Raw genomic sequence first — 102,180 nt, 5'->3', positions numbered from 1 at the left:
AAGAAAAATATTGATGATGGTATTACTATTCTAAAACATGTGTGCAGATGGGGATGTGGCACAGCAGTTAAGTTGCTATTTGGGACACACATATCACATGTTGAAGAGTCCCAGCTGCTCTGCTTCCAGTCCAGCTTCCTGCTAATGTGCACAATGGTAGGCAGCACCTGATGGCTCGGGTGCCTGGGATCTTGCCATTCATGTGGAGCTCTGAACTGAGAGTTCTGAGCTCATGGCTTTTGCCTGACCCAGCCCTGATTCTTGTTGGCGTCTGGGGAGTAAATCGACAGATGTCAAACGTCTCTCTCCCTCTCCTTCTCTCCTCTTTTCCTTCCTTCCTCCCTTTCAAATAAAATGAAAATTAATTAATTAATTAAAATTTTAATAAACATGTGATAAAAGAGTGATTATTAGACATCCTAACTACATAATCTCCTTGTCCCTTAGAATTAGAATTTTTAATGCGAAGAAAATACAGATGTAATAGAAGAAATTACTAAAAATGCTTTGCAGTCTTAATTTGAGTGAGTGAGTGTGTGTGTGTGTGTGTGTGTGTGTGTGTGTGTTTCCTAGGCATCTCACACTATATGGTAACCAATTCAGTAGCAATGATTCTTCCAATTTCTCAATGTGTCATCTTGAAATTCCATTTACCAGTGAAAGAAACTGGACTTTCTTGGAGCTGATTGCATGAAAATATACAAGCTATGCCTAGGCAAATTACAAAAATATAGCAGCCTGGAACAGCAAATAAACAAGCTTCATCCAAAGGACACTGCAACCAACAAGTGCTGTGTTAGTTATCTATATTAGTTATGCTGTATTATTTATGTTACTGTACACAATTACCCCAAAACTCAGCAGCTTAAAATAAACATTCATTATCTCAGTTTCCATGGGTAAAGAATTCAGTAGCATCGCAGCAGAATGATTCTGACTTAAGATCTCTCATGAAGTTGCAGTCAAGCTGTTGGTCAGGTTGTAGTCTCATCTGAAGGCTCAAGGGAGAGAATCTGCTCATCCACATGACTGTTAGAAGCACATAGTTTCTCACTGGTTATATGCCAAAGACCAGTTCTTCACCACCGGCATCTCATCATCTACCAGCATGCTTCCCCTTGAGAAAGAGAGAGAGAGAGAGAGAGAGAGAGAGAGAGAGCGCAAATGAACGCACCCAAGATGAAGGCCAAAACTTTTTTTCTTTCTTCTTTGGTGGGGGAATAGTTTCATTTATATACTAACTCCTATACCATACAAATCACACATATGAAATGCACAATTTAATGGGTTTCAGTGCATTCACTATTCACACAATTTTCCAACCATCATTGCAATCAATGTTAGACCATGTTCATTACCCCAAAAACATATACCCCCTAATTATCTCACCTCTCTGCCCTATTCCTGGATAATAATCTACTTTATATCTCTGCAGTTTACCTACCCTGGGCATGTCTTATATGTATGGTTCCATACCATGTGTGGTCATTTGTCCTCTTTCACTCAGCATAATGTTTCAAGGTTCAAGTATATTGTAACGTGTGTCAATACTTTGTTCCTTTTTAAGGTCAAATGATAGTCTGCATTTTGTTTACCTTTTCATAGGCTTATGGATTTGGGCTCATTTCCACCTTTTAGTTATGTATAATGCTACTGTGGCTATCCATGTGCAAGTTTCTACGTGGGTGTCTGTTGTTACTTCTCTTGGGTAGGCACTTCCAGCAGAATTTCTGAGTTAAATGGTAACTCTATGTTTGGCCATTTGAGGAAGTCCCATCTTGTTTTCCAAAGCAGCTCTCCCATTTTACATTCTCACCATCAGTGCATTAATCTCAACAATCTAACCAACAGGTTTCTGCCTTTTTTATTACAACTGTCCTGGGTGGGTGTGAACTGGTATGCTGATTGTGGGTTTGTTTTTTTTTTTTTTTTTGAACTTCCATGATGATTAATTATCTTGAGCATTTTTTGAATTTATTTATTTAAAAGTCAGAGATACAGGGAGAGAGGGAGATACAGAGAGAAAGAGAGATTTTCCATCCTTTTGTTCACTTCCCAGATGGCCTCAATAGCCAGGGCTGGGCCAGGCCCAAACCAGGAGCCAGGAACTTCATCCAGGTCTCCTATGTGGGTGGCAGGGGCCCAAATAATTGGACCATCCTCCACTGATTTTCTCAGGCCATTAGCAGTGAGCTGGATTGGAAAAGGAGCCGGAACAAGAACTGACACCCATTTGTGATGCCAGGTCACTAAGCCACAACATCAGTCCCAGATCTTGAGCACTTTTTCATATGCTTTTCAGCTGTTTTTCTTCCTCTTTTTGAATTGTAATTGTTCTTTACATAATATCTATAGAAGTCCCTTATCACACACACAGGTTGAAAATATTTTCTCCTGTTCTGTGGTTTGGTTTTTTTTTGTTTTTTTTTTTTTGTTTTTTTTTTTTTTGTTTGTTTGTTTTTTTCAGGCAGAGTGGACAGTGAGAGAGAGAGAGAGAGAGAGAAAGGTCTTCCTTTGCTGTTGGTTCACCCTCCAATGGCTGCCGCGCCCGGCGCGCTGCGGCCTGTGCACCACACTGATCCGATGGCAGGAGCCAGGTACTTATCCTGGTCTCCCAAGGGGTGCAGGGCCCAAGCACTTGGGCCATCCTCCACTGCACTCCCTGGTCACAGCAGAGAGCTGGCCTGGAAGAGGGGCAACCGGGACAGAATCCGGCGCCCCGACTGGGACTAGAACCCGGTGTGCCGGTGCCACAAGGCAGAGGATTAGCCTAGTGAGCCATGGCACCAGCCATGTTTTTCTATTCTTTAATATGAAAATGGAGGATGGGAAGAGGTCACACTTCAAGTCTACAGACTCACTGTTCTTATCATGTTTCAGTAGATTTTATCGAATAGTGTCTTTTCAGTTGCCATATTACTTTAGGACCATTTCGAGAGACTTTGTTAGGATTTTATTATAATTCTCATTCGTTTCACTGGGCAGTTGAGTTGTTAAGCTCCTTATGTTGTCATAACCTGGGTGGAAGTCCCTCTGTCTCTCTGTAATCCACTGTTGGGATTGGCTGCTGCTGTTCTGTCATATTTTATTCATGAGAATTGAATCAATAAGTTCAGCTCACACTTGGTGGGGGAAGATCACATAAGGGTGTGAATACCAGGAGGTGGGAGTTATTGGGGGTCTTGGAGGCTGGACACCGTATGCTATTTTTGTGCATTAAGAAACATTTATGCAAATTCTCCTCCAGGTGGATTATAAATTTAACTCAACAAATTTCAAAAGGTAAGTCACATACAAATTGCATTCCCTACCTAACGGCAAGGTAATTAAGTTAGAGATAAACAAAAAGGGTACTAGAAAAAAAATGTTTGAAAATTATAAAACACCTTTATAAGTAACTCAAGGATCAGAGATAATTCACAATAGCTATGAGAAACTATTTATAACTGAACATTAATTAAAATACTATGATTGTGGGTCTGATGTTGTGTGGCTGGTAAGGCTGCCACCTGCAATGTCAGCATCCCCTACGGGCACCAGTTCATGTCCTGGCTGTTCCACTTCCAATCCAGCTCCCTGAATTGATGGCCTGGGGAAAGCAATGGAGGATAGTCCAGGTGCTTGGGCCCCTGCCACTCATGTGGGACACCCAGAGGAGGCTCCTGGCTCCTGGCTTCCGCCTGGCCCAGTACAACAGCTATCTGGTGAGTGAACCAGTAGATGGGGGATCTCTCTGTGGGTGTGTCTCTCTCTCCCTCTCTCTGTAACTCTGACTTTCAAATGAATGAATAAATCTTCTAAAAAAATCAAAACACTATGACTACAAACTATGTGATATAGCCAAAATAATTCCTGAATAGATATGAATAAATATCTGTAGTTACATTATGAAAGTGAAGACTAAATCAAAATTAATAAGGTGATTGTCTAGCGGCCATTCAAAAATAACTTATACAATAAATCTATAACTACCAGGTGGAAGAAAGTAAGAGCAGAAATTCATGAAATAGAAAACAAACAGAATTGAGAGAATAAAAATTATCAATTGTCAGTTATGTGAAAAGTTTAATGAAAAGTAATATGTAAAGACAGATCCTGAAAATATTTAAAATATAATCCACATAATATTTTTAAACAACCATATGCCAATACATTTGAAAGCTTTGATAAGATAAACAAACTTCTAGAAAAACATAACTTGCGAAACTCTATTTCAAGATGAAAAAGAAGCCCTAAATATTCCCATAACCATTAAAGAAAATAGCTAAATTCTTCCCATAAAGCAAACATTAGGAATATATCAGTACTTCAAAAAGTCTGTGGAAAGTGGAATTAAAAGATAGATTGATGTTGATTCAAAGCATTTTGAAATCGATCAGTTTTTCATAAGTTCTTTTCTGATTTTTTGAAGTCCTCCCTTATACAATTTTTACAGGTGAGTTCTACTAATCATTCAAGGAATATAAAAGAAAAAAATTCCACAACTCATTTTTTGAAGCTATTATAATTTTGATGCAAAAACCAACAAAGGGAGTTTGAAAAAGAAAAATTACAGGCTACAATCACTGATTGGCACAGATGATTAAAAAAATCCCAAAAATTATGGCAAACTGCACTCAGCAACCTACAAAAAGTAACATAAAAGAAAGGAAATTCAATTTAAAGGAGAGAAACCCTATGATTATCTCAGCGTATGCAGGAAAAGCATTTTAACAACAATAAAAGACAAAACGGGGCCAGCACCATGGCTCACTTGGTTAATCCTCCACCTGTGGCACCGGCATTCCATATGGGCGCCGGATTCTGTCCCGGTTGCTCCTCTTCCAGTCCAGCTCTCTGTTGTGGCCTGGGAGGGCAGTGGAGGATGGCCCAAGTCCTTGGGCCCTGCACCCACATGGGAGACTGGGAAGAAGCATTTGGCTCCTGGCTTCGAATCGGCGCAGCGCTAGCAGTTGAGGCCATTTTGGGGGGTGAACCAGCGGAAGAAAGACCTTTCTCTTTGTCTCTCTCTATCACTGTCTATAACTCTACCTGTCAAATAAATAAAATGAAAAAAAGACAAAAATGCAGCAAACTGAACAGAATGGAACCTTCTTAACCAAATAAATGGAACCTACAAGAAAGCCTTTAGCACACAACTATGGAAAAGAAACAAGAAGAACTGGAAATGTTGATGTGGAGAAAAAGAAAAGGACAATCTTCAGAGCAGGAACCTTTGTACACAGGAAAGTGGGCCAAGGCATGGCCACAAAAACCCGAAAGTGAAGGGTCAGTGTTGTGGTGTAGTGGATGAAGCCACAGCCTGCAATGCCAGCATCTCCTGTGGGTTCTGGTTCAAGCCCTGGCTGATCCATATCCAATCCAGCTCCCTACTAAAGCACCTGGGAAAGCAGCAGAAGATGGCCCAAGTCCTTGGGCCCCTGCACCCATGTAGGAGACCCACAAGACGCTCCTTGTTCCTGGTTTTGGTCTGGTGCAGCCCTGGCCATAGCAGCCTTTTGGGTAGTGAATCAGCAGATGGAAGACATCTCTCTCTCTCTCCCCCATGCCACCTCTGCACTTTCAGATAAATAAAATAAATTAAAAAAAAAAAAACCAGCAGTGAGAACTTACACAGATTACATCACCCAAAACAGTGAGAGCAACAGGCATCTGGCCTGGCAGTTAAAACGTTTGCATCCTGCATCAGTGTGCCTGGATTTTCTTAATGTCTCAGGCTCCTGACTCTAGTTTCCTGCTAAAGCAAACCAAGTTATTGGCTCCCTGCTGCCCATGTGAGAGACCTGGGTTGAGGTCCCAGCTCCCGGCTTTGGTCTCAGCTCAGTCTTTGTGGGGAACAGACCAGTGGATGGGGAGAATGCTCTCTTTCATGCTCTCTTTGCTTCTCAAAATAATTACTTTTTCATTTCATATCACAATGTAGAGATGACAAAGTTGCTGTGAAGATCAAGTTATTTAACATATATAATACAGCTTAAAATAATGACTAGCATATAGTAAGCACTGAACAAACATTAGTTAACAAGGTTTTAGACTATCACAACCCCATCTTTTGGTGAAAGAAAATGCTTTCCCATTCATGTAATATCCTCTTTTTATATAATCCTGTCACGCTGACATCTATCAATTCCCTCAATTTTTGTCCCATTCATAGAAGAATTTGAACCTGGCTCCCTAGTACATGGCCACACACACTCGCGCGTACACACACACACATACACACACACGTTACCACCCTCTTGGCCGCACCTGGTTTCCCAGATGACCGCAGGACTGTCTGGGAGCTGCACTCACTGCTGCTGTCCAGCATCACCAGAGAGGATCAGGCTCCACAATTCTGGGCTAGCAAGAAGACAAAACTCAAAATCTGAGATCTACTGTCAATGGAACAGTACCAACTGTTCCATTAATGATAATGTTGCACCAACATTAAGTTGAAAAATCCTAAGTCAAACCATTGCACCATCATTAAAGCAAGGATTGTCCTTTCTTTCCCCCTCTGTAGCATTGAAGCTCCCAACAGTCAGATTTGAAATGTGTTTTAGGGGATCATAAAATGAGAGATACATAAGAAAAAAGCATTTGAGAAATATTTAATATTCAAAATTGAAAAATATTGTACAGGAAAAAATGAGAAAATCTTTGCTGGATTTGCTTGCACTCATTATATGGTCTAGTATTGTTTTTTAAAAAATACTTATAGTGAGATAACATCATCATTTTTCATAGTTAGTGACCCCGAAGTTGTCAATACAACCAAATCCTGGCAATTTGGCATTCTAAATATTTCTGGAATCCCCACTCTCCCCACACCCTGGTCCTAACTTCTCTCCTGACCTCTCACCCGGAATTTTACAGTGCTTCTCCAGTTACCCCCTGACTCCTGTTCACAGTCTCATTGGAGTGGCTATTCTCAAGAACCATTCTAAACCCAAACCAACAAAACCTCTTGTGTGGGATACCCCAACAGAAGGACGAAGTCCCAGCAACTTACCATGATTCTCAAGGCATTCCCTGATGGAATCTGGTTTTTCCCAAATGTGACTTTCTAACCACTTCTAACAAATTCATGTCACAACTGTCAGTAATTCACATGCCTGGAGTCCCCCTGAAATCTACTGCATCAGAATTGCTGGGAGAGGGGTCCAGGGTCCGTGTCTTCAACCAGCTTCCCAAAATATCTAATACATAATAAAATGCCCACTTTCCAGGGTGTATTGGCCAGCCCTCACCAGCAGGAGCAAGGTCTCCTAACCCTGAACACTTAAGAAAATCACTTAGGAATTTTTTAAAACACCAGTGCCCAGGCATCTCCAGACTAATTACATAAATAAATCCAACAATAAGTCCAATGATTTGTGTTGTTTAGACACAGGTGAATCTACTGTGCAGCCAGGGTCGAGAACTACTAGTACTATTTAAGACCAAGCCCTTCTTAAAAGTCCCTATAGGTCATCTGTGACATGGTTCACCTCCATTCCCATGCCCATAGCATCCCTTCCCTGGAGTGTAACTCTGCCCTGAGGTTTGCTGGACTAATCCCTCATTGTCTGATAAGAATTGGCTTAGGAAGTTTTAGTTCCAGGGAGCTCTCCCATGCTCCCACCTACGGACTGGGTCTGATCCACTTCTTTGGCTCCCATGATACCCATTGCATATCCTACTCATTCTTATAATTGAGTGCATAATATAATTATACTTTTCCCTGTCCTCTCCATATAGGTTTTGGGCTCCTTAAAGGCAAAGACTATAACTCAGGTATGATTGTATTCTTTGAGTTTAGCAGTCTGTCATATATTAGGTAATGAATAGATAATTGCTGATTGAAAGAAGAAAGAAATGAACAGCTTGATCTTGAAAAATTAGATAGGTCACCTGCCTAGAGCAAGAAGTCTAGGATAACATTACCATGATAGAGAAAAATATTCAGGACTGAGACAGCAAATCACCAAGAGATGAGAGAACTGAATCTTTAAAACATGTTAAAGTGGGCTGGCGCCGTGGCTCACTAAGCTAATCCTGCGCCTTGCGGCGCCGGTACCCCAGGTTCTAGTCCCGGTCGGGGTGCCAGATTCTGTCCCGGTTGCCCCTCTTCCAGGCCAGCTCTCTGCTGTGGCCAGGGAGTGCAGTGGAGGATGGCCCAGGTACTTGGGCCCTGCACCCCATGGGAGACCAGGATAAGCACCTGGCTCCTGCCATCGGATCAGTGCGGTGCGCCGGCCGCAGCATACCGGCCGCGGCAGCCATTGGAGGGTGAACCAATGGCAAAGGAGGACCTTTCTCTCTGTCTCTCTCTCTCTCACTGTCCACTCTGCCTGTCAAAACAAACAAACAACAACAACAACAACAAAACATGTTAAAGTGAACTACATGAATATATTTCTTGACAGTAGTTAAATATTGGCATAATCATGCCACCTGTTCTTTGCACCAGAGATCCTATAGGGCTGTAATTGTAATTAATAGACTAAGACCCAATGCGGATTGAATAACTGTTGGAATGAATTATCAGCCCTTTACACCTTAGTGTAAATGAATGCTTTAAAGGTAGGAGAAGGGTGCCATCTACTGACGAAATGGAGCACAACAGACTAGTGAACACAAAGAGATTTCCTGTTTTAAAATTGTTCCTAGGAGTTGTCCTATTTCTTGCTCTATCTCCAAAAAACTCAAGCAGTTTTTCTAGGTTATCTTTTTTTTAAGGTTTACTTATTTATTTTGAAAGAGTTACAGAGAGAGACTCTTCCATCTGCTGGTTCACTCCCCAGGTGGCCATGATAGTCAAGGCTGGACCAGGCTGAAACCAGGAGCCAGGAGCTCTGTCTTAGTGTCCCACATGGGTGCAAGAGCCCCAACATTTGGGCCATCTTCCATTGCTTTCCCCGGCCAAAAGCAGAGAGCTGGATCAGAAGTGGAGCAGCTAGGACTCGAATAAGTGCCCATATGGGACACCAGCACTGCAGGCAGTGGCTTTACCCACTTTGCTACAATGCTTGCCCCTTAAATATCAATGTTTTAAAGATAGCCCAGGGGCTGGCATTGTGACTTAGTGGATTAAGTTTCCACCTGCGATGCCTGCATCCCATAGGGCACCAGTTTGTGTCACAGAGGCTCCAGTCCCAAACCAGCTCCCTGCTAATGGCTTAGGAATAGCAGCACGAGATGGCCTAAGTTCTTGGACCCACGCCACCCATATGGGAGACCCGGGTGAAGCTCCTGGCTCCTGGCTTCTGCCTGTTTTGGCTATCTGGGGAGTGAGCCAGCAGATGGACGATCTCTCCATCTCTCCTTTTCTCTCTGGAACTTTACTTTCAAAATAAATTTTTAAAAATAAAAATAAAGGGGCTGGCACCATGGTGTAGTGGGTTAATCCTCTACCTGTGGTGCGGTCATCCCATATGGGTGCCAATTCTAGTCCCGGCTGCTCCTCTTCTAATTCAGCTCTCTGCTGTGGCCTGGGAAAGCAGTAGAAGATGGCCCAAGTGCTTGGACCCCTGCACAGACATGGGAGATCAGGAAGCCACCCAAGTGGCTCCTGGCTTCGGATCAGCATAGCTTCAGCCATTGTGGCCAATTTGAGGCGTGAACCAACAGAAGGAAGACCTTTCTCTCTGTCTCTCCCTCTCACTGTCTGTAACACTACCTCTCAAATAAATAAACAAAATCTTTAAAAAAATACTATTATTTAAGAAAAGTTTCTATCTCCTCAATAAATATTTCATGTTCATTTGTAAATACTTCACTTTTTGGGGCTGGTGCTATGGCGCAGCGGGTTAATGCCCTGGCCTGAAGCGCCAGCATCACATACCAGGCTCCAATTCGAGACCAGGCTGCTCCACTTCCGATCCAGCTCTCTGCCATGGCCTGGGAAAAGCAGTAGAAGACAGCTCAAGCCCTTGGGCCCCTGCACCCACTTGGGAGACTTGGAGGAAGCTCCTGGCTCCTAGCTTAGGATTGGCGCATCTCCAGTCATTATGGCCAATTAGGGAGTGAACCATTGGATGAAAGACCTCTCTCTCTCTCTCTCCCTCTCCCTCCCTCTCTCCCTCCCTCTTTTCTTTCTGTGTAACTCTTTCAAAATTAGGGGTAACACAGCTCCAAAGTCCAGATGGTTATTCACTAACAAAACAATGAATTGTTTTGTTAATAAATTCAGGGACTAGAAGAATTTTGACAGCAAGTGAGGGTCAGATATGTTCACATGGTTTAAGACAAAATGTGAACAATATGCAATTATATGGAGAGTTGGAGCCTGTGGCAAAAAGGCACTACCAGCACTGCACTAGAGGCAGTAAAGTAGATGCAATGCCAGGTCAAACCAATGGGTTGTCACTCTAGACACACAAATAAAGAGAGTGGCCCCAAAAACCCATTCTTTAATTCCTGTGGGCATACTCTGAACGATACTCTGCAAGCTGCATGAGATAATTGCCTCAAAATCCCTCCTTGCACACAAGAGATTTAGTTATTATTCAGAGAAGAGGCTGAACTAAATACACACAGTTGGTTCCCTGGCATTCCTACTGAGATGCCCTAAAATTCCAAGCCTATGCAGAAACAGCACTTACTGAGCATTTTCTATGTGCCACTCACTGAGTTTCTTACATTATATGTGGTATCTTGTGCAATCAATTAATCATATGGAGTAGGTTTTATACCGAGTTTAGCAATGAGGAAAAAGAAACCCACAGAAACTGAAGAAACTTCTCCAAGTTCACACATCTAGTAAATAGTTGAAATTCCAAGACCAATCTCTTCAACTTTGAAACCTGATTTCTTTCCCATTTGCCCAGGTCTCTTTGCAAGGAAAACATAGGCAATCTTGCCAAGAAAAATACTTGTGGGCAGCATCAAAAGAAAAGCCCTTATTCTTAAATTGGGAATGTAAAAATGACTGGATTCCCATTGATTGGAACTCTCTGCAATACCAACGAGGTAGCTTTTCTCCGAGGGTGTGCAATGACATGCTATTCCCTCATGGAGCCCCATGAAAAAGTGGCAAAGTATGTTTGGTTGGGTTTGGGAAATGGGGCATCCAGTCTCCCCTCTTAAAGAGTCAAAATGTACATGAGTATGGTAACTGCACTGAGAGGTGAAATTGGTTAACCAGGGTTTCATGGAGAATTTTCTTGTGGCATATCTACATTCCCAGAGAGCACAAGCGAGAAAATGCTGCTCTGGCCACTGAGGAGTCACTGATGGAGTTCAAACACCTCCCGGTTTTTTCTGGAATAGCCCTTGAAACTGGTGTTCCATAGAGCACACTTTAGGAAACATTACTGTGGAATTACCACACATCAGAAGGGAAACTGGCTCAGAGAATCCACATGCTATCATCCAACATCTATGGAGAAAATCCTAAGAAAAACATCATGGAGACAAGTGAATTTTACCATGCAGATTAACAGTTTCAAGATGATTTAAAGAGAGAGATAGGGGCTGGTGCCATGGTGTAGTGGGTAAAGCCGCCTCGTGCAGTGCCAGCATCTTATATGGGTGCTGGCTTGAGTCCCAGCTGCTCCACTCCTGATCTAGCTCTCTGCTATGGCTTGGGAAAACAGTGGAAGACGGCTCAAGTCCTTGGGCCCCTGTACCTGCATGACAGACCCAGAAGAAGCTCCTGGCTCCTGGCTTCAGAAGGCCCAACTTCAGCCATTGCGGCCATCTAGGGAGTGAACCAGCAGATGGAAGACTTCTCTCTCTTTCTTTCTCTCTCTCTCTCTCTCTGCCTCTGCATCTCTGTAACTCTGTAACTCTGCCTTTCAAATAAATAAACAAATTTTTTAAAAGAGAGAGATTTATAATGTACAAAAAAAGTAAAGTCTAACTTCTTTAGTGCCACTATAAGGTCTAGAGCAAAAGTTTGTCAAACTGTAGCTGTGTGGCTGAATCCAAACCATTGTTTTTTTATAAATAAGTTTTATTGGAACACAGCCAATGCTCATTGATTTATATATTGTCTATGGCTACATTCATGCAACAATAGCAGCATTGAGTAGCTGAGACAGAAATTTCCTCTCTGGTCTTTTACAGAAAAAAGAAAACACAATGTTAAACTCTGATCTAATGAGCAGTTAAACATACAGTAGGTGCCTATTTTTTTTAAAAAATGTACAAATTGACATTGAAATCCATGAATATGAGCACCAATAAATTTGCAATCTATGTTTCCTGAGTTTACACCAGCTGAAGAACACAAAGGCATCACAACAAAGAAACCCAAAGCATCACTTTCTGGTTCAGACTCCCACTGCACCTGCAGAAATGTAGGGACTCAATCCATAGATCATACCTACCAAAATTTATATCATGGCCCTCTTGGTGGAATACATCTTTCAGATTTTCCCCTACCACTCCTGACATTGTCTCCCACGTCCCTGCCTCCCACTTTCCAAAGTAGGCTGATCCAGCTACCCACAGCACACTGGTGCTCATCAGCAAACACATTTCATGGAGCTTTTACCAGTTAGGAAAGCATTCAGAGGCAAATAGTAGAAATTCCTACTACAGAGTCTTAAACAAAACAGGTGTTTGTGTATCTAGTCAAAAAGAAATCTAGCAGCAGGTGCCCAGGGCTGTTTCTCAACAGGAAGGATTGAAAAGGGAGAAGAAAAAGAGATTAAAGGAAGCATTCCAGCAGCCCAAATTGTCCTTTTTCCAAAAATGTTACTGCTAGCCCAAGCTGGTGGCTCCTGCTTTCACCTAGCTTACATGACGACACTTCTCTACAAGGGAATCTGGAAAAGTAGGTGAGCGTGTGAGCTCCCCAGCTGCCCTGCTAGAGGAGGTGAAAAGACCCGGGGAATGGCTTTTGCAGTGGCCGAACAACAGCAGCTGACTCTGTGCCCTTACTTTACTCCATTCTCCAGTGGGTTCTCACCATGATTTGAACAAATGAAGATAAATGCTCCCCGCTCTTTTGGGTACCTGTCTTCATCTGATTTCTGTTGCTACAAGAAAATACCTGAGACTTTTTAAAGAACTTTATTTTTTGAGTTCATAATTTAGGATGCCCAAGGGCTTGGCAGCAACATCAACTTCTTGCAAAGACCTCGGGGCACAGATAGCACTGCAAAATAGTGGTTGCATGAAGGAGACAAGAAAGTCAAACCTGCTGTGTAACAACCTGCTCTGGGGCAGCCAAACCAGTCCTTTGAGAGTGAGAACTCACTCTCAGCAGAAAAGCATTAACACTTCTTAAAGGTCCGGGCACCTCTCAATGCAGTTACATTGGGGACCAATTTCCAACAAGAGTTCTAATGAGGCCAAACTCTACCCAAACCTCAACAGTGCCGCACTTGGATGTGAGCAGTCCCCACACAGTCCTTGATGTTGGTATTCTCACAAAGATGTGCAGTTTTGGGGAGTGTCACAACCTCCTTCCCTGAGTAGATGTGTTGGGTGGGGGGAGCAGAGGGAGGGTAGAATACTATGGAGCACTTAAAGCAATGCCCCCTTAGCTGTGAACTTTACCATCATCTCTCTCTTATCATATTCTAAAGTTTGTCATCGAAAATAGTTTGTAAGTGCACCAGTTTCCTTAATGTAAACTCTTCCCATTGCCCTTCCCAGCATCTCACATTAGTTCATCTCTGGAAGTCTTCCATGAATCTGAAGTCGGGGCAGAATCTATAAGTTGTATATAGCGTGGAATCCACTGTGAAGTCCTCACAAATGAAAAAGATGAAGGAAAAGAAAGTAGATGGCAATGAAATTTCAGGAACACCAGTGCCCAGGGCTTAAGTGGGACCACAGAAGGGAGCATTGAAGCACCACCTACCATGTGTCACATTTTTAATTATACATTTTAATTATAAATACCATTTCTCTTTATAGAACAGACCAGAAAGAAATTCTTGGAAATATGATGAGAGAACATAGGACAGCATCATGTTTGTAAGTTTAATAAGAATCAGTACTTGCGTGGTTGAATAAATGGTTATTTGGTTGGTTGGTTGGTTGGTTATTACTTTTTATTAAGGTATATATTAAGAATTAATACAAGATACAAAGTGTTTATTGAGTATATTAAAAAATTACCATGCTTTCAAATCAATCGGAGCTCTACATTCTCCAAATCAGAAGAGGTTTACTAAACTCAAATGCATCAGCAAAGTAATATTTACCCTCTACTGAGTACATTGCATTGGTCATATGTGAACATTAACCAGAAATTGATCCAACAGTTTACCATACAATAATTAATTTCAGTGTGGGATATCTAAGTTCAATTCATATACATTATCTCACTGACACAGTAAATCACTCTATTTTCTTTAGAGCTGCAGAAATATGGTTCTCCAACTGGGGTGCCAGTTTGAGTCCTACCTACTCCACTTCCTATCCAGCTCCCTGCTAATGTGACTGGAAAAGCAGCAGAGGATGGCCCAAGCCCTTGGGCCCCTGTACCCACATGGGAGACCTGGAAGAAGCTCCTGCTTCCTGGCTTAGGCCTGACCCAGCTCTGGCCATTTCAGCCTTTAGGGGAGTGAACCAGCAGATGGAAGATTGATCTCTTTCTCTCTCTCTCTCTCTTTCTCTCTCTCTTTCCAACTCTGCCTTTCAAATAAATAAAATAAGTCTTTAAAAAAAAAACTTTTATTTCACAATCAGAAACAAGACCCCCCAAAATGGGACAGGTGATGTGTTATTTGATTTCATGCGGGGGTGTGATAGCAATGTCCCAAATGCTGTCATTGGCAGTTGGCTCTACACAGCTGAGCCAGTGATCTGCTTTGCACTCAACAGCTACTTACTATGTTCTCTCACCTGTAAAATGGAATAATAATTATCTTTTGTTCCATGTGTTGTTTCTCAGTCTTACAGAAAACCATCTATTACAGAGAACTCCGGCAGCTAGGAAGGACTCAGGGAATGCTTGTTTTGTTTTTGTTGTAGCCCCAATAGGGAAAGGGGGCAATACAAAGGGTACCAAGTTATCTTAAGGGAAGGGGACACATATTCAACAGAGAATGAACGAAACAAATACCAACAGAAAAGTTCTGCAGGAACATAACGAACAGCCCAAATTTCCCATTTTTCTCATCGGCCCACAGGGCCGGCCAAAGCTCATGGACAGGAACCCAGGGCTCACTGGAAGAGGCAGTGCAGAAATAAACCACCAGATGGCAGCATGGAGCCACTGCCATGTTCACCCTTGGCCAGCTTTGCAGTTTCTTCATGCTGAACTCCATGAATTTTCAAGGAATTGGTTCTTAACAGTGCAAAAAAGAATTATTCCAGCCAGACTACCACCAAAGCCCTCCACATTGGTGTTCTTGAAACCCTACTCCATCTTCCTGTTCTTGGGAATGCAGAATGACTAATAAATCTGATTTACTACAGATTTCTCCAAAGAAGTGAATCATTTTACACCCAAAGGAAAGAATTCCCAGAACCATTCTACAGCAAGCATTTTAGTTATTCTTTCTAAACTCATAGTGGCTTACTATGACTTAAAGTGTTGTTAAAATAAAACACTCTTTGCCATGCTTATAGATAAATATTTTTACAAGATTAGTTCAAAAGTGAAGATGTGACAGAAATCCAATGAGTTTTTTTTGCAGAAAGTCAAACACTAGCCCATTAACATCTTTTAAGATCAGTTTAGAGGGACTGGCACCGTGGCGCAGCAGATTAACGCCCTGGCCTGCAGTGCCAGCATCCCATATGGGTGCCGGTTCAAGTCCCGGCTGCTCCACTTCCAATCCAGCTCTCTGCTATGGCCTGGGATAGCAGTAGAAGATGGCCCATGTTCTTGGACCCCTGCACTCGCATGGGAGACCTGGAGGAAGCTCCTGGCTCCTGGCTTCCGATCAGCACAGCTCCGACCGTTGCGGCCAGTTGGAGAGTGAACCAGCAGATGGAAGACCCCTCTCTTTCTCTCTCTCTGTCTCTCTCTGTGTAATTCTGACTTTCAAATAAATAAATAAATAAATCTTTTTTTTAAAAAAAAAAAGATCAGTTTAAAAATACTATCTTATAACTGCATCCTTAAAAATAAATCATATTTTATTCAAAAACCCAAAGTCTTAACAAAATTTCATTGTTGTTCTTAAGAAACAAATCATTTTACTTTATAGCTGTGAATAGGAATAACACTAAAGTGATCCATTGCAGATTAAAATAATATAGGATTGGTGCCAGCATTGTAGTGTAGTGGGTAAAGCTGCCATCTGCAATGCCAGCATCCCATATGGCCGCCTGTTGGAGCCCTAGCTGCTCCACTTCTTATTTTAAGATTTATTTATTTATTTGAAATGCAGAGTTACAGAGAGAGATTCATCCGCTGGTTCACTTCTCAGATGACTGCAACAGCTGGGACTGGGCCAGGTTGAAGCCAGGAGCCAGGAGTTTCTTCTGGGTCTCCCAGTTGAGTGTAGAGGCCCAAGAACTTGGGCCATCTTCCACTGCTTTCCCAGGTGCATTAGCAGGGTACTATATAGGAAGTGGAGGAGCATCCAATCTCCAGCCAGCATCTCAGGCAGCAGTTCCACCCACTATGCCACGGCGCTGGCCCTTGGCTGCTTCACTTCTCATCCAACCCCCTGCTAATGGCTAGGAAAAGCAGCAGAAGATGACCCAACTATTTGGGCCCCTGTACCCACATGGGAAACCCAGAAGAAGCTCCAGGCTCCTGACTTCAGCCTGGCCCAGCTCCAGCTGTTGCAGCCATCTGAGGAGTAAACCATTGGATGGAAAATATCTCTCTCTGTCTGTTCCTCTCTCTCTGTAAATCTGCCTTTCAAATAAATAAATAAATCTTTATTTAAAAAAAAATAGTATATGGCCGGCGCCGCGGCTCAATAGGCTAATTCTCCGTCTGTGGCGCCGGCACCCTGGGTTCTAGTCCCGGTCGGGGCGCCGAATTCTGTCCCTGTTGCTCCTCTTCCAGTCCAGCTCTCTCTGTGGCCCGGGAGTGCAGTGGAGGATGGCCCAAATGCTGGGGCCCTGCACCCAAATGGGAGACCAGGAGAAGCACCTGGCTCTTGGCTTTGGATCAGCGTAGTGCGCTGGCCACAGCGCACCAGCCGCAGCGGCCATTGGGGGGTGAACCAACAGCAAAAGGAAGACCTTTCTCTCTGTCTCTCTCTCTCACTGTCCACTCTGCCTGTCAAAAAAAAATAGTATACAACCATTCTGAATCCATTCTTTCTATTTGAGAGGCAAAGACAGACAGACAGAAAGACGGAGCACTCCAACTGCTGGTTCCCTTCCCAAATACCTGCAAGAGTTGGGGCTGGGCTGAAGCTGGAGCCAGGAGCTGGAAAGGCAATCTAAATCTCCCACATGAATCACAAGGACCCAACTACTTGAGCCATCACCAGCTGCCTCCAGGGTCTTCATTGGCAATAAGGTGGAATTGGGAGCCAAGGCCGGGCATGGAACCCAGGCACTCTGATGTGGAGTCTCAAAAGCTAAGTCAAATGCCCATTACCCAAATTCATTCATTTTTAAAGTAGAGAAATTTTTAAATGCTTATTTATTTATTTTCAGAGCAACAGAGAGCAAGACAAACAGAGAAAACTTCAGTCTGCTGATATAATCCTCAAATACCTGCAACAGCCAGTGATGAGCTAGGTCAAAGCCAGGAGCCAGGAACTCCATCTGCATGTTCCATGTGGGTGGCAGGGGCCCAAATACTTAAAATTTTATCTGCTTCCTCCCCAATGAGGATTAGCGGGAAAATAGACTGGAAGTGGAGTAGCCAAGACTCTGATATGGTATGCTGCCAAGCACTGTACCACAATGCCTGCCCACATTCATTTTTTTAAAAAATTTATTTATTTATTGGAAAGTCACAGTTACACAGAGAAGAAGTGCAGAGAGGGAAACAGAAACAGAGAGAAAGTCTTCCATCCACTGGTTCACTCCCCAACTGGCCGCAACGGCTGGAGCTGCACCAATCTGAAGCCAGGAGCTTCTTCCAGGTCTGCCATGCAGGTGCAGGGGCTCAATGACTTGGGCCATCTCCCACTGCTTTCCCAGGCCATAGCAGAGAGCTGGATCAGAAGTGGTTCAGGCGGGCAGGAACCAACACCCATATGGATGCCAGCACTGCAAGCAGTGGCTTTACCACAATGCCGGGCCCCCACATTCATTTTTAATTGAGGACTCACTAAGTTATTCCAATGAGAAGCTCAAACATACACATAGTGTTCCCCAAATGCCATAATTTACATTTGAGTCATAGTCTTTAGTCAACAAATAGGAAAAATATATGTATCCAAATAAGTCTCTAGAAAGTATGTATATGCAGAAGCTGAAAACAAATCATTTCTGCTCGTATCAGCATTGACTTACACGTGAGCTCCCTTTGGTCTGCATTTGTATTATAATATAACCTGGCTGATGTTGCAGGTATGTAGAACTCTCTAGAGTTGTGCCTAACTTTAATGTGGATTGAATATGAATCCGTGTTAATTTAAATATCTTTTTAAATTATTCATAGTGACACTATTTTGAGCTGAAGAAAACAGAAGTTTCAATATAGAGTCTGGGGCGGGCTTTTGGCCCAGCAGTTAAGCATCCCATAACAAAATGCCTGGGTTTGATTCCTGGCTCCAGCTCCTGATCCTACATCGTATGCCTCCAGATATGATGCGCTGAGGACACAAAAGTACTTAGATTGTGCTGCCAAGAAGGCATAACCTGAATCCATGACAAGGAAATTGCTGTTAAACCCGAATGCAGGGGAGTTCTACAAGTAGCCAGTATTCTTCAAAAATACTAGTCATGGGGGCCAGCTCTGTGGCATAGCAGGTAAAGCCTGCAGTGCCAGCATCCCATATGGGTACCAGTTTGAGTCCCAGACGCTCCACCTCCTATCCAGCTTTCTGCTATGGCCTGGGAAAGCAGTAGAAGATGGGCCAAGTTGTTGGGCCCCTGCACCCACGTGGGAGACCCGGAAGAAGCTCTTGGCTTCTGGCTTCAGATCGGCCCAGCTCCAGCCGTTGCAGCCAATTAGGAAGTGAACCAGTGGATGGAAGATTTCTCTCTCTCTCTCTCTCTCTCTCTCTCTCTCTGCCTCTCCTTCTCTCTCTGTATAACTCTGACTTTCAAATATATGTATCTTTTTAAAAATACCAGTCATGAGTTGGGCATCTGGCTGCTAGCTCAGACACCCATGTTGAGCTGCCAATTAGAATGTCCATATTCGGTATCAGAATGTCTGAGTTTGATGTACAGCCCAGCTCCCAATTCCAGCTTCCTGCTAACGTAAACCCTGGGAGACAATAGGTGATGGCTCAAGTGATTGGTTTCTTGCTACACATGTGCAGACAGAGTTCCCAGCTCCCAGCTTTAGCCCCCTGGCTGTTGCAGGAGCGAGGAGTGAACCAGTGAATCAAGGGTATGGGTGCACACACACATACACAGTCTCTCTCTCTCTCTCTCTCTCTCTCCCTCCCTCCCTCCCTGCCTCCCTCCTTCCTCTCTTTCTTTCTCTGTCCATCTCACTCTATCTCTCAAATGAGTAATTTTTTTAAAGTGAGTTATTAAAAGCAAAAGGATAAGAAATGGATCCAGAATAAAGGAAACTAGAAACATGAAAACTGAATGCAACACGTGATCTTGGGCTGGCTCTTTGACCAGGGGCACAAGACAATAGTGAGACAATTGGTGAGATTCGCAGGTCTGATAGACAATAGTCATGCATCACTGCCAAACTTCTTGTCTTTCTTTCAGAAATTTTGAAATCCACTATTCAAATAGCTCACAGAAAATGTGCCTTGTCAAACTCCATGCATGGATTTCAAATGGTTTTTTTGCATCAAAATAAACTCAGTCGTTGAATTCTGTGTACAAACTTTTGGAAGTCCCTTCATACAAGTGAATGTCCTTATTCTTGGTGGAAATATCCACTCCATGAGGAGTGAAAAGCAAAGCAGCCTCCAGTCGTACAGAAAAATATATAATTCCATGTGTGGGAAAGAGAAAGAGAGAGAATGTGCAAATGAAGCAAAACACGAGTAACCTGTGAGTCAGAATGAAGAGTACCTGAAAGTCCTCTGCACTATTTCTGTAAATTCTAAGTTATTTCAAAATAAAAACATTACTCTTTAGAAAATTATAGCCAAACGGTCATTCCAGGCTAAGATCCCATAATGCAATTTTTGTTTATTGTTTTATTAACAAAACAACACTGTGCAGAGGAAAAAGAGAAAATTTTTAAAAAGAAAATAAAATAGAATCTGCCTCCCTGCTGTGCAGGTGCCACATGTGCCCAGGTCTCTTCTTGTTTTGTGTCCTATGTCTTTGAACCTACTATGGGTAGCTGTCCTCTGTCCCAAGCCTCATCCTCTCCTGACTGGAGGCTGAACTCCCTTTTTCTACCTGTCCCCTCTCCATCTGATCTTGTGTCTGCCTTTTGTACTTGGCACTTAGTAAGGCCTCAGCAAAAGTTTGCTGAGTGCAAGAATGAAGAGATGATGAATGAATCATATGAAAATGCCATTCTGTCATTTGCTGTTCAGGTAAAGCAAATTTTTTGCACGTACTTGGCAGTTTTGTATGATTTTTTTAAAAAGATCATTATTTTTATTGGAAAGTCAGAATTATAAAGAGGGGGCCGGCGCCGTGGCTCACTAGGCTAATCCTCCGCCTTGCGGTGCCAGCACACAGGGTTCCAGTCCCAGTCGGGGCGCCGGATTCTGTCCCGGTTGCTCCTCTTCCAGGCCAGCTCTCTGCTGTGGCCCGGGAGTGCAGTGGAGGATGGCCCAAGTCCTTGGGCCCTGCACCTGCATGGGAGACCAGGAAAAGCATCTGGCTCCTGGCTTTGGATAGGCGCGGTGCGCAGGCCGCAGTGGCCATTAGAGGGTGAACCAACGGCAAAAGGAAGACCTTTCTCTCTGTCTCTCTCTCTCACTGTCCACTCTGCCTGTCAAAAATAAAAAATAAATAAATAAATAAAAAGAATTATAAAGAGGGAAATTCAGAGAAAACCTTTACTCCCCAGATGGCTGCAACAGCCGGGGCTGGGCCAAGCTAAAGCCAGAAGTACTTGGGTCATCTTCCACTGCTTTTCCCAGGACCATTAGTGGGGAGCTGGATCAGAAACGAGCAGCAGGGACACAAAAAGGTACTCATATGGGACGCCAGCATTGTAGGCAGCAACTTTACCTGCTACACCAAAATCCCAAATTTCAATGATGTAAATAGAATTTTAATGATATATACATTCATCTTTGGAAAATACCACAAAAGAGGCCATCTCTACGGTGTAGCCAGTAGAGCCACCACCTATGATGCTGGCATCCCCTATGGGCACTTATTCCAGCTCCAGCTGTTCCCCTTCTGATCTAGACCCCCGCTAATACACTTGGGAAAGCAGTCGAAAATTACCTGAGTTCTTGGGTCCCTGCCACCTACATGGGAGACCCCGATGAGATTCCAGACTACTGAATTTGGCCTGGTCCAGCACTGGCCTTTGTAGCCATTTAGGGAGTAAACCAGCAGATGAAAGATATTTCTCTCTCTCTCTCTCTTTCTTTCTCTCTCTCCCTTTCTTTCGCTATATAACTCCACCTTTCAAATAAATAAATCTGAAAGAGAAAGAAAGAAAGAAAGAAAGAAAGAAAGAAAGAAAGAAAGAAAGAAAGAAAGAAAGAAAGAAAGAAAGAGAAAGAAAGAAAGAAAGAAAGAAAGAAAGGGAAGGAAGGAAGGAAGGAAGGAAGGAAGGAAGGAAGGAAGGAAGGAAGGAAGGAAGGAAAAGAAAGACGTCCTTATCCCTTGTCAGAGTACCTGGTTTCAACTCCCAGCTCCAGCTCTTGACTCCAGCTCCCTGCCAATGCTGACCTGAGGAGGCAAATGATGGCCCAAGTGATTGAGTTCCTGCCACCCATGTGGAAAATTTACATTGCACTCCTGACTTTGGTTCTAATTTTTGGGCATTTGGGGAGCGAATCAATGAATGGAAACTCTCTCACTCTTTCGTGCATTCTCTTTTTCTCTTTCCACCCTCTTCTACCTCTCAAATAAATAAATCTTTCAAAAGTCATAGAAATAGAGATTTTAGCACAATACATTATGAATTGTCTGGTTGGATATTTCAACACTTGAAAATACCCAAATGCTGTTAAATCTCAATTTAAATCCTTTCTATTCTGGTTCTTCTCTATAGAGTTCACCTTATGACAAATTGAAAAAGGAACTGAGTGCCCCCAACCCAATCTTTGTTCTTCTCTTTCCACACCTGTCTTTAGCTGGCTGCCCAAATTCTATCTTACACTGCGGTTCCCTACCTGGGCTTTCTGAGCCCAGGGAGCTTTCTCTAAACCTCTCAAATCAGAACACACTATGTCTTGCCTTCTGGTTGCACCAGAACTTCCTTAGGTCTTACTGAAACATGAGGTTTTGGAAATCGGAAGGGTGAGTGTTAGACAAGGGATACTGAGCATGATTCTGCCATCAACCTGCTACAGGTCTTTCGCAAATTATACAGTCTTTCCTGTCTTCAAGGTTCAACTGAGTAGCACAGGAGAGGGGATTAAATAATTTCTAAAATTACATTTAGTTGCAAAACAGTATGATTCTATAGGCAGTAAAAATAGAAATAATCAGGTAATAGAAAATCAGGAGCAGAAAAATTTTGAAATGTGAGTAGGTAGGATGGTCATGATTGCCATGGGTGTACTTTCATGTTTGTTTCAATGCACAGGACAGAAAAGTCAAACACTCCTCACACAAGCTGGCGATACTGAATTAGGTAATTACTGATTGGTAGCTGTAGAAGATGATAAATGACTTAATAAAGCACTTGGACATGACTCTTACCAACTGTGGTTGAATGACACATCTCCAAAAACTGTAATTAAATGCCTCTGAGTCTGATTTCCAGCAGTGAGTAAGCTTTCCTTCCTTTATACTTTCAATAGCTTGGGAAGTAAAGTACAGTCAGTTTTTTAGGTTACCAGATCAATGGTACTCAGAGCATAATATACAAGTCTAGACCAGAGATCAGAGTATTTCAGAGTCAGAGGCAACAAGTCCAACACAAGAAAAGGACGGGCCAGGCTGGTTGGGTGGCTTGTCAAGGGTGACAAAGCATACATGGCACAGTAGGCTCATTTTCAGGACATCTGATTGAGTATCTCACCGCCATGTTGCTTATACATAAAAAACCTGTTTAAATCACTTATTTGTTTGAGAGCAAAAGAGAGTCAGACTGTCAGACAGAGCTCCCATCTGCTGGTTCACTTCCCAAATGCCTGTGATGGCCAGGGTTTGGCCAGATCAAATCCAGGAGCCAGGTTTTCAATCCAGGTCTCCTGTGTGCAGCAGGAACCCAATCACTTGAGTCATTACTGCTTCCTCCGAGGGTCTTCATTGCTACAAAACTGGAATTAGGAGCCAGAGCCAAGGATTGAATTCATGCATCCCAATAAGAGACCCGTGGATCTTAACTGCTAGGCCTTAAAACATTTGTGCCCATCACTAATTCACTGGTCTCTGGTGTTTTGTCTTGTTTTTTGTTTGTTTGTTTGTTTGTTTTTAAAGATTTTATTTATTTATTTGAGTGGTAGAGCTACAGAGAGGTAAAGTCAGAGAGAAAGAGATCTTCTATCTGCTGGTGCACTCCCCAAATGGCTACAATGGCCAGAGGTAGGCCAATCCAAAGCCAGGAGCCAGGAGTTTCTTCCAGTTCTCCCATGCAGGTGCAGGGACCCAAGTACTTGGGCCCTCTTCTACTGCTTTCCCAGGCCATAGCAGAGAGCTGGATCGGAAGAGGAGTAGCCAAGATACAAACCGGTGCCCATATGGGGTGCCAGTGCCACAAGTGGAGGTTTGAACCTACTATGCCACAATGCTGGCCCCCAGTGGTTTTATTTAAACCGTGGCATTATCCACTTCTGGCACTAAATCACACTTGTCATCCCTGTTCATGCCTCTGGACTGCCTGTCAGCTTACGTAGGTCATGCACAATGAGAACCTGTGCAGTACTGGAGTCACTTCACCACTTTGGGATGGGGCCAGATGGATATCTCCTGCCTCTCTGGAGTGTGCCCAGTGCATATAATCACAGGCAACTCTTCACATACTACCATTCTCTTTTATTGCAATGGTAGGAAGAAACCAGGCTACATATTCCTCCAGGGGCTTATATCTCCAACAAAGTATCCTCTGAAAATTTGGAAAGTAAGCAAACCATTGCCTTACAGCACCTTGTTGTACATGTTCTGAATTCAAATGTAAAATGTCCATCCTCCTATACAAACATTCAATGACACATCTCTTCTCTGCATTCACTCAGGTGGAGAAGACAGAGTGTCTTAGTCTTTTTCCTATTGCTATGACAATACACTGAAGCTGAGTGCTTTATAAAGAAAACAGGTTAATCTGATTCACCACTTTAGAGATATAAGTACATGGCACCAAGTTTTGGCTTCTGGTGAGGGTCTCATGGCAGATGGCATCCCTAGGTGAAAACACTTCCCAGAGAGACAGAACACAAAATGAGAGAGGAAGCAGGAGACCAAGGAGGGCACGGGCTATCTTTTTCATAACAAATCATTCTTACTGGAAATTAATACACACGTGGGAGGTCTACATTAATTCCTTCACCAGGGTAGTCCTGACCCCATCACAGAATCATCTCCCACTAAAGATCTCATTACTTCTGGATGTTATAACTCTGAGATCCAAGCTTCTAGCACATAAACCTTTGGAGGACAAACCGCATTGAAACCATGGCACAGGGGCTGGCACTGTGGTGCAGCGGGTTAAAGCCCTGGCCTGAAGCACCAGAATCCCATACGGGTGCCGATTCTAGTCCCGGCTGCTCCTCTTCCAATCCAGCTCTATGCTATGGCCTGGGAAAGCAGCAGGGGATGGCCCAAGTACCTGGGCCCCTGTACCCACGTGGGAGACCTGGAAGTAGCTCCTGGCTCCTGGCTTCGGATTGGAGCAGCTCTGGCCATTGCGGCCATCTGGGGAGTGAACCAGCAGGTGGAAGACCTCTCTCTGTCTCTACTTCTCTCTGTAACTCTGTCTTTCAAATACATAAAATAAATCTTTAAAAAAAAAAAGGAAGAAAGAAACCATAGCATAGAGTGAAGGGGTTCTCCTATGAAAAAAGACAGCTCCCTTCAGTATGGCTACTGAGAATAGTAAAGGTAACCGTTGTTACTTCATATGACAATGGTGGTTTCCATTGATGGAACACAATGAACATTTTGGTGTGCCTTTGCTCATGTTGCAGTGAGCCATCTTCAGGACTTCATGGGTTAATCCCCAGACTTTGAAAGCTGGAGGAAGGCTAAGTTTTCTTTTCTCTTAAGATTTATTTATTTGAAAGGCAGAGTTACAGAGAGGGAGGGAAAGACAGAGAGAGAGGTCTTCCAACAACTGGTTCACTCCCCAAGTGGCTGAATGGCCAGGGCTGGGCCAGGCTGAAGCCAGGAGCTTCTTCCAGGTCTCCCACATGGGTGTAGGGGCCCAAGCATTTGGGCCATCTTCCCCTGCTTTCCCAGGCCACAAGCAGGGAGCTGGATCAGAAGAAGAGCAGCCGGGACACAAACCAGCACCCATATGAGATGCTGGCACCACAGGTAGAGGCTTAGCCTACTTATGACACAGCACCGACTCCCCTTATCAATTTCTGAAAATTTGGACTTACAGGGGTGTGAGGTCTGAGGCTATTTTTTTTTTAAACAGGGGCAGGGAAATTTTTTTCTGCTAAGGGCCATTTGGGTATTTATAAGATCATTTGTGGGCCACACAAAATTATCAACTTAAAAATTAGCATGCTGTAGATTTATTGAATGTTAAGTTCCACATGTGGTTGCCTTAGCAGAGTCAGACTGAATGATTTCATGGGCCTTATACATCCTGTGGGCTAGACATTCCTCACCCCTGCTAGAAAATCAAAACCTATAATTAATTTTAAGACCATTCACAGGAAAAGAAGGCAGTAAAACACTGGAGTTCAATTTCCTTTTTTTGAGAGTCATACTGAATCCAGATCTGTATTGTTTGACTCACTAACCATGTGAACCTGGGCAAGTCATTTCACCTCTTCAAATCTCCTTTAGTTCATTTGTGAAAAACAAGTTTGATAACTAGTGTGACAGTAAACAATCAATACACTTCTATGGTTGTCATCATTATAAGTTCTGCTGGGAAAGTACTATGGTTTGAACATGTGTCCCCAAAGTCGTGTGTTAGAATCTCAACCCCTAACTCAACAGTGTTGAGAGGTGGGGTCTTCTGGAGTTATCAGGTCATGAGGACTCTGCTTTCATGACTGGATTGATGCTGTTCTGTTGGAAGTGAATGAGTTATTACAGGAGCAGGATTCTGATAAAAAGATGACTTTGGTCCCCTTCTCTCTCCCTCTCTTGCTTGTGTGATGTCTCCCATCCTGGGATGAGGCAGCAAGAAAGCCTTTCTCCACCAGGCACATCCCTCAATCTCTTGACTGGCAAGCTCCAGAACAATGAGACAAATAAGTTTTCCCATGTATGGTGTTCTGTTATAGCAGCACAAAACAAACTGAGACAGAAGGCAGTGTCACATAACATTTGGGCTTGTGGGTTCTGGAATTATAACGCTAGAGTTTAAATCCTAACTCTATCCCATGTTAATTACATGACTGTGGCTATTATTTAACGTTAAGTTATAGCTTTTTCTTCTCCGCTAATGAGGATGAATTCATTGAGAAGGCAGAGCAATGTCTTCTGTGAACAAAGTGTGTGGCATAGTGCTTGATGCATACCAAACATTTGAAAATATTATTGTTATTATTAATAGTAATGTAATAGTAGCAGCAGTCATGGTAGACATGTTGCTCTATTTGGGAGACAACTTGTAATTATTAACTGTGGAATAGCCCTGAAAAATGTTCTTGGCAGAACCAATGTCCCCATCCTGACCGGAGGTCATTACAAGTACCCATCTTCTCTGAGCAGAGCAAAGACTATTGAAGGAATGTTCTGGATGAACTGGGAGCACACATCAGTCAGTAATATTCTAAGTAGACAAACATCTTTTCCCTCAAGAACTGCTCCACTGGATTTATTAAAAAATCCTTTTTGTGCTGTTTTAATACTTGGAATAATAAAACAGCAACACTTCCCACCAGTATTTCTGATACAAAATTCTTCACTGACTTCATATTATGAGCTTTAAAATCTTTACCTGAAGTCAAACTACTCTCAACTTCTTAATATCATATAATAGAAGTACTCTGGCTTTGAAGTAAAAAAAAAAAAAAGAAAACATATAATGAACGGTTGAACGTTCTCTCATCTACTATCTTGTATGGAATTTTGAGGTCCCAGATCATCACTGAATATTTTTAAATTTCAGTTTTCTTCATCTGTGAAAATAGAGACCTGAGTATCTGCCTTGCCTGTCTTCCAAAGCTGCTATGGAAGATCAGATGACAAAAACTTGGAAGGAATTGAAATTGAAATCGTTGTACAAATTTAATTAATTCTTATTTCAAAATGTGATCTCACCACCCACCCACACAAGGTCTCGGATTCTGTTTGTCCTCACCGAAGAGCAGCTTATTTGGTTGGTTGGTCCATGACCCTCATTAGGCGTGAATTCAGCTCCCCTTGTGGAGGGATAGTTGGTGTCAGAAGATGCCTTAAGATGTTTGGGTTGTGGGTCCTTTATTCTCTGAAAAGATGCGAGCTGTGCCCCTGAGGCTTGAGCCTTCACAGGCTGCTTAAGGAATTTTAACAGGCCTTCTCAGCACTGGGCATTCGCCAAAACATATATTGACATGATAAACCACAATGAATTTAAGTGTCTACAGTCAAAAACACACTTTCAAAAATAAGTACTTAAGGTGGCCATGCGAGCAATACTACCTGGATGCTGAGTTGAATTTGTTTAGGATAAACCAGAGTGAACTTCTTCTTTTGAAAATTTTGCACGGAAGCAAGGAAAACCAAAGGGGAAGAACACAATACCATAAAACATTTCCTCATTTCTGCTTTATGGAACAAGTGCGACTCGCAGCAGAGTTGCATAGCCAAGCCCACAAACCCTGACGGTCTCTGTAGAAATGTTTGGATTTAAATTAAAAGTAAATGTGCTTCCCATGTCCCTGCCTCTGTCTGCTTTTTGCTGTCTTACACTTGCTTCTTCCATTTCCTGTAATCTCCCTTCTGGTGCCCAGAAAATCTGCTGCAGCAGAATCTCTCAAACTTGCAAAAATATGCAAAAAAACAAACAAACAAAAAAAAAAAAGTCAAGGGCCCATTTTTTGTAGATTTATTCATTTATTTGCCTGTCAGTATTAAGGTATGTACAGACTCTTCCTTTGGTTGTTTATCATTCCTATCCCACTTTCCAGAGTCTCCATTGTTTTAATTTGGGTAGAATGTTGTGAACTATTTTGATTTGAACATATCTTGGTGTCATTTTTTTCCACAAAATTTCCTCAAATTAATCTATTGAATTCTCTCTTTGGGTCACCAGGTAAATCCATCTCAGGATTTATTTCATTGCTTAGAGAGGTGTTATGAGCCTCAGAGCTGTAAATGGTTCAGGAGCAAAGTCTCTTCATGTTATTTACCATAATGTTTATTTTTGTGAATATGTGGTTGAAGACAACTGAGTCACTAAACCCTACAATCTTATCCAGCTAGCCCTCTCCCTTAGGGATCTCCAGATACTAAAATAGTTATAACTACCTTTGTAAATCACTCAGCACTAAAGAATTCTTACTTAAGTCTAGGATCCTACTTTGAGAAAATGATGAACTCAATCACATGGAGGTAGGTAGTATTGTTATACTATTCCAGCAAATAAAAACAAAATGTAAGAGCCCCAGGTTTTTTTTATTTGTTTTGTTTATTAAAGGTTTATTTATTTATTTGAAAGTCAGAGTTACAGAGAGAGGGAGAGACGGAGAGCTTTGATGTACTGATTCACTCCCCAGATGGCTGCAAAGGCCAGGGCTGGGCAGGCTGAAGCAAGGAGCCAGGAGTTCCTTCCAAGTCTCCCATGTGGGTGCAGGGGCCCAAATATTTGGGTCAGCTTTCGCTGCTTTTCCTAGGCCATTAGCAGAGAGCTGGATGGGAAGTGAAGTCACCAGGAAGCAAACCGGCACCCTTAGGGGATGCCAGCATTGCAGGCAGTGCCTTCACCTGCTATGCCAGCACAATGACCCCAGACCTAGTTTTGCATATTTAAACTTTAATCCTTTTTTTTTTTTTTTTTTTTTTGACAGGCAGAGTGGACAGTGAGAGAGAGACAGAGAGAAAGGTCTTCCTTTGCCATTGGTTCACCCTCCAATGGCCACCGCAGCTGGCGCGCTGTGGCCGGCGCACCGCACTGATCCGAAGGCAGGAGCCAGGTGCTTCTCCTGGTCTCCCATGGGGTGCAGGGCCCAAGCACTTGGGCCATCCTCCACTGCACTCCCGGGCCATAGCAGAGAACTGGCCTGGAAGAGGGGCAACCGGGACAGAATCTGGCGCCCCGACCAGGACTAGAACCTGGTGTGCCGGCGCCGCAAGGCGGAGGATTAGCCTAGTGAGCCGCAGCGCCGGCCTAACTTTAATCCTTGAATGGTACTTTCATGAGCTTTTTCCTTTTCCCGTTCCCCCAAAGGTAGAGATAGGGAACAACAGCTAATAGTTCTTGGTGTCTCTGGTGGTCCAGTCACTGTGCTAAACTTTTTTATAGACATCACCTTACCCCATGCCTACTACCAGTCTCTGAGGTTGGCATTTCACAGTTAAGTCTCAGGAATGTATCCACAGCCCACAGTTAGAAAAGCAGGATTATAAGTCTAGCCAGTGCAACAGCAGAGACCACTCCCCAACCACCAACATCTTCCACCCTACACACTAATGGAAAATAAAAAATTTCTAAAATAGGATAATGTGGGGAGCAACTTGGACTAGACTAAGTTACTGGAATTAAGACTTATTCTATGCATCTGCTCTCCCACAATATGGCGCTGGGAGAGGAGGAAACAGCTTCTACGCAGCTGCCTCTTGCCAACTTGAGTGATGACCTCCAGGAGCTGATCCTGCTCCTGATTGGAGGAGAGCAGCGTACTCGGCGTGTGGGTAGCAGAGTTGGGATTGGTGGAAGAGGACTATAAAGGAGGAGAGAGACAACATGCACCAGGAACATCTAAGGGGAACATCTATCTGAAGGAACACCTGTGCAGCCCCCGAGAGAGCCGGCCGGCGGTGTGCCGCTCCCCTGCGGAAGTGGGGAAAGTGGCCAGGGGGAACCGCCCTTCCACGGAGGTGGAAGGGACGGCAGCCAACCCGGGAAGAACCAGCAGCAAACCCGGGGAGGGCCGAGCAGACGAAAGAACAGCGCAGGGTCCTGTGTCGTTCCTCCACGAAGAGGGGGAACGACAGGATAAGAGATACAGGGAAACAGGCATTTGATATAGCAGTTGGGACATTCACATTTCACACTGCACTACCTGGCTTCATTCCTGGCTTTGGTTCCTGTCTCTAGCTTCCTGCCAATGCAGACCCTAAGAAGCAGCAGAGATGACTCAAGTAATTAGGTTCCTGCCACCCACTTGGGAGACCTGGATGGAAGCTTTCTCTGTGTGACTGTTTGTCTCTGTCTCCATTGCCTTGTTTCAAATAAATGAAAAAAATTTTAAGAGAGGGATAGGTAATTGACTGCAACATTAGTCTATGCACTCTTGTACTGGATGTGGGGTGTCATATAGATATGTAGGTCTGAAGACGTACAATCTATAGTGAGCAAGACTACAGAAGAATGAACCAGCCCGGGTTTTAATGTTGGTGGTTGGATTTGGTTTGCCCAAGAGATACAGAAATGTAGTCTCATGGTTGTAAAACACATTCTTCAGAATTGGGTATTACATACAGAAGCTGTCAGGGGTTTGGAATGCTGTTCTACAAGGTGACATATGCATTTGAAGTGAAAGAAACAGGAGGGCGAGATGACTCCCTGTTTGCCAAGTTTATGTTCTATAAACTGAAAACACCCTCATGTGGGTCCACACCTCCCCAGGTCCTTAGGAAGCCTGGGTACGTGTCAGGCAACACGTTAGTATGAGAAAAATGACAAAAAAAAAAAAACTGTTTATTTTTTCTTGCTTGCTATTTCATGACAAAGAGCTTTTTATCATTTCTCACTGATGGCACCTGTCACAATTATTTGAATGGGAAAAGGATAGGCAAGGTTGATAGAGCACACTGTGTAAAACATCTTGAGAGATATTTTAGAGTCAATGAAAAAATTTGGTAGAGAATCATCCAATCAGTGACACTGGTTAACTTAAATTCCTTCTAGAGCATAAACATTCAGTATTCACTTTCAGATCACCTGCTTTTATACTGTACAAATCCAGTAATACTATATGGCAATGAAGAGTTATTGGAATCAAAGTCACAGTCAGGAGCTGCAAAGGAAATGAAAGAAAAGGTAGACTCCACCTCAAGACAAGTGTGAGGCAACAAGGCACCATGTTCAGTAGACATGGGTGTCAGTCTTGCACCTGCAAAGCAGGAAGAACACCGACTTCATAGGGTTTAAGTGAGTTTTAAATCTGATTGTGTTTCAGACCATACTTTATAAATTGCAAAATGCTGTGCAAAAATGAAGTTCCAGGATAGTCTCTGCTTTCGTGGTTTAGTGCACGATATGAGAGAACCTCACATCTTAATGCAGGAGCAGAAAGATAAGCACCATCGCGAGGGGTCTTCAAAAAGTTCATGAAAGATTCACAGCATGGAAACTCTATACATGGATTTCAGATTCCTTTGCATCAAGTAAATTTGTCTCTTCTTATTTTTCAGATGAGGAAATTGGGACTTGGAGTGTTCGATTAAGGTCACGGAATAGATCAACAGTGGGACTATGATCTGAGCCAGATCTGTGAGACTCCGAAAATAATGTTTTACCTCTTTTTAAAAAATTAGTTAAAACATTTATTTATTTAATTTCTTTTTATTTATTTATTTATTTGACAGGTAGAGTTATAGACAGAGAGAGAGAGAGAGGGAGAGAGAGAGAGAAAGGTCTGCCCTCTGTTGGTTTACTCCCCAAGTGGTCACACAGGAGCCAGGTGTTTCTTCCTGATCTCCCACGAGGGTGCAGGGGCCCAAGCACTTGGGCCATCCTCCACTGCCCTCCCGGGCCACAGCAGAGAGCTGGACTGAAAGAGAAGCAACGGGGACTAGAACCCGGAGCCCATATGGGTACCACAGGTGGAGGATTAACCAAGTGAGCCACGCGCTGCCCCTATTTAGTTAATTTCAAAGGCAGAGTGATAGAGGGATGGGGTCTGGGGGGAGGGGAGAGAGATCTTCCACTTGCTGGTTCACTCCTCAAGTGACTGCAACAACCAGGGCTGGGTCAGGCCAAATCCAGGAGCTTGGAACTCCATCTGGGTCTCCCAGATGGATTGCAAGGACCCAAGCACTTAGGCCATAACCTGCTGCCTCCCAGATGTTCGTTAGCAGGAAGTTCAATTGGAAGGGGAGGAGCCAGGACTCCATCCCAGGCACTCCCAATATGGGTTGCGAGTGTCCCAAGTGGTTGCTAACTTCCTGCACCACAATGCCTGTCCATAAGCTTATCTGCTAATCCCATTTTCTCTAAATTTTGGAAGTGAACCAGCAGAAGGAAGGAAGATTCTTTGTGTCTCTCCCTCTCTCTGGGGAGTGAACCAGAAGATGGAAGACTCTCCCCTTCCCTAAACAAAATAAATAATCCTTTAAAAAAAAAGAATTAGCAAAGGCTTTCACTTACTATAAGTGAAAATATATATTTATTACTTACAAATAAACTAGTATGTATATAAAGCATTGCATTTCGAGTCCAAATAAGTGCTTGGGTCCTTGCAATTCATCTGGGAGACCCAGATGGAGTTCCAAGCATTATCTTTTAATGCCATTTTCTATGAATTTTTTCTCGTGTGAATGATTGTTGGGCTTTTTGGATCATTGTGTTCCGCAGCCAGCACCCTAAACCTGTCCAATCATACTCTTCTCCCCCTGCCTCTCATCAGGCTCTCACTTCCTCTCTCTCCTCCTTGCTTAGCCTCCTGGGTCAATTGCCCTTTCCTTCCAATACCCAAGTGCAATGCTCTGAAATGACCCTCACATTCTTGCAGTTTCTCTATGAGGACTACCAGGTCTGATGGGAGGAATCCATGTCAGTCCCAAACCTACTTATTTGTTGTCTCTACACAGTGATTAAAGAATCAGATTGTATTGATTCTTCCAATCCATGAGCATGGAAGATTTTTCCATTTCTTGGTATCCTCTTCTATTTCTTTCTTTAAGGTTTTGTAATTTTCATCGTAGAGATCTTTAACGTCCTTGGTTAAGTTTATTCCAAGGTATTTGATTGTTTTTGTAGCTATTGTGAATGGGATTGATCTTAGAAGTTCTTCCTCAGCCATGGCATTGTCTGTGTATACAAAGGCTGTTGATTTTTGTGCATTGATTTTATACCCTGCTACTTTGCCAAACTCTTCTATGAGTTCCAATAGTCTCTTGGTAGAGTTCTTTGGGTCCCCTAAATAAAGAATCATGTCATCTGCAAAGAGGGATAGTTTGAGTTCTTCCTTCCCAATTTGTATCCCTTTAATTTCTTTTTCTTGCCTAATAGCTCTGGCTAGAACCTCCAGAACTATATTGAATAGCAGTGGTGAGAGTGGACATCCCTGTCTGGTCCCAGATCTCAGTGGAAATGCTTCCAACTTTTCCCCATTCAATAGGATGTTGGCTGTGGGTTTTTCATAGATTGCTTTGATTGTATTGAGGAATGTTCCTTCCAAACCCAGTTTGCTTAGAGTTTTCATCATGAACGGGTGTTGTATTTTATCAAATGCTTTCTCGGCATCTATTGAGAGAATCATATGGTTTTTCTTCTGCAGTCTGTTAATGTGGTGTATCACATTGATTGTCTTGCGCACATTAAACCATCCCTGCATACCAGGGATAAATCCCACTTGGTCTGGGTGGATGATCTTTCTGATGTGTTGTTGCATTCTATTGGCGAGAATTTTATTGAGGATTTTTGCATCTATGTTCATCAGGGATATTGGTCTGTAATTCTCTTTCAGTGCTGCATCTTTTTCCGGCTTAGGAATTAAGGTGATGCTGGCTTCATAGAAAGAATTTGGGAGGATTCCCTCTTCTTCGATTGTTCTGAATAGTTTGAGAAGAATTGGAGTTAGTTCTTCTTTAAATGTCTGGTAGAATTCAGCAGTGAATCCATCTGGTCCTGGGCTTTTCTTTATCAACTCCCAACTTGACTCTCACTGGGATTAAACATGACAATAGGTCTGATCTGATTTCATCATCATTAAAAAAAAATCATCTATTATTTTTCACTTTATGTTTCTGTGTGGGAGCAAACTGTTGAAATCCTTACTTAATGTATACTAAGCTGATCTTCTGTATATTAAGATAATCGAAAATGAACCTTGATGTGAATGGAAGGGGAGAGGGAGTGGGAAAGGGGAGGGTTGTGGGTGGGAGGGACGGTATGGGGGGGAAGCCATAGTAATCCATTATTCGTACTTTGGAAACGTATATTCATTAAATAAAAGTTAAAAAAAAAAAAGAATCAGATTGAATATACAGACCTAGGTGACTGTTGTAGACTGGTGAAAGCTTTGGCAGGTGAATACACATTCAAATATAATTTGAGAGTTTTACTAGAAAGCACGTGTTCTGAAACAGATTTTGCATTTCATTGTGCAATAGCACCATCCAGTTGTCAGAAAGACCAGCTACAGTAAAGAATTCCACCAGGCCTCCAAGGTCTGAATACAGCCAGCAGCCTGCTGTCTACACAGCAACACAGAATCCCCTGTTAACATTGAGAACTGTCAATGAAAATCATTCGTTTTTGGCTGGCGCCGTGGCTCACTTGGCTAAATCCTCTGCCTGCGGTGCCAGCACCCCAGGTTCTAGTCCCGGTTGCTCCTCTTCCACTCCAGCTCTCTGCTGTGGCCTGGGAGGGCAGTGGAGGATGGCCCAAGTGCTTGGGCCCTGCACCCACATGGGAGACCAGGAGGAAGCACGTGGCTCCTGGCTTCGGATAGGTGCAGCGCACTGGCCATAGTGACCATTTGTGGTGTGAACCAATGGAAGGAAGACTTTTTAAGCAAAAAGCAAAACAAATTCACTTCTTTTAACCTTTTTGGGGTAAGCAATGGACACTGAAGATGCATTTTATTCTTCTATTCTTCCTCTGCAAAATAACACAAGGTGAGAAATTAAGAGTACACTCAGCTGACTCAATTTGCCTGATTTGATCACTTCTAGTCATGTACCCAGCTACCCAGATGTACAAAGGGAACACCACAGTAGAGACCAAATGGACTGAAGAGGGGGTGACATGGATTCTGAATGGGGACCCTAGCAAGACTTCAGAGAATGCACATCAGCTGAGCCTGAATAGATGGATCTTAACCAAGGCAGTCGGAGCATGGCCATGTTCAGAAATGGTGAGGGAAGCAGGAAGATACTGCTGTGCATCAAAAAGACATGGTAGGATGTTTTCATGTCTGTCTGCCTCACTGAGATCTAAGTGGAGAAGAGAGGCTGGTCTTGTTGATCCAAAGTCAAATCACTCCTCAACTTCATAAAATCTGAGCCCTTCACAAATGCACTGAATCTCCAAGGACTTTCTAAACCAAGGGGAGGAATCTGGGCATAGCTCTGAGATAGTGGGCGGTCTTGGGAATTTTAAGCAGAATTATTGCATTTACCTTACCTAGATTTAGTACAGAGAAAGAACTGAAGTGGGGCAAGGATAGAGGGGAAAGTTAAGACAGTTACAGTGATCGTGATCATTATAATAACCTCTGCCCGATGCCTTCAGAATTATTTTCCCAATTTCACAGCCTCCATTTCCAAACCTTCCATGGTGCTCTGCTGTATACAGAATGAGTTCCAAAGTACCAAGCAAAGCCATCAAAGTCCTTCAGAATTGGAATCCATTCTACCTTTCTAGTTTTTCCTCTTGCTACCTCCTTTCCTATACTCTGCCTCCAGGGAGTGAGGATTTCTTAAATATGCTACAGGTATGTGCCCGGTTGTGCTTATTAAGGTTCCTATGCCCTCTTAGAAGTTGCTTGTGTTCCTACAGCATGATTTCATGCTGCCTTATGTCACAATGAAGTTCTCTGAGGGCCATGATGGTGACTTATTCATCTCTACGCCTCCACATTGTTAGCCTAGTATTTTACACATTAGACACACTTGGCAACTACTTCTTTAGTACTGAATTCTAACTGTAGCACTTGTATCTGAATTCATGTACTATTCATCGAGCTCCAGAAATTATGAACAAAAAGCTTGATCTGTGTAAACTCGTTAAAATGTACAACACAGGCTGGCACTATGGCACACTGTAATGCCCTGACCTGCAGTGCCGGCATCCCATTTGGGTGCCAGTTCAAGTCTCAGCTGCTCCACTTCTGATTCAGCCCTCTGCTATGGCCTGGGACAGCAGCAGAGGATGGCCCCAGTCCTTGGGCCCCTGCATCCATGTGGGAGACCCGGAAGAAGCTCCTGGCTCCTGGTTCCGGATTGGCTCAGCACCGTTGTGGCCATTTGGGGAGTGAACCAGCGGAGGGGAAGACCTTTCTCCCTTTGCCTCTGCCTCTCTGTAACTCTTTCAAATAAATAAAATAAATCTTAAAAATAAAATGTACAACACTGCACAGGAATTTTTGAAAAGTTAAAAACAAAGTTAAAAGAGGAATTGGGGGAAATGTTACTAAGAGATCAGGGGAAATTGGGGAAAGACATGACAAACAGGTAATTCCCTTTTTTTTTTTTTTTTTTTTTTTGACAGGCAGAGTGTACAGTGAGAGAGAGAGAGAAAGGTCTTCCTTTGCCATTGGTTCACCCTCCAATGGCCACCGCGGCCGGCATGCTGTGGCCGGCGCACCGCGCCTATCTGAAGGCAGGAGCCAGGTGCTTATCCTGGTCTCCCACGGGGTGCAGGGCCCAAGCACTTGGGCCATCCTCCACTGCACTCCCTGGCCACAGCAGAGAGCTGGCCTGGAAGAGGGGCAACCGGGACAGAATCCTGTGCCCCGACCGGGACTAGAACCCAGTGTGCCAGCGCCGCAAGGCGGAGGATTAGCCTACTGAGCCACAGCACCAGCCCGGTAATTCCCTTAATATACCAAAAGTAACCCAAGTTATCTTAAAAAAAATAGGAAAAGAAAATGAATATGCTTATTCCATTGTTTTCATCCATCAAATGGATAATTAATTTTAAATTGTCCAGGGGACTAGGGATGTCCAGAAAGAAATATTTCGGAGTTTGCATTGTGGTACAGTGGGTTAAGCTGCTGCTTGCTATGGTGGCATCCAATATTGGAGCACCTACTCAAGTCCTGGCAGCTCTGGTTCCAATTCAGTGCCCTCCACTGTGCCTGGCAAGGCAGCAAAAGATGACCCAAGTGCTTGTGCCCCTGCCACCCACATGGGAGACCTGGATGGAGTTCCTGGCTCCAGACTTCAGCCAGGGCCATTGTGGCCATTTGGAGAGTGACCTAGTAGATGGAAGATTGTTCTGTCTCTCTACCTTTCAAATAAAACAAAAAAAAAAAAAAACAAAAAAAAAAAAAAAAAAAAAAAAAAAAGGAAAAACCTACAGTCTTTGTGGGAGTGATCATGGGTGTGTGTTCATATCAGGAATTACATAAAAAAATTTAAATCTAAAAACCTACAACCTAGGAAATTCAATTCATTCTTAGAAATTTATAATGCAGATAAACACATGTACAGACATGACTGATTGATGCAACCTTGTTAAAATAGCATACCATCAACAAGAAATTGGTTCAATAATAGTATACCACACAATGAAAACTGCAGCCACTGGGAGAAATGAAATAAATCTATAATTGTCAATGGAAAATTATTCCAAAGTACATATTTAAGAGAAAACAGCAAGTACCCTACAGCTCACATACCATTAAGCTTCCTTTGTGTAAAACACGAGAAAAAGTTCATAGAAAATGGCATTAAAAGATAATGCACATTTTCCACAAACTTTTCAAGACCTCCAGTATGCAGATATGCATGTACATGCATGGAAAATCTTGAAAGCCCTTCACAATGGCTGCATGAGTGGCAGATTTACTACAGGTATCATAAACCATTTTGAATTTTTAGGACCAGCATGTTTTTCAATATATTCCATTTTAAAAGCCATCACCTTGCCAAATACACACACTTGTTCATTTTATATTAGACACAATCCAGGCATCATAGAAATAACCATGAATGATATTGCTTATGTCCCCCACGAGCTCACAACTAGATAGGGTGACTCAAAAAGAATTGCTTGTACTATAGACAGCAAGCACACCATCCTCCCACCCCTTGGGAATCCATAAAGGGATGCCCCCCATGAGATGCACATGATGCAGTAAAACACCTGATATACATATTTTGTTAGTTGATATCAAAGGCTTGTCTGATGCCAGCATTTCTCGCAGCACCCAGTTATAGCCCAACACAATTTATCAAGTTAATTACTGTCATTCCTTGTAAACTGGAATCCTGGACAGAAAAATACATCAAATTTAACAGTTATGATAAGGAAAACCACTGAGATCCTGCCCATCAAAAGCAGTATAATGAAAGAAAAGTACACTCAAGTTATCAGGATCAGTATGAAGAAGCAAACAAGGAATCAGGGGATCATGAAGATTTAGAATTGAACAGTTCTGCCAGGACAGTCATTACATATGAGTTAAGGGATTGCTAATCAAAAAAACTCCAAAGCAATGAATCATTTTGTCATTCAAAGTACTTCACAGAAAACACAGAAACCAATCAAAGCCATTACTACAAAGCCACAGAAATCAAGAGTGTGGTGCTGACAGACAGACAGACATATTCACACAGATCAGTGGAACACAACTGAAACTCCAGAAATAAACTCTCACTCATAACCAGTTTATTTGCAACAAGGGTGCTGAGACAATTCAATGGAGGAAATAGTTTTTTTCAATAAATAGTGCTGGGGCAATTGGATAGCTACATGCAATAGTGAAGTTAGACTCCTAACTCATACCATATGCAAAAATTAAAGTGGATTACAGACCTAAATGTAAGAGCTAAAACCATAAAATTCTTCGAACAGGTGCCCATGCCCATGAATTAGACAATGCTTTCACAGATGACATCAAAAGCAACAAAAGAAAAATAAATTGGATTTCATAAAAATTAAAAACTTTTGTGCTTCAAAGGACACCAGAAAGTGAAATTATAACTCACATGGGAGGAAATTTTCACAAACCATGTTATAAGGGACTTGTATTTGTATATAATAACTCTTACAACTCAACAAAACCAAATTTAAAAATGGGTAAAGAACTTGAATAGACATTTATCTAACAGTACACAAACAACCAATAACATGCATATTAAAAGATGATCAACATTGTTAGTCATCAGGAGCATGCAGAGGAAAACCACAAGCAGATTCCTGTTCATATCCACTTGGTTAGCTATAACCAAAGTCAGATAACAAATATTAAAGATGTGGAGAAATTAGAACCCTTATATAGTACTCCTGGATTATAAGGGTATGGCCACTTTGGAAAAGTTTGGCAGTTCCTCAAAATGTTAAGCTTAGTTACCATATGACCCAGCAAATCAAGTCCTAGATACACTTCCAAAGAGAAATAAATGCTCACACAAGGAGGGCATTGGTGATAAGGCAGATGTCCATGTCTAGGAAGTGCTTAGTAATAAAGCAAAAGTGGGAAACAATTTGAAAACTGAAGAGCTATGTCAGGACAAATAGCTACAAGCCGAATGCTGATACTGGTAAGTACAAAGAGATGCCATTAAAATTTTAAACTCTTAAGCAAGCAGGGTTAAAATGAGTGTCACACAAATAGGTAGTAATTCTTTTCAGCTGCTATTTTAATCCATCATTTTTATAACAGCCAATACAAATCAAAACAATTTTTCTAACAATCCATTTTTATTCAAGTAGGATCCTATTTAATAATGAAGGTCACATGTCTTAAAAACGTCTGAGCTGGGCTACGGACTCCAATGGACAGTTCACTGCCAGCAGCCGTTAAAATAATGCTCTTTGCTTGCGACACTAGCATCCCACATGGGAATGTTGATTCTTGCTGCTAATATGCCTAGAAGGCAGCAGAAGATGAACCAGGTATTTGGGCCCCTGCCACCCAAGTAGGAGGGCAGGATGGAGGTCCTGGATCCTGGTTTTGGCCTGGTCCAGATCTGGCTTTTGCAGCCATTTGAGGAATGCACCAGCGGATGGAGGATTGCTCTCTGCCTTTCCCTCTATCACTTTGCCTTTAAAATAAATAAATATTTTAAAAATAACAATACTGTTGATGCAGGATCCAATGAAGAGAAGAGAGACAAGCAATTTGATTTCATTCATTTTCTATTATATAATAAACACCTTCTTTATATTCAAATTATTCTGTAAATGAAAAAAACTGGATTTTCAAAAGGCAGTGGGTCTACGGAGAGCTGCACATAACCCACAAGTCACCATACTGAAGAACCTTCTAGTCTCAACCCAGTACTGCATTTCCCTGAACTCCCTGCCCTGCCCCAACCGCCACTATATCCTACCTTGCCCACCTCACCCCACAAAGAGAAATCCTACTCCTGAGGGAATCAGTTTCTTTTTTCCCCTTTCTGTGGTTGGGCTATCCAATGTTTATGGATTTTATTCTCAGAATCTTATAACTCAGTCTTTCCTTAAAGAGAAAAACTTCTTTTTCATGTCACTTCTTTAGGATAACCTTTCCAGGACCATTTCCCCTGTAGCGAATGTACCAATGAAAGGTAACTGAGTGAAGTAAGGAGGTTTTAGGAGCAGGTCAGGGATTCAAGGCCCAGCACACAGCTACCTGCAACTTACCTCTCCAGCCTTCCCTCATCACTGCTCCACTCACTGGGAGCGGGCCACAGAAAGACAGTTCTCCAAACGTGGGCTTTCCAACTGCCACAGTGTTACCCGCATCATCCATCTCCTATTTCCTTGGAAACACTGCCCTCACTCCAGGCCCATTACTTCTTTACTTGTTCACATCGTACTTGAAAACCTCAACTCTTCATATAACCTGTACTAACACTCTTGGCCCTATAAGAAGTAATGTAAGCTCAGTGTCACAGCGAGCCAATGACATGCCAGCATCATGGCACTGAGAGCAAACACCAAAGACACAGGTCAACATTCCTTGGTCTCCCCTTGTAGAACTTAAGATCTGTCTGGGTGAGGTGGGAAAAGTCTCAATATTGCAGCAATCGCTTATTTAAAATATTCATCTGCTTCCAAGTTACACAAACAATTTTAATGCAAACATTCAATAGGGCAGCTTTCCCATTGCTCCCAAGATTTCAGCTCTTTCTGCTGCTGTTGGCATAGGTGGCTTCACTCCATTCTGTCTTCTTTGGACCATGACAGAATTCTGTGTGTAGGAATAAAATAAGAAGAATTCACAATCAGTCATGTTTTAAATGCTATACACTTTTCAGGAATTTGCTATTGTTTCCTCAAAAAGAATGTTTTAAAAACCAAGTTAAACCCTACAACCTGATTCTAAGACTCCAAATAAATGTCTTCAAATTATTAAGAATTAACTATGAGAAACGGTGACTTGATCAGCCCTCGCCCTGACTGTTGATGAACAACTTAATATGTTATCCCTCTTAGTATTTTTGTTTGTTTGTTCTACTTAATACTTTTGGTTGAATACTGTAACCAATACACAATTATTCTTAAGTGTCAGCACTTAACTGAAAAGTGATTGCTGTTAAATATAAGAGTGGGAATAAGAGAGGGAAGAGATGTGCAATTCGGGACATGCTCAAAATGACTTACCTCAAACGGTAGAGTTAGAAACATACCAGGGGATTCCAATTCAATCCCATCAAGGTGGCATGTACCAATGCCATCTCACTAGTCCCAGTGATCAATTTCTGTTCACAATTGATCATAATGATAGGACTAAGAACCAAAGGGATCACATAAACAAGAATAGTGTCTGCAAATACTAGCTGATAGAATCAAAAAGGGAGAGAACAATCCAACATGGGAAGTGAGACACACCGCAGACCCATAGAATGGAAGATGTCCTAAACAGCACTCTGGCCTCAGAATCAGCCCTTAAGGCATGCAGATCTGGCTGAAAAGCCCATGAGAGTATTTCAGGCATGGAAAGCCAAGACACTCTGGAAAAAAAAAAAAAAAAAACTAAATGAAAGATCTCTGTGAGTGAGATCCCAGTGGAAAGAACAGGTCATCAAAGAAGGAGATACCTTTCTCTGAAGGGAGGAGAGAACTTCCACTTTGACCATGGCCTTGTCTAAATATGATCAGAGTCGGTGAACTCAGGGGGCTTCCGTAGCCTTGGCAGCTCATGACAAGAGCCTAGGGTGATTACTGATGCCATAAACAAGAGTGTCAATTTGTTAAGTCAACAACAGGAGTCACTGTGCACTTACTCCTCATGTAGGATCTCTGTCCTTAGTGTGCTGTACATTGAGATTTAATGCTATAACTAGTACTCAAACAGTACTTTATACTTTGTGTTTCTGTGTGGGAGCAAACTGTTGAAATCTTTACTTAATGTATGCTAAACTGATCTTCTGTATATAAAGAGAATCGAAAATGAATCTTGATGTGAATGGAAGGGGAGAGGGAGTGGGAAAGGGGAGGGTTGCGGGTGGGAGGGACGTTATGGGGGGGAAGCCATTGTAATCTATAAGCTGTACTTTGGAAATTTATATTAATTAAATAAAAGTTAAAAAAAAAGAATTAAATTGAAGGGATTATTCTCACAGGAACATTCACAACAAGTGGCATGGAATAATAATGGGTAAGCACAAGGGTACAAGAATATATGAGGGGCCATCGCTGTGGCATAATGGGTAAAGCCACCGCCTGCAGTGCTGCCATGTCATTGGCTTGCTGTGCATCCCATATGGGCGCTGCTTCTAGTCCTGGCTGCTCCACTTCTGATCCAGCTCTTTGCTGTGGCCTGGGAAAGCAGTAGAAGATGGCCCAAGTCCTTGGGCCCCGGAACCCACGTGATAAACCTGGAAGAAGCTCCGTGCTCCTGGCTTCGGATCAGTCCAGCTCCAGCTGTTGTGGCCATTTGGGGAGTGAACCAGCAGATGAAAGACCTCTCTCTCTCTCTCTAACTCTGCCTTTCAAATAAATAAATAAATCTTTAAAAAAAAAAAAAGAATATATGAGGGGACTTCAAAAGCTTCATAGAAAAGTAGAGGTAAAGGATAAATTTTGGTACAGAAAATTTGGAAATCCATGCATAATTTTTTCATAAAACATATCTTCCATGAACTTTTTGAAGACTCTCTAGTATAGTTCACCAAGAAGAGCTACTAAGTAATGACTAAATGAAACCAACAGTCCATTTAGCAAAGAGAAAATAAATAGCTGAGTCCAGTTCTTAAGGAAACAAAAATTATACATCAACATCTTATGAAAAACGTGATCATTTTAACTCCCAGGGATGGCAGTGGGAGAAAAGGCAGAAACGGAAGTGTACTGTGACGTCTCGTGGAGGGGTAAGTTATAGGTTCTATTCATCTCAGAGTTATTTTTTTAGGGCTGCAGACACATACATACTTAGTAAGACTCACATTGAAACTGCATTTTTATACTTTACAGTAGGATGAGGTATCAAGAGCACTCAAGGTCTCTTTAGGGCTGAAATAACACAGGGAAGACACAATTGGAAAGTTAAGCTTCACTAAAGCCATCACTGGAGAAAAAAGGGATTGTGGGTACTAAGTAATTTCAGGTCTCAGTTCCAAGTCAAAGAGATGGGTTTTCAATGTAAAGCTAACCAAGCGAGGCTTACCCAGAATCTTCGGCAATTTTTGTACTTCAAGAAGTAACTGGAACACCTTTCTTTGTCATAGTTGTTTTCATCCATACACCTGGTAGATGCATCAGATTCCTTAAGTATGTAAGAGAGGCATCACTTAAAACGTGGGATGGGGTCCAAAACAAACAAACTCTTCTGAAGCTGCTTCCCCCTAAATGAACAATTTCACATTATGTGCTTTTTTTTGTTCAATTTAAAGGGTGGAGTAGACACTAATAAGAAACTGAACAATGTGGTCAATTATCTCAGCACTTTCTGCTCAGGCAGACATTTCTCTTTTTCACAGTCAGGCCCAGTATTTTGAATAACTGAATAACAGGAATTTGAGCCAAAATACTAACTGGGATCATCTAATCCAGTAACCACTTAGCAAGAAACTAAAGCAAGGCACAAAACACTCAAAATGTCTTCTCAAGAGAGTTGGAACTCAGTCTCCCAACACACAATCAACTCTCTTGCTTTTCCAGATTCTCACTTTGACTTGAATTTTGATCTTAATGTTGGCATGGGGATTCCAAGTAAATCACTATTAACTGGTCTACATCAAGTCACCCTAAATTAACACCATTCATCTCAATGTATTTTGGGCTACTAGTCATTCCAGAATGCAAGTAAACAATTTATGTATGTCATATTGATTGATGTCATGAACATCACTTCAAAACCAAAGTGAGCAACATCAGTCTATGAGTTCAATGGAGAGTAGCTGCCATTTGGGAATTAAGAGTAAAGCCGTCTCAACCAGAAGTAGACTGGAGAGCAAACTTCAAAGGGAAGGGTATGAATGTGAGAAGTCATCTAGTAGAAAACTTTAATGAAATGGGTGGGTGATTTCCTTCACAGGCATAAGAAACATGTTCTATCTAAATAAACAGTAAAACTTTTGAAAACTGAGCTAATATACAGAACAAAGCTAAATTCTATGCCAAATATTTAATGAATGTATATTATTTAGAAAATGTTCATAGGATTGGGGAGATATACAATTTTTCACAGCACCCATAAGAAGACTATTTTTCAAGGGTGGCAAAGCTACATGTCAGTATTGAGGGTCATACCAGATAAATGCCAGTGAAAAGGTATTATCACAGCAAAACCTTTTGTTTATAAGATACCTTTGTGAAAACCTTTACTTTTTTTTTTTTTTTTAAGATTTATTTATTTACTTGAAAGTCAGAGTTACACAGAGAGAGAAGGAGAGGATGAGAGAGAGAGAGAGAGAGAGAGACTGGTCTTCCATCCGCTGGTTCACTCCCCAGTTGGCTGCAATGGCTGGAGCTGTGCCAATCTGAAGCCAAGAGCCAGGAGCTTCTTCCAGGTCTCCAACATGGGTACAAGGGCTCAAGGACTTGGGCCATCTTCCACTGCTTTCCCAGGCCATAGAAGAGAGCTGGATCGGAAGTGGAGCATCCGGGACTCGAACTAGTGTCCATATAGGATGCTGGCACTGAAGGCAGCAGCTTTACCCATTACGTCACAGCGCCGGCCCCAACCTTTACTTTCAATAGGCTAATTAATTCTATTACTAGTCCATTATTCTTAGCCAGGTTGGCTCAAGGACAAGATGAAATTACTGCTATTAAAACCATAAACTGGGGCCAGCACTGTGGCATAGCAGGTAAAGTCACCGCCTGCAGTGCCAGATCCCAAATGGGCACCGGCTAGAGTAATATAAGATGGCCCAGGTCCTTTGGCCCCTGCACCCATGTGGGAGACCCAGAAGAAGCTCCTGGCTCCTAGCTTTGAATCAGGCCAGTTCCGGCCATTGTGGTCATTTGGGGAGTGAACCAGCAGATGGAAGATAGCTCTCTCTCTCTCTACGTCTGCCTCTGTATAACTCTGCCTTTCCAATAAATAAATAAATCTTAAAAAAAACCCATAAACTTTAGATATAATAATAAAATGTAATTCCCTCCCAATTTTTGAGGTTTTGACTAAAGATATTTTCCTCAGTGTTACATATGCCTGTCTAGTTTTACAGTGATGACTAAATACTTGCATATTATACAGATAAAAAAAATGAAGAAAAGATGAATATTTGTTAGCTAAATTGTGAATATCTAAAAATGCTCTGGTGAAATAATCACAGCTAGCCAGAGTATTTTTTGTACAGAAATAACTTGATTCAACAACTGCAGAAAACAGATGTCCACAAATTTAGAAGAAGCCTGCTTTCCCAACTTAACACTCGAGAAAATGAAAAACAAACTACCATACCAACAAACAAGGATTCACGTCAGGATCTCGCAGCCGCCGCGTTACCAAGGGCATGGTAAGAGTCTTCTTACTGAAGGGACGTAGGGGAAAAAAAGAATTAGGAAATCAGTGGTAGAAAATCAATCAATAAATCTCTCAAGCCTTACAAGTTCTTGAAATTCAGTTTTGGCATCATGATCACCTAGTAAAAGACTTTGCATATACTTTATATTTTGAGAATAAAGACTTGGATATGTATATGCATGTGTGTATTTATACTGTCACTGGTACCTCAACATCGAGGCCACACTGGAATCTTTCTATCCAATAAGAGAGATGAGTCAAATGTAATTCAGTTCTAGTTTACACTTGTTTCTTAAGTTTAAGCAACTAAAATACTAACAAAACTAACATCCACTGATTACCATACAAAATAAAGATTTAATTTAGTTGTGCTCAGCTTTAACAAAAAATCTTTTTATCAACTAAAGGATCAGAGTGCCTATCACACTGTGTGACCAGCACTAAGGTAGCAATACATCAAACAGGCAAGTTAACACCTATAGAGGTTTTGAAAAGACATGTTAAAATTTTACTTTCAGTGCCATCTTCTACCTCAGATTTCTCTTGGTTAAAAGAAGTCAGGGAGTAGTAATATTGTTCAGTAATCTTCCAACTCAAATCTTAGAAATTCAGCTTTGTAAATGCATTTACTGATTAAAGATGATCACAGTTCTGAGTGTCAATTAGTACAAGTAAGTGCTCTACTCAGGTAATATGTATGTCTACTATATCCCAGGGAAATCGCTCTCTCCCAAAGAGTCAAATGAAATTGACATATGTCTGTTATCCTCAAAGAAATATTACAGAAAAAAACTGAAAGAGAACACTCAAAAAAGAATAGCGGGGCCGGCGCTGTGGTGCAGCGGGTTAAAGCCCTGGCCTAAAACACTGGCATCCCACATGGGTGCCGGTTCAAGACCCGGCTGCTCCGCTTCTGATCCATCTCTCTGCTATGGCCTGGGAAAGCAACAGAAGATGGCCCAAGTCCTTGGGCCCCTGCACTCGCGTGGGAGACCCGGAGGAAGCTCCTGGCTCCTGGCTCCAGACTGGCGCAGCTCTGGCCGTTGTGGCCATCTGGGGAGTGAACCAGCAGAAGGAGGACCTCTCTGTCTCCACCTCTCTCTGTAACTCTTTCAAATAAATAAAATAAATCTCTTTTTTAAAAAAAGAATAGCTAAATACCCCAATTATTTCAGTGATTTTGTTTGTTTGTTTCAACATACTATTAACAAACCATCCACAATATTTCAAAATGCTCTGGGTTAAGGAGCTGTTTTAATTTATATTTTTAAATTGTTTCAGTGTAATCATTCTTCCACCTAAAGCTTTAAGGAGAAGCCAGCAAACAAAGCAGTGCAACCTACCAAACTCCACTGAATAAAATAATACACTGGTCAGTATAAATAGCTAGTGGTCAGAATTTTTGTATGAAACAGTTCCTAATTTCCTTGGCCAAGATGGGACCATCAAAAAAAAAAATCAGTCATATTAATGTAAATAAAAGATACTTCTGGAAAAAACATCAAACCAAGGAAACTCCTAGTAACTGGAGACAATCTCAATCAAGATTCACCCAGTCACATTTCTTGTTATGGTAAAGCTAAGGGAGACCAACGTTTGCAAAGATGGAAATGGGATTGGCTATTCTGGAGTCCTTTAACTTTCCACGACTAACTAAACATTTCATGCTTTTCACTGAACAATACATGAAAATAATCAGCCAACAGAAGCAGCTTGGCAAAAAGGAAGCTCAAGATGCTGTCCAATTATATCTGGAAGCTCCTGTCCTGAACAAGATGCTTTTGCAGGGTGAATTCTTCCTAAGAAGAGATGCTGGTGCTACATAAATTCACAGCCTTCTTTTTATATTTACATCTATCTTATGAGGCCAGACCACAGCACCCTGCTCAGCAGTCTATACGCTTCGGATAAGATAATCTCAACCACCATCAGATGCAGGGAAAGATTTCAAGTTTCGTGTTTTACATGAACGTGTTCTACTCTATACTTTATCATCATCATCAGTGAGAATTCTTCAACAGCAACACTTAGGCACCATCACATGCCCCCGAGTCAGATCTGCTGCGTGAGTTTATTCACAGCGCTTTTCTTCTTCCTTCCGGATTTTAAAAACAAATCACTCTAGGCTCGTGTTTCCGAAGGTCACCTCCTCTGCACGAATTCCTTATCTACTACCTAGAAACGCAGAGGAATGTCAGTTTACAGAGAGGACCGGAGGGGCTCCACTGGAGGCCCTATCGACCCCTTTTGGAAGGCACAGTCCCCCCAAAATGTCACACGGCTCTGCCAGCTGCAGAGGACGGCAAACAAGAAAACCAAAGATTTCAGGAAGGGGCCGCAGAACCTCCGCACGTTGGAGGAACAACTTGAAATCCACTCTAAAGGGTAAACTGCTCCACCAAGTAGCCGGTTCCCCACACGGTCGTTCTCGGCCCCACTCTCCCAAGCACCTCAGAGGCAAGGGGGAAGGGAGCGTCACTGAACACTTCCAGGCCCACCGGCTGGTAGTAGCAGCCGGAGCAGGATCTGCGGCTCGGCCGCGTCCGGAAGCCGGGACCCACCGCGCCGTTAACCCACTGAGGGTGCAGAGGTCAAGCGCACGAGGTCGGGGGTGGCAAACCGGAGCGGGGGGTGGGGGAGGGAGATCGGAAGAGAAACTGCAGAGATGTCAGTCCGAGGCTTCGCCGCCTTCCACGGGGCTGCCGGTCAGAGTCTAGTCGTGGACGGCGGGCCCAGGTGAACGCACCTTGCTTGCCCCCCACCCCCACCCCGACGCTCCCGGGAAGGTCAGGGTGCGAGGAATACGCCGGGAATGGGGGGGGAGGGGGTGAAGACAAGCGATCGCGCTTCCAAGGCTGGGGTGGAGGACGAAGCTAGAGCTGGGAGGAGAAGGTGCCCGCACGCGGCAGCGGTCACCTTCCTGGCCCGGGCCGCACAGACCCCTGTGGCGAGAGGAGCCGCGTGAAGGGGGTCCGCGCTGCGGCTAGGCCCGACCAGGAGGAGACTAGAGGCCCCCGGGGCGGCCCAGGTGCACCCTTCTCTTCCCGCTTCCCTGCAGCGGCCGCGGAGGGAGGGGCGGGGAACCACTCACCTCGGGCCGCCGCTTCGCCACCACCCAGGCCGTCTCCAGCTCCAAACACGTCAATGGCTCACGCAGCAGGACCTTAAGTAGCGCGCACCCCAACATGCTGCCCCCGCTCCCCGGCAGCCGCCCGCCCAATCGGCGCGCGCTGCAGCCAGACTGACAGGCGCGTAGGACTCTGAGCGGCGGGGGCGGGCGGGCCTCGCCCCGCCCCCGGCTGGCGGGAGGAGGGCCAAGGCGGGAGGAGTGGGCGGGACGGGGCGCGAGGCCCCGCCCCCTCGCCCGCCCCGCCGCGCCCCCCGCGCCGCGGCCTGCTTCTTAACACTTCGGCTTGACGGGCGACGCCAGCGGCCAATCGGCCTGCCGGCCCGCGGCGGCGGCAGCGCGGACTGGCCGGCCCCGGGGCGGAGCTCGCGCGGGGGGCGGGCGCAGCGGCGGGTGGGGGCTGGGGGCGGGCCGGCGGGAGGCGGGGGCGGTGGCCGAGAAGGCCGGGGGAGGCGGCGGTGGGCGCGACGTCGGCGGCGGCGGCGGCGGCAGCGGCGGCGGCAGCGGCAGCTGCAAGTTGGGCTGCAGGGGCAGCGCATACACTACAATGGCTGCTGGAAAGAGGCGTAAGGAAACAATTTCCAGGCCCGCCGCGTCCAGCCCGAAATATGAGAAAAAAATTATTAGAAATTCCGCGGGCGGTGTAAAGGCGGCGGACGGGCCGGAGGGAGGATGTTAAAGCCCCGCGGTGAGTTCTCCCGGGGTCCGGGGCGGCGGAGAGGCGTTTAGCGGGAGAAATATCAGGGTTATTTAAATTATGGGACTAGCCGAGGGGGCAGAGGAGCAGCGGCGGCGGCAGGAGGAGGAAAAGTTTGTGCTACTCTCAGCCCCTGCTCAGGACCCCAGAGAGAAAAATAATAATAAAAAATAAAATAAAATAATTCGGCGGGGCTGCGAGGACTCCCGAAGTCGCTTCTGACAGGGCAGGGGGCGATGCGGCTGGGGACCTGAAGGTGAGGTCGGTGGGAAAAAAAAAAACGTTTTATAAAGGGTCTGGAAAGTTTGGAAAGTTTTCCTCCTCCTCCTCCTCCTCCTCTCTGGTGCTGTGAATATTGTGACAGCGGCAGCGGCAGCAGCGAGAGCGGAAGACATTAGAGACCCGAAAAATAAGGGAAAAATTAATATAAATTCAGTTTTGAGAGTAAACTCTCCGCATTTTCCACCAAAACATCCCGGGGGAAGGTCGCTTCCCAAAGGGCCTGGCGGAAACCCGCGGTCGGCAATATTTGGGGGGCACTTTGAGTGACTTGGGGTAACTTTGCCCCTTTTTCAAAAGAGGTTTTTCTTTTCTGGAGAAATGCATTTGTTTTGTGCCCTTTCCTCAGGTGGGCGAGCCGGGGTCGGGGTGCGGGGTCTGCGGGAGGTGTGAGCCCGGGGTGTGTGGCTGCTGGGGGGGGTAGGGGGAGGGGGTGCTAAATGAAAGCAGGAGATCGGCACACAGCAGGGACAGCTTGTTGTCAGTATCATAAACAACCAAAATGGAGGGAGAACTCAGGCATATAACCAAATAAAAATTTTTAAAAAATCGCAAAAAATCCCTAAAACTCCGGGATGCTCCCCCTTTTCTCGCTAAAGGTAAAAGGACGAACCGCCTTTCCCCTGAAGTCCATTTTGACTTTGCAGGGACCAAGGAGTTAATATTTATTTATTTTTTTAAAACTTTCGAAGGGCAAAAAGCCTTTTATAACTCAACCGACAATGAGAAAACGTGAAAATCCGATGCAAGAGAAGCAGGGGGAGGGAGGGGGGAGGTGTTAGTGCAGAAACTGCTAAACTTATTGGTAATGGGGACTGATCTGAGATAAGATAAACACTATATTTGCTATTTTATAACTCCCTTTTAATGATCTTTTCGGGGTTTGGTTTTTTTTTTTTTTTTTGGTGGAAAAAAAAGTGATGCCATTTTCTTAATAGAGTTAATATGTGTGATTGGAAGAATAAACCTTTCCGGCTGTAGATTGCATTTTCGTCGCATTTATGCTTCAGGTTTTGTTGGTGGCTCCCTCCTTTCTTTAAACTGGGCTCTCCAGAGGAGGGGTAGAGAGGTGATGGTGTCCAGAGTCTGGACTGCCAGACTCGAGGACCTTTTTGGGGAGGGCTGGGGGAGCTGCTTGGTTTTTCTCTTCCTGACACGTTTGCTTCACCTGTTCATCCTCCCTAAAGAATGTTAAGCTGAGGTTTTCTGGTTTTACGTATAGACAAGGATGGTGCCTCTTGCATCACACTGATGTTAGTGGGAAAGTGCTGCTGATGTTGGTTCCACGTGGGATATGGGACAGAGCAGGGCATTTTAAAGGGACAGCCTCTCTTTTTTGATGGTTCTCATCACCTACACAGAATCACTGTTTGAGGGACCAGCTGCAGAGGTGCTGGGAGGGTGTGGTAAGGGAAGAGCCTTCTCTTTCCATTACTCAAGTGCACCCACCTTTGGGAGTGATGGAGGGAGAGGGGGGATAAACAGACTGCAGGGAAGGTGTGTGTGTGTGTGTGTGTGTGGACAAGAGTGTGTATCCAAGCTGCTGTTTTGTGTAACATGCCCTCCCAGGAACTTTTCATGTTACATCGCTTTGCTTTGGAAGCTGATTTTGGAAGGAATTGTGGAAAAATGGAAATAGTTTAAGGTGTGTGGTGTAATGGTATAGCATTATTGAACAGTTATGAATTCTGTGCAGTGAGATCAAAAAGCTATGTATGCCCATAATGTGATTTTACAGCCATTTTGTAAAAGCTGTAAAATACCTAATATTCACTTTAGCTTAAGCTATATTAAGGATTTCTGGTTGAAACTTACAGATAAAGTGATGAAGATTCTTTAACAGTGTAAGCAGTAAGACATTTCCTTGGGAGGAAAAAAGCACACATACCAGCACCATGGAAAAGTTTACATCTATATCCATTTTTAAAGCCCATCTTAGACATAATGCTGTAACTTTGAACCTTTGAAATGAAAAGATTTTTAAAACACTGAGACCTCTCAGTTTGCATCTTTTCAGTTGAATTTATTTGTGTTATTTAACAGGAAATGTTTACTGATCATGAGCTACTATCAGCTTTTACGTATTAGATTTCCACAGCATTTTCCAAATTTAAAATATTTAAGTTGTTAGACATACTGTATGTGGGAATTTAGGTTAATCTGGAATAGAAATTACTTGTGTTCTGTTTTCCGCAGGTATTTGGAGTTTTCTAAAATAAGCACCTATTTTCCTTTGTTTTTATGATTTATAGACGTGAATTAAAATTTGAGCTGAATTTTTAGACTCCTTATACAGAATGTTTTCTGTTGCCATACTGTTTAAGCAAAGCATCATTTTCTAGTGTGTTGTATGTGACCTTGTGTCCACAAATGAGTTATTATCCGCACCTTCCTGTAAATACCTCCTTAACAGTATGGCATTGGTGTAGTGTTTGAGTACATCATCTGTGGTTTCTGACTTTGGAAGCAATTATAACTTTCTGAGGACTCATTGAAAAATTAACCCCATGAAGCACTGTTAAACCAAAACTGATTGGAAAGGGATTAAGCTATCAATGGAGCAGAGGAGTCCCCCACCCACCACCAAGGTTCTGTGCAGAGGTTTCAGAATGCCATTGATGCTTAACAAAACCTTTGAAGTCTGTCTTACATGCTCTTTGTATTTTGGCTCAGGATGGTGACACTGACTCTTAAGTAGTCCCTCTTATGCTATGCTTTTCAAGTAAATGAGACTTTTAGATTTTGAATAGTTGCCACTATGGCAAACTAGATACTGATAGCAACTCAGTGTCTATAAAAGTGAAGGAGAAGTATTTCTGCCAGTTATACTAAATCATTGGGTTATTTAGATTGTTCCCACACTTCAAGTCACGATTAGCTTATTGTCAGCCTAAGGAAAAGTGCTGGTATTGTCATTTTTTTCCCTCTCTCTTTCATTTGATGGTATAACTTTCTTCGTGTTTGGATTATATACAACTAGCTACTTGTCTGAATTAGAAGATGTGTTCGTAGAGCACAAATATTAAATCTGTGATTCCTCAGACAATCTTAGATAGGGCACAGCACAGTAATGTGAACTGGTTATATTGGTCTTTCTTGATGCCTTAGAAATGCTACCTGCTGAATATCCCTTGTCTGAAAATAACATTAAATTATGCCAATTTACAGAAATAATCTAAAGATATTATATACTCAAAATCTTTATTTTAGTTAGAATTAGAGAAATTTCTTAGACTGAGAATCTTACTTAAAATTTACATTACTAATATTGCTATTCAAAATTCTATAAAGAATTGAGCTGCTGTGGAAGATGATTTTATTATAAGTGTGGGGTAATACTGATAAAATTCTATATCTGTATAGTTAGTATAACCAAAATATTTTAATATAGATATTTTACAGTTAGATAAATTAGTGAGTTTGCTTTCATCAATACAGTTTGAAGTTTTTAAGGATATTCTTTGTGTTTTAATATCACACAAAGATGGTGTTTTTTTCCTTCATTTTTAACATAATCCTGGTTGTTACTATATACATTTTAGTTTAGTATTTTGGAAGTTTTCCTTTTTGAGGATTAAATCGTTGTTTCCTAAAGCTAATATAATTTCCCTGTCTTAACAGATTTGAAAAGCTGGTAGATAACTAAAACATATATCTATAGTTATCCTTTAAGTTTTGTTTCAATAATTATTTGTCTCTGGAGCTGTGTAATCAAAATGATCACCTTTTTAGGAATGTTTTGATATTTTTTCATTTAGAATCTTGTTCTTTGGAAAATTAAGATATATGAAATATTACCTCTCTCTCTCTCTCTCTCACACACACACACACAGAGAGAGAGAGAGAGACAGACAGACAGACAGACAGACAGACAGACACAGCCAAGAAAAAAGAAGGGAAGTTTTTCTGAAAAACTACCTAGAATGCTTGGGCATGTGTTCTTTTTGATGTGTTTCCAAACTTATAAGAAATATAAATTTGTTCCCCTTCTATTGATAACATCTTAGATGTTTAGTTGTTTAAGTAAGGGCAGAGTTTCAGCAGGAGAGAACTGAACTGTCCAGCAAAAAACAAGACAGTGAATGTGTTCAAGGTAAAAGGGCTACAAATTGTCCCTTGAGCCATTTTTAAAAATGTTTTAAGATTCTGATAAACACCTTTTTTGAAGCATTAAATAGTTTGAAAGTATATTAGTTACTGCTCCAAAACAAAGGTGGACCTTTAATTTCTTTAATTTTAACAGGAATTAATATAGGCAGCATATTTAATCAATTAGTAAGTGTTTAGGTAACCTTGGAAATGTATTTACAAATAAGTTAAATGTGAGGGCAGGGTACATCGGATTGACGAACTATAAAGTTATCCGTGATTTCAGAATTCATGTATGGGAATTCTTTTCCCTCTCACCGTAAGAACATTTTAGAGGTAACTAATTTTTAGTTTTTGTATTTATTTCATTGCCTAAATTTTTTGAAATACACAAATCTGAAATCCACCCTGTTACTCCATTTTATTTATATCAGGGAAATGTTTGTATCTTATATGCAAATTTAATTGTTAAATTTAATTTGAAGAATTAAATGAAAATTTTTAATTACACTCTTTTATAAGATTACTATTTCAGAGTTTTTAACATTTGAAGTTAGGAGAAATACATGTGTATAAAACCCTAGTAGAAATATAGAGGCATAATTTGATTTTTACTTTTAAATTGATTGGCCTGCTGCCTGCTGGTTTGCATTTTACCTAGTGTGTACACCTGTCTGTGCCTCCTTTTTTCAGGGTACTGACAGAGAAGTGGTGTGGAACTGCCAAGGATACTTGAGCAGTTTTGTTTTCTGATTTTGTGTATGTACTGGTGTTTTTTGGTCTTAAAGATTTTGCTCCTTAAAAAAAATGCTTATCAGAATACAAAATTTTTCTCATACTACAGAAATAAGTTAATTTTAAAAAGCACAGTGGTATGATACTACATTAAAATTATTACTATATAAAAGTCCCTGGATGCCTTGTAAACAGTGTTACTGCAGGATCATGGCATGAAGACCAAGCACAGTGTGTGTTGGGAATTGGAGATGACTACCCAAGAAATGGGTGTGTGTAAAGAATGAATGAACTCACACAATTAAATCTTGGGTTAAACGGATAAGCAATTTGCTTAAAATATTTTTGGTCTTGTTTTTAAGTAGGATCTTTTCCTAACCTAAAAATATTGAAAACCTAGAAATGTAAAGGTGTTAGAAAACAAAAATGTGTTTTAAAAATTAAGAGTTTGAAACAATGAAAATATAAAACAACAGCCTAAGTGTGAACTAAAATATTCAAAATTGATGGTAAAGAACTAGGGAGATAAGAATTTCAGAATAAAATAGCAATTTATAAAAAATGTGAAATTCGACTTATGTGACTAAAGAACCACCAACTTAAATTTACTTAAAAATGGAATGATAATTGGGAAGATTATCTGGGAGTATTTTTAACACAAATTGCTAGTTTTATATTGACTCGGAAACAGCTCTACAAAGCCTCCTCTTCTTATTTTCTTAGATTTGAATCAAACTAAATTAAATTCTAGGAATAACTTGTAGTGGCTATTTGGAATTCTTTTTCAAAAAATAAGAAAAAATATTTTCTGCTGTTTTTAGAAAAGATATTGAAGATTATTTTAAATAAGTACCTACATGAAGTGTTCTGAGACCCTTAGAAACTATTGAAAATTACCTTCTTCATTCCTTATCAGAAACTTAAATTTTCCTTAAGTTAAAGAATAGTTTGCTCTGTGCAATTTTTTTTTGAAATTTGGTTAATTTTTTTACAGATTTGATCACATTGAAAAAGCTTTTCACAAGATGGAGATAAGAACATTTTGCCAACGTTTTTTAGTTTCTGGAATGTGTTTAGGTGTTTGTTGTGGACTAAAGGAATTTTTCTTTCCTATTTATTAATCAGCAGTTGATTTTTCTAAAAGGACAGTTTAAATCTGTGACTGTTATGTTCTGGAGTCGAGTTTGCCTTGGTATCAGAAAAAATTTTGAGAATGGAGGAGGCATCCGCTCTTGAAGGGCATGGGAGTCCGTACCCATCGTGGCTGATGTGCCATTGCAGGGTCTTGAACCCTTCCTTTTCAAGAGTGAGAGCCTCATTTTGACTCTGAGTTATTGAATGGCAGAATTAGTGTCTCCAGCCAGTATTGGAATGGCACCTGATGAATGCCTTGATAATTTATAATTTCCTATCTTCTAGTTTCTGCATATGAGAATGTTAGCTCTCAGAGTATATGCTACAGCTGAAGAGCAGCATCTGTTTAAAAAATTATGCCCCTTTAATCAATTAGAGCCTAAAAGATACATTTTTGGAGACCATTAAGCTAGAAATCAATTAGAAATGGGGAATTTAGCCCTTTTGCAGAAAGGCAAAATTAGAAAGTATTACAGTCAATTTTGTTTGACTATATTAGTAGTAAACATCAGTACAGTTGTTCTTGATCAGGAGAATTTTCAGAAGTTGAACCTGAAAGCTTAACGTAATTCAGGTGTGCAGGTTCACAGTAGCACCAGTTGAATTTTAGTCTGCTGGATTTTCTCAGTAACTTTGTTTTCTTGTATTGTCTTTATGTTAGAATTACATAGATCTCACATAACTTCTCATCATATCCTATGAAAGTTATAATAAGTAGGTTTTATTTTTATCAACTTTAGGCAGAGAAGTAAAAATACCATTTTATCTGAGAGTGTATTCCCTTTCCTAAGCTGCTTTTTTGCATCTCCTATATAGAATTACTCTAAGTGTTCCATTCCAAAGAAGAGAAATTAGCTGCTACTTTAAAACTAAATTTGTTATAGATTTTTAGTTTATGTGGGAGTTGTCAATTTATATATTTTGATAATACCTATTATAACCTTTAAAATAAATATTCATATAACCAGTTTGTCTAATTATAAGCTACATTTCAAATGTGAATTTGCTTTCCTTGTCCCTTTAAAATTGTTTTCTAAATAAATCTGAGACAGTGTTTTTCATGTGTTTTGCAAACTTGTTACTGAGGTTATTTAATGGAATACAGTTTCAACCTATATTATGTTTTACTTCTAAATATTAGTATTTTTTTTGAAAAATCACTATTTAAATCCATAGGGTCTCAGCTTTAAAATAGAATTGGCCATACAATAAAGCAAGTCAGTGATAACAAAAGTGATGGAAACAGTCCTACCGGTTCTTATTTGGAAGGAAAGTACCTTTGAGTACAGGGCACACTGAACAGGAGTTTGTGACATTTCATGCTCCTTTTTCTTGCTCCATAAAACTTGAGCATCCTCAGAGCTACTGTCCTGCAAACAAACAGCTAATTGAACAGGTATCAGCTTTACCTTGTAATGTGATCTGCTTCAGTTGATTTTAAAGTAAAAGGTGTAAGCTGGACGTTCCTCAGCAATAATTTGGCGCATATCACATTCTAAAAGATACTGTATGTAAAATAGTGTCATAAGTGTTTACACAAATCAAAAGCGAGTTATCAAGCAGTAAATTTCTTTAGACATAGCATGAAGGTTTAAACTATTTAACTGCATAACTTGATTTACTGCTGCAATATATGGAATTTTAACTGAAAGAGTTATTTTTGTCTCAAACTCTGTGTGTGTGTGTGTGCGCACGCGTGCACACGCGTGCCTAGAAGTTTGTAAACAAGGTGAATACATATAGAAGTTTGGCCATCTGCACAAGTTTGTAAGCATCTATCCTTTGACAATTAATACATTTTTTTTCAAACACATAGTCAGTATTACTTCAGAAATTAAGGTATATTCAGTTACTTTAGCTATTTTTCATAGAAAAGTGGTGATGAATAAGTTAGTACTGTTGAATGTCTGTTGGACTTGAAATTTGTAATCATTCAGTATTTAATACTTTTCATGATATTTTAATTTTTTCAAAGTACTGTTACAGTTGTTTTCTTTAAAAGCCCTTCTTTGGGGACATTATAGCCTAATTCAGACAGTTATTTTAAAACTCTAACTTTGTAACTACTTTTATTTATAAGAATATTCCTTTTCCCAAGCTTGTATTATTAAAAGAAATTCCTGTCTTGGAGCACTTTTAATCATAGCCTGGATTATTTTTTTAAAATACATACTAAAGATACAGTTGCTCTTCCTAAACGTGGAGTCTGATGTGGTGCTTGATTTTAATCATACTCAGTTCACCTTTTATTGGTCAGTACAGAAAGAGGACGAGAAAGCAGTTTGCTGTGAAGTGCGATTTATCACATTCAGAGGCTGACTCATAATAGCTTTTCTACCATGCATGATACCTCTGCCAGAATTAAAAGGAATTTCTTAATTAAAACCAAAATACTCGTGGGTCTCAGAACTGTTTTCCTAATCAGATTTCAGTCACACTTGTGTGCGTCCATTGGCCATTGCCAGTGTTCTTGCTGTTTGGGTCTGTTTTGTTCTCAGTGCTGCCACCCTGTGTGTGGCAGTGCCTCTACTACATGCACCAATTTTCTGTTCTGTTATTATCAAGCGACAACATCCAAAACCACTTCTGGACAGTGAGCATACATATTAACATGAGTGTAGAAGGGACGGTGTACACAGAAGACTGTTCCTGTGTTTGATGCTGTACTGAGCCTAGATTGTCAAAAACTTACACTTTGAGAGGTGTGGTATTCAACTGCCAAGAAATGAAACTTGGGACTTTTTAAAGGTAAATACTTGTATTAGTTTCATCTGTCATTTCACTAAAGTGGAGTATAGTTGGACTGGAATTTTAAATTTAGCTTGAAACTGGTCAAAATAATAAAGCAGAAGTCGTGATCTTTCAAAGACGAGAGATGTTACAAGATATTTTAGCCAAGTGTTACTTAAAAGTTCTTTCGAGTAAAAACAAAACTAAAAATGAGCAGAAAAAGGAGGCTGTTTCTGTTTAAAAGAAAAAGAAACTTAACTTGATTTGTTAAATTATGCCCTGAATCATTGGCCAGCATGACTTTTAAATTATATCACCTAAAATACTTTGAATATTAATGCTATGCTTAAGCCATGGAGTACTTATCTATTTTATCACATTTAATTTTCACAGCAGTCTGTGAGATAGGAAGTGTAAGCATATTGTGAGTGTAAAAGGCAATAAGGACTTCAGAAATCAGGATTCTGTTATTTTTTACAAGTAAGTCTTTATAATGAAAAGACCATAAGAGCTAATCATTGTACATTGGTTTGCTGGTGTAAACCTAAATTATGTCCATATTGAAGTTAATGTATTTATAAAATAATAAATTTGTGCAAAAATAAAAGATTCTGGCATAAAGTTGATGTTGAGTAAATAACTCAAGTTAGAAAGTATAGTGTGTCTACTTATTTTTAAAATATGCATAAGGAACTAGGGGAAATTTATAAACTTAATAATTTAAAGGAGATTTTTGAAAATATAAATGAACTTTGTTTTACAGTATGGATTTTAATAGGCACAGTTTTGTTAATTTTTGCTTTCAAACAAAAAAAGCCATCCACTTTCAGAATAATGAACCAACATTTATTCCAGAATTTTTGAATGGTTTTAGTTCAATAAACATTATAATTCTGTATCGGGAAAATTGAAAATACTGCTTAACTTGTTTAACTTTAGATGTTAGACTTCCAGGATAAAATTGTCACTGATGATCTTCCCATCCAGAAGAGTTGAGAGAATTTAATACAGTAAATAGTATTACCCCAGTTATTAAAAATAACAGATTAAATTCAAGATCTCCATTTGGAAATTCACGTAACCATCCCCATAGTTTGGGGGATTTAGGCCCTGTGTCTTCCTTTCTGTCTCCCCCAAATACACATAAATACCCATTGAAATTTTTTTAACTTGATTGAAATTGGGAATGATTAAATATTTAATCAAGATCAAAGTATTATCATCTTGAGAAAAGGAAATAATTTTTTAAAATTCTGTGCTCTATCTCATTTTTTATTCTTTAAAGCAACTTAAAGATGAGTCTGAATCAGCTGAACTTATTTTGATAAGGCAAAATGAGAATTGTCTGGACTTGTGTAAAATAGCAAGACTTTTGACTGAATGATTATTTGAGCGATCTAAAATATAAAATACAATTATAGACTCCCAAGTTTCTTGCCAGTTCCCAACTCTAGATGCTACTATCTAGAGTGATTACTGGTGTTTAATCAGACATTGATAGCTTCTGCAGTGAGACAGTGAGACAGGTTGTGGTTTGCATTTGCTTTGCATCCTATTTACTAAAACTTTATTCTTTGTTCCCAATGGGAGCCAGAAGTGGGGAAGAGTACCTCATGCCACTTTTTGGTTACTGGTATATGCCCTCTGCTTTTTCCATGCCTTTTTTTTATGTCTTTTGGATGTTGGATTAATGGAAAAAAAGAGACCACAAAGTGGTATATTTTAAAATGCGACATGAATGGCCCAGACATTAAAATCTATACGTATCCATGGGAGGGAGAGGGCCCTGAAAAGGGTGTGAGTTAAGACTAGGCAGGAAGAAGGGAGGTTCAGGTGGAAGGAGGTTGGGAGGCAGAAGTGTGCTTGTCCACAGCCACCAAGAAGACCAGTCTGACTGGAGAGGGGGGTTTGTAAGGGAACAGTGCAAGGGAAGACTGGAAAAGTATGCTGAGGCTGATTGTGAAAACCTTGAGTTACCAGCCTGGGAAATTTACTCTGTGTACTATGGAAGACACTGCTGCTGATTGAGCAGGGGAGGATGAGTTAGGAAAATGAAGTGGATTTGAGATCCAGAGTAAATTGAGCCCATGGATGTGAGACCAGAGTTCTCGAAACATGAACATACTCAACCTTGCAGCAGGGGTCCCCCTGCCAAGGCGGAGACTCAGGTCTTTATTGCTAGGTCCACTCCCCCTAGAAAGTTCTAAACATGGATTTTCCAGTGCTTCTTTGCTGTAGCCATTTGGATCTGGATGAATGATAGGCATCTCAGAGTCTCAGGTCCCTCCAACAAGCAGTTCATACTTATGTAATGTTATTAATGGCCCTATCATTCTTTTAGGTCCCTAGTCACCAATCCACTTCTCTGTGTTCAGTTGAAACTTCAGTTTTTAGGTTTAAGACTTCTGTTGTGGAGACATTAACAAAGTGGACAGAGGAAAGAGACTTAATACCCAGTGGATTCAATTCCAGGGTGGGAGGGATGGTGGGGGATGCTGAGAGCAGGGAACGGAAGGGATGAGCAGCCAGCAGGTGTGGCACAGTCAGGTTCTTGCCTGGCACTGAGCAGAGGGCATCATAGTGAGTGGAGAAATGACCAAGAAGGCTGGCAGGGGAGGCTGGTGCCAGGATGTATCAGCTCTCCAGTACCATGCCTAAGAGTTTTCATTCTGTTGAGAAAGGGACCCTCAGGGAGTCAAAGCACAGTGGTTAATGATGTGTCTGTACCTGTTTCTCCGTTCTCTGGTCCTTTGCTCATTCCTGTCTTCATGGTCCCTCAGCATGTGTTGTCCTGGGCCTCCTTCCCTGCCTGCCTCCCCAGAGAAGACTGGCACACCTGGTCGGTGTAAATTCCGCCTGGCTCTTCTCCGCCTCTGGATCCTCCTGTAGTGGTGCCTAGCCCTCCTGCGGGGGCTCAAGGGGGATTTGACTTCCCTAGGGAGGCTGGACCCATGGCTGTGAGCATCTTGCACTAGGACTGCTGGAGCCCATTACTCCATCATTGCTTGGGTCCTTGTGTTATCTCTCGCCCCTCCCCCCCAGGAATTTCCCATTGCTTCCCTTCCATCTCAACTCTTCCTTCCCAAACTGACATAGAAGACCTCTGCCTTCATCCCACCCCCTACTCAAGTTGGTGTCAGGCTTCCTGAAAGAGCCATCTACATGTGGTCTGCTTCCTTCCTCTCTCCTTCCTCTCTTTTTGTTTTTGTTTCTGAAGATTTATTTATTTATTTGAAAGGCAGAACTAGAGACCGACAGAGAGAGAGAGAGATCTTCTGGTTCACTCCCCAAATGGCCTCAATGGCTAGGGTTTGGACCAGGCCAAAGCCAAGAGCCTGGAATTCCATCCAGGTCTCCTGCATAGGTGGCAAGGGCCCAAGCCACCGTCTGCTGCTTTCCAGATGAGTTAGCAGGGAGCTGGATCCAAAGTGGAGCAGCCAGGACTCGAACCAACATCTATATGGGATGCTGGTATTGTAGCAGCGGTGGCTTGATTGTCTAAGCCACAGTGCCAGCCCCATCCTTACTCTTTTTTTTTTTTTTAAAGATTTATTTATTTATTTATTTGAAAGAATTACACACAGAGAGAGAGGCAGAGAAAGAGAGAGACATCTTCCATCTGCTGGTTCACTCCCCAGTTGGCCACAATGGCCAGAGCTGCACTGATCCAAAGCCAGGAGCCAGGAGCTTCCTCCAGGTCTTCCCATGCAGGTGCAGGAGCCCAAGGATTTAGGCCGTATGCGACTGCTTTCCCCGGGCCATAGCAGAGGGCTGGATCAGAAGTGGAGCAGCTGGGACTCAAACCCATCCCCATATGGGATGCCGGCACTGCAGGGGTAGCTTTACCCACTATGCCACAGCACCAGCCCACGTCCTTACTCTTTAACCATCCTGCCTGCGTCGTCATTTGGGGCCTGCATTTGAAGAGAACATATATTGAAAGTTCCCAAGTGCCAAATCTGGTGGCATGTTTTCTGTTTCATTCCCATGTGGCCTCTGCAATGTTCCACACCCTTTTCAAATTTCACCTCTGGCTTTCCTGCCTCTCCCACTCCTCCTCTGGCACTTCTTTAGCACTTCCTTTTGTGGTTCTTCCACCCGTCACTAATCACCAGGGCTCTCTAGGTCCCCTTCTCTTAGGGTGTACTTTCCCTGAGCACCAACTCCCTCTGCTCCTGTTCCTTTGGCTCACAGTTTCATGGGAAGAAAGCCTCATACCCTCCTCTCTCCAGGACCTCCATACCTCTTGTGGTTTGCACTGTCTCTACGTTTATGTTCAGGACACCTTTCTTCCCATCTCTTACTCAATGTGCCTGCCACCCCGGATCAGGTACTGTGTACATCCCTAAGCCAGATCCCCACCACCACCACCACTGAGTAAGGGAAACGGCAGTAAGCAGGACACCCTCATATTGCAGCAGGTGGTATGAGGGAAGTGACATGAACACAAGCGTGAAAAGAAGCCTAGCCTTAGGGACTGGAGGGAAAAGGACCCTTAGAGACAGTGATCAGAGGAGACCTTGATAAAGGAACCTTTGTGTAGAGGAGTGAGGGGTGTGAAGGGACCAGCTACGAGGACTCAGGACTCTTACATTCAGAAGTGCTGGTGCAGAGTAGGAGGGGCTCAGCACTCTGGAGACAGGAGGAGCAAGAGCTCCTGTCATGCGCAGAACTCCTGAGCAGAGTGTAGCTCCTCTTGCAGAGTGGCTGTCACCTCCAGTCTTAGCCTCATCTGTGCTGTACTCTGCCTGTAGCCCCAGGGCCCAGACATTATGAAATCGTCCCGTTATGGTGTAGTACCCTAAAAGTGAAACTCTCTGGGACTAGTGTTCTCTTCCACATGCCTCCCTCCCTGGCCCCCTTGGGAGCCCTGTCACTGGGTGGCCCTAGTCTGCCTGCCTTGGCTGTGGTTCACTTCCTTCACAACTTCCCTGGAACACTGTTGCATGTTGTGTGCCTCCAGCTACCTCTCTAAGCTGAGCCCTGGAGAGCAAGGGCCACGTACTCCCAGCAGGTACTCACTAGACACCTGGGGAGTACTGCCTTGCTTTCAGGGCCAGTCGGAGAGTTGATTGTAATGAAAGGTAGCCAGAGGAAGCCTGGAATGGCAGTTAGGGGTTGGGTGACAAGAGTGGGCTGTCCCAAGGCGTGTCCCAGGAGAGCTTTGGACCCCACATAGCATTCACAACAGGAGGCCTGGGTTTGGCCCTTTAGAGGCATGCAGCCTCCTGTTAATTGTGCAACACCAGTCAGCAGGGCTGGAGGTAGGGGACAGCTATACCCTCCTCCCTTCATAACTGACCCCTGCCCAACACACACCCACAAACCTTTGAGTGCCACCAGACAAGCTGACCCTCACCCACAGCAGCCTTTGCCATGGGGCTGCACAGACAAGTACATGTGCCCCAAAGTCAGACACAGACACAGCCACCTGAGGACAGAGAATGTACACATACCCAAAGCACCCCATGCTAGGACAGACCCCAGATCCCAGAGAGACTTAAACATAGTGGGGATGGAAGGCACACATGCCTGGGGAAACTATCTGTGCAGCTCTATGTAATTATGTTTGTATTTCAGCAGAGAGAGAGCAGGAAAACAGAGATAGACACATAGCCAGCTCATACCAGGGATTAGAAGCAGAGATGTGCAGCCTAAGGGGAGACTCAGCAGTGGGGAAAAGACACATCTTCTCCAAGATAGGCTGCGAGAAAGACTGACAGCTGCAAGAGACAGAGAGAGTGATACACATCTACAAGGTGGAAGTGGGAGTGACAGGCAGACTCCAGGATGGGCAAGACAGAGTCACACTCACACCAGGAGGTGGAGGGAGAGCCACAGTCATGCTAGGATGTGACAAGAGACACACTCACACCACAAAGTGTGGGGAGAAAGGTTCAAGATTTAAGGAGAGAGACATTCACACCAGGGTGTGTTGAAGACACACCACAATATGAGGAGAAGTGTATGCGAGAGTTGCAGGAGACACAGTTGGGCCAGGATGTGAGGGGAGACACACTCAAGCCAGCATGTAAGGAGGGGGACAGACTCACACCAGGATGTGGGGAGAGACACTCACTGCAGGACCAGGATGTTAGGGGAGACATATTCACACCACGATGTAAGGGGAGAAACACTCCAGAATATGAGGGGAAGCATGTTCACACCAGGATGTGAGGAGAGAGTCGCTCATGTCAGGATGTGAAGGGTGGAGACAGTCACATCAAGATATTTGGGGGAGACATGACATTATAAGGGAAGACACATTTGCACTCCAGAATGTGAGGGGAAGCATGTTCGCACCAGGTTGTGAGAAGAGCCCAGAATGTGAGGGGAGACATTCATACTAGGATATCAGAGGAGACCTTTCACACCAGGTTGAGGGGAGCCACCATTATAGCAGGATGTGCAAGGGGCAGTGAGGGACCACTCCAGGGTGTTTGGGGAGATACAGTCCCACTGAGAGGAGACACACCATTCTCACTTCAATGGGCAGATTCACTAGGCCCATTAGGATGGGGAGGAGAGACACGTGTGCCCTGAATGGGCTAGACACAGAAGCACCTAGAGGTGGGGGACAGCCCCCCCAAAGGGAAAAGAGAGACACACCCACCTGAGAAGAGGAACACAAGTACACAGCAGGCGGATGGCACCCAGGAGGTACAGTAGCGTACATGTACTCAGAGAAGGAGAGCAGCATGTACACACACACACTGGGAGAGGAGAGGGATGTGCGTGTCCCCCAGAGAGACAACAACACAGTGGGGAGGGAGTTGTCATGTGTGCACACACATTCACTCACCTCCAGATAGGGTGGAGAAGAGATCCAGACATGGGTGGAGGAAGATGCACGTGCAAGCACACCTACCAGGAGGGAAGAGAGACAAGTACAAGAAGGCAGGGAGGAAGGCATAGACAGCGACAGGAGACACACAGGCAGAGCCCCCAACTCCCAGAAGAGGTGAAAAAGACCTGCATACACAGTTCTAACATCATGATTTGCACCACTGCGCCAGTGACTTGGGGCTGGGAGGTGCTGGCAGTGCTGGCAACCCCTGGGCATGCTGCATCCTGCTGCCCCCTGGATTTTCCTATAGACAGCCATAAGTGGCACTCAGTACAGGACCACTGAAAGCACCTTGAACTCCAGCCTGTGCTCTTCAAGTCACACATGTCCGGACAGAAGGTCACACCACATTCCTTTTGCCCTAATTAAAATGCTCACAATGGGGCTGGCGCTGTGGCACAGTGAGTTAACGCCCTGGCCTGAAGCGCCGTCCTCCCATATGGGTGCCGGTTAGGGTTAGGATTAGGGGTTAGGGTTAGAGTTAGGTCTTCAAGTCACTGCTGCTCCTCTTCCAATCCAACCCTCTGTTATGACCTGGGAAAGCAGTAGGAGATGGGCCAAGTCCTTGGGCCCCTGCACCCACGTGGGAGACCCAGAAGAACCTCCTGGCTCCTGGCTCCTGGCTCCTGGTTTCGGATTGGCGCAGCTCCAGGTGTTGTAGCCATCTGGGGAGTGAACCAGTGGATGAAGACCTCTCTCTCTGTCTCCACCTCTCTCTGTAACTCTGTCTTTTAAATAAATAAAACAAATCTTTTTTTTTTAAAATGCTCACAGTTTACAGCTTAGGCAGCTTTTGTTTCCTATGTAAGGTTTTTTCTGAATGTAATGTACATGGGGGGGTCCCAGTCCTCTTAGGAGTACACAGTGGGTTTTAGAATCCTGTGGTTGAACCAGCACCATAGCTTATTACCAGAACATGAATACTCTCAACCTGCAGTGCCTTTAGCTCCCTCCCAGTCTCATTATACTTGGGATTATTTTCCCACATCTCCCAGGACCACATCTTTTCCAACGAACTCAGTAGCACTTGTGTGCTCCTGGAGTTGTCTTGTGCTTGCATGGCCTGTTTTGTGGACTTGTAGCACCTGTGTGATAGCACTGAGCATGCAGCCTCAGCCTGCCTTGCTTTACAGTTGGATGCATCTCTCCCTGTGCTCACAGGACTGGGTCCTACCTATCTTGATGCCCCCTCAGCTGCGCACAGCAAGCACTCAAGATGTTTTGTGAGACGTAAGCATCCTGAGCTGTAACAGTTCAAAGGAGAGACTTGGTGGTCTTGGGTCCTGTCTTCTTACCAACCCAGAGCTTCCTAGTTTGCTGTGTCTTCTGCTTCCAAGCTGCGGGACTCTCTGCCTGCTTGGAATTGGCTGTGATGGCTCCAGGAGGAACACCTTGCTCAGTGTTTGCTGCAGCTGCTGGATGTGGACTAGGGCCCTGGTCTCCTGCACCTACCTCACCACCTGCAACCTCACCAGCTCTTGACACTGTCTACCACCCTACGCCAGCTCCACTAGCCACATGTCTTCTGCATGTTTTCTCCCTCTGGTCCAAGGAGGCTGGCAAGCTTCTGTGGAGCATGTAAGTGGTGGACCAGCTGCCTCTGTTACTGACCTAGAAAGCTGGCAAGTTAGCTCCTTTCTCTAACTTAACAGTGTTACCTGCTGTAAGAAGTGCTTGCTCTGTGCTCACTATTCAGAGTACCCCACAGAGTGATGCTGTCATTCTTTTTTTTTTTTTTTTAATACTTACTCATTTGAAAGGCAGGGTTATTGAGAGGAGAGACAGAGACAGAGAGATACCTTCCATCCAGTGGTTCACTCCCCAAATGGCTGTAACGACTGGTGTTCGGCCAGGCCAGAGCAGGAGCTTCTTCCAAGTCTCCCTTGTGGGTGCATAGTCCCAAGGATGTGGGCGCTCCTCTGTTACTTTTCCAGCACATTAGCAGGGAGCTGGATCAGAAGTGGAGCAACCAGGACTTGAACCAGTGCCCATATGGGATGCCGGTACTGCAGGCTGTGGCTTAACCCACTGCGCCACAGCACCAGCTTCTGTTACTCTATTTCTAGCAGCTCCCCAGAACCAGTGCTGTGCTTATTCCTCATTCACAGAAGAAAATGAGGCATGTGTGTCATTTACAGAGATTTAAGTCACTAAGTATTAAATGAGATAATGTACAACAAACATTCTCAGCATAGTACCTGATTATTTAAATGCTCAAGTAGTTTATTGTTTTCTGAGTATCCCTGACTGCTCTATTCTATGAAATTCTAGCTAATAATGATAAAGATGTTATAGGTAGTTCTCTATTAGAACTAGTCTAATGGTCATCAGGTAACCATACCTGAGGTCCTCTGAGAAAATTGAGTCTACCAGAAAGGCAATTCCAATACTCTGTTCCCTGGGCACAGCCTTGCTTGCTTTCTAATCTCCTTTTCTTTGCTGTTGAGAAGCTCTGTTCTCCTTACTCAAGTTCATCATCACTTCCCTGTCCTGTTGAATAAGGAATGTGTTCAGGCCCCACCAGCTACTCTTCAGTCAGTGGAGATGTCCAAGATGCCCCAGAGGAAAACGGTTTACAACCTTTGCCTGACTCTGCTTCTGCATCTGGCCCTCCACTTTGTCCTACAAGCCTTCATGTCTTCACCTCCACCCCCTCAGTCTCACCGCTGCACTCAAATGGTTTTGGCAAAGACCTCATGGCTGCCCCTACCTCACCCATTTACACACACATTGCCAAGTATAGTAGAAGCTTGTCCTTGGTTCTCAGGGCACTTCCACCATAATGCACTCATTGCCTCTGCCATACTCAGCACTAAATGATTGCTTAATAAAAAGTTAAAAGCTTTTTCTGAGAAAACTTAATATATTGAGAGATCATTGTTACTAAAGCTGCTGGTTACTGTGATACTTGTGCATCAAATGTTAGGAAATCACTATTTGGTTTCAGTAGAGGAGAATATCTGTTGATCAGCCTGTGAGCTTCGTGGTATGGTCAGGTTTTCAAAGATGATCACGTACATTCCTTAGCTGGCAGATGATAAAAGCATCATAAAATATGTGAAAATTGTGTCTGATTTTTGTCATTGTCAGCCGGTTTTCATTAAGCACCCATAGAGTTTGTGTAGCATATCTACGTATAGGTTTTACTGCAAAGAACTAAATGCATTACTGCCTTTATGATTTTTTAAAAGCTTTGTATTATAAAATTTTTAAAGATATACAAAGATAGAGGAACCATAGAGTGATTTAATCATATTCATAACTAATTTTTTTTTTTGACAGGCAGAGTGGACAATGAGAGAGAGACAGAGAGGGAAAGGTCTTCCTTTACCGTTGGTTCACCCTCCAATGGCCACTGCGGCCGGCGTGCTGCGGCCAGTGCACCGCACTGATCCAAAGCCAGGAGCCAGGTGCTTCTCCTGGTCTCCCATGGGGTGCAGTGGGCCATCCTCCACTGCACTCCCAGGCCACAGCAGAGAGCTGGGCTGGAATAGGAGCAACCGGGACAGAATCCGGCGCCCCGACCGGGACTAGAACCCGGGGTGCCACGCCTAGTGAGCCGCGGCGCTGGCCCTATAACTAGTTTCAACAGTCGTCACTCAGCAGCCAGTCTTGTTTAATCTGTCCCCCTACCCACAGCCATTCCCTCTCCTGTGAACAAATTACTTTCATGTCATTTGTATAGATGTATTTACATATCTTTAAAATGTGTATTCCTTTATTTATTTGAAAGGCAGAGCATCAGAGGAAGAGGGAGAGATAAAGAGAAAGAGAGATCTCCCTTCCACTGGTTCACTCCCTAAATGTCTATAACAAACTAGCCCACATTGAAGCCAGGAGCCAAGAACTCCATCTGCGTCTCCACTTGGGTGGGTGGCAGGGGTCCAAGTACTTGGGATATCATCTGCTTCATTCCTAGGCACATTAGCAGGGAGCTAGATCATAAGCAGAGAATCCAATATTGGCATCCCAAATTTGCAGCTTAACCTACTGCACCACACAATGCTGGCCCCAGAACGGACTCTTTGTAAAAGCATAATCAACAATTATCACACCCCAAAAGGACATTAATCCTTAATGTCATCAAATATCTAGTAAGAGTTCAAATGTCCACAGTTGTCTTCTTTATTTTTTGTTTTTAAAGATTTGTTTTATTTATTTGAAAGAGTTAGAGAGGTAAAGTCTTCCATTCTGTTGGTTCATTTGCCAAATGACTGCAATAGCCAAAGCTGAGTTGATCCGAAGCCAGGAGCTGCTTCTTGGTCTCCCAGGCGGGTGCAGGGACCCAAGTGTCTAGACCATCTTCCACTGCTTTCCCAGACCATACCAGAGAGCTGGATCGGAAGTGGAGCAGCCAGGACTGGAACTGGCGCCCATATGGGATGCCAGCACTGCAGGCTGGGGCTTTAATCCACTGCACCACAGCACCAGCCCGACAGTTGTCTTTTTTCTTAAAAACAATATGTTCAAGATCCAGTAAGACCCATACTTACAGTTACCTGATAATATCTTTGAAGTCTTTTTGATACATGTTACCCTCTACTTTTTTTGCCTTCTTAAAATTTAGAGGTTGAAGATGTGGATTTTTTAGTTTTGTTGTCCTGTGGCACTTCCCACAAATTTGGATTTTGCTGACGGAATCCCTGTTGTATTTTTGACTTGCTCTGCTGGCCCCTCTGTGCTCAACAACACTCGAGTTCTACTTTTTGCCTCCAAAAATATTATTGTCTCATAGAAATAAAATTTTTGAAAGGTTGAATATGGAAGAAGTAAATATTGAATTTTGTGCCATAAGCAATCAGGATAACACCAATAGAAATAAAGTAAATAGAGCTATATGGTTTCTTATTTCTATAGTATTAGTGTTGCTGTCATTAAAAACTATGTTAAATACTAACAGAAATTTTCTTCTGGCAGGTTTTTTTTTTTTTCCATTTAAAACTATGTAGTACTAAATTGGCTCTTTGGTTTGTATCCTATCACTTTAAAGCCCTGTTATTGTATAAAGGTTTATTTCCTGTGTATCTACATGCTACTTCTGTGTCTTCCTTAAAAGCCAGATTTCTTGTGAATGAGCACAATTAGCAGTGGATGTTGTTCCCAACCTTTAAATAATGCAGTGATGAACAGTCATCTGCATAAATCTTTATACACATCTCAGGATATATTCTTCAGTTAAATTCTTGGGTGTAACATCATTGAGGAAAAAAGATAAATGCCCACTTTTTCTTTGGATTGGCACATGCATGGTCAGTTTGATGTGTCCATTTCTTGAACCTTTCCCAGTGGGGGCCACGATCAGTTAAAGAATCCCTGTCAGCATCTACACCTTTTGATTTCTTTTGCATGCATTTACCTCTTCCTGTTTTCCTGTCTTAGCAGTCGCCTCTGGCTACCATCATTACATTTGCCTCTGATCCATGGGGCTGCTCATCTTCCCTGCACCAAAAGTTCTAGTAGCCCAATTATTATTTTGCTTAAAAGAATGGCACTGAAGGCCAACCTACATGCCTTGGGGATAAAGTGCATGCATCATATGTATGGATTTATGACATCTGACATCTGCTATTGCTGTTCAGAACCTAAGTTTGTCCTTTCTGTTTTCTACCCTATATGTTTTAGATCATTGGTGCTACTGGATAAGTGGAAGATCATCATATATAAATATTATATGTTCATGATAACTTGGGGGAGAGGGAAACTCATCTGCCAAATTCAGCTGGAACCTGCAAAGCAGATAAATGAAGGGAGTAATTACTCGTATTACCCAACAGTTCGCCTTGCTTAAAAAATAGGAATTGAAATTGGCACCTTAACTATCTGAAGGATGTCAGTTGAGAAATCTAAAGTACTAGGGCTATTCGGAAGTCATAATCAGGATGCTCTGAAATTACAGTACATACTAAAAATACCCCACACAGCGCTTTGCAACATACCATCACTGCTTGGAACCACTCCACCTCTGTGAATTTGAACCCTAAAATGCCAATCACAGCCTCATATCCTTTGCTTCCCTTTATCCCCTTTCTCCTGCTGACCTCTGCTTCTCTCGCAATAATTTATGCTTTCAATGCCACTTTTGCACTTGGTATGTGGGTTCCCTGTGGTTCCACTTGGTCCTGTCACCATAGTTGACTGTTACTAATGCTCTGGGATAGTCCCCTCCATCTACCGCCCTGTGTATCCACCTTACCACTCCCCTGAAAGAATCTTCTCCCTCTGCCTTTTCTTTGCAGGGACCTACAGATGTCTGGGTTGAGAGTGTGAGTCCAGGGCCTGTTGTGATTTGGCCCTAGGCTATTCTTCAGCTCTGTCTTGGGAACATCTTCTCCCTTCCCCTGTAGACCTCATGGCTCTAGACTTCTAAGGTCCTCTGGCACTTCAGCCTATGTTCTGTATGTCTGCCTTGTTCCTGCCATTGTCTCTGCTGAAATGTTGTTCCCTCCTCCTCTCCACTGGGCCAAGCACCTGTTTTTCCTGGACAGCTGTGCTCAGGTATCATCTCCTCTTGAAAGCAGACTTCAGGACTTCTCCTCCCATGTGGTCCCTGATATTTGGTTCAGGTCCACACACACCCTGTCCTCATGTCTCTTCCTGTGCTGTGTCTCACTCCCATCCACTTTAATCCATTATCCTTTTCTCTTAGCCTTCCATCAGCAGAGCCTTGTCAACATTGAAACATGCCAGACTTATGCAGTCTTTAAGAAATAACACAGTGACAAAAAGCTCTCTCCTTTGCATGCCTTCTCCTTCAGCTGATGCCTTCTCCAAAGAGGGAGGAGGACTTAGTGTCCTGTGGTTCTCCTTCCTCAGGATTCCATTCTGGTTCTTCTGAAATAGTTCTCGAGATTTCTAGAATCTTGTGTGTATCTAAGTCTAAAGGGAATAAGGCTTAGTCTGTCTTTTCTGTTGCCTCCTTAGAACATTCTCTTTTGTTTCTGTGACAAGACAACCTCCTGGTTTGTCCTCTTGCCCACTGACCTTCCTTGCACTTTACTGTAAGCCTCTACTGTCTATTCTCTGAGTGGCAGAGTTCCTCCTCCCACCCCTCCACACTCCTGTGGTGTTGTGTGTCTCTGCCATAGGCCACCTTGCCCTCGGTCCTCACCCAACTCTTGAAATACTGGTTCGTTCTCCAGGGCCCATTAAATAAGCTGCCATTCAGGGTCTTCACGTTATTGAGTGTTGCTCAACATCAGCAAAAGTCTCTCTGAGTGTTACTCACTGGGATACAACACTTTACCCACAACACCATTTATTCACAACAATCTGGAGGGGCTTGATTATCTCATTTTACGGCTAAGGAAAAAGAAGCTAAAAAAAGGCCACAGTATTTCACTTGGCTCTTTAATCACCAGACAAGCACTCTTCCACAACACAACTGAGTCTGACCTAGCCCTCAGAATAGCCTTTTCCCTATAGCAGCCCTCTCAGCCTCCACTCAGTTGCCCACCTGGTCTCTATAGCCTCACTTCCCACTCTTTCCCTTTAGACACCGTCAGCTCCCATTAAGGAAGCCATAACCATTCTTGCCTCACGCTTGCTGCTTCTCCCTTCTGAGACGCACTGCAACTTCTCCAGCCTCCCTGGCACCGGTTCCCATCTTGCCTCCCTCCACTCTCTGTTTGATTGTCTGTTCTCAAACTTTCATCCCCAAAGCTTGGAAGTATCTTTGCTTTTTGTACATTCCCATTGTACCTAATCAGTACTCACTATGTAACATTCTCTGCCTTCTATGAATATTCTGTGGTTTTCAACAATTTTAAATATCCTTTTGAGAAGCCTCCCCTAATAGACCACAAGGTCCTTGATGGTAGAACTGTTGACTGGTTAATCTTTGTCTTCTCCACCATACCTTGGTAATTCATGATAGAGATTTTATTATTTGTAAGTTTGTTCTCACAACTTATTCCTAGAGCCTCTGAGCAGGTAGAGGGACTACACCAGTCTGTTAGGGAAGACGAACTTTCTAGACATGACCACAAGATGGCACAGTGACTGCAGCATGCTGGTATCTGTTGAGAGTGGGCCAAGTCAAAAAGAGAACAATGTCATCTTGATTGCTGGATACTCAAAGGGAAATCCAAGAAAATTTTAAAATTTAAAGCATTCTGTCAATCCCCAGTCATTGGCAGAGGTACCTCAATAGACAAGGCAACTGCTTTCTTCCACTGCTCCATCTGGCCAACAGAATGGAAAACTCTCCTCCTTCTTTTTTCTCTTCTTCCTATTAGTTGTGCACTAAATATTTGATTGCTTTCTTTGGTTTTGTTTTGTTTTGCTTTGTTTTTTTTTTTTTGTTTTTTTTTTTTTGTTTTTTTTTTTTTTTTTTGACAGGCAGAGTGGATAGTGAGAGAGACAGACAGAGAGAAAGGTCTTCCTTTTTGCCGTTGGTTCACCCTCCAATGGCCGCCACGGCTGGTGCGCTGCAGCTGGCGCACCGCACTGATCCGAAGGCAGGAGCCAGGTGCTTCTCCTGGTCTCCCATGGGGTGCAGGGCCCAAGCACTTGGGCCATCCTTCACTGCACTCCCTGGCCACAGCAGAGAGCTGGCCTGGAAGAGGGGCAACCGGGAAAGAATCTGGCACCCCAACCGGGACTTGAACCCCGTGTGCCAGCGCCGCTAGGTGGAGGATTAGCCTATTGAGCCGCAGCACCGGCCTGATTGCTTTCTTTGTATATCCACTGTCCTATTTGTTAGGCATTCAGAAATGGGATATAGAAGGCAGGACCCCTGCATTTCTGTGTTTTTTGCTAAGACCCAACAGAAGACATTGCAAACAGGACCAAGAGTTTCTTTACTGTTTCTTGTTACTGCAAAGATCATCTTTCCCCTTTCCCCAGCATGGCTCAATCCATAGTTTTATATAAACTAACCAGGTCTCAGTTCAACATACAAAATGACCATTTGTCATTTTATTATAGTGACTGATTTTCTTTTAGCTATGATTTATCTGTGGCCTTCACCCCTGCTTCCCAGTATTCCATTAAGTAAGAATTGACTATCTTCTCTTTACAATTAAAGATAGTAACAGTCAGAAAGGTAGAAAAGCATATCCAGTTTCACACAGGTGACTACATGGGAATACTATATATCATTCCTTTATGATCAATGTCAGTAAGAAATTTTAAGGCCAAAAAAAAATAATAAGTCCATCATTGTGGCAGATACCCATAGATAGACTTGACATGCACAGCATAAAGATATACCTAGTGTAAATTTAAGTAGTTAAAATTATGTCTAGTGTTTAGAAACATTTCTTGTTACATTTTTAACAGCATAAAAATGGTCTACATACAGTCATTTGGAAACATCACATTTCTCACTTTGAAACTCTGCGAAGTGACCGTCCTGAGGCAGCCCTCTTTTGTAGTGTGAGTCGTAGATTACTCATTTTTTTTCCATTGTTGGATCCCCATATTATCTTCCACCAGCCTGGCTCTGCACGATGGGATTCAGTGCCGCACACTTGCCAACCCTTGCTTCAGTTCCAAGAGAAGCGGTGCAGCAAGTTGATGTGAGGTTCTGTGAACAAGACATTTCCCCTGTCGTAGGATTTGCAGTGTGGGATTTGGGTTACTGTGTATTTCAGTAGAGTAGATTTTTTTTTTTCTGAGTGGTCACTGTTTTCTCTGATATTTAGGAAATGTAATATTTTCACACAGGTTCATTAAAATCTTTCACCAACCAGTTAAGCCACAAGCAGAGGTCTGCTCCACCCTTGGATAGTTGGTAATCACATATTACCCGAATTACCATTCAGTTTAACACACAAAATGTTAGCACCATATTGATCAGTTTTATTTTAGCTGTGATTTATCTGTGACCATGACTAGCCTATGATTTCAGGTATACACGAGAGGATAAAAAAAAAAAACTTGTATTTTAAGTCCAAATCAGGTCATTTTGGGGAAGCACTTTTTTCTGAGAAACAACACCGAGTACTGTAGCTTTGTGTTCAGTATGAACCCTCAGACCACGCTAGAGACTTTACACCTATCACATTGTCTCATGTTTCATGGTACTGTGAAATAAGAATTCTTACCCTACAGAGGAAAACTCTAAAGAAAGTAAATCAGTTGTACAGTTACACTGGTGGGCAGGTTTCAAACGCAGTTCTGATTCCCAAAAAGCACATCCTCTGAACTGAGGTAAGGATCTGTGTTTTGAGGCCATTTCGAAGCTAGAGTTTGTTTGTTGTTTATTTTTTATTATTTATTTGAGAGACAGAGCTCCCATCCAGTGATTCACTCCCTAAATGGCTGGGACCAAAGCCAGGCACTAGGAACTCAATCCAAGTGTCCAACATGGGTGGCAACAACCTAACTACTTGAGTCATCACCACTGGCTCCCAAGTTCTGCTTTCACTGGAAGCTGGAACCAGGAGCCAGAGTGGAAAGTTGGACCCAAGTACTTTGATGTGGGACAAGGGCATCCTAATTGGCATCTTAACCTCTAGGCCAAATGCTTGCCTTTATGTCAGAGTTTTCAAGTAGCTGAGCAAAGGTACTGCCCGAGATTATGGGAAGAACTCTCTGCACTATGTCTCTGTGTTACAGTAGGGAGGAGACCAACGTTGTGGGGGCAAATGAGGAGTGTTGCACAGTACAGAGGGGGCTGCCTGAGTGCTTTGAAGTACTCAAGCTTCAAAGAAAAAGGATTCCAGGGTTTTGCACTGATGGATTTGAGCCCCTTGTTGTTAATTACCTGTAAGTAAATGCTACAAAGGCCTAAGTGAGTTTGTAATTTAGAAAGGTCAGGTTTCTTTTTAAAAATATTAACCTAAACAGAAATTGAAGGGAGTCTCACCACTTAATTCTGTTCCAGAAAGCAGCAAAGGAACATAAAGATGGGTGGTTTTCAGAATAATCTAAAAGTGAAATCAGGTTGGGGGGCGGGGTGGAATTGGAGAGTGTGTGGCACAGGTACCTACATTGAGAATGGTTTGTAAGCTATCAGAATAATGTAAAAGTTTCAGACCCTGGCAATGTGACTTCATACATCTCCATGCAGTCTCATAGCTCGAGTCTGTTGTACTCATTCTTTGCTCCCAAATAGCAAATATCCTTACCAGAGTAAGGATATATATACTTACCCAGACCCACCTCCCTCTACCTGAAACACCTGCCCATGCATGGCTCTGCTGTTACTTATTTTATTGAGTTAATCAAAGGCAAGCTACCAATTAGCATGGGAATTCTTTCTGTTTAAAGTCGTTACTAATGAATATATTTAAAGGAACTAAACAGGGACTGGATTGAAACACTTCAGTGAGCACTTGGTATTTGATAAATGGAACTTATCAGTGAACTATTTATTATCTGTACATCTCAGTTCCAGTTCAAGTGTATTCCTGGAGCTTTTAAATCATGTAGTATGAGATGCCAGTCCATAGAACAACAGGTGAACTGTGTTGGCTTCCTCCAAGTTTGACAGCTGAGAATGTGGCTCTAAAAACTGACTAGCTCTGTATCCTTCCTAGTAAGGATTGAATGTGACTCACATTCAAGGCAGTATCCCTCCCATTTTGGTTTTTCCTCCCTTCTGAATGAGAAGTAGAGAGTTTAGCCATTTTGAGGTATTTCAGTTCACAGAAAGTTTTCTTTTCATACTTAAGTAAATTCATATTTCTCACTCTCATCAATTTTTTCCAGTGTGAAAACTTAGCCATTTTTTATGTTTGTAACAGCTCTGTTGGTGTATAATTGGTATTCTGTAAACTGACTATGTGTAAAGCATTCCATTGACTTAATTGCAACATGCATTTCCATCTTCCTGAAGCCATCCCAGAGCCAACCCAGTGAACACAGCCATCATCCCCAAAAGTTCACTCGGGCCCTTGTGTGATTGACCCCACCTTTGCCTACCTTCTGTCCCCAGGTAACTGCTGATGTACTTTCTGCCTTGCTCCTCCTCCTTACCTGTGTCTGTAGGAGGCTTCCACTTAGCACTGGCCATTGCATTTTCTGCGCTCAACTCCCAGACAACCTCGCCGGGAAGAACATGCATCCCCTAGAGTTGGTGAAGAGACCCCTTTACCTGTCCATGATCAAAACCTTCCACTCTATCCTGCTCTCCATTTGGCCTTGTCCCTCAAGAACACTTTACTTGTTTTCCCTCTGGTGCCAGTCATAATCCTGAAAGACATGATCCGAGCTGCCCTCATATCATCCCAAGTGTTGAAATCCTCAAAGGCTAAAATATCTAAACTCTAAAATGAAGTTCAAAATCCTGATGTTAAAATTCTGAAAGTCTAATTTTCTTTTTGGTGTTTTTTGTGTGTGTGTGTGTGTGTAGCTATTTCCCTCACTATTTTAAACTGTATTTTTTTTTTACAACTTGCTGTGATGAGTATTTCATCTTCATAGCATTTTCATGGAGATATAAATTGTGTAAAAATCTTTAGAGAGTCCTAGTTTGTTTTATTCATTTTTTGTAAGTCTGACTGTGGGAAAGTGTATTGTCCCACTGATTTTGTGTATAGTTACTGTGCATGGACATAAAAACGTTGTGACTTGCTCAGTAAATGAAGAGATGTCCTTTTTGTACTGCACATTTATATTAAAATTTCTCAAGATCTTATCTCTTTGGGCAACTGAAAATGTGTTGGTGACCTTTCATAGTTTTTGGTTAGTCCCATCCGAAAGTTCTGGTCATTCCTCATCATGTTTCAAATGACCACCATTATAAAGTTGGGTACAGTAACCAGTCGTAGTGGTATGTTTGTCTACTTCATTTTTTCCTTTGTTTTTTATTTCCTTGTGAATACAGTTCATCTGCTCATAATTGTTACATGCAGCTGTCATTAGTATACCGAATATTATCCTTACAAAATTATTTTGTCACCTATTTTCTAGAGAGCCTATATTTAAAATGTCTTTTTGTCTTTTGAAAAATGCCTGCTCAAGACCTTTGCTCATTTTTTAACTGGATTATTTGTTTTGTTGTTGTTGAGTTTCTTGAGCTCTTTATAGATTTTGGATATTAATCCCTTATCAGTTGCATCATTTGCATTTCTCCCATTCTGTCAGTTGCCTCTTCACTTTGTTGAGTATTTTCTTTGCAATGCAGAAGCTTCACAGTTTGATATAATCCCATTTGTCTATTTTTGCTTTATTTACCTGTGCTTCTTGGGTCTTTTCCAAGAAGTCTTTGCCTATGCCAGTTCCTTTAAGAGTTTCCCCAATGTTCTCCTCTAGTAATTTGATGGCATCAGGTCATAGATTCAGATCCTTGATCTATTTTGAGTGGATTTTTGTATAAGGTAGGGGTCTTGTTTTTTTAATTATTTTCTCTAGAATTCTATTTTCTATAAATAAAGAATTTATTTTCTATAAATCTTTTGGGATTTTAGACATAAGGTAGGGGTCTTGTTTTTTTAATTATTTTCTCTAGAATTCTATTTTCTATAAATAAATAATTTATTTTCTATACATCTTTTGGGATTTTAGACATTAGAGATTCTGGTCTTGGGGAATTTCAATGCTCATGATTATGGCATTTGGGATGTGTCTTTCAGGATTATGGCCCGAACTCTTCTCTGCCTCTTTATGCTCCCGGTGGAACACTTTTATTGCCTTTCCCGCCCAGGATCCTGACTTCCCCTTTAACCACTACCCTACCTTCTTTTTTTCCCCTCTCTTTGGATGCAGAGTTTTTTTGAAAGAAACCTCCTCTTTTTGGAAGTCCTTTTCTTATCACCCAATTGATTGTCATTTACATGTTTCTCCCTCTTCCTTCTCTTCCCATTATCTCTTTCTGTCCCACCCACACCACACACTTTCTTGCTCAAGTTTGGAGTCTCCATGCCCCAGTGCCAAACAGGTGGCAGAAGCTTTATTTTTCTATGCTTCTTGGACCTTTTTCTTCCTCCTTGAAGTCCTGTCTCTGCTGCTCCTCCCTGAATTACTTTGTTGTGTCTTGCAGTGGTAGTCATTAGGTCCCCACATGAGGTGAACAGTCATTGGGGGCCGGTGTCACAGCTCACTTGACTAATCCTCTGCCTGCGGTGCCGGCACCCCAGGTTCTAGTCCCGGTTGGGGCGCCGAATTCTGTCCCAGTTGCTCCTCTTCCAGTCCAGCTCTCTGCTGTGGCCCGGAAAGGCAGTGGAGGATGGCCCAAGTCCTTGGGCCCTGCCCCCACATGGGAGACCAGGAGGAAGCACCTGGCTCTTGGCTTCGGATCGGCCACAGCGTGCTGTCCGTGGCGGCCATTTGGGGGGTAAACTAATGGAAGGAAGACCTTTCTCTCTGTCTTTCTCTAACTCTGCCTGTCAAAAATAAATAAATAAATAAATAAAATCAATCATTGGGTTTGAATCTCTCTAGGACACTGGGCTTACAACTAACTGTCTTAGTCTTTCTTCCTTTTGTCTCTTCGTGTTAATATTGTCAGGCTTGAAAGTGGCCTTTCTCCTGGGAAACCTCACTTTGGACCCATCTTTTGTGTCATATCACACTAGCATTCCCTCTCCCCCTCTCCCATCCTGTGTCGCTAAGAATTTGCTTTTATAGGCGCTTTTGATCCTGTCGGTATTTTATGATTACCCCATGCTTATCATGAGTACTTTTGTGAGATGTCCAAGCCACTGGGTCTCTGTGCATTTTCTCATTTGAATCCTTTATAATGTCTAGAAACCACACTGTAGCCAGGAAGTCATCCTGGAGTCCAGACCACCTTCAGGTTTGACCCCTGAGTTCTTGGCTGTCATGCCCACCCTCAGCCACACACACACTTTTCCTTCCTTGCTTGCTTCCTTCCTCTCTTTTTTTGCCTTTCCTAATTGTACATCTTTTTCCTTTTCTGACCTTCTTTGATACTTGTTTATACTATATAATATTGTTTCTAACTATTGATTTGTTACTATAAAAATATTTTGAGGGGCTGGTATTATGGTGTAGCAGGTTAAGCCATCACCTGCAATGCCAGCATCCCATATGGGCACCATTTCAAGTCCTGGCTGCTCCACCTCTGAACCAGCTCCCTAATGCACCTGGGAAAGCATCAGAAGATGGCTCAAGTGCTTGGGTTCCTGCACCCACATGGGAAACCCAGATGGAGTTCCAAGCTCCTTGCTTCAGCTTGGCCCAGCCTCAGCCACTGTGACCATTTGAAGAGTGAACCAACATATGGGAGATCGCCATCTCTGCAACTCTGCAACTTTTCTTAAAATTTAAAAAATACTTTAGGCAGGTTTTTTACTAAAAACTGTACTTCTTAACAGATAATTTATCTTCATAGAGTGGCAACCATATGTAATTGAACCTTGACTCTGGTTTAGGGAAGCAAAGTAGGTGCTTTTCTGTGTAAAACTTACGGCATCCCTTTCCTGTCTCGGTTAAAGCTCCTGGAGGTCTGTCTTCATAATCTGTGCAAACAGAAGAATGCTGAGGATAACCCCCAACACTGAGTGCTTCAGGATGCATTTTGGGTTTCTTTGTGAGTTTTGGAAGACTGACTGGCCCCTGGGAATTCACTTGGAAACAAGTAACAGTCACATCATAAAGACTAACTCAGGAGCTGAGAAATTGTTCCCAGCCCTTTTTTCTGCCTCTGTGTTAGGGCGCTCAGCCCTTCAGTCTTCTCTATAGCAGATGGCTCTAGTACCTGGCTGAGAAAAGCACTTGTGGTGTGGGGTTGCTGTCTCAGCTTTTGCTTAGAACATGGTAGATACCACTGAAGGTTTTTCTGAAAACTATGGTACCAAGAAAATAGATGTGTTTTAGAATATAAATAATGAAATTAAGCAGAAACCTTGAGAGTTGGCAGTGCACTTGAAATACTATTTTACCAAATATAAGTATGAATAATCTAGATAACTGATTCAAGAAGGGTGGAGCAGATATGTAAATCTAGGGGTATTGATTTGTTTGCTTTTCATTGTTTCATGTACTATTGATATTTTATGTGTTTCACATTTGTTTCTAATAAGGTTTAAGATAGATTTTTTTCAATAACTATAAAGTACAAACTATAAATAAGTAATAACGAATAAAATCCAATTTGGTTCCTATGCCATTTACCAGATTGAGCCTGACTTTTGGAATTTCAAACTAACTCTTCTTTTCTTTTTAGGTTGCCTCTTGGTGCTGCCTTGGCTGTATTTGGCACCCAGAATGCTTCATTCTATCACAGTCTGTTAATAAGGTTGCCTTGCTAGAGTTTGGAGCAGGGCCTCAGGTAGGTGGCTTTTATCATTATATGGCATGACTTTCAAAGTGATCAATTACTCCCATTTCTAAATAATGTGAAATATGGTATTACAAGCTTTGAAAAGCATGCCACATAATAAGCATGCCACTTACGGTCGTAAGACCCAACCACCTATATTGCAATCAGCAGGACTTCATTAGTAGTTAGGATCCAGTGGAAGGCTTAGAATACTGGCAAGGAGCAGTACACCCCACTCTGTACACTAAATGCATAGCTGCTGTAAAGCTTATCTGTTCCCGTTCTCCACATGGCCTTCAGATGAACTCTGAAACTCTTCCTTCTCTCAGTCTTGCTCAGAGTAATAGACTGTTCCATGCTGCCACTCTGTTTCTGTCTGCTAGGAAGGACCTGATTAACTACGGGCAGATGGAGAAGATGCTAGAGTAAGGGGTTTGGTGGGACAAAAGCAATTTGCTAACATTGTTGGGGAAAAGATACACACAAGCATCCCAATTTCCAAGCCTGTAGATGCAGCTCTGTGGCACAGAGCCAAGGTGTAGCAATATTTGGAAATCCAAGCACACATGGATTTGGCACCAGGTAAGTATGTCAGCAGGACCTCAAACACAGGATTGAGGTTTAGAGGCCAGTATCTCCAGCCCTGGGGTGGGGAGACTGCGGGGCAAAAAAGTGGCTGTGCTGACTCAAGCTCTTGAACTGTCCTCTGATGGCAGACAGGCCCCCAACGGGGAAAGCAGTTGGAGTGAGAGCAAGGCAGGCTTCACCATGTATACAAACAGAACTTTATAATCAGATTAGAAGTGTGTGTGTGTGTGTACATATATATAAATATAAATAACTGGCTAAAATTTGCTAAGAAGCACAACATTCTTTGGAAATGAAACATTAAAATCCCATTAGCATTAAGTTTTTAGTCACCTATTTAAGCTTTTTTTTAAAAAAAAAAATGTGTGTGTGCTATCGGTTATGGATTTTTTTTCTCCTTCTTCTTCACTGTAGTTTTTACTCTTGTTTCTAATGAGGCTTTTTTTTTTTTAGTGGCTGGAAAAAGGAAATTTTAATTACTTTTTTTGAGCCAAACTCCAATTATGCATGTTTTCCCTTTTTGATTCTCCCATATCTGTAGTCCAAAATATGCTCCGATATTTTCGTCATCATTCCCACATTTCAGTTTTGCATGAAGCACATCTTCTCCAAAGAGTTTAAATTTTACATGGTCCCTTTTCCCTTCCATAAAACTTCACTGGCCATTTCCAAATGGTGAATCCTGATTAGCGTAGGTTACATGTGCTGTGGAGCAGAACACCTGAAGGCAGAAATGTTCTGAAAATCCAGGACTACTGAGTGCTCCCTGGGCTTGCCCCTAAGCGGCATGAGCCTGAATCCCCCTCACTTCCAAGGCCCGTGGCAGCAGCAGGGAGTGCTTCTGCAGGGACACAGGAGCAGTGAGACTCCCAGGTGGTTATCTTGCTCCACGAGGCTCCTACTCCGCCAGAACAAACTCACCATCTAATTATACAGGATTTGTCTCCTGAACTTGCTTTAAAACCAGTTTGAGATTTCAAGGGCCCTGAAACAGGGTTGCTTTGCTTCCTGAAATTCCCTTACAGGGACTACAATTCTGTTGAACAAGTAATGATCAAATGTCCACTTGGTGCTAGGACACTGCCTGCGTGTGGGGATATAAGGGTGAGTGGTGGTACCCCTGCAGAGGAGATTACTGTCTTGGAAGGAAAGGCAGGTCAGACAAGTCTTCATTTCAAGAAGACCTTGCTAGTCCATATTAGGGATAGAAGTCTCAGAGAAGGAAGGTTTTCAAATCCATTCTCAATCAAGTAGAATTGACCAAGGAATCTAAATATCAAATCTCTTCTAATAGCTAGGAGAGTATGTGGGGTCTTCTGGAGGCCCAGGAGGGAGTGGCAACTTCTGACTTGACAGTTTTGCCTATAACTGATCTCATTTACCTTTAACTGTTTGGGAATAAGTGGAAGTGGTTGTTTTAGAATTATTTTAACCTGGGCATAATTTGGGAGGGACAGATGGATGGTACAAGCAGACCCTTACCTGAAGTGGATTCTGTTTTCATCACGTTGTTGAGTGCTATGGAAGCTTCAGCACTTACTAAACCTCTTTGTGTATGCAACAGCAGAAGCCCCTATTTAAAGTGCACATTACCTTGAGATGGCCTGAAACTAATTTCTCTGCATGAGCTTTAATAGTCGAGTAAAAATTTTCTTCCCTTGGCACTTTTCACGTATTGCATCTGATTTCTGCCTTTCTCTTTGAATTCATAGTTAGATTCAGTATAGATACCTGGGAGTTCAAACATGGAATTTGGATTCTTCTCTGTTTGTGATTTTAATCACATTAGGCAATTAACCATACCTGAATGGAGGAATGGCCTCCAAATGTTGAGGCTCTTTCAGTGTGAACATGTTTATAGTTAGGAGCAAACATTTTTCTAAGACCCGTGGAAGTGGGGTGAGTGGTAATAAATAGCTCATCACAGTTTTGGGATATATATGATTTTCAGATTGAGCTGACCTAGGGGCTACTTCCTTTATAATAATAAATCACCAATAGCTTGGAAATGTTTTATACAAAAAAACAAACAAGCAAACAAAAAAAAACCTGAGGAAGTCATCTAAGAATCAAGTATTGCTTAAGTAATATTACTTTGTATTTGAGTATACTTGTGGCTCTTTCTCTCAGACATCATTGCTCTCTTTTGTACAATTTGCTCTCCTTTTCTGTTTGCAAATACTAATTGCCCTATGTGATGAAAGTGAAAATTCCCTAATGAACCATTCCTTTGTATTTCTTAGCTTTCTTAGTTTAATAAGAATATGCAATCATAGGAAACTCCCCTATCAAGAAGTTAAAATTAAATGCTAACTTCCGAGTAATACATCTTTAAGATAGTACTTTTAAAAGAGAAGAAAAACTTTTTAACTTAATATGGTATTTTGTTCCATAAAATAAATAACCAAGGAAAATGTTTCCGAACTGGAAAAACATTTATGTGAATATTCCATCTCATCAGGTCATCTTTTCATTCTGTCTGGGTACTCTAGAAAAATTAGTGGCCTGAAGCAACATCATAATTGTAGAGATGATAAAAGTGAAAATGATAAAAGTGATGGAATTTCCTGGTTCCACTTTGGAATTCCTTGACTTTTTCCTGTTAGTTCTTTTCTTTCTTTCCTTTCCTTTCCTTTTCATTTCTTTTTTCTTTTCTTTTCTTTTCTTTTCCTTCCTTCCTTCCTTCCTTCCTTCCTTCCTTCCCTTTCTTTTCTTTCTTTTCTTTCTTTTCTTTCTTTTCTTTCTTTTCTTTCTTTTCTTTCTTTTCTTTCTTTTCTTTCTGTCTTTTTCTTTCTTTAATACACAAGGATCTTCCATCCACTGATTCACTTCTCAAATATTAGCAACAGCCAGAGCTGGGCCAGGCCAAAGCCTGGGACCTAGAACTCCAGCCAGGCCTCCCACGTGCGTGGCAGGAACCAAGTACTTGACCCATCACCCACCCACTACCTCCCAGGGTGCTCATTAGCAGAAAGTGGAGGAGGAGACAGGACTCAGACCAGGCACTCTCATGAGATGTGGGTGTCCTGAGTGACACCAAAATGTCTGCCCCACCAGTGCTTCTTGAAAACAAATATGTCTACTCTTTTCCTTCACTTTTCTGTTAGTTTTTAATATTTATGTATTAAATAGAAGACCTTTCTGAAGTTCAGGAAGGCTAATTTTTATGATAAGTTTTCAAAAACATTGTCCTAGAACTATATTTAATGAATTGCTCAAAATAAGTTGAAAATATCAAATACAGGCATTCAAAAAGATCATCCTTGGTTTTTATCAAGTTTATTTAACTCATGTAGAAAAATGCTATAATTGGGCTGGCGCTGCGGCTCACTAGGCTAATCCTCCGCCTAGCGGCGCCGGCACACCGGGTTCTAGTCCCGGTCGGGGCGCCGGATTCTGTCCCGGTTGCCCCTCTTCCAGGCCAGCTCTCTGCTGTGGCCAGGGAGTGCAGTGGAGGATGGCCCAGGTGCTTGGGCCCTGCACCCCATGGGAGACCAGGAAAAGCACCTGGCTCCTGGCTCCTGCCATCGGATCAGCGCGGCGTGCCGGCCGCGGCGGCCATTGGAGGGTGAACCAACGGCAAAGGAAGACCTTTCTCTCTGTCTCTCACTGTCCACTCTGCCTGTCAAAAAAAAAAAAAAAAAAGAAAGAAAAAAGAAAAATGCTATAATTTTCTGTATCCCCGACATAGAATGAGTTCTTTAAGACCCTACTCTAACGCACGGGTTTTAGGCTCAGGCCTTTGCTGTGTCTCCTGCTTCACGGTGAAATTGCAGCTCCTTTCTGCTCTTCTCTGCAGAGAGCAGCTAGCACCCCACCCACCCCCACCCCCAGCAGCTCACCATCCTTCCTGCTTCTTGCCAGCCGCTGATATAAGGCCTCAGGCATGTTCTCACTTTGCAAATCTTTGTTAGGAATGGGGGCCAGATTGATGTTATCCACTTGTTCTAGTTGATTCCTTAGTAATAAGGCCAATCAGAAAAGGCTTATTTTCTGAAGCAAAGTAAGTGTTCCAGACAGCTTTTTGTTACTATCATTGTTATTGTTTTACGCTTAAGACTTTTCAGATTGCTGCTAGGTTTACAAAACTACCTTTCCATTAGCATATTCAGTTTGCCAGGGCATCCCTTATCCGCACTACATTATATTTGGCTGGATTATAGATAAGTATATTGTGCTTTATGTTTGTTGTGTGCTTGAGCAAATCTGTAGGTCATTGTGTTGCTGGTGAACACTTGCCCTGTTTTCTTTTTTTTCTTCAGTCAATACTTATTTCACTTCTATTTATGGGAAACAGCAATGATTAAAACTGCAATGACCCTTGCCCCTTTACTGCCTACAGTTGATTTTTCATTCTCTCTCATGTTTCATAATTGCAAAATAGTTTTTTCTCTTTTATTCTTTATAATTAGTGATTTTAGAAACCTACAGAAATGTATTGCTGTAAAAATGTCTCAGTTATACAGGATCACTGAAGTTGTTTTTAAAAATGTACTAAGTATGCTGTTGTGTTTCCTTCAAAATTGACTGTCTTCAATTATAGTATCTCATTAATAGTTGCTTTCATATTATTCAAAACTCTTATCTCGTATGCATAAAATCGTTCCCAACTGGTAAGTTTCCTTTTGCAACCTACTTGTTTATATAAAAAACATGCTTTTAAGTAAATGTCAACATTTTCTGAATTGTTTACTAATGGTATTTTGTGATTAGCATGAGGGAGAATAAAGCTTTGATGTTTGTTGGCATTTGCCCTTAATTAGCAAAATCTGTTTTGACTTTTACATATGAAAGAATTATTGATGCAGGTAAGTGTTGTAAAAATTCACAATGGTTAGGAAAATAACTGTCAGAACTATGGAATTTAAAATGCAGAAAGAGTTTTCATTACAAGCTTGTTCTTTTGCTCACATAGGAATTGGGTTCCATAGACCCTCTGTTGTATGACTCATTTTTGCTTGCTATTTTTCTGTGTGAGTCACTGTTTCAGAATCAGGTAAAATGTAGGAAGATGAAGCTGTATGTGTGTACTCAGCTACAGGCAATACTCCCTCTAACTGTTCTTTCTATGTATAACAAAGTTGCCCTGGAAAAAAATTCCTGCCCTGTTACAAACAAAAACTGGAAGGGTATTCTGACCTGCTGTTCCCATCTTAGAACAATTTGAAATGGGTGTCCATGTTTTCTACGTTGCTTCACGATTCTTCAGACCAAGACAAAGAAGAATTTTCCTCACCTGAAGAGCATAGTAACCCATCTTTGATAAGGTTTTTTTTTTTAAAAAAGTGGACAATAAAAATATAGGTACAGCTTTTATTGAAGATTTTTAAGAATAGTAGTCCTAATACATTTAAACAGTTTTTCCTAATTGTATAAATGAGAGCATACAGTTAATTTTAGTTAGGATTACTTGAACTGTATTTTTTTATGTTACACATCAGATGTCCAAATAATTCTAACCAGCTCCCAATTTCTTTTGTTTGGGGAAATAATTAGCAGTCCTTTGAAATTACTTGAAAGCTCATAAGAACTCAAAATAAGTTGATTTTAAGGAAATTATCCATAAATTTGGGACTGTTTATGATAAAAAATTTAAATGATGCTTTATTATTTTATTACTACTGAAAAATATATAACAGGTAATTTGTAGATTATTAAAGTATCTCAAAACAGGATACATAATTTTAGACTGGATTGAAATACTTAGATGCTCAAGTATTTTATAATAAAACGCCATTGAGCAATAAGCACAAATAAAAATCTTACAAGTGTGCATGAGGTATGCAATATGTTGGGTAAAGAAGAAAAAATATGTATTGTTTATTAGTCAAATTTGGTTTTAGATTCTTTTTCTACTCAGATCTATACTATACCAGTTATTATTTTAGTCGTTCGTTACTTAGATTGTTTAAAATTTACTTTGTAAACTGCCTTTTTATGCTTTTTAAGTCTTAAGTTTATTTCCCTTGGGAGATCATTATTTGGCAGCTCTAACAGAGAAAAATAAACACCATCCCTTCTTCTGGCTTTTGATTGTAAGAGTACCTCTGAAGGCTCATGGAAAAGTAGAATGAAAATAATTTTTTCAGTGCAAAAAAATGAAATTCAAAAAAAATTTAAATCCATGCATAGTGTTTTTCAAACTGCACATTTTCCATGAACTTTTTGCAGACCCCTCATGTATACAATTTCAGAAATTTTTTTGCACCAAAACCAAGTTATCTTTTAATTCAAATTTCCCATGAACTTTTCAAAGTACCCTTGTGTAATAACAGGATTTACCCACTTGCAAATTGATTTGCTAACCTGCCTCTGTCATGGAACACAGTAGAATAAAAGTGAACTAGGAGTTTGAGGGCACCAGCCCCTTCTTGACCACGCACATGCTATCGAGTGGTTCAGCGTCTGTGGCTTCACCTTAGAGTGGCAGTGATGATAAATGCACCCACCTCTGGAGTCAGTGAATTTCAGGGAGGCAATAATGAAAACACTCTACACTTGTAAGGTATTTATATTGTTAAAATAACACCATAACACAGAATGGTCTTTCATATTCTTAATTACCCTACCAAAAACTCAGTATATGTGCCCTGGGCAAGTAAGTATTTACAAAGTTAATTTTATTATTTTGCAATTTTGATGTGCAGAATTCAGTTCTTCCATTTATGCATGTCCTATGCTTTACAAAAGAATGGAGCTTTTGCTTTAACTTTTAAAATATCTTTTATTGGTCTAAATTTTTATTTTTTCTTGTCTTTTAAACTATGAGAATAATTGCCGCTTTCAAATATATCCATGGTGTAATTGTAATGATGCTTGAATGTCCTCTATTAAATATTTCAGTTATTATACATCATCAAATTTTTAAACTGTGAAAATTTTGTTTCAGGGAAAATTATTAGATTTGTGTTTAGGACTTTAAGGTTATTTTCATTTAACCTGTCATTGACAAATACTTTTGTTATTATATTTTAAAACTATTTGATTTATATATATATATCCCCCCAAATTCTTAGAATCATTAGTCCTGAATGTTCACCTTAAAAATACTTAGTTTACTAATCTTTCATGCCTTGTACTCTCCAGTAGATGGTTCTAAATTTTTCTGTCTTTTGACCACAGTTCTTTCCATATTTACTTGTATATTCAAGAATTATTAACAGATCTTTTTCTATAAGTGTTCTCAATCTACTAACAATCATGCTAAGAGGCATTTTTAAGCTATTTTAATATATTTTCAACAGTGATCTCCAAAAACCAATAAACCAAATGATGCTTCCTTGCTAACACCTTTTTCTCTTGTATCAAACCTGTATTTAATCTCCTTTGCATGTTTTTGAAATCTAAAGAGCGCAAAGCTATTGCTACATTTCAACAATCCTTGCAGCATTCTGAATAATAGATTGGCAGGTATTGCAGGTAACAAGAGTTTAGCTCTGAGAAGCCCCTGTTGCACAAGTGTGCACAGCGTGGGCGTGAGTGTTTTCATCAGGAGTCTGTTCTTTGGTGTGGTTCTAGATGCCCTCTCCAAGACAGAACTGAGTTTGTCTCTCCCATGATAGTATTAAACTTAATGAATTTTTGTTCAGTTTGGTTACCTTCAGTAACCCTACTATCCATTTCTCTCCATATGCACGTTAAGTTTTTGAAAACACATTAAATTGAATTTGGGAAACGTGGGGAGTCATTCAGCATCACAAATTGCCATTTATCTAGGTAATACTATTTTACCTTTTATTTCTGCATTTATTTGGTCATGTAAATGTGCTTAGAACTAATAAAAATTTGCGAACAGTGAAAATGCATGACATCAGCAGAGAATGGAATGTACGCATGTGCCTTAAAGTTGCAATTCTCTTGCGCTTTTTTTCCCATCATTTATGCACTGGTTCCATTTAGAGTATAGTCTATTCTCTTTTTTCCACCTTAGATTGGCCAAAATGGGAAGGATTGGATTCCACTCTCTTCCACGAAGAGTTAATGGGACTGGCTAAGATCAAAATCTGAGTCTTTTTCCATCAGCAGTCAGGTATGCATTGAACAAAAATCACTATAATTCTATGCATGCATCTTTTAAAGTATTGATATGCATATTATGAATATGGTCTTCGATTGTGTATAGATGTTGAGCTCACAACTGCATAATTTTCTTATAGTTTAAAATGTGCCTATGATAAATAATTTAAGTTTTGTAATGCATTAAGATGAAAAGGTATTATCAGCCATGAAAAAATTTCAGCTGGTCTTAGAAAAGTGTAATATTTGAAATCAGTGCAATTCTTCATTGCTCAGTATGTACACACAAAGATAACAAAATGTATTTCTTACTCCATATTGAGTATCACCAGTTTTAATATAATCAAAATGTTTGCATATTGGCTTATGGTATGCTGTTAACACTTTTTAAAATAACTTTGAAGTTGTTTTTCTTAAATGGAATTCTCTGCCCATTATGTTGAATCTTGTAACAAAATGGCACGTATGACCAGTCTTTGAAATATTTTCAGATGTTAGTTACATACAAGGATGTAGGTTCTTGTTTTCCATTTTGATTATGCCATTAGAAAATGATCACCTTGTTTCTCAAAGTGTTCTAAACAGGTACTTAAAAGCATCATATTAGTATATCAAATAATGAAAATAAATTTTTCCTATCATGGCAGAATAACTTATGCGAGTTTACAGTGTCATTATTGGTTACAGCTGGGTATTTCTGAGGGCCACAAAGGAGTTGTGTTTTGATGAGACTATGACAGAAAAGGAACAAGTCCTTGAGATTTAGAAAATCTAAAACCAGAGACTACATATTAATATTAGCGTGGATAAAGTCGATTGTGTTGTGTTAATGTCCCTTTTAAAGTGTAAGGGATACTTTTAGACAATTTGAACAGCACACAGGATCTTGCCTATATCTACCTATTAAAGTTAAGGAAAGGACAGACGAAGCAAACACTACTGATTTGATCAAATAGATGGATGCTTGCTATATTTTGCCCATTTACGGACAGTCTCTGCATTTTTAGCATACAATACACTTAATTTTACAAAAAAAAAAAATAGGTATTTCGAGTCTTATCCAGAAGTATAGCTGGAATCTGTGAAAGTCAGTGGAACAGACCAAGTTTATGAAGGCAGGCGTCAGGCTGATGCCAAGACATAAGGGGTAAGGAAGTTGATTTTCATTTCTTAAAAACATAGTAAGATGAAAAATCCAATCTGAATGGTAGTTGAATACAGTCATTTAGCCACATGTTTTCAGTTTAAAAAGTCAGATCTTTTAAAAGGAGGTTACAAGTATTATCATTTCTGTGGTCTTTTGAAAGTACATCACTAAATTAGTATTCATAGACATTGAGGAATCAGCTAACACTCGCATTGATTGGCTTTTGGGGAGGTTGATTTTCCTACTGTGAGAAACAGAGTTGATAATACTTAGTTTCTCACTTATGATGTTTAAAGGCTTCAATTCAGTTTTAGAGTTTTTTTGGTTTAAAAAGATAGATAACACTCTTTGCTGTACAATCTGTATGTTTCACTCTCTCACAGCACCAATAATGAATTCAAACTTGAACACACCTCATTACCAGCCTGAATCACCTCTGTAAGGCTGTATTCTTGCACAGGTGTTGCGCATTAAGTCAGAAGTCCAAACAGGCTTGCTGCACACTGTTACTGACTAGCACAGGCTGATCCCCATCTACCCCACCCCCCACCAGCTCCTGGGGAGGCCTGGTGACTCCAGCTTACCTGCTGATTCCCAGTGCTCCCAGTGAACAAAATCATTTTCTGTGATGTGAAAAGTGTTCAGGAAAATTATTTTCAGCATGCGCTTTCCCCCAAAACAACATGGAGTCATGCTCTTCAAATACTGTAACATCAAAAGGTTTCACTATTTCAAGAATCATTTTGCACTGTTATTCAGAAATCCCTCAGAGTGTAAGGGCACCCATCTAGAATGGACATGGTCATGCTGGGCAAGACGTTCAGCTTTTTCAGGCCTCTGGTGCCTGTGCATCAAGGACTTCCAAGGACTCAGTGGTTCACAGGTGCCTAAAAGAGGTTCCAGCTGCTTGTTTGTATTGTCCTATAAGCCAGCCAGTGTGTGACCAGAGTGGACGTGCCAAGTGAAAGTATGTGTGCTTTGATGTTTTTAGTCAGATATATGCGCCCTCATGCCTTGTGACTAGTGAGGGTTGATAGTACCCCTTCTAGACTTGTGTTTCGATGCTTCCTGAGGGTTCCTGAAATCACTACTGCTATGCCTAAGTACAACATTTGTCAGGTGGAATTTCCTGGTATGTATGAACTGTTCATTCTGAGCAATGCTTTTATATGTTTTTTTGACAAATATAAAGAAACCTACAGATATTACATCAGACCAGCTGAATCCATTTTATGGTTTCTTTTTTAATTCAAAAGCATCACATAGCAAATAAAACTTTTAAAAATTGAGTTTAGTTACAAACTAGTTGTTTCTTATTTTTTTTTCCAGTCCCTTTTTGCTTTCTTTTACGACCACATGAAACTTGAGAAGCCACCTAAAGCTATATCATTTAGTGGAGTTGGGCAGTTCCCAAGTGTCCAACAAGAAGGCCTGGTTTAGGCTGCGATGGCCACTGTCATTCCTGGTGATTTGTCAGAAGTAAGAGATACCCAGAAAGTCCCTTCAGGGAAACGTAAGCGTGGTGAAACCAAACCAAGAAAAAACTTTCCTTGCCAACTGTGTGACAAGGCCTTTAACAGTGTTGAGAAATTAAAGGTTCACTCCTACTCTCACACAGGAGAGAGGCCCTACAAGTGCATACAACAAGACTGCACCAAGGCCTTTGTTTCTAAGTACAAATTACAAAGGTATTAAACTCTATTTGTCTTTCAGATTATATTTTCTCTTATGTTGGCCATTTGAAGCCACTGTAAACGTATGTATTTGTATACACATTTTTCAGCTGATTTGCCAAGAGGAATGTTGAATATGTTAGACATTGGCTAGTTCTTAGTATTCTAAGTCACATACTTTTATGTGTTAGTATCTTTGGATTTTTTTAAATGAAATGCTTAAAAGAGTAGAATTTCCGTGTATAGAAAGAAATAAGGACGAGAAAAGGGTTTGGACATTTACGTGAGTATATTCAGTATTGCTCATTTGCATTTGTAACGATAGCTAAAAACCAGCAAAAACTAAAGTGGCAATTTAAATGGCTCAAGTTTTGCAGTATTTAGGTATATTAACTATCCTTGTGGTACATATTAAGTAAAACAGTTTCCATATTAAGGTAATTCTGTGTTAGCCTAGTAGTTTAGCTTCCCATGTGAAAAGTGAATACATGCCATTTTTGTGATGATAATTACTTACAGAATATATCTGTGTTTAAAGGCACATGGCTACTCATTCTCCTGAGAAAACCCACAAGTGTAATTATTGTGAGAAAATGTTTCACCGGAAAGACCATCTGAAGAATCACCTCCACACACACGACCCTAACAAAGAGACGTTTAAGTGCGAAGAGTGTGGCAAGAACTATAATACCAAGCTCGGATTTAAACGTCACTTGGCCTTGCATGCCGCAACCAGCGGGGACCTCACCTGTAAGGTGTGTTTGCAGACTTTCGAAAGCACAGGAGTGCTTCTGGAGCACCTTAAATCTCATGCAGGCAAGTCATCTGGTGGGGTTAAAGAGAAAAAGCATCAGTGTGAGCATTGTGATCGCCGCTTCTACACCCGCAAGGATGTCCGGAGACACATGGTGGTGCACACTGGAAGAAAGGACTTCCTCTGTCAGTACTGTGCACAGAGATTTGGACGAAAGGATCACCTAACTCGACATATGAAGAAGAGTCACAATCAAGAGCTTCTGAAGGTGAAAACGGAACCAGTGGATTTCCTGGATCCGTTTACCTGCAATGTGTCTGTGCCTATAAAAGATGAGCTCCTTCCGGTGATGTCCTTACCTTCCAGTGAACTGTTATCAAAGCCATTCACAAACACTTTGCAGTTAAACCTCTATAACACTCCATTTCAGTCCATGCAGAGCTCGGGATCTGCCCACCAAATGATCACAACTTTGCCTTTGGGAATGACCTGCCCCATAGATATGGATGCTGTTCATCCCTCTCACCACCTTTCTTTCAAATATCCATTCAGTTCTACCTCATATGCAATTTCTATTCCTGAAAAAGAACAGCCATTAAAGGGGGAAATTGAGAGTTACCTGATGGAGCTCCAAGGTGGCGCACCCTCTTCATCCCAGGATTCCCAGGCATCGTCATCCTCCAAGCTAGCCTTGGAGCCTCAGAGCGGGTCCCTGGATGACGGTGCAGGGGACCTCGCCCTGTCCAAAAGCTCTGTCTCCATCAGTGACCCCCTCAACACACCAGCCTTGGATTTTTCTCAATTGTTTAATTTCATACCATTAAATGGTCCTCCGTATAATCCCATATCCGTGGGGAGCCTTGGAATGAGCTATTCCCAAGATGAAGCGCATTCTTCTGTCTCCCAGCTCCCCCCACAAACACAGGATCTTCAGGATCCTGGCAACACTATAGGCCTTGGGTCTCTACACTCACTCTCCGCAGCTTTCACCAGTAGCTTAAGCACAAGCACCACCCTGCCCCGTTTCCATCAAGCTTTTCAGTAGGATTCCCAGATGGGGGTTTATTACAGAAACGGATGTGTAGCCCTGCCTTAGATGACCATTTTTATTTTAGTGCCTACTTTAAGACAGTATAAAAATTTCTGCTTTTGTATGATACCAATTTTCATTAAGCCAGTATAAGATAGAAACTAGCTTTTTAAATGAGCTTTGGAACCATTTGTGTTCAGCTATGTTTACCTGGGTATCTTGTCCTGATTCACTGCCAATTGTCCTATTTTATGAGTTTTATTTCATATAGGAAAGCCATTATTATTATAACTAAAAAGTTTTACAGATCCCATGTTCAAATTACTTTTAGATCTTAAAATTTTCATTGTTTGCCCAGTAACAATGGCTCTACCTTTTGACATTTGGCTCATTAAAATTTTCTGCATTAGAATGTAAATTTTATAAAACATGTGAATAACTCAAGAGTTTAAAATTTTTACTGGCCTCTAAGTGGATTCATAATCAACTTTTGGTTGAATTAAGAATCCATTTTGGGGGAGATAACAGATGATTCTTAGACATACCATACTCTCAGATCAGTATATTTTGAAGACTTGCTATTGTCTGGCTAAAATATTTACTGTCTTTATTATGAGCATATAAGGAAAACAAAACCTAAACACAAAGCACCAGTATTTATAGCAAAAAGAGACTCCTAGTAAGGTAACATAGCTTTCCATGTTACTTAGTTGGCCCTAATTACAGTAGACGGGATATTTTGTCATTTTCATCCTTCTTAGCTTACTGTCTTTCCATTTAATACGAGTGTATCGCATCACAGTCTTCAGAGTCAGTGTATGCATAGATCTCTTTTCATCTTTGCCACCTTTTACAGCCAAAGGTTGGGTCGAGTGCACCAGCAATTTTATTTGGATTGTTGGTCTGCAGTCAGTTGGGAATCTAGGGCCGTCGTGGAGCTCCAGACAGTAGGTGTGTTAATCCCAGAGTGGACGGTCTCAGTGTCTATGACTCCTAAGCAGGGAGGCAGATGTGAAGCCCCAGTTAAATCCTGGAAGTTTGTCTAGGGATCACACCCTCCATCACCAGGATTGAAAACTTGGACTCTAGGAATAAAGTAAATGCATACCACTTAAGTCAGGTCTATTGAGAGCCAAAAGCAGTGGCCCTCTCCCCATCGTACCTTTCTCCTTCAGCCTGAATCCTTTCCTTGCTATTTTCGGATGGAGAATTTGAAGTTTAATGCCTTAGTGGAAAACCATTTGAGGAATTACCACAAGGTTTTAAGTGACTAAAATAAATAATACAGTAAAACCCCACTTCTACACATCTCTAGGAAATGAGAGGAGTGTTGCAAGTAGGTTGAGTTTATAGAGGACACAGTTAAGTAACTAAGCACTATCTTCATTAATGTGAAAATAACAATCAACAGCATTGTCTTCACTGAATAAAATAGTTATGATGGGCTTTCCTTAAGTTACACAGCCACCAATCTTTTCAAAGTTCCAGTTATTGTATTTTTCTAAGGGTCGATGGGGACATCAACCTAAGAAACATATCTATTAAGCACTTGTTAACACCTTATTTGGGGACCCCATCTGCTGGGGTCGGGGGGAAGAGGGAAGTTTATGGAAGAGTGTATATCTCTCTTTTAAAAAAGAAAAACTATTTCTGAGCACTCATTGGCCCAATATGGGAGATCCTTTCCCTTTCGTAGGGCCAGTTATCACTGCAGATTGCAAAAAAAAAAAAAAATGTTTACCAAGAATTTCTAAAAATGAGTGCAGATTACTGACTATAATACATTATTTAAAATATTTGGGAGTAGTATAATTTGTGGAGAATGTAAATTGTAATAATGTAAATGGGGGTTTCACTATGTATATTATACACACACACACACACACACATTTATCGCACTTCATAGAATCAAAGTTGCTCTCCGAAGGAGCTTTGGCTCCTGATATTTTATCATGCTCCTATTTTTTTTTTAATCCTAGGAGCAGTAGTTTTTATACGTATGTATTTAAATTTTATTATGGAAAATTACATTTTATTAAAAAAAGTGTGTTCCAAAGGCATTAAAATTATATATGTTAATAAGGAAATACATTTTTAAAATTTTCAAACCGCTCCTAAGCTTTTGGTTAGGAGAATGTTTGCTCTGAAAGTAGGCTTTGCGCTCTGCTTCCTTACTGCTTCCTTTAGTTTCTATGAAACAGATTGCTTACTTAAATCTCTAGTTGAATGATTAGTGTTCAATATTGCTTTAATCACCATAAAAAAGGAAAAAAAAGAAATGTGGTGACAGAGCACAAGTAAATAAAAAACCTGTTTTTAAATAAAAACCACAGATCACAAGTGTGGAAGCACTACTTTATTCAGTCTAAAATGTGTTTAAGAAGAAATCAAATTAATAAACTCAGACAATGGCCTTCGTAGGCTGTATTTTGCTTTTAACACAATAAAAGGGAGTACCAGGATTTATTAAATAAAGCATTTTGGAACCGGGGAATGGCGCCATATACATACATACATCTAGATGTGTGTATTTCAACCTGATTTTCTCCCTGTGTGGAATTCACATATGTGGAGGCACAGCTTTCAGGGCATAGTGTTAAAATTGTGGAGTCCTAATTTTCACTTTGTACTCCTCTTTGCTGTTTCTGCCCCCACAGACTTGAATAACATTTCAAAGTAAGAGGGAATTCAGCTAATTTGTTTTTAAAATTGACCGTAGTGGTCACTAAATCCTTTTTGAGAGAATTTCTATTAAAAGATGAGGCAGACTCATTTATTTTAATTGCACAATGTTCTAACAAGGATGAGACAGAGAATTGGCTCTTTTGTTTTCCCTAGGGAAAAAAATTTTTTTTTAATATCAACTGGATGGGATTAAAAATAGTTTTTGCCAATGCTGTTTTTAATCTCCAGTGGCCAGAATAGATCATCCTTGATATTTTGGGTAGTGCCTTAGCTTGGTTTAAAAAAAAAGGGATTAACATTAAATAAATATTTTAGTTCAGAATTTGGACCTCAGACAAGATATTGAACCTCATTCAGTTTGACTTCCACATGTGTGTAAAGAGTCAGCAAACACAGAAGTGTGGGTGTGGAAGGATCTTGGCACTGTAAGCAATATTATCCATTGATGTGTACTAATATCATCTTTATTGTTGTCACTGTTGGAACTTTCATTTTAAAATCCTGTTACCAAGTTCATCAGTTGTGCTGGCTGATCATGCATCACAATTGATGCATCTTTTTTAATTTCACTTAGTGTTTCTTTTCAAGCTGTGTATTTTTTACTTGTTTGTTGCTTGTGCTTTTATTTTTCTTAGTCTTTGTTGGGATATAGCGATATATTGTGTTAATTTGGACAGTAGCGGTTTTTAAAAACCATATACTGACTGAAACATGAGCCAGAGCTGATTGCTTTATTAAGCTAATAATGAATGTTATAGAGAACATATTTTCAGGATCATGCATCTAGTGAGCAATACACATATTATAGGCCAATATTTTTTTAAAAAATAGAGCTTGGTCAACCTCTATACTACACATATTACAAGATATAGCACTTTCAAAATGAATCTAAATCTTTACAGATAACTTTCTTATAGGTTATGCCTTTTATTTTAAGACTTATTATAATTTGTTTCAAGTGCCATTAGATGAGATATATGTAGGCCTTTGATATATAATGCTTTGTGTACAAAAATGGTAGATGGTATTTTAAACAGGTACATTTTTACAGTGTTTTCTTATCAATTTGCTGTATTGCACAGAATCAGTGTGTGTCTTTCATAAGGTTTTACAATGGTTTATTTTTTTACAAGGTTTACGTGTCTCAAAGCACACTGTCTTCCCAGTATGTAAGTTAAAAGAAAATACCAGTTCACCCAAGTTGCTTCTAGCCTACTGAGATCCATGTGACGTTGGAGGAGATCTTTCAAACGCTGAGTATTTGTTATTAGCAATGGCAGACTATTCTGACAAATGAGCATCTAAGTTGAATTTGTCTTGTTTTTCTCATACTATGTCAATAGCCATGTCTACAACACAGATGCTCTGTTCTTATTATTTAGCCCTACATAAGTTGTTGTATGTAGTTTTGTGCTAAAAGCCCGTAGAGAACTCCTCTGGGATCATACAAGACAAAGTAATGTTACCAGCACCGGTAAGGGCATGCTTAGGTCACCATTAGGCCCTTCTGCAACATCATCAACTCTATGAGGATGGAAGGCAGTGTCTTTTGATAAGTTATCTAGCTCTAGCAATGACACAGAACTATTGCTAACATGTAAAACACTTCATTGTATAAGCTTCCGTGGTACAGATGAACCAGAATGAATGTTTATCTTCTCAGAAACACTCCTTCAATATTACATTGGATCATGCTGCTAATGTAACTTGGGATACAACTCTCCATGGTGCTACAAACCTCTGTCTCATTCAGTTGTATTTTTTTATCCATAGAAAAAGGACTGCATTAGGTGTAAAGGTGTACAATATATTTTTATACTGTGACTTCATTTGTCATTAACAAACTTACACCACCACAATGTATTTGTGTGCACTTGCAAAAAGGAAATCTTGGACGTGCAAATGTTACCAGAACAAACCCAGCTTTTGTCCACAAGGTGACTGTAACTCAGAGTGGAAAGTGGGCTTTACAATAGGGTGTGGAGTGAAGAACATGCTGTAAGTTACTAACAGCCCTTTGAATTTAACACAGACTGGGAATCCATTAGGAGGTGGATTTCGTCATGCCTGAACATAAGCTGGACTGCTGAAATTGTATTTTTAGCTAATGAAAAAGTGTTTGGACTAGTACTCTAAAAATGTTCTAATGATAAAGTTTTGAGTCAAAATAGAAAAGAAGAAAATCTGCATTCCAGGCTGAATTTTGTATATTTTTATTGCATTTAAAATCGCTATTCTGTGATATTGGGAAATCAAGTGGCTTATCATGTATATCATGTACTTAAAATGTATTCACAAACTACTGTTGTATTTGTATAAAATATAGACAAAGATCATATTTTTGTGTGTGTGTATAAGCTCTGTAAAATAGCAATCACATTATGAAGCTGCAGTGGTAACTACATTTGAAACATTCACATCCAAAGAAGCAGGCTATTTATTGTCCAGATACTCACATTTAAAATATTAATTTGCTGCTAATTAAACAATAATAGTACTGCAGCTTCTTGTCGCCTACAGTGTTATGTTTGCTGTAAGAAAGATATGTGAATTCCACAAAAATATATGAATAAAATTATAGAATGGCTTTAGATAATGCAGATCTTCCTGACATTGTCAAAGATGATACTTTTCTATTTGCTTATGACTTTTTTTTTCTTCACTTCTAATTATAAGTATTTCCTCATGTGATAAATGTTAGATGCTAATAGCTGACTCTAGGGCAGCACTTTGGTTGAATCATAAAGTTCTAGGAATTTTTTATTGTAAGATTTTTGTTTCTTCAGAAGAACAGAAATATTTTTAAAAAGTCAAAAGGTAAGATATCAAAACTTTAATCTAGGTGAGCTTAGAATTCAATAAAGTAATTAAAATGTTTATTGTCCAAATGAAAGAAAATTGGCATTTAATATTCAGTACTATAAATTGTCCTTTTAGAAGTTCCACTCTGGGGGCCCTGGGGTGTGGTGCATGTGGCATAGCAAGTTGAGCCACCACCTGGGACACACCCCTTGGGATGACTGAGATAAGAGTTCACCTCCACTTCCAATCCAGTTTCCTGTTAATGTACCTGGGAGACAATACGTAAAATCCCAAATATTTGTGTCCCTGCCACCTGGATGTAGTTTCTCACTCCTGACTTTGATGTGGCCCATTCCTGGCTATTGTGGGCACTGGGGAGTGAACTAGCAAATGGAAGAAACTTCTCTATCACTCTTTCAAATAAATGAAAAAAGTTTTCAGTGGGTGACAGGTGTTTGTCCCAGGGGTTAATGCACTACTTGGGACACCTGCATCCCATTATCTAAATGCTTGGGTTCCAGTCCTGGCTCCACTTCTAATTCTAGCTTCCTGCTAATGTGCAACCTGGTAAGTGGTGGTGATGTTTCAAGTACTTGGGCCCTGCCTCCCACGTAAGAGTCTCAGAATGAGTTCCGTGCTCCTTGCTTGACCTGGCCCAGCCTCAACTGTTGCAGACTCTTTCCTTTAGTTCTCCTACTTGAGAAAGGGTAATTAAAATCAACAGATTTCAATGTTGTCCATTCCTTCCTCTTTTCACTTAATTCCGGCAAATCTTAAAGTATTTCTGTGTTAATTCTTTGAATTAACATTAAACATGTTTTTATTTAAATTCATTCAAATGAAATATATCAAGGACAATTTACAGAAGGAAAATGCTTCAGCTTTTTTATAGTACCCAGAGTATTCTACTCTGACAAAAGTATGCTTGGGATTCATTTATGGTCTAATCTTTATGGAAAATTAATTAGAAATGAAGTTTACTTGTTGCATCAAAATTGTAGCTAGGAGAATTCTTCATTAGTGTTAAATGAAAAGTCCACACTAATGGCTTAAACCATTAAGAAGAGGAAAAAGTTCAGTCTGACAATAGACAGCTTGAGTTTTGTTGTCACCATTCCTTAACTGACTATTCAACAAACATTTTGTAAGTAAAAGGGCACTAGTTTGTCCTAAGTCCTAGGGATGTTCCAAAGAAGTCAGCTTTATAGAGAGAAGTTTGTTTCCTGATCAAGCATCTGAATGAAGATGGCAGTAGCATCTTAGAGGGGAACACCCAAATACTACATTCAGCCCTACTAAATTACCATTTTTTTGTTGATCAAAAAATGGTAATTTTGGTCAATAAAACAAAAAATGGTAAGGTACTGGCAATTTCAGCCAGAAAAAAAAATCCAGAAATCTTGGATTTCAGCTGCATCCTGTCCCACAAAGAAGTAGTAATCAATAATAAATCATTCTAGTCTAAAGATATTGACTCTTAGCTGGTGTGGGGATTTATTTTTTCTGTTAACTTGAGTAGGCCACAGTGCCCAATTTTTAG

At 41.5% G+C, this 102,180-nt stretch overlaps 2 protein-coding genes across 7 annotated transcripts; one reads left to right on the top strand and one right to left on the bottom strand.

Moving 5' to 3' along the window:
- Positions 1–41,272: 41,272 nt before the first annotated feature.
- Positions 41,273–49,276, bottom strand: CHCHD7 (coiled-coil-helix-coiled-coil-helix domain containing 7). Of its 2 annotated transcripts, none has more exons than XR_011389998.2 (4): positions 49,228–49,276; positions 46,074–46,143; positions 42,262–43,928; positions 41,273–42,174 (listed from the first exon to the last, which is right to left on the bottom strand). XR_011389998.2 is itself a non-coding variant. In XM_051843753.3 (4 exons), exons 2-4 carry the CDS (start codon positions 46,125–46,127, stop codon positions 41,307–41,309), a joined length of 258 nt encoding a protein of 85 aa, XP_051699713.1. In that variant the 5' UTR covers positions 46,128–46,143; positions 49,228–49,276; the 3' UTR covers positions 41,273–41,306. The 2 variants fall into 2 exon arrangements, 1 of the variants encoding a protein (XP_051699713.1); XM_051843753.3 differs by having other exon boundaries at positions 41,273–41,411; positions 43,830–43,928.
- Positions 49,277–49,722: 446 nt separating this feature from the next.
- On the top strand, positions 49,723–100,434 carry PLAG1 (PLAG1 zinc finger). Of its 5 annotated transcripts, XM_017341312.4 has the most exons (5): positions 49,723–49,951; positions 81,850–81,954; positions 90,464–90,562; positions 93,026–93,384; positions 93,908–100,434. In XM_017341312.4, the coding sequence occupies exons 4-5, from the start codon at positions 93,143–93,145 to the stop codon at positions 95,166–95,168; spliced, it is 1,503 nt and encodes a 500-aa protein (XP_017196801.1). In that variant the 5' UTR covers positions 49,723–49,951; positions 81,850–81,954; positions 90,464–90,562; positions 93,026–93,142; the 3' UTR covers positions 95,169–100,434. The 5 variants fall into 5 exon arrangements, with proteins under 5 accessions (XP_017196801.1, XP_017196802.1, XP_089191388.1 ...); XM_017341313.4 differs by lacking the exon at positions 93,026–93,384 and having other exon boundaries at positions 49,736–49,951; positions 93,908–96,797; XM_089335262.1 differs by lacking the exon at positions 81,850–81,954 and having other exon boundaries at positions 49,748–49,951; positions 93,026–93,175; positions 93,908–100,176.
- Positions 100,435–102,180: the final 1,746 nt, after the last annotated feature.

Source organism: Oryctolagus cuniculus, chromosome 6, assembly GCF_051225735.1.
Source record: "Oryctolagus cuniculus isolate XC-2025 breed Fujian yellow rabbit chromosome 6, ASM5122573v1, whole genome shotgun sequence".
NCBI classification, from domain to species: domain Eukaryota; kingdom Metazoa; phylum Chordata; class Mammalia; order Lagomorpha; family Leporidae; genus Oryctolagus; species Oryctolagus cuniculus.
Note: the sequence above shows the minus strand (reverse complement) of the source record. Positions and strands in the feature narration are given on the sequence as shown.

Coding starts and splice junctions, on each gene's coding strand:
- PLAG1 (XM_017341312.4), top strand. CDS start 93,143: ATGGCCACTGTCATTCCTGGTGATTTGTCAGAAGTAAGAGATACCCAG. Junction 93,385..93,907: donor TCTAAGTACAAATTACAAAG/GTATTAAACTCT, acceptor CTGTGTTTAAAG/GCACATGGCTACTCATTCTC.
- CHCHD7 (XM_051843753.3), bottom strand. CDS start 46,127: ATGCCCTTGGTAACGCGGCGGCTGCGAGATCCTGACGTGAATCCTTGT. Junction 43,929..46,073: donor ACGTGAATCCTTGTTTGTTG/GTATGGTAGTTT, acceptor TACATACTTAAG/GAATCTGATGCATCTACCAG. Junction 41,412..43,829: donor AAAATTGCCGAAGATTCTGG/GTAAGCCTCGCT, acceptor TCCTACACACAG/AATTCTGTCATGGTCCAAAG.